General features: G+C 40.9%; 1 protein-coding gene across 8 annotated transcripts; it reads left to right on the top strand.

Annotated features, from left to right (window-relative positions):
• Nucleotides 1-40197: 40197 nt before the first annotated feature.
• On the top strand, nucleotides 40198-132972 carry TSC22D1 (TSC22 domain family member 1). Of its 8 annotated transcripts, none has more exons than XM_058831963.1 (4): nucleotides 40198-40695; nucleotides 41338-44192; nucleotides 130541-130592; nucleotides 131562-132972. In XM_058831963.1, the coding sequence occupies exons 2-4, from the start codon at nucleotides 41371-41373 to the stop codon at nucleotides 131820-131822; spliced, it is 3135 nt and encodes a 1044-aa protein (XP_058687946.1). In that variant the 5' UTR covers nucleotides 40198-40695; nucleotides 41338-41370; the 3' UTR covers nucleotides 131823-132972. The 8 variants fall into 8 exon arrangements, 6 of the variants coding, with proteins under 6 accessions (XP_058687946.1, XP_058687936.1, XP_058687973.1 ...); XR_009276883.1 differs by lacking the exons at nucleotides 40198-40695; nucleotides 130541-130592; nucleotides 131562-132972 and adding exons at nucleotides 72030-72136; nucleotides 78672-78861; nucleotides 79844-81961; XR_009276882.1 differs by lacking the exons at nucleotides 40198-40695; nucleotides 130541-130592; nucleotides 131562-132972 and adding exons at nucleotides 72030-72136; nucleotides 78604-78861; nucleotides 79844-81961.
• The last annotated feature ends 11207 nt before the right edge of the window (nucleotides 132973-144179 follow it).

Raw genomic sequence — 144179 nt, 5'->3', positions numbered from 1 at the left:
GTCTCAACTGGGTTTTGTTATAAAGCGCCTCATTAGTCTGATATTCCTTGTGACATCCCATTGGCAGTAGATATGAATAGAGAGTTTTTTCCTGTCTCACACATGAGCAATAGGCACAAACTCCCATGTCAGCCAAAACCAGGCCTGCACTCCACATCGGAGATGTGTAATCTGTGGAACAGATTGCCCAGGGAGGTTGTGAAGCCTCCCTCACTCAAGATACTCAAGAACTGTCTGGACACAGTCCTGTGCCACGTGCTCTGGGATGACCCTGCTTCAGCAGGAAGCTTGGAGCAGATGACCCACTGTGGTCCCTTCCAGCCCAACCCACTCTGTGATTCTGTGATTGTGTGTCTGAAGGACTGAGTCTGCAAGATGCTGAACATCTCTCGCTGATGAGAGGAGCCAGGTAGTTATTTGCCTCAGTCTCTGGGATAATCGAGCCCAAAAAGGGAATGGAAAGTTCAAGAGCTTATTTAAGAGCTCCGTGCCCAAACTTAGCTCGTGCAAAAGGAATCTGCAGGCTGAGTGAGTGCAGCCTGCTGCACAGCTCTCTCTCCTCGTTACCCCCTGGGATGAGTTGAGGAGAATTGCAACACGAGCAGCAACTGCACCTGATGAAACCGAGAGGAAATCACCATGCACAGAGTAGCATCTGCTGGATTGTGCAAATTTGGAACATGCTTGGGTACACAGACCAGCCGTGGACAGCAGGACAACTAATTCAACATGGAGCACAAAGAGCAAAAGAGGGCTGGCTGTGCTCCTGCTCATGCAGCCCCGGGTGAGGCTCATCTCCTCTGCTGCCATAAGGTGCAGCTGGCTCACGGTCACTTTGCTGGCCACCAGGACAGCCAGATCCTTCTTTGCAGTGCTGCTTTCCACATGGCTGCTCCCAGCCTCCACTGGTGCACAGGGTAATTCCCCTAGGGGCAGGGCATTGTGTTTCCCCTGCTTGTCTTCATAATGTTCCCGTTGGACCACTTCTCCAGCCTCCTGTTATGTCCCTGTGCACGGCTTGGTACCGCTGGTGACCTCACTGATGAGGCAAGCTGTCCTGTTAGGTCATGTTCCTGAATCCAAACCTGACAAACTCCTCCAGCTGGACTCTGAACCACTGCCCACCACTCTGGCAGTATAACAAACTTTCCATTTACCTTATACCCAAATCACAATAATTAGGGCATGCCCTATCAAGCATTAACTTTACAGATGAAGCCACCATGGTCAGGAATTGAAAATGTATCTGCTTTTCTTTTTGAATGCAGATATCCCTGTTTGAAAGAGACTCAGCCCTCTTTTCCACTGTTATCTAGACATGCAAAATGATTCAAACTGCTGATCCCATGAGAAACAGCCAATGTCATCACAAACATCACAGGAACAATGTATTTGACTCTGTAACAATACTTCTCACTAGTGAGGAGGAATAAATTTTGTTTAATGAATTACAGATCAAAGGCCCTGAACCAATCCTTGGTATCACCTCACTTATTACTTGGCCAGAGGAAAGCCAATATTCCTGATACATCGAGACATCTCTGTTTATCTGAATGATCTGAAAGAGAGATTTGTAGTTGTTCCAATTAGATTCATAAAGAATATACTGCATGCCTGGCTATCTCCGAGATGAAAGCCATGTGCAATGCACTGTTGTTAAATTGCTGATTGACCTGCAGAGACAACGACCTCGATTCTGTAGCACCCTCTTAATAGCTAAGGCGAGAGATCCTCTGCAATTGCAGTCAAGAGTTCATTCTGTTTGCTAAGCCATTACGGTCATTATTCTAATTACCTATCGAGGCCTATTCTTGTGTGTGGTGCTGCACAAAGACAAAGGGAATATTGTTTTTGTCGCTCAAAGTTTGCACTCTTAAGCAAAGAAGAAGAGCATTCAGGCACCTAACAAATTGAATGACTTAGGGAGGGGAAGGAATTACCCCATGAATTAGCTAGGAAATGTTTGTGAGGAAAATGTCTGGGTGAAAAACTGATGTATTCCTGTCAATCGCCAGCCCCTATATTCTTACGAAGTGGAGTGTGGGAAGGCTGAGTGTCTAATAGCCTGCTTCACAGGCAGTAATTCCTCTGGAATATGGTGACTGACTTGCTTGACATTTCCTCTGGCGTCAGTGGTATTAGAACCATCAGGCAATTTCTGGGAAGCTAATTTGTTCCTTTCCACTATATGTTGATAAGGAACAAAGAGATGTTAAGTGCTGAAATCTCTCAAAAATCCAGTACGATTTGGATGCAAATCTCAGGAATATTTTCTTAAGTGTAATGTAAGAATTCATACAATTCCCTTTTCTATTTCATTAACAAAGTTTCCTGCTGGCAGTATGCAAAATAAATCTGAGGTCTGACATAACATATAGATATGACTGTAGAGAAAAATTATTTTGTTAATTTAATCAATAATATGCTCTTATATGGAGACCTTGCCAGAATGTGATTATGTATCCAAACAAAGATATTGCTACCTGCTTCTTAATAAGACTATTGCAGAGCAAAGCTGTCAACTTAAAAAGAACAGAGAGGCTTCAAATGCCCAAAATATTCTACAGTCTCTGCAGAGAAATTCCCAGTGCTAGTGTGGTAGGGCTAGGAGGGCACTGTAACCCTGTTATTTATCAAAAGCAGCTATTTGGGATTTTTTTACTCTTTTTTTTTGGGTAGTGGCTGAGATTATGATGGTCCCTGCTGATAAATCAGGTTCACTAGACAAGAGTCCCTTGGCTTGGGTTCAAACGAGCTAGTACTGTGGCCCAAGAGACTGGCCTGTTTACTTTTGTCTATATTCCAAACCTTTCTGTTCCTGTTTTTGTCAGCTACATAGCACTTCAGAGACAGTTCTGCCCCCATGATAACCATGTCCACTTAGTGATGCTTGGCTTGGCTTTTCTGTAGCTGCACAGATAGTGACTATTTGCAGCAAGAGCCATTTGAGAGCCCAGGGCAGGACAGCCCTTGTCCTAATCTGCTGCAGTCAGCACAAAAGCCGAGATGGAGGATCACCATGAAGAAATAGCCGTGTTTTCATTGTTACATCCCTTCCTTTTTCCTTCTTCCCCCACCTATTGCGACTCCCCACACATCCAGGTCTAGGGAACAGAGTTAATATTTCCTGTTGTTTTATCCAAGGTGCGGGTTAGACACACAGAGGCACAAGCTCCTTCCCATGCAGGAGCCAGTTAGGCTAATTAGCTGATGTGAAAATGAGCTGAATGACTTTCAAGGTCACCTCATATCTGAGAATTGATTTTGTGCTACATAAAGCTCAAACCTCCCAGCAGACGCTCTCGCTCTACCCCTATTTTCTGCGACTTTTTTTTATTTGGCAAACCAAACTCCCTTGTTACCCTAGATCATGGACAGCTGAATTCACTCATTCTTCAAGCTCAATGGAACGAAAGATCTGGGCCCAGAGTCCCGAGGTATCACCAAAACGCACGTAACAGGGGTGACGAGCACATTGCCTGCTCTGCTGGTTGCTGCTGAAGATCAGTGTTCCCTGTGGGTGTGATCAGCTCCTTCTGGAAGCTCAGACGATTTCAGGTCTTTCAGCTTTTAAAAGATACTTGCTATTTACCAGAACAAGCATTTAACAGCACGCAGCTTCCTAAAACATGATTTCCCCCCCCCCCCCGCCCCCTCTTGATTAGTTTAAGGAGAGGAAATCCTTATAAGAATAAATTAGTGAGAAAAGACTGAGCCCCAGGTGTAGTCTTATCTCAGGCGCAGACTTTGCATTCACTTAGGGTGGTGCAAGCTACTGCACTCAAAGGAGAGTGCTGTCTCGGAGTGGCACAGCCTGCAGGATGTTTAAAGGCATGCACTGAGTGCTAACAAAATCAGCTGTTTACTGATGATGGTTCTGCTAATATGTTTATGCAAAACCTGTCCTTTGATTCTCCCAAGGCATGGGTAGATGCATGCAAGCAGTGTTAATGATGAGCTACAAAAGGTGTCGATGACTCTGTGCTCTTATTTTACTGAGAGCGCTGCACACGCAGACGGGCACCAAGCTCAACTATCTTTTTAGGGAAGGCCAGCAGGCTGGGGCCATTTAGGTTCTTACATCCCAAATAGGCCCTGGCAGCCAGACCCTCCCCACCTAACACCAGACGTGCTGTAAAGGTTCATGTGCTTGGAGCTTAATCACCCAAGACAGCAAGAAAAAAATCGGTGTTTTTGAGGGTGACTCAGACTTGAGCCACCTCTCAGAGCCACACATTTCCATCCAGGACACCCACTTCAAATGGGCTCCCAGCTGTGCTGCCACAGGTGCCCGAGGGCAGGTATGGTCTGTAAACAAGCCCGGAGAGGAGCTTTGTGCGAGAGATTGAAGAGCACCTCAGTTAGCAGCAGAAACATTAAAGAAAGACGGTGTTTTACCTTCCAGGAGTGGGGAATAGAGACATTGGTGTAACTGTTCTATGATTTCCAACCCAAACCTGGGAGCTGGATGGCTGTTGAACCTTAATTTCTGCCTTTCAGACTGTTGCATTCGTGTTTGAGTGTCTTCCCAAGGATGTCGGGGATTTTTATGCTGTGAAGAAGTTTATATCCATTTCTTACAAGAGCACTGACTCCCATGCATCATGTGTTCTCTTTTCATTTCTTCAAACCACCTAGCATGGAGAGGAGGAAAAAAGAACAAAAAGACTTATCTGTAGGTAATGCAAAGGAATGCCTGCAAGCCTTAACCCTTGAGAGAGTGTGTTTGTCATATATCTACAGCTTAATAATTTATTTCTGGAACTGTTCTATCCTGTTTTAGAGCAGACCAAAGCAAACATTTATTTGCAGCTGCCTGCAATAATGTTACAAGTAAACTAATGATATAATATTTTCTCTTGGAATTTATTCTATGAAGATGACTCATACTGGACAGCTAAATGCCATCCGTTTTGTGTCAGCTTTTACTGACTAAAGTGTTTTTCCATATGTGATAGTGGACTGTTCTTATTAATGGCTGAGCTGTAAAATCTTGCTTTCCTTCTTATTTATGATACTGGAAAAAATCCAGCGTAACACAGTACATATGTAAGTCATTACCCTCCCTCTAAGCTCCCCCCCAAGTATGGAATGTTACTGTATTTTAATATATTACAGAAATAAACAAATGTTTTACATGTGGGGGATGAGTATAAATCAGAGATGACTCAAAGGGCAAAGGGGTTTAACAGAGTTTGCTGTGCCTGAAAATCTCTGGAGCCCAAGCAGTATTGTGAGGGGGTGTGGCTGTGCTGCTGCACTCTGCTTCCCCTCCCTGGTTTGGCCATGTCCAGTTCTACACAGTGCCAGGCTAGAGTTCAATCAAGTTTTCAGGGCTGGTCTTTAAAGGGCTCAGGATATCTGATGTTTTTTTGTATCATGTGGTTTGTGCTCCTTACTGCTGCATGCCGAAGCTCCCATCCTTGAAGCCTCCTGAAGACCACATTCAGACCCTGAGTACTCCTCTCCCAACCTCAGTGGCTTCAGTCAGCCACTGCTGTGGTGTCCACATTTTTTCTCACTGAGGCAAGGACAGAGGAGGTTAAATACAGAGACACTCCTGAGAACAGGGACCTCCTGAGTGCCTATTAATTTTAGCTCTCTTCCCTTCTGGCCCCCCATATCTCACATCTCCCTTTCCATTAGTGGCCCCATTTGCAGAGGAGAATTATAGATATTTCCTTTCCTGAGGAGCTGTGACTTGAATCCCTTCACCTTGGGGAGCGACCTGTCCCTTGGCTGTTGGCTTCTGCCACTGACAGTGTCACCACCAAAAGGGCTGGAGCCTTTTGGAGAGCTCTTTTAGCCCCACCAGGTGCAGGAGCATGGCCTGTGCATCAGCGGGTGCCATTTGTACTGGCAGGATGAAGGGGCTGCTGAAAACTGATGGCACACACAGTTTCCATCCTTCTGCCTGAACCCTTTCACCTCACCTCCCTCTACCTGTGGACAATCCCAAGGCTGTTCCTTGGGCTCATCAGCATAGCTGTAGGCACTGAATCCATGGCTAAACATGCTGTGTGGGTAAGGCTAATCTGGGCCATCAGAGATAGCTGGTGGGTGGCCACAAAAGTGTTGGGTACCACATCTCCTACCCAGGAGGTTCCCAAGTGCCCCTTTGCAATCAGGCCTTGATTTTGCCATGCCAAACTCCTCAGCTCAAGCATTTATGCAATACATTTATGCATTGGATCAATTCTCTGTCACACAGGGAGTGAGGAAAAGAAATCTTCCTTCTACAAGAGCATTTTCTTCCCTCTGGATTGATGCATACGACTTCATTTGACATCAGTGGGAGCTCTGTCAGAGATCAAGAACGGTAAATGGCCTAATGGAAAGAATAATAATGCTATCATGTGTACATACCACTTCTCATCCATCTTGTGGGTTTAAAGATCTTCCTCTTGGTGAGCTCACTGGTCATAATGCTCATCCTCAGCTAATTCATACATTTTAATTATCTTTTCAAAGACGCTATCAAAAATCAGGAGGAAAATGGAAAAGTACAGAATATGCAGATTGCAAGCTGAAATGAGATGCTCTAAAAGTTGAGTCTTCCCTTCTTAGAAATATAATAGACAATATAATTTTTTTAAAACCCAGTAACTTTCATTAGAAGCTCTGCAATATAAAAACTATGATCCTGAGATTTAATTTCATCCAGCTGTAAAGTAATATTTTACTGACCTCAAGCTGGTTTATACAGGTTTTTTTTTCCTACCTCTTAATTAGAACAGGCACATCTTTGTAAGCCACTGGATTATTTACTAATGCAACATTTTCATTGTATTTCAAGTGGGAAGAAAATCTATTTGTTGAGGGATTTTATTTTCCATTCCTCTATATCATAGTGGTTTTTTTTCCCCTGGATGCTGCATCTTTAATCTAATACAATATTAGCCTTCATGATGGGGCTGACTGTTTCCTTGATATTCGCTTGAAGTTGGATAACAAAATAGGGAAGAATAAGAGAAGGACAATAGAAATTGAAAAGTCTGCATATATGTGGCAGTTAATTTTCTAGCAGCAGCATCATTATGTTCCTCCAAAAATGCTTCTCTGTTTGAGATTTCACTCCTGTTTTGATGTGTTGTGGCTCAATGGACATTTAAAATAATTATTGCTATTTTTTCCTTTTGCTTGAATAGCTAAAATATTCTGACACTCTCACAGATTCAGTGGCCTCGTTCACTTACAGTTCACACAGAAGGGATGCAAGAAAAGCTAAATTATTTTCTATATTTATTTTGGCATCCAGCAAAATAGAAAACATCATCTTGTTACTGAAAGTGGTAATTAAGAAGAAATTACAAGTTTCTTGATGGCATAATTTATAAAATCTTAAAAAAGAGGATGTTAAAAGTGTGTGATAATGTAAAAAATTGTAATGGACTGATTTTCAAGGAATATTCTGTCTATATCAAGGATCCCCATATACTCACAATGTGGAAGACCCCCTGCACAATGAATAAATCATAGTCTGTGTTGAGGAATCACAATAGAAGTATTTGTGTCTCATTTCAAAATATACTAAGGAGCTAAAATTAAACATGTGCTTCCCCTCCCTCAGCTGATTCACCTCAGTCTTCAATGGGGAAACAGAAGCACTTCTGTATATGACACAGTAAAACATGGAAACAGAGACTATTGATAAAAAATGATGTTAGGGTAATTGCTGCTTGCATTCACTCTGCTCCTTGGAGATGAATGAGTTGTTATTAACCATATGCTCTAATCTGTGATGAGTAAACCTGCCTTGTTTGCCTGGATGGAGAGAGGAGCCTCAGAGAATGTGAAGGGTTATGAGGAGAAAAGAGACATTTTAACATGAAACCAATGTGCTGTGGTCCTTAAATAGAAAATATAATGTCTTCTGTGGTAGGGAGGGTTTTACGCAGAAATTATGAAATTTTAAGAGTAGGCAATGGGGGTTTAATCCGCATTGTGAAACAGCACACCAGAAGATGCTGTTCCACCAGAACAGCAGTTCTTCCAGTTGGGAAGAACTTAGCTTGTCCAGCAAAGTCTCAGTACAAAGGAAAACATATGAAAGTGTTCAATATTTTCCCCACCAACATTTGGATGTTGGACAAGGCAGGGCAAAAAGCTGAAATGCCTTGTGAGCAGCTGCCTGCTGTGGCAGGGGAATGTGTGGCGCCATCAGATTTTTCATCAGGGGCCGGAAAAGACGCATGTCAAGTAGCAGGCACTACTCCTTGGTAGTTTGGAATGATTCAGAAAACAGGAAGAATTATCAAGACCAGAGGCCATTTTAACTCCTTTGAGCTCCCATTAATGAGTGAAACCAGCTCATTTCCAGTTTCCAGAGTACTCCTTCTTTTGCAGAGGTCAGGGCTGAATCTCACAGAGGTTAAGTGCCTTTCCCAGGACTGGAGTGCAACAGCAATAAGGGCTGTGGGGGCTGATGACAAAGATAGGTCACGCAGCAAAACAATTGCAAGTCAAGAAAGGAATCTGGGCCATGGGGATGTTCAGACCCCTGCACAGCCAGACGAATGTTAACCATGGTGGGAATAAAAAAGAGGACATTGTTCCTTCAAACATCTTGGGACTGAATGTTTATCAACACAGAATCATCTTCAGTTTTTTTTTAAAACATGGTTCAGCCCAAGGTCTTCCTGGATATCAGCGAAGAGGTTAATAAAAAGCAGTGAAGACTAATGAACCTTTAGTAGACTTGAACTCTTTATTTCAGAGTTGCAGGATACATGTCTGTAAATCAAAATCATTTTTAAAAAGTAATGGATTTCATCTTTATCTGGAAATTCAAATAATGTAAGAAAAAAATGAAAAATCTCAGAAAACATCCACCAGAAAGACATCTTTATCCAGACTCCTCTAGGAAAGTATGAAAAAAGATAAGATCAAAGGTAGATGCACTAACTGCCTTGAACCATGTTTATACATAACGTCTTCCATGTGTTCTGCTTTTGAAAGTAGATTAGCATTGGAAATGATTCAAAAACTTCTTCAAAATGAGCAATGCAGCTTTAGGAATACCAGCGTGAGGATGAGAAAATGCACAGAAAGAGGTTCAGATGTAGATTCAGGGTTGTAAGGGAAGCTATTGTAAAGTCCTTGCAAGTTAAAGATGTTGGGGAAGACATCCAGACATCTAGACACAGGGAGTTGCCTGTGTCACACGAGAACCTCAGCTATGAATAGAGGGAACCAACAAGGGCAGACCAAGGAGAAGAATTATGCTGAGCTTCTGGCAAGAGAAATGAAAAGAATCTTTATCTAAAATCTCTTATTAATTTTATATTATGTTTTGGGTGTGCAAGACGGACAGAATATGCATGTGACTTAGTTTTTAGTACACTTTTTCCTTTTTTGTTCCTTTAATGTCACAGAAATGCTCTTATTTAACGGGCTAAGATCAACCTGAGAAATGAGGTGCTTACCTTTTGCTTGGAGCCCAGATGTAGTGATGGAAGCAAAGGCAGCCTGCCAACAGCTCCTTGAGACCAGGATTCACTGGAGTTTTCTGACTTCTACAGGTGTCACAGTGGTCCATCAGTGGCCTAATTTCACTAGAAGATTCCAGTGTGCTAGATTATGAAAGGGGAGTGTGTAAGAGCCTCTCTGCTGATGTCATGCACACAGTTCAGGTTTCTTTGTTGTGTAGGAAAGAGAAAGAGGTGATGAAGGAAGATGTCAGCTTCCATGAGGCCAACACTTCCCAAGATGATTTTGACCAGCAAAGTTGTCTTTGCCCCATTGGAGAAGGCTGAAGGGAATGTGTCCCTGCACAGAGCAGATACTAAGGAATGGTAAATATGTTGGCATTCAAAATACACTTTAAATACAGCATGCCAGACCTACTCTTCAAAGAAGTTACAGGTCCTGCCTCAGCCCACCCCCTGAGTACATGCTTTGCTTTGAGTCCCACTGAAATCAATGCCCCTTTGAAGTGCACTTTCCAACACTTTCAAGAAGCACAAGGGAGATAGCAAAAGGTTAGCCTAAAGTAATGGCACTGTGAGCTATATAAATCTTACTCTTGGATCTATAGCCTTTCCATCTGCAGCTGTAGAGATGGGCAAATCTCCTTTGATGCCTGAAACTGTGTTGCAGCACACCAGCATTTAGAAATTGCACCTCCTGATTTATTGCTTGAGTGAATTGCTCTTGTTGCAACAGAAGGCACCAAGGAGCCTCTGCGGATCTGGCCAGTCTGAGGACCCGTCTGGTTGAACTTCTGCTGCTGTCAGTGCTGGGAGAGTCGCCAGTGACGGGCAGGTGGGAAGACACCCGGGTGAAGACAGGATTACTCGGACTGCTGGAGAATAGGTGTATAATGCTGGAAAGCTTCAGGGGAAAGCAAACTGCAGCCTGGCTCCAGCATGGGGATGCCTCACCCTGCTGTGCCTTCAGCTGTACGGTCTGGCACCTTGTGTGAGTGACCGGGCAGCCGGCTCCAGCATGTTCCGCTGACACTGCCCTGTCTGCCCACAGGGACATGCAACATTGGGTCAAAATCATCCCTCTCATTTCCTTTCACCTGTCCCTGCAAAGCTCATTCTTCACATTTTGCCGCTCCCAGATCTCCTCCGAAGCTCTGACTTTCTAGGTTTCTCATCCCCTCAAACATCTGCCTTTTATCTGGTTTTCCTTTAGATATATTATGTTTCATTTTCTCAGTGAATGTCACTTTGTTATTTTTCAGGTGACATGATAAGACTCCATCTATCCCCACTGGTGTTTGCAACAGAAATGTCTGTGAATCTTAATAAACCAGAGTATCAAACACAACTGCTTGGGTTTGTAGGAACCTCTGAGTTAAGGAAAAGGGAAGGCAAACACTCTGCCCACAGACACAAAGGTGGGTTTAGACTCTGGTGGCACAGAGAGCATTTGAGCTTACATCTGATCTGCAAAGATAAAGTTTTTAATCTGTTTGAAAAGAAAACAGCAAAGACAGTACCACCCCCAGCACTGATGGTTTGTATAAATGTGCGGCAGTAAAGATGAAAAGCAATACAGGTAGAAGAAGAAAAGGCATCCTTATGAAAAGTGCAATTGGCATTTCAGAGGCTGTTTTTTCTTTTAATCTGTGGGATTTTGAGAAGAATGCACTTCAGTTGCTGTAACAAGAGATGACTTGTGCTGAGTGGGCAAGTTTGGTGGTGTGTGGGGGAGCTGAGTGAGGAACAAGCCCTGCCCAAAGGAGGTATATGTTCAACCTGACATGGCTCTGGGCACCCACAGCTGACCTTTAAACCAAACATGAGCCCTGGGCTCTCCCTGAGGCCACCAGAACTTTTCTAACAGGTACTGGGATTTTGTGGGGATGCTTAGAAATTGGCTGGGGCATATTTATAGAGCACAGGTTCAAACTGCTCAGTTACCTTGTCTGTCCACAACTCAAGGTGTTGCCCAGTGAAACAGCCTGGGCTCTGTCACTGCCCATGTCTGAAACTGCCATTCCCTCTGCATGGGAATCCTCTTTTCCCCTTAGAGAGGACCATTTTCCCCAACTCCATTTCAGGGTGCATCTTCATGTCCTCACCATTCCCCTAACCATTATAAAAAACAGGTAAAGGGTGGATTTTAAAACAGCGGTGGTGTTTTGAAGATACTTCCTCCCTTCCCTCTTCACCTTTCCCATCCCTTTCTTTGCTGACTTCATAGTGAATGGTCAAGGGCAAAGTTTCACAGTCTTGGTATTATGTATGGTATGCTGGAGAGTAACAGCTTTCTGAAGCAAGTCTAAATATGGAAGTTCTCATGGGAAAGGAAGGGGGAATGCATCTGTAGCAAAAAGGAAAGCTAGGATGAATTAAAAATGAAACACCAGAGGTGATTTCCTTATGGCAGGTGAGTACTTGCTTAGTTTAGGACAAAGGAGTTATTGTAAAATCCATCAGCTAGCGCAGTCTAACTGCTACCACTTAACATTGATATTAAAGAATAGATTAAATTTTATTTTATATTGATATTAAATTTATGTTATCAAATATTTGAAGGTACAGCTCAGACTGAAATGCAGGCTAATGAGGAGATAATTTAGCTCTAGCTGGCTAATCTGTGCTAAAATAGTTTCCTCTGTCTAGATTAAGGTCACAGGTCCATGACTGCAAGCAGTTGTAGTAGCTGATTGAGTTTCCCTCGTCAGCTGACCTGCAGCACTGGTTGCGTATCTACTCTGAACTCACCACAACACTGAATTCATGTAATTTCCCAAAGGGGACCCTTGTGCAAAATCCAAGTCACAGTTTATGCTAAGATGTACAAAACGAGTGGTTGCTGTGGCCTTGGTTGGCATTTTCAGCAGAAGATCTGCCTAGGTTTTGTGCCACAGTACGTCTCTTGATGTCGTGACGTCTGGGTTTTGGATCACTCATCAGTCCTTTGATCCTTTAAGAGTCACAGAATCTACGTGAGGCACTGCTGATAGGCAGTCTGAATAAAGCCCCTTTCTCTATCTAATCTGACTGGGCTGATGTAATGCACGATACGAGCCAGCATCTTCACGAGATAGGAATCTAGGAGCGGCTTATGTGGCTAAGCCTTATACCAGACACTGCCCGGTAATGCCGACTGGATGGGGGAATTAACTAGAGGAGCAGTCAAGGCTCTTTGATTAAGGGATTGCATCAATTGTTATAAGATATATTTGCAATAAAGATCTGTGGTTCCTGCTAGCAGGTCGGTATCAGTTGTGGCTAAGAACACTATCTTGCCATCTGTTCTTGGCAAGAATTGTACAATCCTTTCTTTCAAGTCGCAGATATTATTACACTTACTCAGCCTTTGTCAGCTCAGGACTTGACCATTATAACGCTCCCTGCAGGATGCTCCTGGCTGTGACCATCTGGAGAAAGAAGCTAGATCAGTATACAGCTGCTTGCTTATTCAGTAGCATTTCATACCTCAAATGTCTTACACATCTGCCTTGTCGTCTGCCCCAGCTATTCATTTGAGGGTGTGGTGGGAGGTGATGCTCTGAATCTATACAATGCTGTGCATGCAGGTAGAACTATGCTAAAGGAACACTAGCCTGCAAAGTGAAGCAAAATTTCCAGTTTGGAAGCTTTGCAAGAAGCCTCTGGACATCATTAAATATGGGGTAAAGGAGTATTTACACCTCCTGTCTTAGGCTACAAGGACACAACCTGTCCACACCAACTAAATTTTTAACCTCTTCCTCTAAACTGCCTTCAAGGCAGATTTCTGTGACATCCTCCAGTCACTGTGATGAGTGGTGCAGAAAGTATGGTGTCCACCCGCAGAACAGCTGTTCTGTGTTTTGTTTCTCACTATCCAGTTCATGGCCCACTGCCCCACTGACCACACTTTATCCAAGCCTTTCTCAGAGGCAGATTTGTTCCGTTCCTCATGGTCCCTTCTGTGTCACTCATGACTGCAATGCAGTTATAAATCAATTCTCACAGACTCATTTGTGAGGGAGATGGTGGTTATGTCTTCATCTTGCCTGACTGTGGTTGTTTACATTCTCTTGGGGTCTCACCTTCTTTGAGTATGTTTCAACTTTCTGCTCCTGGTGGCCAGCGTAGCTCTCAGTGCACAAATTGAGGGCATGGTGCCTGTGTCTCCTGGATTTTTGGCGTTCCCCTGCCTGATGCCCAGGCTGCCTGGAGGAGGAGGTGCCCACCTCAGTGGCAGAGAAGACAAGCAGCAGCACAAATATGGGAGGTCATGGTGAAAGCATCAGAACTAGGAGCCTTGCAAGGTTAGCAAGGGAAAGAGGAACAAAGACTATGACTGAAGTAAGGCCACTGGCTCTGTCCCCCGTGGTGTTGCAGAGACTGAACCAAAGACTAGGAGAAAAGGCTGGGTGAAAGATAAACAGCTCAAAGGCTGGGAAATAGGGTCAGAATGGTTAGGAGACCAGGAGAAGGAGGCATGGATGAGAAAAGAAACAGCAGAGGCTGGGAGACGCTGGAGCATGTTCTCCACCATGGTCTTGGACAAAAGCTACCCTGGCACTCCTCTGTTGGCAAGAAACAGCCTTGAAACTCACCCACAAACACTGCTATCACCCTCATCTTCTCACTGGCCCAAAGATTGGATGGCAACGTATCGCTACTATCAATTACTCCCTCAAGATCAAGTGTCTGAGTCACTTCAAGTCCCAGAGGATCAATCTACCACAGACCACATCTAACCTGCTGGCTTTTCAAGGCAGATCTTACCTGTGGAGGCAAGGTAGAAGTTAAAATTCAGTTCACAGTTGAAAATCTTTGGAGCTGCTGCCATACTGTGAGTTGTATTTTCCTGGGTAGCGTTCATGTAAGCTGTAGCAGCAATGAACGTGCAGCTCCTCTCTACGTAGCTACAACTGCTCGAGGACATCCCACAGCCTATTTGCACAGCCCGTTAGCTGCATAACTGGTCTTTTGTACACAAAATCTCTGATTCAGCAAGTTCTTTAATCATGTGCCCCACTTTAAGCACGTCTCTGAAAATCAGGTCTTATGTCACGTACCTCTGAAAAATCAATTTTTGTTGCAGTTTGTGGCTTTTTCTGTCATCTGAGCTCTCTTGCTGGGTTTGTCTGGAATTCCGTGCTTGAAGCAGAACACCAAGGAAACATACAAGTTCTTATAAATGATTATGTTTGTCAAAGAGTTATCTGCCAATGGCTTAAAGTGATACTATCACTGTTTTCCATTTTTTTTTCTGGATTATTACCCCACAAGAAAGGACTTTTCCTGTAAAGTATAAAAATATGCTCCTAAAACTACCCACAGTCTGAGGGTTTTTTTCCTCTTTTTAGTTAATGAGAATAAAGCAGGGCATCAGTAAAAGCCACATTTGACAGGATGTATTTACTCCCATGCCTTCCCTTAAGCTCCATAAATTGTATGGGCATACCATTCAGCTTCACAAGTTTGTCTGCAAATCACAAACACCCTAAATTGGCATTATCCCACCAAGCCTACCACGCACTACATCCAAACACATGGCAAGAAATTTGTCCAAATAACTATTTTATATCTAGCTCATATCTAGTTTATATCTAGTTCTAGCATATACTGCTACAGCGTGCAGATCAAGATTAGTGATTCCATGGCACCTGCTGAAAAATGGGAAAAATTACTTGTATTATTAAATCTAGAAATTTTCCTATGCATTTAGGGACAATATTTTTTGGCTGGAGTTATCTAAACTGCATCTTGCCCTCTTACTCCTAGTAATGTCCATTACAGACTTCACTGCTGGTTTCCACAGGGATAATTGATTGCATTTGGATATCAGAGAGCATGTTCCTGGGTCTCAGGAAGTGTGTGAGGGCAGACAACACAAGGCTCCCCTGGTGACTCACAGAAGTTGTATATGCCAGTTGTGATGGAAAGAAACCGTGACCTCTCTTTTTGTCTTCAGAAATTTTAAAGATCTGTCCACAGAAAGCCAGTTTGGGAATCAAATAACCTTTGTGTTTTCTAGGTTGCAGTCTGAATCGGCAGAGAAGGAGGAAACCACTGTCAATAAACGCAAAGCTAAAAATAGGAAGACCAAAAGCCTCAGCAGGGCTCTGGAAAAATCCTTAAGGTGGAAGTAAGAGCTATTTATAAGGTTGGGAGCTGAGAGGGGAGAGAGAGGTCAGTAGAAGACGTTACATTACTTACATAGTTTGGGTTCCAGAAATTACTTTCTGGTACACAGCATCATTAGGAGGTGTTTCTGCTGAAGTCCTGGGTCCGAGCTACTTTTTGTGCCAACATATCATGCCATGCCAGGAAACAGGTTTCTGGGCATTCCCGGGATGTAAGAGGGACAGGACTCATGAGCTGAGACTCCAATTTAGAGAGCAGAGGTTCCTGCTTGCGGATACATGTTTTGCAAAAGCACTTTTTGGAGCCTGAAAGCAGGTCAAGCTGCCTCCACAGACATGGCCCTAACTGGTAGGTAGTTTGATGGAACTGTAGACAGACGCAAGCCTGGGGTGGAATCATCCTCTCCAAACAGAACTGCAAAGGACTGAGTTTTCTAAGTTTGTTTCCTAGGATGTATCCAGACATCTCCACAACGGAAGGCAAGCTTTGAGGATTGGTACTGACTTTGGCCATGTACAATTAAGCAAATAGTTCAGTGCAAGGGAATCAGATGCTGGAAACTTGACATTTACATTATATATATTGGTCTCATTCTAGTTTCATCCCATTAACACACCAGATGTGTCCCTAGGGAACACCTTTTCCTTGAGTTTTATCTGCAAGGGATCCAGCTGGGGTCTCTGAGAATACCCTGTGATGTGAACCCTAGAAGGGAAAACGGAGGTGCCTAGGGGATGCATTTCAGAAATACTTCCCAGTGCAAACAAGAACTTCGTTGTAGACACATCCTTTATTATAAATTAATCCTTAATTTAAAAATTAATAAATTTTATGCAGCTGAAATAGCTACCTTGATACCTATCCCTTAGTCTGAGCAGTCCACTGAAAATGTGAGGTCTGAGACAAAACCAAGATGACTGACCTCATTTACACTTCTAAAATTCAAAAAATGTGTAAGGTTCCACCTTATATTTTCAAAGGAAATAGAAGGAATATTTCTTTCACATAGATCACACACTGTTTTTTCTATCTTTACTCTTAAAGGTAATAAAATATTTGGCTATTAACCAGCATTAACAAATTCTGCATTATAACAACTGTTATAATTTTATTTAATGAAAAGTCTTGGGCAAGCTAAATAACAGATGGATATTCCAGCCTAATGTAATGTAATAGAATATAAATGACCAGTAAGTGTGTATTTAAATATCTCCTCATGGGCATATTTTAAATTGGCTATTTGCATTAATTCTCAGTTAAATTGCTAGTGAATTTCATGAGGAATTTAATGTAGTTTGCCATGTATGAGAAAGAAGGACAACAGTTATGCAGGAGGTGTCTCCTGCCGGGTGGTTCAAGTGGACCTCCTTGGTTGGGGAAGGGCTGAAAAGTTGCCTGTGCAGAGGAACATCAGAAGGAAATGTTGGGACAGTCAGCTCCTGGATGAAATAATTGACAGCATCCCACGGAGGAGCACTAATACTTCAGAGGACTGATTTACCTCTTGCCCACACAAAACAATTCCACCGGCACAAGTGCGGGACAGTGAATTGCAGTGTGGAGGTGGGAAGGCGCACCCGGGGGCCGAAATCACTTAAATGGGCTTTGCTGCATGAGGAAATGAGCGAGATAAGGAGCAATGAGGTGGAAATGTCTCTCGCTGAGGCTGAAGCTTGAAAAGCAGCGGCAGTCCTTCAGCAGCTAATTTAACAGTCATATTGCATATCAAAGGGACCCACTGACTTTTGGAGTGCGCGGAATAAATAATTGATACCTCACCAGGGGGACTATCACGTCTCAGCCGTCAAGCTGATGGGAATTAGCCTCATTGGAGGGGATGTTTGCAAGGCCAGACCATAGGCAATACTGTTGATAAGCAATTTGGCTGTGACATAATGCAGAAGTTAATGACATGTTAGTATTTTGTTACACCATTTCACTCTCTGCTCTTCATTAAACCCTTCCAGTGTCTGAAAAGTAATTTCTTTCCAGTCACCACTGCAGTTGTTGGAGCCCTCTGACCCCAGCAGCCTGGTCACAAGGGTGTCATGACATTCCTGCTAGAACAAAACAGCTCTCTGAAAAGCGTGCAGGCAAGAGAGACACTGCACAGGCTACTTCCACTGCAAAGCTTCTTGGATGTTTCTGCTTTTGGGAATGAAAATACTAAAAGTGTTTTTTAAAATAAAGGCTCAGGGTCAGGATCCTGTCCATGGCACCTCAGAAACTGGATGGCTCAGTGCCACCCACCAGTTTGTATATAAGGACATGACTTTGGATGGGAAAATTTGCTATACATCCATTGTCAGGAAAGCCTGTAACCAGAGGTTTCATTTGTATTGGGCAGGGGACAAACACTTCACCAAGAGAAAATCCCACTGCAAACCATTTGGTCAGAGTCAGTACCTTGCCACTTGACTTAGAGTCTAGATGAGGGATGTGAAAATAATCTGGCAGTACAACAAAAACTGCAGGGAATAGGTGTGAACCGGGAAGGCAGTGAGTGAGGCTACTCTATGACATGGCTGCATATCTTGGTCTGATTCCCATATTCTGGATCTGTCTGTGTGCACCTAAAATTTAGAAGAGAGATTTTGCCAGACAACAGAAAAACAGACTCAGGTGGAAGCAAATCCACCCCACATCTTTATCAGCTATCTCTGCAATAGGAAGAGGAGACATAACAAAGCTTTTATTTCTCAGGGATAGGCTATTAGACCTGAGAGCTTCCGAGTATCACAGTGATGACTGCTGAGGCTTTTTAGGGATACAGAGCAAAAGCACCCTCTCTCACCCTGTCAGGGGGGCTGAAAGATTGTAGCTCCTCTTGCTCACACCTCAGCAGCGGAACACAGTGTGCTGCTGCAGCCAACTCCCAGCTCCGGCCCCAGCCTGCAGCTGTTCCTTGAAGAAAACAGCCCAGGTCATTGGTTCCACCTGGGACCGGACAACAGCATGCCCCCAGCCTGGCCCTGCATGCCATGCGTGCCTCAAGCCCCCTGCAATCAACAGCGGGGGAAACCGGGTCAAGCCTGTCCCATTAAGTGCTAATAAACAAGCTGGCAAGAGAGGTGGTTGTTTCTTTGGCTTCCTCTTGAGAGGGAGGCTAACATAACTGAATACAAAGACAAAGGTGAGCAGGTCATTCCTGCTTTTGGAGGCCCCAGGTCACAGCTCTTTCCACTGGCACTGGGTCACAGCCTGGTGCTGAGCAGGGAGCTGGGCGAAGCTGCTGCACTTGCCCAGTGTCAATCAGGGACGGGGCAGAGTTCATGTTGAGAGCATGAACAGCCACAAGACAGGCTGTGCTGCACATCACCTTCAGTAACATTTGAGCTGTGCCTTAAGCTTTGGAGGACTTAAGCCCCCCTAAGGAGGCTGTCGTTTTAGAAACATGGAGGTCTACTTAAAAAATGGTACTATGGCTGGAATCTGGAATGCTCCACGAGACTTAAAACCATGGAAATGACCGCTTTGCAGTCTGTACTGCCTTCAGAATCCTAGAGCCAAGGTCAGAGGTGGTAGCAGTGATGCAGATTACCTGACACTACGTTGTAATAAAAAAAATGATTGGGAAATTGTCAACTTATTAATGAGAAAGACCATTTCACCAAAGTTTCTGGGAACCTAAATGCCATCAGTGAATACATCCTGCCCAATCATCTCGGTATGTACCGTTGTACAGGTGGAGAACTAAATAAAAACAAGCACTGGGAAATTGATTTACTCAAGGTCACACAAAAGATCGGCTGCCTTGCCTTTGGCATTCAAACCAGGTACACATGTTGGGAGCAGTCTCACCCCACATTCCTTCTCTTTTCTGAGATTAATACCCCCAGAAGCTGAGCTCTCTGGAGGTGCTTCCCTTTTATGGCAGATTAAGGCTCATCCGGGTACATGGGAGGCACTGGAGACAACTCAGCCTCTTCTGAGACACTGTCCAATACCTTTATGATGATATTAATCACTGTTCCCAACTGTGCTATTCAGTCTCAGATCAGGATTTAGCATGCTTGCATTTCATAATCTGCCTCTGAATTCTAGAATAATCCACCACAACCGCTGTAGGAGACTCTTCAAATTAAAATGCTGTTTAACAGGAAAATGAAGTTCTAGAAATGTATTGCAAAATTAGAATTACCCATAAAATAAAATAATTTTGATGTGACATATCTGGCTGTAAATTTGCCTTGCAACAGAAATATTCATAATTACAGTAATTTGCAGCTCAGCCTCTTACTGTAGTTACATGATCCTGTAATTGCTGAGTTGTCTGCAAAGCGCTGGTTGTGCTAGCTAAACCAGTTTGCTGCTTTAAAGGAACAGACGCCGAGCCAGCTCCAGTGCGTCCTGAAGTCATGGAAAACTTCCTAGAGACTGCAGCAAATGGTGGGCTGGACCTTCAGCTGGTAGGGAGGATACTCAGCCTCCTGCAGAACTATTTCAGTAACATTTGTTCAGAAGTGTGGAATACTGGGATTGAGACAGATATTGGTTAAAATTGTGTAAAGCAACCTCTACTGTAAATCACTACATCTTAACTGAGCAGTTCTGGGTTTATACAAACACAAATGGAAAATGCTCTGGTCAACATTATGGATAAAATTTTGGCCTGTAGTTAGGACACCAAGCTGTTGATTTCCTCAAGTTCAGAAATGATTGTTCACTTTCTAGGAGCCACAATTAGGAAAGGTATAATTCAATAAAAACTATTTCCAGATTACATAAGCATGCCCCACCAAAAAACATTGAGTATTTGAGCTCGACTACAATTAATGACCTTGAAAAGATAGTTTCTGCTGATTATATAAGAAATGGCATAACCCATGGAAATATCTTCTCAGTAACATCAGCAAGCAAAGAACTTGCATAGGAAAGGAGAGCTGGAGGATCAGGTCCTTGATCCCAGGGCAGCATCTGCATTTAATTTTGGGTAAAGAAAAAAAGAGTCCTAACTCTTTTAAGAATCTGGGTTCCTAAATCCTGGGCCTTTAAAGTTGCTCTCAGCTAGCTCTACCAGTTTGCATCCACAAACCAGTGTTCCAGGGAGGTTTATATTCAGCAGGAACAGAGACTGGATGACCCGTGGAACTGTGTTCTCTCCTGAGATGTGGACACTGTGGGCTTGGACTCCTCTGGACTGTGGTCCAAAAGGATTTTCCATCTCATAAGAAAGCCTTAGAACCAAGCTGTCAGAAGCAAGCTGTGCTGTATGGTCAGACGGTATGTAATGCCGTAATAAATAACAGATAGGTTTTGGTTTGGGTTTTTTAAAGAATTAAAGCTATTTTTAAAAAATAATGAACTACTATTTAAGCTATCTTTCTTCTGGTCTGTAAAATTAATGTTACACTCAATCTCCTATTTTATGACACTAGAATAAGAGTAACTTGCAAGAGAGAGGTTTTTATACTTTGGCCAATGTTGTAGCCATGCCTGTTTAGTCAAATTTATTGAGCACACTGTTTGAACGATAACTCCTGTATTACCTAATGCGTGTCAGCAATGATCACTCACTTATGAAGCACTTAATGCAGCCAACAGCAAGACGTTTCTTAAAAAAAATTCTGTGACCAAGGTTGGCCAGGTACCAACTTAATTCAGCTAAGAGACATAACCACTAAGGACTTTCTGCTGTGCCTGGGGAATAAGCAATTAAAAAGCTACTTTACCCAAAAGCTCAGGAGAGGCCCGTGGCATAGTGCCTCTTAGCAGCCTGAATCTTGCTGCTGATGAGATGTCTGCTTGCAACTGCCCCATCCATCCAGGCTCATACATTATAGCATTTCATTATGCTCACTGCAACTTAATACCTCCTACAGCAAGCAGGTTCCTGGCAGATAAAAATGCAACCAGCTTGCATGGACAGTCATTGCTGTGAAGGAACCTTGAGTGGTGTGCCACAGTATTTTATACTACAGGCTTTGTGGCAGTTGGTTACAAATACTGGTATTATTAGAGATATAAAATATGGCTATTCAGCTTTTGTAAATTCTTTCAAAAGACTATTTCAGTATGTGACCTCTGGAAGGAGAGTTCAGGTGCACATACTACACCTTTTCCCTTTTCCCTGGGCCAAGCAGGGAAGCTGCTAGTCAGCCTTTGCCCAATAAATTTAAGGGCTTTGCTCCTCCTTCTGGCCTCATTCCACCAGACTTTTCTCATCACTTCTGTTTAACTAGGTTTCTGTCACTGTAGTTTGAGTAATGCTGTACATTGCTGACCTTCCTGAGTAGGAAGGAGTCTGAGTTCAGAAGCTAACAGCTGGACCTGGGATTTGGGATTGTTCATGCCCACACTGCAATGCATCCTCTCCTCTGAAATCTGTATCTGGAGTTGCTTCCTCTTCCCCCTCATCCCTAGCAAGCCTTCACCTCCTCCTCATCAGCCCTGAGGGTCAAGTCTGGGATGCTACAGGTGGGAAGGAGAAAGATGAGGTGAGATTGTGGTTGCTGCCACACAATCAGCAATGGGAGCTGCAGGGACAACTGTTGCTGCTGGGGGGGGCAGCTCTATCCTGGCCCCTCTGCAACCCAGTGGCAGCTGCATCATTGCAGCACCTGTAGCCAGTCTACAGCAGGCACGGTGCCACTCTCCTTTTAACAAACAGGCCAAGGGGAAGGGACCTGTAATCCCTCTTCAACCTGCAAGCCCAAGAGCAAATGATTGTCCAATGTTTCTTCCGGAAGTAATGGATTGCAGTACAGGAATACCAAGACCCAGAGTGTCTGGGCAAGCTGCTGTGAGCAAAATCACTCCTTCCTCCTCCCTTCATGCACATCATCCTAAAATAAACGTTGATGCCATCAGTAACCACAGCAGTGTGCCAGCTAATGGACCAGCAGCAAGAGATTCACTGTTACCACCACAACAGAGACCTGTTGGAGTAGAACTTGATTCAGTTCTGTTCCTATTCTCAATTGTTTTTGTTACAGTAGATCTTTGGGGTGGCAGACATACTAGTACTTCTTTCTGGATGGTTCTTCTATCCTCTACCCCATCTCTTTTTTTAATACCTACCTCTCTGCAGTTTTTAATTGCAAGTACATTTCTCCCACCTAAAGAACTGACAGTACTGATTCCTGGTGTCTAATACAGTGGTTTTTAAACAGGGAGACACTGGTGCCGACAGGGATGAAGCCAGAGTCCACAGAAAAGCTCTGCAATGGGTCCCATGCTGACCTTCAGCACATGATACCAAGGATCTGTCTTCTCAGAAGTTTTCTTGGCTGTGTTCCAAATTTTGGATCAATTTTATGCTATCATCTTATATAATCTATTTATTCCCTCTCTTAAAAAAAAAAAAAAGGAAAATTAAAAAAGAAAAAAAAAAAAACCATGACAAGAGGGTTGTTACATCAGTAAGAAAAGCAGTAAAAACATTGACTTTATGGAGTCTTCTGCCCTGGGCTGTATGTTTTGTAAAGCATTTTTTCAATCAGAGCCAGGCTGGGATTATGAAGTGTGATAACCAGATGCAGATAATCTGCATGTACAAAGATGAATAGCTGGACAGTGCAAATGGCATTGATTTTTGTCGTACTTAATGAAAGTTATTTTTCTGACCTTAATGCTTCCTTAACTTTCAAAGTAGATTTTGGCGTTTTATCTCTATAGCTTCCTGGCCCCATACTGCTTCTGTCCAAGAGAACAGTAATTTTATCAGTGGTTTCAAAGGGGACAAGCTCATACCAATGGTGTCAATACCAACTGCATCAGAAGGCTATTCTCTTGGAAAAATTACCCGAACAGGAGTTCTCTGAACAGGAAGAACCACAGTACATGTAATGGCACCAAATATTTGCTGTATGACTTCATGTGGATCCGCATGTCCGTCATAGTTTTCACAGCTAATGTGGCAGCAAATAGATGCTCAGCTGGGCTCATTTTCAGGTGTCTGTTTCCTCTAGATTGAAGCCAAAGTCCAGATCTGTTGGCAGTGACTTTGTAATGTCAGTAGAGCTTATGCTTCTGTGGCCAAAGGTAAATTGCGTCATTCTTTCTAATGAAATGTTCCTTAATTGCCTTTATTCCTTTGAACAGCGTGTTTAATAAATAGAATATACATTTTAGAAAGAGATTACAGAAAAGGAGAGTTGCTAATGCCATTATATAATCTTGCAAATCCTAAAACTGAAATTGCCTTTTGCTTGCTGTTCTACAGCACATCTTTTCTTTGTGTCCTCTATAGCTGACAGAATAGTGTTTGTTTAAAAAAATATGTGACAGAAAACACCATGGGAAAAAATGTATTGTGAAATCTCAGCCAACCCGCGGGAAGGCTCAAGCCAGGACTGTCAACACACACAATCCCATTTCAGTGTCTGCTCTTTGCAGCAGCAGAAGGCAGTGCAGAACGAAGCAGAAATTAATTAGAAGACCAAAAAAGAAAGAACAGAGCAAATTTTGTTTCTTCCTGATCCTAGCCCAAACATGATTGGCAAATACCTGTCTACTGTATAAGGATATGGTTTCACTTTGTAGTTCCTACCTAGTGAAAGCCATAAACTAGCTCACAGTGCAGTTATCATTTTTTTGAAAGCCCGAACAAAACTCCTACTGATTTCAGTGGAGCTAGGCTTTCACTTGATAAGCTTATCTTCTGCTATTTCAGCACTCCAAGAAACCAATATTAGTTCTTAGGTTTCTTTCAAATCCTGCATTTCTTGGTCTGTGTATTTCAAGTAATTCATCATAAACACTGTGAACATACAGTGTGATGCTATATATTTCTCAGAGTTCTAGGATGTCATTTTACTGCTTGCCCCTTACAGAGACACACTAGATAAAACAGAGAAAAGGCTTCTGTATACCTCTCCCCAGTGTAAAATAAGATCAGCTCTTAAATTGACTTTTCTGATTGGAGATGGATCTTGAGATTGATGAACTGCTCAGGGCTTGAAGGTACCCACAGGGTCTGCCTAAAAATACCTCTCTGTTTGGCTTGGTTCCACCAGAGAAAAAAAATTGTGCCACACCCCAACAGATTCACTCACATCCGTTTTAGATGCTTTGGACACTCTCCAAATAAAAGTAGTTTTGCTATTGCTAAAGAAAGGTTTTCACCTTTGGTTATGAATTGGAAACATTGCTACAGAAGTAAAGCATTTAAAAAAACCCCAAAAAACTCCCCAGGAACTTAAAGTAGATTTGATAGCTGCCTATGCCCAAGCTGTTACCTAAACTTTCTTTGAAGCATCATGTTAACCACGGGAGTCCAGGCCAGAACTGATGAGCAGCTGTTTTCTGAGATGTTGTTCTGTTTGGTACCCTGATCTTCCCAGATTGCTATTGCACCCCACAGTATCAGGGTTTCACCGTGTGCCAACAAACTGCAAAGTTCACAGGACTATTCTTCTATATAAGCTACTACGGAACCCTGAACTATTTTTGCAAGCATTTAAGCATACTTTAAAAATGGTCTGGATTCTGGATGTACAGCCAGTGCCAGGCTTACCTTCCAGGATGAGACTGCCCTTCCCAGATGGCATGACTTGCACGGAGAACTTCCGACAGTGTCATAGCAATGTACACACTGCTTATCACACAGGGAATTACATTCAGAGCGTTTTGACAGCCTCTGGGGTTGTGAGGGACTAGCACTGGCTTTCCACAGAGACGTTACAAGTGTTGGGGCAGGTGTGGGGCTTGGTGTGTCACCTCCCCACCTACCTTGCGTCAGTATTATAAAATCATCATCACATATGCTATTGCATTAGTAATGGCTACAGAAGCTTCCTCTGCAGCTGCTGCTGCTCAGGGTGGCAAGCTGGTCTGAAGCAGGGCTAGGAGAGCCCCTGGCTCCCTGCAGCTTTGTGTCTGTGAAACTCAGGAGAGCTATGGCTATTACACAATGTCTTTTATGCAATATGGCTTGTCTCTTTCTTACTTCTTTCTTACTTCTCTCCATCCTCATGTCATATCAGGAGTAAAAGTTCACGGAATTCACAGAATGACTAAGTTGGAAGAGACCTTCATGGAGTCCAACCCATGTCCTAGCACCACAACTAGACTATGGCACCGAGTGCCACAGCCAGTCTATTTTAAACACATCCAGGGATGGTGACTCCACCACCTCCCCAGGCAGACCATTCCAGTACTTTATCACTCTTTCAGTAAAAAAACTTTTTCCTAATATCCAACCTATATTTCCCTTGGCACAGCTTGAGACTGTGTCCTCTCATTCTGTCAGCTGCTGTCTGGAGAAAGAGACCAACCCCCACCTGACTACACCCACCTTTCAGGGAGTTGTAGAGAGTGATAAGGTCACCCCTGAATCTCCTTACACTACAACCTTTCTCCTCTACATCGTTAAGCCTGTGCAAACTAAAGGTGAACCTCTAGCTTTTTATCAAATACATTAAAATTCCCATATTGTTTGGAAATACATGTAATTGCTGGAGTTCAGAGAAAAAAAAGGGAAAAACATGCACTCACAGATATTTCAAATCTTTTGGAAAGTAGGTTAAAAAAATGCTACATGAGATGTAGGGCTTTCACTTTCTACCATGCTGCTCAACAAGATGAGTAAAATGGTCTCAGCACATTATTTATAGAAAGGGTGCTAGGACCAGAATCTGGGTGTAGTTATAGTCACCTTTTTAGTTCCCTGAAAGTATTCAAGTGCTTTTATGAAAGACGGGGTTTGCACAAGGCAGAATGGAGTACTGCTGGGATATGATTTCACAGAACCATAGAATGGTTTGGTTTGGAAGGAACATTTAAGATCATCTTGTTCCAACCCTGCTACCATGGGCAGGGACACCTTCCATTACACCAGGCTGTTCAAAGCCCCATCTAACCCTGCCTTGAACGTTGCCAGGGACTGGGCATCCACAGCTTCTCTGGGCAACCTATGCCAGTGCATCACCACCCTCACAGTAAAGAAATTCTTCCTAATATGCAATCCAAATCTACACTCCTTCCATTTAAACTCTTTCTGTTACTTTAGATCAGCTGAGGCAGAGGCTCTTAGGTTTCTGGTATTCCAGCAAAATGGAATATTCTTGGATTTGTTGTCCACACCCACTGCTTATACTGTTTTTTCCACTAACTTATCAGGTGAACAGGTAGTCTGCATAGAGTCTGCTGCCTTTGAACAAGCTCTTGTTCAAGAAACCAGAATAAGACCTGGTTTGGGGTTTTTAAAATTTATTTATTTCATAAATATGCACTTTTTTTTGTCCAGCAGCAATTTATGTTGCTGATTATGTGACTTTCTAACAAATCCCTTGCTTAAAGCATATAGAAGGAAATAATAATAGAGTGAAGAACTCTAAGTCCTGTAAGACTTGTGGAAATCTCTACCAAAGTAGGTCAATGTGTTCGCACATCAGTTTTAGCAGAACTGCTGGAAGATTCCTGAGAGAGGTAAGAATCTGAAACTGCTTTATTTGTTGCTGGCTTTGCAATCTGCTAAGACTTGCTTTAAAAAGTGGTTAAAAATACAGTGAAACAGTTTTTATGGGAACTGAGACAATAGCAGTCATGTTGAGAAAGGAAGCAACATGCTCATATCATTATGCAAAGCTCTCAATGATCCCTTCAGTAGGCTCCAAATGTTTCTGCTTTAATCCCAGATGTTTCTCATATTTATTATAATTTTTAGCCTTAAGAATTAACAAATTATGAGAACTGTCAGAAACCTATGGCAACAATCATTATCTCAGAAAAAAATAGTTTACCTGGGATTTCCTCAAATAGCAGGAGAACAAACAGAAAATTTCTGAGAAGTTTAGTGAAATATCTGCCAATTCAAATCCTAGTTGTGTATCTAGAAGCCACAGCACTTTCTGCATCCTAAATATGCATATGACTGGATGTACAGGTTTTGATAAAATACTATTATACTTACACTAATATACCATGCAAGTTCTTTGGTACCCTTACACCTTTGTCTCAAACCAGAAAGTTTTCTACAAAGATGCCCAGATTTTCTTCTCCTTTCCCAGTCTCTAGTTGCTAAATATAATTCCTGTTTTTTCAACTTTGCTAAACAGCAACAACTGGTAGCCAATTATCATTTTTGAGCTGTGTTTTCAGCCAAAGAGCTGGATTTAGAGCTCTGAAATGTAGAAAACACAACGAGGGCATTTGTATCACATGCAATTGCCAGCCTTTCCTATAAATAGCTGGGTCAGGAGAGCACCTGTGTTTTTTCCCTCCCAGCATTTGATGGATAGCTTTGCTGGCATCTCTGCAATAGACACTAAACTAAATTCAAAAGAGAGGCTTAGTCAGTTCTAAGTAATGGAAAGTGTCCAAATTCTCTTTGGCTTTGATTCTAACAGGGAAAGACATAATTTTCTTGTCTCTTTCCAGATTAAACTCCATTCCATTTTCTGCTGCCCTCAATGCACACTCCTGAAAATCCCACAGACACATTAACATTCAGTCAATGAAATATTTCTAGAAGCTAGACTACTACAATGTTTAGGTTCTTCTGCAAGGCCTTGATTTTAGCTTGCCCTTACCATGCATAAATTGCCTTTAATTTTGACAGCACTGAACAATACCATCTTGACAGCCTGTAATAGCTAGCCCTTGCTAGCTATACCACCCTGTCTTTAAGGCTGCCGCTTTGATCTTCTGTTGATTGCTGATAAGAGAGAAAAAAAACAATAATCACCATCCAAATCATTAAGAACCTGGGTTTTCACGAGTTTTTGTGAAAGTCCATGAGGAAACTTTTCTTTTTCAGCACAGATTGTTTGGAAATTCCTCAGAAAGGGGGTAAAAAAACCAACGTGCAAATGTCTTTCCCCTGTGCAGGACAAATAAACCACCCCCCAGCTGGTAGAGTATCAACAATTCCACATTCCAGCATTGGGGAAGCAGGATGAAGGGAGGGATAGTATATCAAGGGAAGCGTGAGCAGCAGGTTCGGGCTGTGAATGTAAACCATACCTACAGAAAAGACGAGATGTAAGCTGCTAATATCCACCTCTTAAACCCTTCCCTTGAGGATGGCATGCTACAGAAAGTAGAGGCTATTTTCCTGCCACTAGCAACCTTTGGTTCAGCTACTTGCAGACTCAGGAGGATTTGCTACCCAAGTTTATAGCAGATCATGCTTTCAAAGTTTTCTTTGAAACTTCAAAGGGCAGGAGGGTACTTCAGATGGGAAATTAACAGCACACAAGTTCTAGACTGTGCCAAGAATTGGCACTGTCTGGGTAGTCCATTCTGACAGACTGCAGTGTCCTTGACCCAACCTTGTATGAACCTTGCATTTGCCAACATGTACACTAGCTCAGGGCAAGCTCACCAGCCAAGAATACACCCCATTCCTCAAGTGGCTTCAAGTACTTGTGTCAAGCTTTGGATTACTTCACCGATGGAGACTACGAGATGGCTTAATGGCAGCTCCTGCACATCTCTGCACACCCACAGCCCAGCTATTGCTGTGGGTGTGCTAAGCAGTGGAGTCAAACGCGTTCAAAAACTGTGTGTCAATTCTCAGAGGCCTTTTTCCACATAAAATTCAGTTCAACTGAAGTAATTTCAGGGGCTTGAGCAAATGTGGAGCTCCAAAAGGGCAGGCTCCCAGGTCACAGCTTGCTTTACCTAAGCCCCATCGAAACTGCTGAGATTGGTGACAGAGCACACTCCACCAGATTGACCAGTTTGTGTTTGGCCACAGCATTTCTAGCCTGATTTCCTTAGGAAAGGTTTGTGATTGCAGCCTTCATGCAAGGGCACATACATGCATAAATGTGTGTGTACATTTGCATATCTTTGAACTCCCCTTCTCATCGCTGTCCATCACCCACTAGTAATGTTGAAGCTCTCAGTCACTTCCAGCCAAATCTGACAGCAGAGCAGAGATTTCTAACATGCTTATTTTCTATGGGTCTGTATAAATAGGCAGATGGATAAAAGCTCTGGTAGTGTATCAGTAGTCCAAAGGAAAAGGTGTAACTGATACAGCATATGCCTATATCCCTTTTCATTTTCCAGGACCATTCTCTGCTATTAAGGGCTGTGCACAGCCCATGCCACATACTACCAAATGCTCTTGTTTTCCAAAACACGGTGGCCAGCTACTTGATGGAAATGGTGTTGGCCAAAGCTCACTGTGTTCTGGATCCGTTTGGGGGACGGTTACACAGGTCAGCACCATGCCAAGCACTGTCTGGATAATTCGACAGTACACAGCATTGAATTTGAGTGGCCAGAACTGTTCCCTGGGACTGTTTGATGTCAGCCACTGGGAGAAAAGCTTGAAAGGGATGGGTTTAAGAATGTCCCATCCACAAGAAGAGCTTGGATCAAGGTCACTACCATATTAGACAGAGGAGAATCCAGGTATGAAGTACAAACCTCCAGGAAATAGGCCTCATTAAATCTGTTTCTGACAGAATGACTTGTTTAGCTGATGGCACCTTATTTAGAATTCACTCTCACTGGCAGCCCATTTCTGATAAAATACAGAAACTTTCAGCCCTGGATGCCAGATGCACGTGTATTCTTTTTTTAGTATCCATTTAGCTGTTCAGATTTTGTTCTCTCTCTGGTTTTGTTTGTAGTAGCTGCCACCATTATTGTTTTTTGAAGACACTGTAATTATGTGCACTTTTATTGCTTAACATGTGAATCAGATGATTTATCTTAGTTGCTATCAGTAGAGGCAACTGAGAATTCAGACCGTGACCTCCATGGCTAAAGCAGGAAGATGTTAAAATTTTAGAGTATGAAGTCTGCTAACCAGCAGCTGCAAAGTCTCATCTTCCATGGCACAAAGAGAGACAGGAGACAAGTAGCTGCACACTGGATATCTGAAGAACAGGCTTCTGCAAGGATAAACAGCTGAAAATTGTAGCAATGCTGAGAAGACTTGGAGGAGCTGGAAACTTGAATGCCTATGAGGACTCTGAAAATTGCAAGCTGTAGGCTCCATCTCTTGGGTACCAGAGAACGAAATCTCACATTCCTGCTGCAATATTATTAACATCTGTTTATATTTCAGTGGCACCTAGTGACCCAAATCCAAGACTAAGCCAACCATCTGAAAAATGAATACGCATGCACCATGAGTCCGTGATGTGCATACACATGAAGAGAAAGACTCCAGAGAAGGAAACTCTTTTTGCATACATCTTTCTTTGTCATAAATGCACTTGTTCCATGAATAAAAGCAATAACAATACTTGCTTGCTGACAGACTTTTGCATTACTACAGAGCAGGCCACCATCCTTCCCAATTCACCAACAATTTTCTCCTCACCAGAACATTGCCCCTCTTCAAGCTCTTTTTGCCCCCAGAGAGAGCTGTGTGGTAGGTGGCCAAACCTCGCCGGCTGAACCGCGGTGCTTTGGCACTGCCATCCCAAATGGCCGTGGAGTCACCTGTTGTTCCCTGGAGCCTGTGTTAGGACCTCATCCTTTCCTAGGGTGTAGAAGTGAAGGCTCTTCAGTGCTAGCATACCCTTGGGATCTCTATTCCAGTCTGAAATCAACGAACAGGTTCAGAGTTATTAAAGAGGGGCTGACAGACAAGCAGACAGACAGCCAGGCAGAACAGTTGTGTAAGCTTTGTTTCGTTAGGAAAGCAGGCTAAAAAAAGAAACAAAATGCAGTATTCACTCATCATTGTCTACAAAAACACTGAAATCAGCTATTTAACACTTTGCAATGAGTGTAATAGCTCAGCAGAGTTATTTATTCTGCTTGAAAAACCTGTTTCTAGGCCTCAGAGGATTAGTTGAGAAGCAGCATAACCTCTATGTGACCCTACCCGAGAAGAAGCTGGTCTAACTGGAAGCCTGAAAGCAGTATTTTGAAAGCGGTGGCAGCTATGTGTTGCTGTTCTAGGATTAAAACTAAGGGGAAGTTTTGCAGAGAACGAAAATACTCTGAACATCAGAAAGGAGAAAAAGTCACAGAAAGTAAGTGAGAAGTAGGATAGAAGGCAAACGAAGAAAAAATCCCAGAATCAGCACCTTAACCAATGCATTTATGTGTGCTAAGGAACATGGTACATAATTTAAATGATAGGTTAAAGGTATACATTTGGATAGTTGTTAGAAGCTATACAGTGAAGAAATTTGTACAACACAGATTTGATGTTTTTAAACAATTTTTAAATCAACATGAATCATCACTGCCTCCAAATGCAGTGGATGCCAGAGCAGAGAAAAGACGACAACATCAGTAACATGAAGCCAGGGCTGAACCGCAAATCTGCTTTCATCTCCCTGCCAGTGTTAGGTTTGGGAGGTCATGTTCACGTGGACTGTAGAGACATGTCCAGTTTGGGAAGAAGGAAGACAAGAAATATGGAAGGAGCTGTCAGCTGCACAGGTCAGGCCAAACCAAGCCCAGAGCACCCTTGTCTAATAGCATCTGACAGCGGGAGGAGGCAGAAATGTCAATTAGCAGACAATGAGAACCCCACCAAGCTTCAGTTAGGAAACATACATTAAGATTATACATATAAAATAATAAAATGTATATTTTCACATATAAAACCACAGATAAAAATACTTACATATGTTTGCACATGTTTATATACATGCATAGATTTATCTATATAAAGAATGTGATTTTATTCCCCTGCATAATGTTAAAGAATAAAATCACATTCTTTCCTGCTCTGGATAATCACTTGTCACTTTAATCCTGGTATCAGGTAAGAGCCTTCAATTATTGATTGTTGTCCTTTGCCAGATAAGAGTATTGTATATATTAATGGTAGGAATAATCTTACAGATTATATGAACCCTCACTTGGTAAACACAGGATTACTCTGTAATTCTTTAGTAATTTATCTTGGCTAAATTTGAGCGTCACTGTAATTGATTTTCTACCCTTTTCTCATGGGGTGTCTTCCACTGTTAGTGTCCAGTGTACCTTCCAAACCATTTGTTCTGATTTTCAGTCTAAACATTCTTTTTCTGATGCCATGGGCTCACATACCTCCCATCTTACCCAAGGTCCCCAGTGATAGACACACGCTAGACATGTAATGACCCTGGATTCTCCTAGCAGTCAGTGGAGACAGCTCCAGAGGATGCAGAGCTTGTAGGTGAATGTTCCTGCTGTATGAGCAATGTTACAGCAACACTTCTAATTCAGGTACCTCACTGGTGGTGAGCTGAATTTGGATTTTGAAATACTACCCCTCCCCTTTAAATAGTCACAGATGATTATCTTGTGATTTAATGCCTCAACCTGAGGACACTCACAAACAAACACACATTTTGACTGAAACTCGTGCTTTTTCCAACATCACTTTTTTGCTGCATTTTTCTGGGCTACTTCCTGTTGACCAAAATACTTCTAGTACCACAATGTTCTTAAATTATTACAATTCACAGGGCGTACCAGCAAAACCATCTTCACAAATGTCATCAAACATTAAAAATGTTACTTTGCATCCATTTTATATCCCAAAATCAGATCTAATTTTGTGTTTACTAAGCACATGAATCAAGCAAACACTCCTGGAAATACTAAGCCTGCATGTTCTTTCCTGGACCTGTGTGATTGACACACCACCTCTCATCTGCATGTCTGTGAATTTCATTTGTATCCCATTAACCTCCTCCTTTATGCATCAAGAAAAAAGTACCATCTCCTGCAGCCCACGCCAAGAGGGAGTTGTTAGAAGTCCTCTCACCAAGGATTCCCCTTTGACCATCCTCACTAGGCTGCTGAGGAGGCACCTGTCAATTTGAGAGCAAGTGTTCTGCATGTTACTGAGCTCAATTTAGCATGCATGCTGACCAGGATTTGTCTTTTGCTTCCCACAGATGGTTTAAAAGAGACAACTGGGAGACACTGGGCAGGGGGTGTTTGCTGCAGGAAGCAATTCCCTCAGTTAAAATGTTACCATATTTTGTCTCACAGGACAGACACACTGACATACTGCCCTTTATTCAAGTAGGATGGGCTCCATCAGCACAGTCTGAGGTGTGTTTTGACACTATTTCTGCCTTTCCTCATGGGTTATCTAAGAATTCATTCAGCAGTGAGATGTGGCAAGTAACCCCAGTGGGTTTTAACTTCTCATCAGTGCCTCCATGCTGAAACTACTAATAAAGGTATTAAAACTGAGCAGGAATAAAGCCCTTTCCAATCAATAGCAGCATGCATTTTTGTTTGATGACCTATTTAAAATAGGGAATTTTCTAATTTCTTATGAACAACAGTTAAAATGCCTTGATAACAGGTAAAACTGGAAACGAGATAATGTAGCTTGATCCTAAAGCCATGAAATATTGCAGGGCTGGCTTTTAAGCTAAGATACAAAGCTCCATCAGACATAATGTCAGCATCTTTCAAAAAAATATAGGCAGCACAAGGAGTAACTTTCTTCTTGATAAGGACTCAACAGTGTTACCAACTAAAGGTAAACAAAATCCAAAGTCTCCATAAGGCCACACCTTAGCACACACCTCATCTTTTTGTCTTCTGAGCCTACAAATATTTACACATCTAATGTTAAGTTTTTAGGGGTTTGGTGACCAAAAGTTAATAGTCAAAGGGACTATTCACATGACTGAAGTTAAGCCTCTGACTATGTGTTTGAACTGTCAGGACTTTGCACATCTTTTGTTCTACTGAAAGTGATAAAGGCAATTTTTTTCCTTGTGCTTGAGTTGGAAGTCCTAAACCTGTTTCCCACTGAATTTTGTCACAAGGGCATGTTTAATATCACTTTCAAGGCTTGTCAGCATATGTGTGCAGAAGCAAAACTGACATACAGTATTTAGAATGCATGGATAATTGGAGACAAGACGCCTGAAAAATCATAACGTAGGAAAACCAACCAAAGACCTCACAAATGTAGAAGAATTAAATTTACTGTTATTGTGAATGACTTTGTAAGTACTTTAGCAGAGAAATAGTGTAGCATATAAAACTTTTATTATTGGAGTTATCAGGAAACATATCAAGTGACTATTGATAAAAATTGTGTTTACTTCTGCTGTACTCATGACCAGTCTGTGCTTGTTTTCAGTAAGCACTTCAGTTACACTACAACTAATGCATGTCAAAAACAAAGCTGAAGTTTGCTCAAGTACTAGAAATAGTAATAGAAAATTCTGGATTTCTGCAAACAAATACTTGCTTCCACAGAATGTTTTAAATGGCCAGAAATACTGTTGACACAGCCAAAAGGGAGATGAAAATTAGATACACAAGCTTCAGACAATTAAATGAGTTCAAGAAGAATTTCTCTGTACCCTCCACAATCAGAACATTCAAGCTGCCTCCAGTTACCATGTAATAATATGACAAAAATTGTGTGGCTGTACTGAATACTAACTAACTGTACATTCTATTTTTTCAAAGAATTCAGCATTGAAGAAACCTATCTCTTCAGGGGAAAAACAAAATTTAATTCTAGGCTGACATTTTAAAAATTTTTGCCTTATCTCAACAGATACATTGACTCCTGACCATTCAAGAAAATCACACATAAATCACAGAAGTTTTAGACATTACGAAATTCCCAGTGTAGTGAGGGAACACAAAGTACGTTCCTAAACAAAGCATTTTCCTAAGTGCTTTCCTCTATCAGGGTTAGGATCAGTCAAAAGAGAACAATTCTGCACAATCTTTGCAACTGACAACTACAAACTAAGAGCTCATATTTTCGTAATTTTTAAACAGTCCTATGCAAATGTTTATGATTAATTCATATCAACTAAAACTAATCTAAAAAATATGGTTGACTTTCTGCTTTGCTCATTGATTTACCAGACCAAAAATAAAAAAGAGGGGGAGGGGGGATGGGGGAGGCTCTATTTAACTGTTGGACCATTTTCCATTGATTTGATCATCTATTTTATTTCATCTTCAGCTTAATTATATATACCATTTGGCTGACTAATCAAAGATCAAACAGTTAGCAATCTAAGACCTGTACTCTACAAACACTTAATTAAATACATGATCTCACACTACAGTGGTACTGCATTCATTACAGTTGCATGTTGAGGTATCTGGGAAATACTTTCCATAGCTTGGCACTTCTATAAGATGCAAGTTCATCAGCTGACTACAAATTCAAGAGAAAATGGAGGAATAAAGGAGATCAAGATGAATACAGTGATAAAATCGTGGTGATCTTTTGGCTGTTAATTCATTAGTCATGGGTTGGTGGAGGATTTACTTTTAACCCTTGCTCCCACAATAAAGTCTATATAGTCCTGTATGTAGTCTACACACCTATAAAGTTTAAAGCAATGCTAAAGTTTCTAAACATCTTTCATTAAATCTGAATTTGAATGCAATCCCCATTAAAAAAAGACTACTTACTTGGCCACATTCCCCAAGTGCAGGTATAATGAATATTTTAGAACAACTTTTCCAGGTGATCTAGAAAGATGATTTTGTGTATATTGGCATTGGAATATACCTTACTAGTCTAAAGAGAACTGATCTTTTTTTTTCCCCCAAGATTTCAGAATTGTTGATTTCTGCAAGCATTTATTTAAAAAAAAACCTGTGAGAAAACTTCCCTTTCCCAAATGTTCAACATTACTTAATAAGAATTAAAATAAGGGATGAAAAATGTCTCAGTAGGCGTTTTGGAATCAGTAAACTCAATCAACCAACTAACCAGCCAACTAAAAACAAAACAAGAAAGGAAGATCAAGACTTGACTTGAACTTTCTAAGAAAATGCAGAAGCAGAATTACCACTTTTTCAGGACTGAAAGGTGAGAATTTTCTTATGACTACTTAGAAGGAAGAAAAAATTGCATACATCTTTGCAAATCAACTTAGAGACTGCAGTCAGCAATATTAATGAACAGAGAAGCTTTCTGCCTAAACCAACAATGGCAGCTTCATGGGAAAAAAATTCTTTTCATTAAATTTTAAAAAAAATTATTTATGAAGCAGTCACACAGGATTTAAAGCATGCATCAGACTGATTTGTCATTATTCTGACTGTTTTGAGTAAAAACCCTATAGTATTCCTGCTTTTTGGCTTTATAATTACTCAGTACAAAGACATAAACTACGGCATATGCTAGGATGAATGCACACAACTGTGTCAAACAGTTAAGGAGCCAAAGAAAGAAAATATTAAAATATTGCTTTTTTTTGTATCCTTGGAGAATCTGTGGTGGTAACAAGGCTTGTTGTTTCCTGTCTGAAGAAACATTACATGTACAGGAGACAGATCTCTAAATATTTACACTGTGAAGATCTTGTTCTCTTGCACTAGCCTGAATCATAAGATTTTAAAGTTGAAATAAGGGTTATTCCAGACACTTACTCTCCCTGCCTGACAGCAAGGACTGCATCAAGCTCATCTGTCTTTGTTCATTTGGGAAGCATGTATGTAGGAGAAGCAATCCAAAGGGATTCCTCTATCCTGGCAGCCCTCCAGCAGTCTTTGGTGTGCAGCTGAGGTAATGATGGGACTGCAGGACTGTCTGCCCTGTAGTCATCAGCAGTGACCACGCTCATGCTCGCAAGCAGCTGAATTCATCCAGTGATGACACAAGTAACTCTGGTTCCAGCTGGCTGATCAATACAGTTAATTTTTTTAAAAAAGCAGGTAGACTTGTTTGGAATAACTACTGTGTAATTTCACTTACTTTCTACACATGGCCAGTTGTGTGGTGGCTGCATTTTTAAATGTCTGGTGCTTTGTAAATTAGGTATATGATGAAATTTCTTTTCCCACCTTGAAAAACTAAAGAACACAATCTGTAACAATTATAAATTTCAGTGGTTTAATTTTAATTTCATATGGTTTAATGGATATGAAAAGAAATTAAAATTGTTAATCCGAGAATCCCATTTTTATGCTTAGACTAATGCTTACCCAAAAAATGAAAGAAAGAGAAGTAAGCTTATACCTGAAGAAAATAGATAAGGAAAGAAAAAGGGTGTAACATGAAACTGTTCATATTTACAAACAACTTAAAAAAATTAATTTCAAACTTCCGATGTGCTTTGTCTAGTCTAGACCATTATTTTGATTGTTAACAAATCTGTGACTACATTATACAGATAAATTAACACTGTTATCTAAATTTCATTTTTTCTTCAGTTTTTTTTATAAGAGAATTATATAGACCCAATTAAAAAAAATGAATTTTTCACACTGTACTGTGAAGCAGCCCAGCTACTCAAAATGAATATAACTTAATTAGCAAAAGCAAAGCAAACATTTAATCTATAACAGTACTGTTCTTTTAATTATTTTTCAGCCTTGCTGATATTGATTAGGTGCATACAAACTTTACAGCTCAATCCTTTTTAGGCTGCTTTCACACAAAATTTTAAGTCTAGAAACCAACTCATCTGTATTCATACCCTATGTACTTTAAAAGTAGTTGGACTTTGTTCAAACATTCAAAAAAATCATCTTTGAGCTACAACTCATCATAGAAGACTCAATTCCTCAAAGGAAATTGTTCTGGAAAAGTTTTAAGCAGACAGAACAAGGATTGTTAATGGCAGTTGACTTGCAGTGTCAAGCTCTCATCTCAGAAATGTTTACACATGTGAGTATCTCATTAAAGACAATCTAAGATTTCAGTGTTGCACCAAGGATCAAGCTGTGGACAGATTGTGGGCACCTTTGTGATGATGTCCTGAAATCTGCAAAGGTTACATGTAGGCAGCTCACTCTCAGGTAGTGTGTTCTGCAAGTATGGGCTTCTATCTGATTATCAGTTTTAAAAAAATAATATTGTCTTGCCCATAGGAAAAGAAGAATATTATTTAACTATGTGTCAATTGTTCATTAGTGTCTATATAAGGGCAGTACAGCCATGGAAAGAGCAAGGGTTTCAAGTCTACCTTTCAGGTACCTGGAGACCTGAGCTGAATGCCTGCATTCCAGATAAAAGGAATTAAACTGCAAAAACCTTCAAAAGGCAGGGTTTTCTCAAAAGCCACCCCTATCCCCACACCAAATGAGAGCCAGACAAGCCAGGTTAGCAGGGAGAAGCAAGATGGAAGGGTGAAATTCAGGAACAGGCAGCAAAAGCTCTCACTGTGCGTGACCTTAAATCCTTGCCCTTTTCACAAAATGGAGCAAGAAAAGCAGCTTTTTAGTTCCTCGGTGATTAAACGCCACACACTAAACATGGGAGACTCAAATCTCCTCTCTGCCTGAAGGAACTAACATTTACATCTCCCATAAGAACTCTCTAATGACTCAGCTATATGATATAATACCTTGGACTCTCACAACCTTTTTTTCCCATTAAAGCTCTACTACTCTTCCTTATGTGCTTAAATATTCACTGCAGCAAGAGCCAAGCCCTGTTTTTTCACCATGCCCTGTTGATTGTCCTGACCAGCGGGCTCCACGGTCGGGTTACATTAGCTTGAGCCCTTCAAGTCCTGCAAACACTTCACCGTTCCAGGCAAGCCAGACCAATTTCAAAGCAGGGATTTGAGACACCTCCTGCATGCTCATGGATGCCTCTGTTTGGAGACAAGGCCATGCTGCCAGGGGTTGGGAACACCAGCAGCTCTCCAGGCACGATGCACACCCTAAGTACCACCAGGCTGCTGGAGACACAGGGCAGAGGGTGTGAACCTGCCCTTATCTCTGCAGGACACCCCACCTATGGAGCTCTGAAAGTCTGCCTGGAGAGGGTTTTTCTGCCAGGAGGGGTAGAGCAACGCCAGTGGTGGGGATCCATTGATCATGGTGGGGCCATGAGATACCTGCCAGGCAGCTCTGTGCAAGCCAACAGGCACAAAGATGCAAAGGAAAATTTCCTGGCAGGTATTTGTGCTTCAAGTATCTCTAGAGATCAGGTGGCTGCTGCTCACCGAAGGGGCGAAGCAAGCTCCGTTTGCGATGGGATGGACGGGACGGGAGCAGTCTCACTGCGGTGGGCGTGTTGAGCTTTGCCGCCTGCCTCTGAGGATGCCGGGACTGGAACAGTGAAGGGTCGTCGGTTGATTTCACCTCGATCCCGTTTAGTAAATTTTTTTATTTTTTTTTTCCCTGATCAGTGCTTCGGTATGGTTCGTCTGGAGCTTTCATGAGAAGCTCCTCCACATACACACATACACACACACGCGTTGGCACGCCGCATGTGAATGCAGGTGATCGATTCGATCGACTGCCCCTGGCCTCCGGCCATCGCTGCCCCGGCACCGGCGATGCTGAGGGCGCCTGCGGGGTGGGCGGCGACCCCCGCCGGGGATGGGATGGAGCGGGGCACCGGGGCGAGCTGCCCGCCCCGGGCACAAAGGGAAAGGCGGCCCCGAGCAAGCGGGATGCGCGCACACTCCGCTTTCCTCCCCATGCGCGGGGGAAGGAGCGGGCAGGAATATTCTGGACCGAGGGAGGGGAGGAAAGAGAGAAGGTGATGAATAACTCGAATAAATCTGCAGCGGAGCTGAGGAGAGGGGGAGGGAGGCGGCGGTCATGTGAGGCACAGTCATGCTGCGGGCAGAGAGGGGGCACCTGGCGGGTACACATCTCGGCCGGAGTGTGGGGGGGGGACGGCCGCCCGCCATGGCCGCGGCCTCGCCCCCTCCCCAGCCAGGACACCCCCACCCGCCGCGGGCTCGGCGGCGCTCGGCCATTTCCGCCACGCGAGCCGAGCCCCATTTCCGCCGGCCCCGGCCAGACGGGCTTTATGTCTGCCGGCGGGGCGCGCGTGCGCAGCGGCCGCCGCCATCTTACGTTGTCTCTCGCCCGCCCTCCCCTTTGGCGAGCTCTCCCCTCCTCCCCCCCGCGGCGCCTCCTCCAGCGCTCCGTGAGGAGACGGGGCAGGCACAGGGAGGGAGAGACCCGCGGCGGCGGGGAAGCCGGGAGTAGACCCTGAGGGAAGAAAGGACGGGGCGGACGCGCACGCGGGAGGAGGAGGACGGATTCCAGGCGCGGTTCTGCGGAGGACGAGCGGGTGCCGCCTGTTATAAAGGGGGAGGAGGCGGCGGAGGGGGAAGGAAGAGCGTGCGGAGCGGAGCCTCCTCCAGAGACAGCCAGACACAGGGAGGAGAGAGAGGCTGCCTGGCTGGCTCCCCCTTCTTCCCTTCCTCCCTCACTCCTTTTCATGGACTCTCTTGTCGGGTTGCTGCTGCTGCTGCTTTTCTTCCGTCCTTATTCCGTCTCTATAATACCCAAAATGATTCAGCTCCATGGCTGCCACTGACGGGGATGTCCCTGCCCGGCTCAGCCTGCCGCTGCCGCCCTGCTGTGCGCCAGTCCTGTACGTATCCGCGCCTTCCTCCTCCTCCTACTAGTAGAAGCGGTGATGGCGAGGGGCGCCGGCCGCCTCGCCGGGCTGCCCTGCGGGCCCGCCGGCTGCCCTCGCCCCGCCGAGGCGGGGAGGGAGGGAGGGCGGTGCTGCCGGCTGCCGGCGAGCCGCGGCTCCCCGCGGAGCCTCCGCGGGGAGAAGGAAGGGGCTCGCCCCCGGGGCGGCCGGGCGACTGCCCTCCCGGGAGAGGCGCAGTCGGGGGGCTGGGGAAGGGGGGGTGCGGCCGATCGGGGAGGTGGTGGTAGAAATCAAAGGGAGGCGGGGGGAAGGGTGGCAGGGAGAAAGAAAGTGAATGGCGGAGGATTGAAAGTGTCACATTCAGAGGCGGCGGAGGACCGGTGCTCGCCCCCTCCCTGTCTCGGAGGGGAGGAGGAGGGGAGGGGGGTGGTGGTGAGCGGCGGTGCCGAGCCGCCTCAGCCCGTGCGCTGCGGGAGTCGTGGGGGGGGGTGGGGGGGTGGATTGTGCGTGGTGGTGTCTGCCCTGCCCTGAGCATACAGCTAACTGTGTATGTGTGTGTGTGTGTGTGTGTGTGTGTCTGTCTCTTTCCATACCGGGGGATTGCACTCTTAAAATACACCCGATACAATGCACCAGCCTGACTCAGCCGCAGACATTAGTGCTAGGAAGATGGCGCACCCGGCGATGTTTCCTAGAAGGGGCAGCAGCAGTAGCAGCGGCAGCAGCTGCGTTACTGCTCCCACTGCACCAGGTACCGGCGTTGGGAGCGCTGCCCTCTCCGCCGAGGATTATCAGCCGCCTTTGCTGGTCCAGCCGCCCCCTCCATCTCCTGCAGCAGCTTCAACAGTGGGTCCACAGCCGACACCCCCTCATCCACAAAGCCTGAACCTCCTCTCGCAGTCTCAGCTCCAGCCACAGCCCCTTGCACAGACTGGAGCTCAAATGAAAAAGAAAAGTGGCTTTCAAATTACCAGTGTGACCCCTGCCCAAATATCAGCTAGTATGAGCTCTAATAACAGCATAGCTGAGGATACAGAAAGCTACGATGACCTGGATGAGTCTCACACTGAAGACCTGTCATCTTCAGAAATCTTGGATGTGTCGTTATCCAGAGCCACTGACTTGGGAGAACCTGAGAGGAGTTCTTCTGAAGAAACTCTAAATAACTTCCAAGAGGCAGAGACTCCTGGGGCTGTTTCTCCAAATCAGCCTCATCTTCCTCAGCAGCATGCTCCTCTGTCTCATCATCCACAGCAGAGTGTTGTGATCAATGGAAGTGTTCATCCCCATCATGTTCATCATCACCACCATCTTCACCACCACCATCATGGACACCATCATCCATCGCATCCTGGGGTGGGTAGTGCCCCAATTTCTGGAGGACCACCACCCAGTCCTTCGTTTAGAAAACTATCAACAACTGGAAGCTCTGACAGTGTTATATCAACTGCACCAGTTTCTGCTGCATCATCCACTGGTTCCCCGGCATCTGCCGTGTCTAATATCCGCACTACGAGTACTCCTGGCAATTTAGGTATAAGTCCTGCTGCTGGAGCTAGTACCTTAAGTAATATTGGTGGTGGTAGTTCTAGTGTGGCAAGCAATGTGCTTGGTACTATCAATTTAAGCAACATCATGAGTACTGGTAATGTAAATGCTTTGTCTGGAACTAGCAGCAATGCTAATGTGAATATCTTGAGTGGTGTTGGCAATGGTACGAGTGCTTCCTCTAGTGTCATTAACAATGTTACTAATCCAACTGCAGGAATGGCAGTGGGATCAAGCCAGCAGCAGCCTGCATCTGGCACATCAAGGTTTAGAGTTGTAAAATTAGATTCTAGTTCTGAACCTTTCAAAAAAGGTAGATGGACATGCACTGAATTCTATGATAAAGAAAACACTGTTGCAGTTTCGGAGGGAGTAGCAGTAAACAAAGCAGTAGAGACGATAAAACAAAACCCGCTTGAAGTGACTTCTGAAAGGGAGAGCACCAGTGGGAGTTCTGTTAGCAGCAATGTAAGCACACTGAGTCACTATACAGAAAGTGTGGGAAGTGGAGAAATGGGAGCACCTACTGTGGTACAGCAGCAAGCATTTCAAGGTGTGGGTCCGCAGCAGATGGATTTTAGCAGCGCTGCTCCTCCAGCAATTCCAGCATCTAGTATACCACAGAGTGTTTCTCAATCACAGCTTGCACAAGTCCAGCTGCATTCTCAAGAAGGAAACTATCCACAGCAGAAGCCAGGGGTCCAACCTCCTGCACAGGCCAGTCTAACCACTGTTACTGGGGTTCAGCCAGCCCCAGTTAATATACTAGGTGTATCCCCATCTCTGGGCCACCAGCAACCTGCTCTTCAGAGTATGGCTCAACAGCAGCTGCCGTATTCACAGCCAGCACAGCCTGTGCAGACTTTGCCAGTGGTGCAGCAGCAGCAGTTGCAGTACGGACAACAGCAGCAGCAGCCAGTTCCTACGCAGATGGCCGCGGGTCACGTTAAGCCGGTGAACCAGAACTCTGTCACAGGGGCTATGCCAGACTACATTCAACATCAGCAGATCCTTCAGACTCCAGCCCCTGCCATGCAACCAAGTTCTACAGGAGTAGGAGCTGGGCAACCGGTTCCTGTTGCCCAGGCACAGGGCATGCAGCCTTCAGTGCAAGCACATCCAGCTGCTGCCCCAGCTCAGCCTGTTGCACATGCTCCAGCAGCGATACCAGGTGTAGCTGCCGGTGGTCAAATACTAAATGTTGGGCAGCAAGGAAGCGTGTCTGCTGTGGTGCAACCACCATCTGCTACAAACCAAATTCCACCTCCAGTTATGCCATCAACGGCTGCTCCTCCATCTTCCCAAGTAGTGCAGCCTGTGCAGACAGGAATAATGCAGCAGGGATTGCAGGCTAGCGCTGCAGGCCTTCCTCAACAAATGGTCATTGCTCAGCAAAACACCTTGTTACCTGTACAGCCACAGGCACAAGGAGTAGAATCTGTAGTCCAAGGGATGACTGGCCAGCAGCTGCCTGCGGTAAGCCCTATACCCTCTGCCAGTGCTGTTCCTGCACCGAGTCAAGCTGGTTCAGCTGTGCCTCCTGGCATACCTTCTGCTTCTGTAGGTTTGGGACAGCCACAGAGCATAGCACAGGCTTCAGCTGTGCAGAATGGCAATTTGGCTCAAAGTGTTAGTCAGCCTCCCTTGATATCAACAAGTATAGGTATGCCAGTGGCACAGAGTGTGCCGCAACAGATGCCACTAAGCTCTACCCAGTTCCCTGCACAATCACTAGCTCAGTCCATTGTAAGCCAAATCGAAGACGGCAGACGGCCTACAGAACCTTCCTTGGTGGGTTTACCTCAAGCTGCCAGCGTTGAGAGCGGTGGTGGAACATCGGCCGCTTCAGACGGCGGTAGCAGCAACATGCCATCCTCGGCGTCCCTCTTCCCGCTGAAGGTGCTGCCGTTGACAACGCCTCTTGTAGATGGTGAGGATGAGAGGTAAGACTGTCTGTAACTTTATTAAAAGATGGACTCTCTGATAGTTCGATTTGCACTAACTTGCAGGTCTTGTTACAGCCATTCTGTGAAATGAAGCAGTGTGATGTTTCTGTCTAATTAAAATACTATTTCTCAGGTCTCAGCACATGCAGATATTGTATTAAAGAACTTCTTTTTCTCCTGAAAGGGTGGGTTGTATTGATTATGGTTTGAAACTACTGTGTGCATAAACTGTGCTTAACAGTCTGTTCAGTGTGTATATTCCCATTGTGTTGAGGAAGATAAGAATACTGTAGAGTGTGAAAATACTAGTGGTGATTGCAGTTTAGATTAATTATACAGAAATAATTAATATTTATTATTAGGTATATATTTTTTATAGGATTAAGTCTAGACTTCGTCCTGCCTTAGATTCTCTTTTTAAAGTATTGACTTTACTAAGGTTGAACCTGTTGTGATTCTGTGGTGTATTTAAAAATCTCTTTGACAGCCAAGAGACACTTAAGGCGAATGAGTATGGTGGGATAAGGGATGTTCACCAACATTGTTGTGGCTCTTTGAATTGAACCTGGGGTACTTTTGGTCTTGATGGCTTTGCTTTAAAGCATTAATACATGATGAGATCTGCACAGGCCTGCTGAAGGGTGGTGAACCTTTGAATCTGGTGCACCAATTCTGTGCAGTTTGGGTAAGAAAACTGCATATTTTGGTCCCATTTTCACCAGTTCAAAGTACATGTATTCTCTCACCTTTACCTTTTCAAGTAAATGACCACTGCCTGGTCTTAACAGTACATGCATATGAATATTCTCATTTCTTTCACAGTGTGTGCAGAGAAGTTGAGACTGTTGTGTGAGCAGGCTGAATTGATTAAAACATCAGTTTTAAAATATGATAGTTTGATATTAATTACGTGTGGAAGTCCTCAATGTGTTGAGGACCTTTTGTGATACAGGTTTGAGAGTGGCCAGGAAGACCATTGCTTCTTCCCAAGAACTTCCTCTCTAGGAAGCTACGTTAATGGGAGAAATAACTTTTAAGATAAATCTTCCCATCTTGGGTATGTGGAGCAGGACAAAAAACCCTAGAAAAACTGAGACTAGGGTGAGGAGACAAGGCACTAAACACAAGGTGAGAAAAATGCCGTAGCAATGGGAGGTGAAGCACTTTTTAAATACCTTCTTGGTGCCATAACTTAAATCAGGAGTAATATCAGTGGCTAGACTTTACTTATTTTATTTTTTTAAAATAAAATGGGTTGCTGGGAGAGGCTGGATTCTTTTCTTAATATTGAAAGTCCTAACTCTATCAGCAGTCTCTGATTATGTTGATCATAAGGTGTTGACTGCTGTAGTGTCTTTCATCACATCTTTCTAAGATGCCAGAGAACTATAATGAGTAGCAGCTTGTCTTCCAGGAGTGCTAGAAGGCAAGTTCCAACACTGTTGCATTCTGATTATGTTTTTCTAGTCAATAGGTACATGAAGGTGGTAGAAGACAGATTGAGGTGTTAAAGCCAACAGTGTCACCATGATGCTGCTAGCATAACGTTTCAGAAATGTTTTTTGGTTTTCTTTCATTTGAATTTTGTAAACCAAGACACTAATCCTTCTCTTCACAGGCATCACTGGTGTTTGGTGGTATTACTTGTTTTTTGTGGTTGTGTGGTTGTTGTTTTTTGGTTTTATTTTCTTTTATCAACCAAAAAATCCCCCTAAGCTTTCAGGGGATCCTAGCCCAATAGGAGAATCATAATCTTATTGATACTCAGTGTTTTGGAAAATGACACCTAGAATATGTCTGTACCCTGATTTTAAGAGCATATGTTGCCAGTTTGACATGATTGGTAGTTTTTCCAGAATGTTTAAATCCCTCAGGGTAACAATAGCCAGAAATACCTTCTTCCTCTGTTGTTTGGCTAGCCAAAGATCATATCCTTTCTTCTCCCATGCACGTTGTGTCTTTGTTCAATCTGTCATCTCCAGGTAGACTACACTTTTGTTTAGCTGCAGTTGGAAAACCATTTATATTCTTTACACAAAGCAGGATATGACTCTGTTAAATGGAGACCAAAAATAATTGGGTTTTTTGGCATGGCAGTAGTGGCCAGGTCATTTTTGTGTACAATCGGATAATTTACAGCAGCACATTTCCCTGTACATTTGTATGTGACATTAAAAACCTAGTGAGATTGCTTCTGCTTCCAGGGGATCTCAGGGCAGGGTACTTCTATTGTCATCTTCACTGGAATTCTGGGCTGGACCTTAGAGTTTGTTACTCACTAAAGGCAGTGCAAGATACGTTGTTACTCTGCTTGTCTCCCCACTTTTCTGGCTGTGGGATCTCTCTAGTTAGTTTTTTTGCTGGTTTGTTAGATTATCCCCTCTTTTACAGGAGGTAAAGTGAAGTATATTGGAAAAGAACGTAAGCATTTCAGAAGCAGGTGTATTGTAAATATGTGTGTTTGAAATCCCCATTTCTCTCCGTCTTGTGTGCACACACATTTATCACTGAAGATTTCTATCAATACATCCCAAGTGATTCTAAACCTGGCAAAGGAAAAGGTAGGAGAAAAGAAGTGAGTGATGACATAATTGGGCCAGCGAAGTAGCTGTAAAATTCCATTTAGCGTGCCTTTGAAAAAGCATCTGACCCATGTAATACCTTGTATAGATTAACTCCCAGCTTTCCTTAAACCTGTATATAACTGCGTTTAAGGCCGTGCCAGTATCTCTAAGTCTGTTCAGTTTTTAGAACACCATTTGCAGCTCTTCCTATGCCTGTTATCAGGGCATGGCCTTTTAAATATAGACAGTGTGGCGTGTATCTCCTTTGAGAACTGTAACCTTTATTTCCCCAGTATGAATGACTTTTATTTCAAGTTGTAGTGAAGATTAGATATTAAAAATTAGCTACTTGGCAGAATGCCATATGGAAAATTAATTTTCAAATGTTAATAAATAAACAGAGGATATGAATACTACTCTTTGTACTTTTTGTATTAGAAAAATAACAATCAAACTGCCGAACAAAAACCCCAAAACCCCAACAAAATCACCAAACACACAGTTCTTATGACTACTCTTTCTTAAGCCTGTTGAGTATGCCATAGATGTTTGTGTGTGTTGGTAGATTCATCGTCTCTTAATTTTTTGGTTTACAAAAGTGCAGGTCGGTTTTTGGGCTGTTAAATACTTTTTTTTCTTCTCCTTAGCTTGAGCCATGGTATGGTCTCAGTGCATAGTTCTTACATAGTTTCTTGGATTTGGAGTGGTTACCTTGATTTATTTCACTACAGTTTTTAAATCTTGCTAATTTTAGACAGGGTCTTTTGAGTTTAGTATTTCATCTTTAGAACTATAGAACTTTTATTTTCACATGTTTGATATTTAAGCATGGAAGAATGCGTGTTTATATCACAGTGATTTTTTTTGTGTACTTAGTGTTGCAAAATCAGTTTTACATATTTTTAGACAATGCTTTGTTGTACAGGCATGCAGTGAGATTTTGTATGGACTTACATAATTTTTAATTTACCTGTAAAGTGAAGACTTTAAAAGTTAATGTGTTTTACAGCATTTACAAAGGCTGCTGTAAGTGAATTTAAAAATAACTTAATCTGAAATGTTGTTTGCCATTACTCAAAAGCAGATTTTGTGAATGAAGGATAAGAGAACTAACAACTGCCTCCCTGTCCTTGACATTTCCTGTAGAATTCTTTGCATTCTTTAGGCTGGTGCAAGTTTTGTTCACCTGTTTGTGCATGTCATTCAGTGAAGCTGAAGAGACAGGAGAAAAAGATGATGGATGATAAATGCAAAACAGGCATAGAGATTTAAAGTTTTTTTTTATTATCTGACAACCTCATTATTTTTTAAGAGAAACTTTTATTAAAAGATCCATTTAGAAATTTTTTTTTTTGTGTAGGATGTGTGTTTTTACTTTTTGCTAAGGTTGTAGAGGAGCTGGAAGATGAAAGCTGAATATGAGAATCAAAAGACTTGTGAGCAGCCTTTGAGAAATCTCCAGCAGTAGTAACTAGTACTAGGTTGTAAAGTGAAGTACAGTCAGGAAGCTCGATTAATGTTCATCAGGTATGCAGCTACATAGTGGAAAGGTTGACCAGGTAGAGTGAGATTTTTACAGGTTTACAGCATGAGATTTTACAATTTTACAAGTGAAATTTTTACATTTACAATATGGACTAATTCAATACTTTTTGCAGATTTTAGTAAGCAGTAGTGAATGAAGTAAGGTAGAACTGGATGCATCAATTATATTTTTGGTGCAGTTTTGCATACTTATTTTGATTTTGTAAGTGTTTTTAACATTTATACGGGCTTTTTTGTTTCCTGGAAGTTTTGCTGCTCTATATTTGGTGAGAAAGGGAATAGATACTTTACAACAAAGGATTTCTGGTGGATTAGCATAGGTTTATAATGATTTTGGGTTTTTTTGTTGCATCTTAGGGGCTTTGGTGTTATTTTTTGTTTTACAGATTTTAAACTTGCTTCATAATCTTGCTACCATTTTGAAAATCACGTGATTTGAGTTCTAGGAGATGAACTGTTAAAAATATCTGTTCATATCTTCAACTGAGCTTTCTGAGGAACTTGAAAAAATTATTAACCTCACTAATGGCAAATCAAGTGAGTAGAAAGAAGAACTTTGATGAAGAAAATGTGCTTGCTGTTGTGTCATGCTGACAAGTCCAGTTTCTCACTTCAACTGATGGAGTAAAAGATCTGTTGTCCGTGGAATTGACTTTGTTAGTTCTGCTCTAAGTAAAGAACAATGCGGAATTTAGAGTCTGCACCTTGTATGTCTGCTGACCAGCTGGGGGTGGCAATACTGTTTTTGATGGAGCTTTTCCTAGCGTCTTTTACAGATGCATTTTCTGTGTGCCATGATACACTTGGAATTAAGGTTTACTGCAGTGCTTGCTATTGCGCTGTCTTTCAAGATAGGAAGAACCAACAGATACCAGGTTACAGGTTGTAAAAGCAGTAATTTAGCATTTCAGGCAGATGCTGAGAAATTCATCTCTTCAGCTGATTTCTAGAAACCATTCCTTAGCACTGCAGTTTTGGTTGCTCTTTGGAGCAGTGCATAAATATGAAACCATCTGCATATGTGAAAATGAGAAAGCAAGATTTTAAAGTATTTAATGTTGAAAAACAATCTTTGTTAGTGTCTCAGGATTTGCATTCTTTACAGGCTAATCTGAAAATGAAAATTAAACCCACTGACAAATGGATTGGTAGTGAAGTGTTCCAGCCTTTACGAGTTACTGTGATCTAGAAAATGGGGAACAGAGTAATGACTCTGTCAGTGGTAAGCTAGCAAAGTTAGCTGAGTGTGAGGGGAAAAGAATTAAAAAACAAACACCACCATCTCCTCCAAAATAACCTATACAAACAACCCCAGCCCAACCTAGCAACCCCCAATATGCTAATGTATCTTGCTTAGGCATAAATAAAAAGGCGTATGATTAGCACACCTGTGCTACAAAAAGACCCCTTATAACCTGTTCGTCTTACAGATGGTAATAAAGTAAATAAGCCTTTTCAGGCCTGTCTCATAACAGCTTAGGAAGTACAACTAATTGTAAACAGTAGTATTGCTACTATGATCTTTTAAAGAAAAAACTGCACACACCTGAATATCAGTGCAATTATAGCAAGTGTGTTCTTGCTATGACCTTTCTGGGAGTAATTTGTGATCTGGGTTTGCAGTGTGATGTAGATGAAACATAAAAATGACTAGAAAAGAGTAGTGTGTCTTTGTTCTCATTGACTTAATGCACTGGTTCTTTTTCTATTCTTTTGATTAATTTATGAGACTAAAATGTACTTTGTGTAATACGTATTATACTTTAACAAATGACTGAAAACTTATTTAAGTGGGCCTATACTTTTTATTTACTGCATTTACACCACCAAAAGCAGTGCTATTAATATGGACTAGGGGTACGATTATTCAGTGAATTATTTCATGGTAATGATCACTGTAAATAAGAAACCAGTTTGTTCTCAGCATGGTTGTACAGGAAACCATAGCCTAAAGCTACGATGGAAAGAGTTCCTGAGTGACTGGAGATACAGCACTTTATTTATTTTAGCCTGTTCCAAAGCATTCAGACTTAGGAATTGCATGATGGAAGTGCAGCATAATTATGGTATCAAATTGGAGCACCTGATCATCCTTCTGGCTTTAGTGTCTGGGAGCACATTAACTCTTTGTCTGCCTTTGGAATTTGCTTACAAAGATAGTAATTGTGCTACAGTCAGTGGTGTTGAAATCCTTATCAGCTCATTTTGTGCAAGCCTCCAAACACCTATTGTACATTGTGAGTGTTGGAAGTAGGATTTGGTTTGTGGCTGCAGTTATATGCAAAAATCTCCATCTTCCACTGGAGCTGACTTTCCCTAGAGAGATATTGAGAGGTTATGAACGTTTGGCAGGCAGGGATTATAATGATGCCATACATGCAAGTGGTAGAGCCTGTGGTAGTTTAGGTGTTTTATCACTGTTGGTTACCTTATGGACGAAGTGACTTTCTAGTACTTACTAAATGAGGACTTCTGTTACTGGTCCTGTGCAGAGAGGAAGAATGATACTCATCATGTTCAAGCACATCGTTATGCTTTACTAATGGGAACTTGTTCAAATTTATGAAGTTTTTTATACTTGCAGAAGATCTTTAACATATTTTGGTAAAACAAAAAAAAACACAGTGAACTTTTTCACTGTTTTCTTTGAGCAAACAATTACTTTGATTATAAATTATTTTGGCATTATTGTGTACCAGCAATGACTCCCGAGTTGTTTTTTTTCTACTCTTCTCAACTGGGTTTTGTTAGATGTTTGTCCCTCATGTTTAATGGTTTATTACACTGTTTTGAAATGTTGGTGAGGCTTCCTATATTGATGACCTTTGACAATGTAAATTTAAGAATTGTGGGCATTCAGGCTTGAAGTTCTTGTCCCAGTTACTGTTTCTTTTTGCAGCACAGGGTTAGTGATGGTCCAGAACAGTAAAAGTAACTTTTCTGTGTTCGACAGAGAGTAGCTACCAAAGCAAACTATTCCTTATAATTAGCCTTCCTTGCTGGGGCTTGTAGGTATTGTACAGACTGAAATGGGTGTAGAATTTTGAAAATATGCTAGAAGAGCAGAGTAAGCTGTAGTTTTGTTTATCCTTATGGCTTGGAAATTTAACAGAGTTTTGGAGCTTACTGTAGTCCTCAAAGAGCAACAAATGTACCTACCACTAATGCTTTTTTTTTTCTCAAGAAAATTCTCAGAAAATGTTTTTGTAGTTGTTTTAATTAAATTTAAGGGATATCTTGTTCATCTCTTTACATGCTTTTGAATAATCCGTTCTTTTGAGTGTAGAGAAGTACCATTTTATAAATTGCTAAAACAGGCAGCAGAAGGACTTTCTCTAAGTTTGGACTTAGAGATGAACTTACTACTAGGTGAATGGAACCACAGTCAGTTAAAAAATACTGGCAGTACTTCTAGTAAGGTATAGATTTGATAGCACCTGGAAGTTGGTTGTAGAGTGTTTTATAACTTTTTGCTTAAGTTTGTTAAATGACTCAGCCAGGCATATTGTTTGAGCTTCTGTGTGATTTAAGTATTTTCCAGCCTTGTTTGTATGTCTTGTCTTTTTTCCATTTTTTGGTCTTGTTTTGTTTTTGTTTGTTTTCCGTTTGTATGTGTTTGGTTGTTTTAATTAGCATGGATATCAACAGGAATTTTTCAGGACTCTGATTTCTTGGTGTGTTACTGAGTTTTGAACTTCTCCAGCTGCTGTTTAAGCAACAGTGTCAAAGTACTGTGCTAAGTACTAGGGATAGTACTGAAAGCTGCTGAAAATGTGGATACACATTCAACAATAGCCTTAGCATCTTAATGCATTTAATAATAGGGTTCTTTTTTCCTACGGTACTGCAGTGTAGCTCTTAATGATGAGTTACACAGGTAACATAATTTCAACATGCAGTGCTATTACTGTATGGTTGTTTCTTTATGCACAGTGTTATACTTGGTGCATTCCTTCTGTAAGATCACAAGGTGTGGATCAAATGCAAGTTACATCATCTTTTTGCAGATGTTGTTAGTCTTTTTTATTTGTAATCCATTGTCTTGTGTGTCCTAGTTATTAATAACTGAGTGTTAATTGTCTTTGCTGCTTATATTTCTAGTCAGTAGTCTTTTTAGTTGAGTAAGTGTTAAGTTCTGAATTTGGTATCCATCAAGTGTTGCTCATGCTGGTTTATAAATGGTGTTTTCCTTTAAATCATTGTAAACAAATACAAGTAATAGAAATAGCTCTTAATGTTTCTCCAGTCATTTTGAAGTCTGTGCAATGTAGAGGGATGAAATCCCCGTCAAGATGGGAGAAAACTTAAATGCCTCTTAAGCTTCCTCTGACCTTCATTTCACCCAATTCCATCACAGTCATGGATAGATGACAGAGACATGATGACTGGCAGTCAGCTTATATATAAGAAACTATAGAAATCAAAAAGTCAGAATGTAACTGTATTAAATTTGTGTTTCTATATATTTAGTGCTCTTACAGCTATTAAGGAAGATTGTGATTAAAAATTAACCCAGTAATTCATGTATGATTGCTTTGATGTCTGTTGTGACTGCAGTTTTGAAATAATTTTCTTTTTAAGAAAAGCAAGCAAAAATTTCTCAGACAGAATCTGAATAATGAGTGACTTGTTTGGCATATATTGCCACTGAGCTGGGATAAGCAAAAGGAAAAAAAGGCTTCTGTAGATTTCCTGGAAGATTATTTAAGCTTCATAATTTTACTGGATGTATGTGTGTTGAAATATCATAATGTGTTTTTGTACCATATGAAAGATTCCATATTTTTCTGAGGAAGTCTGTCTGTGGACTATAAACAGCATTTTAATTTGTACTTCCAGATTGAGCCTGACAGAAGTGGAATACTTTTCTTTCCCTTTAGGATTTTGTGAGGGTTCATGCTGTAATGCTTGCCATATAGAAAAGGGATGTAAAGGGAAGGAGAACAAAGTAGGATGTTTCATGATTATTGTGTGTGTGTCAACTTGTGCATGGTATTAGTTGTAATTCTCCCTTGATGTCACTTTCAGTAGAGGACTGTCAGACTATAAGCATCTCTGAAATCTGTCAAGGAAGGATTTTATGGTAATAATTAGTTTATATTTAGCATTATGGTTTGTTTATGTTCTAAGCTATTCAGTGAAGAATCCTGACCTGGCCTTAACTTGAAATGTCTCCTGAACATCTTGATTTATTTGTTTTTGGAATCCTTTAGTCTGAAATTCTTAATGTTCCTTATCTGTATGTATGCATATGAGAATATATAAAGCTTTTTTTTTTTTAATAAAACAACCTGAAGCAAACCTACTGGTGAAAGAATTGCTGCTTTTACAGTTTCATTTCTTGCAGTCTTACAAAGTAAGACCAAGTGAAGATAAAATAAAAGGGACCATGAGTTAATGAGTACGTACTTTAAGTACTTGTTAAATAATTTACTGTAGCACCCAAATGAATTCAAGGTATAAATGTACCTTTTTAATCTGCTGAATGAGGTTATTATGTTAAGAATGGATCAGCATATTGCACTGCCAAGTGTTTCTTTAGTAGGCCTAATATCCCAAATTGGGTGAAATGTCGAATTGCTCATAAATGTTCAGGGATTGGTGTAGGATGTGCATGTGCCTCCATGTTATTCTTTTTTCTTTCGAAGTGTACGAGTCCTTCCAGTTCTGTAATTGCTTGTGAAAAAGAGGCGTTTCTGAGCCTGTATTTGATTGGAGAGAGAGAAGGGAGGGTAGAAGGTGTGAAAGAAATGTTCATGATGCTGGCTTTGGTTTTCTTCTTTCTGGTGGGGAAAGGCATTTCAATTTTTGAAATACTGTCAGACGTGCAGTATGTCAGTCAAGTATATGCAGTTGTTGGCAGTACAGCCTCTTCCTATTTGTGGGATAGTAGCTAAGAGGCTGTGTTGTGAAATGGTGCTCTGTTTTGCTGCTGCTTTATAACAAAGAGCAGAAAATATGTCGAAGGACTTGGTGTCTGATTTCCATGCAACTTCTGAAGTGATGCTTTAAAGCGGCCAAAATCCTAAATGTTTTCAGTGGTTTATGTAGAAACAGAGCAGCAAAGCAGGATTAGTAATCTCCGTGTTCCTGTGGAGTTGTACCCTGTTAATAATGAAGTGCATCATCTCTGGAATAGCACTGCACTGAAAATTGAGCTGCCATTTTGCTAGAGGCACGGGTCAGCCTCTTCAGGAGGTCTCACCAATTGCCCTTGTAGTGTGTAGATCTGTAGTGCTTTGTAGTATTGGAGGTGGAGAAGAAACTGAGCAGTCTTTTATTATTATTATTCCAGTTATTTCACTGGAATTTAACATGTGAATGGAAGATAATGATTTGCATAAAGATACCTTCAGCTTCTAGAGCACTGTGATCTGTGGAAGGGGAAAAAGAAATGTTATATAGCATGTTATAGCAGACAGGTGTAGTTATCTTCACTTCCTGCATTTGTCTGACCATCAGAAACCAATGTGGAATCTTTATTATGTATGTTTACTGTCCAAATTTTTAAAATATTTAGAACAGGTTGTTGGGTTTTTTTTAATTCCTCTGAAGTTACTGAATAAAAATATTTTCTCTGAAAAAGTTCTCCAAAGAATTTCATAAAGGACATTGAAATTGTATGGAGTGTTCATACGTATTTTCAGATAGAGGCTTGTCTTGATACTTATATATTTAAGCATGCCTCCTTCTTAATACTTTTTATCTGGAGAGATGTTTAAGGAAATCTGTTCAGTTTTTTTTTTTTCTTTTTCCAAATTTTATTTTAAAGAAGTTTCCTCCTATTCCAAGCTCTGAACATAATAGGCTAAACCATTCTTAATGGTTTCAAAACATGTACATTTTGTAGCCATCTAAAATGTTCTAATTGTTTTTATATTAATATTTTATATTGCAAGAGCAACAATAAAGAACAAAAATGCACCCAAGCCCTGGGATATCTTTTTGTTAAATGATGAAGTTTATGTAACATGTTAGCCAGAAGATAAGTCAGATCAATATAAGAGCCATGCAATTACCTAAATCCCTGACATCTATCCTTCTAGTTTGGCTTTAAAATCCTGTGATTTTGTGAATTTACTCTTTAAAAATCCTTTCTTGAAGTTGCTGTCAGGTTGCTCTGGATTAAGTCTGTAGCCTTTGGGAGTGCAGGCAAATCTTGTGCTTTTGTTACTGTGATTGCTAGAGTCACACATACTGTATTCATCAAATGATATTGCCATGTAGCTGTGTGCACCTTGGCAGTGTGAGGTCTGTGCTCACAGTTGGTCAAATACAAGTTTTGGTTGTCTGTAGCAGATTGTAATATGAATACGTAGGGTTTCTGTAAATTACATGCTAGAAATTCTTAATGCATTTTTTACTAAAAACTTCTGTTCTGGATACCATTTTCAAAAAATTTAATTACAATATGAAAAATCATTAAATGAAACAAATATTTTTGTAGCATTTTATAACTTGAGTTATATACTCTAACCCAAGGTGTGCGTTTAAAGTGATGTTGTTAAAATGGTTTGTTTCATTACAGAATTGTTCAAGCATATGGGTAACCCTTTTTAAAATTTTTTTTTCCTCATCTGTTACAAGTTTTTCACGACTGATTTATGTTGTCTGCTTCTGATGAAGAGGCAAGATTTAGAAACAAAGCCATTTCAGAAATCATGAGATTGCTGGAAAGATTTTCATTTTCTTTCAGAAATATGAGTTAAAAGAAGTAACTATCATTGGTATTCTCATCTTCCTAATGTGACCACAAGAAAACTGTACCAAAAATAATTGCTGGGAAAGTAGCCTTTTTTCTTCATGAAAGAAGATCCAGCCATGTCTGAATACTCTTTAATTATAGTGTCTGTCAGTGAATGTGACTAGTTTCTGTGAGATTGTTCTTAAGTGGTAAACAAGGGTTGTTTTTAATCTCAAACTGGTAAGAAATGGTTTGAAATACTGTGTCTGAAGAGATGTGCATTTTTTTCTGGTGAAGTAAGCAGTTTTTTCTCTAAGTATTGATGTGGATTTGATGAAGATGGCACAGATAGGAGACATGAAAATTAGAATGTTTTGCTTCTGGCTGTTTTGAAAATGAAAACTGAATAGAAGGTGTGTTTGAAACATAGCAATGAACACCAGAAATGTCACTGTGGATGCTGTTGACTTGGCGGATAGATTTTTCTTGAAGGATGATAAAGTTAATTCACCCAACTGAGTAACTGATAATAGAAAAAAGATGTGCTGAAGAGAAGGCTCAATAAGAACCCTATGAGGTGAAGGACTTGGAAATCCTGGATTGAGGTTTGCCTTTTGAAGCACTTTGCTGGTATGGATTCCAAGTCTTTACCTACTAAAACCTTTTGAACCCTTACCTAGAAGAAAGGTGTGTAGAAATGTATGTGTGTCTGTTACCTTCAGTATAATTTCTTGGGAGGGGGTGGAAGAATATATTACCTTAATAGTTCATGGCTGGAGGCCCACTGCCATAGGGAGAAGTGGCTAGTGGAGAAGCATTTGGCCAGTTGGAGTGGGTTTTGTGGAGTCTGGCTGGTATGACAGTTTTGTAGGGATGCCATATGTCCTTGAAAGTGACTGCTTTAATCAATGCTTAACTGTTGAGGCCAAGACAATACAGATTTATAAGCAATAGAAGCAATTGTTTGATGTTAATTGTAGGTTTCCTAGGTTAGTATGTTTTGTATGTACAAATTGTATTGCAAGATTTTATGTATTTTCTTTGCTTGGTGTGAGCTGTTGGTATTTTAACTTCATTACATGGCTCTGCTTACTTGCTGAAGTACAGGCTTCAGAACCTTGTTCTGCTTCTTTCCTGATAATCTTGGCAAAATACAAAACTTGCCGAGCTAGGTTATGCTGCATGAACTAATGCATCCCATTTTTAAGCCTGGGATGATGTCTTAGAGTTCTTCTGCTTCAGCTTTGTGTTGTGTGCTTTTTCCATTTTGTTCAGTTTGGTTCAGCATCTGCTGTTCTTTACTTGAAGACTGCTGATAAGTAGTAAATACTTGGGTTCAGGAAAGCGACCCTTCTGTTGAGTGTGAAGAGTAGAAGCAATAAAAGGGAGTAAGGAAAAGAATGGTATGTGGGATTATCTAAAGTAGGTGCACTGCTAATTCCTCGTCAGATTGTGAGACCTCCATTTGTATTATTTTCACTTTGTATTCTCGGAAAGTCTTCTGAGAAATTCTTTCTGAACCAGAAGGCCTTTGTATTGTCCTTGTAGACCAGGTTTTCTTGCTCCAAACATTTGGTGTCTGTACGAAGTGGAGCCAATGTCAGGGTCACTGGCTTTCCTTTTCTTACATCACTCATATATTCTCCAGGTTCAGTGGAGTGTCCTACCCCAGTCATTTTTGCCTTCCTGAGGATTTTCTCACCCACTATCACTATGGTGAATTAGTATGTTTGAGAGTTCAGATCTCTTGTCAAATGTGCCAGAAGGGTCATTTGGTTTTGGACAGATAAAAAGCACAGAATGTCCATCTTGTAAATTAAGAAGGTACTATAATTTCTTTGAAAACAAGAAGCTGCTGTTGCTGAGGCCTGTCCTACAACATCTCAAAATAGAGTTGTGTATTTTTCTTAAATGACAAAAGATAATCTACATGATCTTTTGGAATTCAAAATGAAACAATCAAGAAATACCTAAACCAAGGAGTAAATCTCTGAAGTTGAATGATAAACCTACATCAGACTTTTGATTGAGACTGACTCATAAGGAGCCTTAAAGCTGTGATGGCACATTCACTTTTTCTTTGTGCTTTGAATTATAAATGAGGACTAGCTTATATTATAATCTAGGCTGTGTGTGCCTATGTTCCCTCAAACAATTTGGGAACAAGAGGCCACGGGTAAAATTGCCTTGGCTAATATTAAGATTTTGTCTGTAGAGCTCATTGCCCCAAGATCTTGTGGAGACCTACAGGGAAAAAAAAAAGAGGTTGTTGCACCTTTAAAGTTTGCCCTACTCTGTCAAAGCATGGACCAGAAATTAAGATGTTGTGTAAGTAGAAGCAAGATATTTGTGGTTTCATTAAGAACAAAAACACTTATTCACAATTATTTCTTTTCAGGAAGCTGTTCTTGTGCTTGAAAAATGTAATGGTCAGCACAGCAATGGCTCAAAATAGCATTTTGGATGCTATAGCACTGGCATTATAGCCTCATTGGCAAACATCCAAGAGGCCTGTAAAAGAAGAAAGTGCCTTCAATGTTAAGGCTTCAAAAGCGTCTGTTTAAATTTAATTTTAATTTCTGTTTAAGTTTAAATTTTCTGAAATTTTCCAATTATATGCCTATTTAGTAAAATATTTGAAAGTGAGCTTAAAATCCTGTGGAAACAGGAAAGAATTCTTATTTGCAGCACAAAATAACTATATTGATGATAGGAGTGCATGTAGGTAGATAGCTGCAAAGAATTACTCAACTGTACAGAATGAAGTGGTCACTGTACCAGTGAGATAAAAAGAAATAATTTCAGTAGCTGGATTTTTCTGTTCTCCCTGCTTATGTATTTTTCAAATTCTTAGTTGCATGTCAGGTTACAGTGTAGGCCTTTCTAGGTCAGTTCTTCTTTCTAAACATACAAGTAGGTTTATTGGTTGCCTGATGCAATTGAGGTGAGTTTGTCCTTTTGCAGGATGCTGCTGGTACCAGAGGGAGAGGGGTGGCCTTTAGCAGCCTCCTTTGTTTTCCCTGCTCTTGGTACTTACATCCTGCCTTGGGGTAGGAAAGATGCTTCTGTTGTAAAAACCCCTCTTAGGGCTTCTTGGATAACTCCTAGCTGTTGCTAATGAATAAATAAGCAACTAGCAAGCATTTAATGTTACAAGGTTCTCAATGTTATCACTGCTTGGGAATGACTTGGAATAAAAGATGGTAAATGTTTTCTGTGCTTCCATGTGTAATTGTACTGGGTAAATGCTATTATCAAAGTCTTTGTTAATGGTCTTCACAGTAAAAAAACCCAAAAAACCAAAAACCAAGACAAAAAAAGAGAATTGGATGGTTTAGGTTGATTATTCTCTCTGTTGTCACGTTTGCAACCAGGACGCTAGGAGTTACTTTTTAAAAATTAGTTAACTAGGACTCTGAGATCTAGCATAAGTTTTAAAAGTATGTCCTCATCACAGTGGTCCTTTTTCAAATGTTTTAAGTAATTAACATAGACTAGGAACTTGACTTAATGCTACTAATAAATTCTGGAGCATATATTCCAGGACTTCAGAGTTGCTGGCATATCTGATTCTCTGCAGATCAGGAAGCACGTCACAGGTCACTAAACCCTAAAGGAGACAAGTAATCTACTTAGGCATGGTTTATTTTTTTCTGACTTTATTTATAACTTCTAGTTTGAAATACATTGAAAATAGCTTTCTTTTCATTGTGTTGTATTTTTGTTTTAATCCATCCAACAGTGGAGGAGGATGTTTGTATCCTGTCCAGTTGTGGATATGAGTGTTGTGCTTAGACAAGACCTGAAAGTGATCCCCCAAAGGGTACCATTGTGGGAAGGACTTGTGTCCAAACCTGGGTTAAGACAAGTTCCAGGTAATGGATCTGCCATTTCTCTCTGGCTAAATATTAGTATTGTGTTTGATCCCCACCACCTGTTCCAGACCCCTACTTCAGAGGCTGGAGGAGTCTGCAGACTTTTCAGGGGTTATACTTGGTGTTTGGAGAGGATGTTTGGTTAGGTTTTAAAGTGGAGTGTACTGTGGATTATATAGAAATAATGCACGGTGTTGCAAGTTAACAGTAAAAAGAGTAATAAATTTAGAAATGCAGGAAGCCTGTTGATCTTGTTTTAAATATAAAAAATTTGGTGAAACTAAAGCTTTTTTAAAAAATTAATTGCAGTTATTAAAGTCATTAACTGTAGTATGTATTTACTGTATAGAAAATATTACTTCAATTCCTTCAAATGTTTGCTGCCACATAAGGTAACATTTGAGGGCATTACTCTGAAAACACAAAATTCAAAACCCAGTGTAATATATTCCAAGTCTTTTCATGGCATATAGCTAATGTATGAAGCCAGTTAGCAAATGTGGTTTTACTTAGTGTCTTGGCATGAATTTCTAGTCTTCATGCATGTTTTTCTGTCTGTAACCTATTTTATGTAATAAGTTGATCTATAGTACCTTTCTGTAGCCTTAGTAAAGTGTCCTGAATATGAAATTAGAATATGCTAATTAACATGTCTAAAATAGGATTAGCCAAGTGTTTTATTTATACCTTAACTACTATTCAGGAAATTTTTCTTCCTCATGCTGGGTAGTCATTTATACCATATTATTGTTTGGGTGGTACTGTAATATGCTGTGTTTTTTGGGAACACCAAGGTGATGGAGTACTTGTTCAGTAGGTTTTGAATATGTTAAACTTTTCACAAAATACGTGCGAAATTACTGAAAGTGGAATAAAATACCCATAAAGGAATAATGACTAAAATTCTTACTACGTTAGTCCTTACCATGTGACACATCCTTCTAATGTCTACTGGAAGAGGCACAGACATGAACATTTTATATTCTTGGAAGAAAAACTGCTAAAAATTGAGGAGGGTGATGCAATTACATGTATAAACTACTAGTGCAGCTCTACTGTTAAGAAAATGTACCTGATCCTCTCTGACATAGCTTTGTTGATACATCTGTAATGCATCCGAAGAAAAAGGGGCCTGAGGAAGTTGTGGCTTCATTGATTTGTGATTTTTGGATTTGTTTTGTATCATGAAAGAGACAGCAATTTATATATGGCTGAGCAATATGGCCTCTGAAGATCAGGAGCAGAAGCTTGACTGCATGGGAGGACTGTGCTTATGAAGGTGGTTAGGTACCCAACATACAGGATAAAGAAAGGGTGCTGATAATTATGACTAAAAGGAGTATGTTCTTTAGAAAGAAATATTCATGTGGGGAATGTTTATAAACACTGGTGGGTGAGAAGGGGCAGGTAGGAAGATAAAGCCAAGGCTGCAAGTATATCCTGTTCCTCCAGATACTGCTTTCTAACAGTATGTGTTTCAGCCTGTTATTTTAAGCTGCTATACTGAGTATGTTTAGGTATATGTAATTAGACTGGCTAGCATATTTCAGAAATATTTTCCATGCTGTCATTGACTAGAGCATCGTGCTGAACTTACAAGTGTTAATCTTGTCTTTTTGTCTTCCATATTTATGGTACTATATGATGTTTAAGATGTGCATGTAAGAAATGTCTGTATGTGCTGCTTCCTGGATGCAGCAGGGTATGCTCGTGATGAACAGTCCAACAGTAAGAGACTAAACTACTCTGAACTAGCCATGTAATTCCGTAGAACGGTGGCTGCTGGGTTGGATAAGTTTATAAATCTAATTAGTCTAATAACTTAGTGCCAGAAATTTTAATAGGTGCCTTTTGCAAAACCTTCTATTATGCAATCAGTTTGGATTTCAGCATAAGTGTTTGAAGTATGCAATATTGGTTAATAGGCTTTGGAGATGGATGGAATTTTATTTCTGCTGGATGAGGACTTTAAGCTAAGGTGTTCCTGATGCTCTTGCTTTTAATTACTTAGAACCAAGAATTATATTGACACTCTTTTGCCTTTCAAAAGAATTATCACTGCTATTTGTACTTTGGAAACATTCATGCTCCTGTAATTAGGGGTTTGAGACTAATGGAAGGAAATGATGGAAGGGATTGCTGAGTTTCTAGTATTGCCGAGTTTAGATATTTAGGTTTGGTTAATTGATGTGGATTAAATAGTTTTAAAAACTGTACCAAGATGGTACTGAAGTTTTTTTCACTACAAAAAATTAATATATAAGTGTAGAGTAAGGATGAACACAAAACTCAGAGAAAAAAATAAGCCAGAACAGCTCAGTGCATAATTTATGCAATGTAAATTGCTTTGAAATTGGTGACCCCTGATGTCATTGCCCTTAAAAAATGCAAAAGGGAATAGAAAAGCTTGCATCTTATGTAGATCTCGACTGTAAAGCTTGTAATTCATTCTAGTATCTCTCTTACTTGAAAAAATTATAACCTGCTAAAATCCAGCAGCTTAAGGAGTCATCAGATGGAATAGAATAGGTGTAGAAATTGGAATATGAGACTGAAAAGCAAATATTTTTGCACTGCTTGAAATTAATATGGAATATGTGACCAGTTATTAGGGCTGTGGGACCCAGTTCTGATATTTGTGTAATGCTGATTTTTCTGTTCTGGTTTGGATGATCCCCCGTGTAATTTAAGGTTTTCAAATGATGCACAAATGAACCTAACATTGCATTTTATTTGTACTAATACTTTTTGTCCTTTAAAGGTTAATTTAATCAGTTCAAATAATTAGCTATGTAATAGAAAGCATACTTAGTAATTAATAAAATCGCATTGAACCTCAGGTTTAATGCATGGAAGTCCAGCTGTAGGAAGATGAACAAGTACTTTCCTTTTTAATTGATATTCAATGATTCTTGCAGTCCTAGATAGATCTAGAAAAGGCATTTTTAAGATATTTGTATGTGATTTGTTATTTTTGTGCTGTATCTAGGCAGCATGAATTTCAAAGCCTTTGACAAATGCCTATTCTAGATATTCGGAGCCCATTTTTCCCTGGAGGAAGAGTGATGTATCCAGGGAAGAATTTTCTATTGGAGTTTACTCATAGCTGTCTAAAAATTCATTGATATTTTTGTATTACAACTGCTTATCAATGCTTTGGTGTTTCGTTTTGGTTTTTTTTTGTCAGAATGGCTCTCTAAGGAACATTAGCAAGACAGAGGAAAATGTGAATTGCTGTGATATTTGAATTTCTGACATAAAGCTGATTATATTAGTTCTTTGAACTTCGTTTATCTCTAGTAACTATGAAACTCAAAACTAGGAATCCAGATACATTCCTTGAAGATTTTGATTTCTCATAACTTCAACATTTGAGTAGTTTTTGAAGCTATTATATATTTAAGATTTTTATTAATGTAACTTCAGTTGAAAACATGTTCAAGAGACTACTGAAGTCACTGGAATTGCACATCTTGTGTTACCTTTGTCCAAGTGTGTTTGCAGTATATTGTGTTCTTTATTATTAATGTGACCATTAGCTTATGAAAGCTAGGAGATGGCTTAAAAAAGTATTTGGTTTTTAAAATCTTACTTTATAATACATAATATAGAAGTGTGATATGGAATGTCCATGACAATTTCAGTCTTGGGTCCAGTTTAAATAAGTCGGTGTCTTTAGTAGGTGCCAAGTAACCGTCAGTGTTTACTTGATGGTTAGGGAGGAACAACTTTGTCTCCTTAATTCTTCTTATGGATTTAATACGACTCAACGCTTGAATGCTGCAATAACAAATGAATTCAAACAACCAAAAAAATCCCTCGTGCTAATATTCATGCTTCCAGAGTGGATATGTTACTTGCTTTCTTGCTCTTTTGGTTTATTTAGTAGTCTTGCCATGTACTCTCTTCAAACCCATGTGTCCCAAAGCATCCTGATTAAAATCTCTTGAAGTCAATCAAAATTGTGTCCCTGAACATTACTTGCTGTCTTTGCACTTTTTGGAACTTGCTCTTTGAGTCTTCTATGTCTGTTCACACTTTGTTTTTTCGTGCCTTTTGGTGTTCCCTAGGTCTTGCAGATAGAAGAAAATTTGCACATTTCCTGTAGCTGTCTCTTTGCTCTTCAGTTTCAAAACAAGTAGTTTAAATAAGAAATATACCTATTGGACTGTATCAGTTTGAAAATAATTTAACATCTTCACTAATAGTTTTACACTCTTGAAATTAGGACTTAAAGTGAGCAAGCTTTTTATGTGATACCCGAATTCTGCTGTATATAACTCTTCAGTGACAAATTATTTATAGACAGTTTGTGACAGTGCAGGCATGGTATATGGCCTGGAAGAAATGGTTGACAAATAGAGAAGGACTTCCCCTAAATTGGGAAATATCAGATTGTGACATGTGTAAACAAGAAAGTTTACCAATTTGATAATCAGGTGTCAGAATGATATGTTAAATATAACTACCTTGTGGGCTGGTGGCACGTTGTGCATCACTGAATGTTTGATGGTTCCTGTAAAGAAAAAGCCTGTTTTTCCAAAAAGTAGTACCCAGGACTCAAAAATGAAGCTTCTGTTTCTTACCAGGAAGTACCATTATTACACACTCGTAAAAAATGGGCAGGAGTTCAGGAAGGTGGTCTGTTAGTTGCTAGCCCTGTTTGTTCCTGCATCTCAGAAGTTGGCACACTGGGACATCTTGCAGCATATTCTTTTGTAGCTGCTTTCTGCCAGTTAACCGTGCTGTGAGCAGTGGGGTTTGGACCAGGTGGTCTCCAGAGATCGCTTCAGCTAGTTGGTGATCCTGTGAGAAATTCCGTATACGTCCATAAATTTTTCTTTTAAACTCTATTACTTAAAAAGCAAGGAGATAAGAGATTTGTTTGGTGATTCTATTTTATTTTTTTGAAAAAATGAACATAGCAATTGGGACCAAAGATTGTAAAACCAGAACTGAAGGTGGTGCTTCACTAAAACAAATAATGTTCTTCCTCAATCACAGAACTGAAACCAGAAAACTTAAGTGTCTTAGGTTGATGTACAGACTGCAAGCCAGTGTTTTATTAATCCTCTTAAGCTTGCAGTTAATTACTGGTTCTCTAGAACACACCTTTAACTTACTCCTGACACACACCTGTATTTTTTTTTTTGTATTTTTTTTCCCCCAGGAACATTTTTCATGGAACTTTATATAGATACTGCTGCAAATTCCAGTGGCTGCCTTGTTTCAAAGAGATTGCTTCCTTCCTAAAGTCCCTTTACCTTTCTCTGTTTTCTGTCTGTACCTTTGCCTTTCTCCCTAAACTGTTGGTTTGTTTTATTTAAAGGCTTCAGATGGGATGTTTTGGAAAGATGAAAGCAAATGTGGTGAATTCACTGTAGTATTTTGTCTCTCTTAAGCCCATGGTTGTGGCAGTGTTTACTATCCATATTTAGTTTATTCTAATACATTATACAATTGTAAGTTTAACTTAAAACTAGTGAGTTTTACGAAGTCACAGAATTTGTGTTTTATATAACACATCATAAAAATGAATGTTTGCCATCAGTATGTAAAACTATGTTATGATGGTGAACATACATTTTAAATTAATTTAATTTACTACACTGTAGTTTGAGAGAGAGAACATCTAGCTTTCTTTAAAGTTTATGGAAGGACCATGAAAAAACTTGTTGTTCCTTCTGTAATCTGTAACTAGTGCTTGCCTATTTTACCCTTTGGTTATAGCCATATCATGTTCCTTTTTCTGGCTCTTATAGTCTCGGAATCTACAATGAGATTGGCAAAGCTGCTGTGAGCTCAAATGTTTGTGACTGAAGGATTTTGAATTATGTTATGCATATTTTTGGGGAGATACCTAAGGAATGAGAGTCTTGGTTTTGTTACTGTGTTTGAATTCCTTTTCACTGGTGTTCACAGAAGGGAACAGAAACTTGAAGTAAAGAATTGTAAAGTTTGACAGAGAATTTGCAGCTGTCTGTCAGCAGTTCCACTTTTTGTGGTACACTGGTAACCTATTTCTTTGGGAAGCAGCCTGCAAGCTTCTGGACAGCTGACAACCTGTACAGGTGCAATACTCTTTCCAGAGTGAGCAGCAGCTGGATAGGCAGGATTGTCACAGGAGGGGAGAGACATCCATTGTATGCATGTCTAACTCTCAAGGGCTCACTAGGCCTAGTGAGGTACTTCAGACTTACTGTTTCTGGATATTCCAGAACTAAAAGGTTTCTGTTCATCGCTTTCTCATTTTGTGTCTTCTGATCTGGTAGAGAATGTGGTGTAAATGCACGTGGAGTGAAAATAACGTGCTCAGACTATCGTTAGACCAGTAATTCAGAACTTGTTAGGTCTTCGTGTGGGTTTGCTTTGGCCAGTAAGCAGACCAGAGAGAGTGTGTTGGAGCCTAGGAAATGGAATATGCTTTTGAACCGCTGTTCATGTTTGTTCCAACTATTCTTTTTCCTGTTTGCTAAATTGCTAAATGGCATTGGTAAATAACTTGAGGGAAAACAAAGGTGGAGGAATTGGCAGCTGCATGTCTCTCTCTTTAAACACCCTATCATGAGCCTGTTGATAACCTTTTCATGAACTTCTGTGAAGCTTTTTCAAAAACCTTGGATGTTGAGAATCAAAAGAAACAGGGGAGGGAGGTGTCTGGAAGTCTGTCTTCCCTTTGCCAGGTTCTGTATTTTGGGAGACCGATGATTTCATCGTGACAACAGTAGTTTTGCAAATGCTGAACGTGTTTTCCCGTGGTGCGTTTTCAAGATATATTTTGAAAGATAGCAGTTTCGTGGCTGACAAACTGCTAGTCTTGCAAATATCCTGAATGTGCCTTGATGAAAAGGAAAGCAAATCTAAGGATCAAGTCAGCATGAGAGACAAACCAATGATTCTAGCTTCCTAATTGAGTTAAATTACCTGAAAAATCAGATTCTAAAATGTTTTCCAAGGTTGTAAACTATCTGAAAATTGTAGGAAGGCATTCTTTGGGTACACAGCATAGGATTCTGTTGCTTTTCTGCTGCAGTCTTAGATTGAGAATTCCCAAATTCTTTTCAACTAGCCTTTTAGGGTGAGCGTTTTTTAATGTTGAGCTCTTTCTGAGAGGATATGGCACTACCTTTCATAAATATTTTTTAAGTGTGATTTTGCTTCTTTGGAAATACTTTGAACTTTGTTTTGTGTAGGTGGAACAAAAATATGGTCGTGTAGTTCTGTTGTACTTTTGACTTAAGTATTGCATTCCTTTTTTTTTCCCCCACAGGTTTGTTTTTCTAATAAAACTGCTTGAGTTATAGTTGATTCTCAGTTTCATGCTATTTTTTGGATGCTACTAATTCTAGCAGACTAGTCTCCCTTAATATTTTTCTAAAATGCTCTTGTACTGATGGTTTCAAAAGAAGACTGCTCCTGAAACTGGGACAAGGATTTTTCACTCAAAACCATTTGAAGTTGGAGAAGACATTCAAAACATTTTTCCCTGCTTTGGTTAGTGGAGGAAGAGATTTCTAAAATGTTGGGTACATAAAAACTGGGAACTTAATGTTCTTCTCTCCCAATATGAGTAGTTAAAACAAGTGTTGGGAAGAAAAATTGTATCTATTGCAAAATATTCTTGACAGAGCCTAATTTCTTCAAGTACTTGATTGCCAACTCTGGTAAGTGCTGATGTGTTCATTGATCATCCAAAAAAAGTGTGTGTAGAAATTCAGAATTAAAAATACATTTAAAATTATGAGCTGTAAATTCAACTGATCAGGCTCTTTGAAGTACAACACAAATAGACATGTACTGGTTGGAAATTTTAAAGACTGAAAGCTGTCTTCCTGTGAATCCCTTGCTTTGCTTGTTTAAAGCTTAATACAGTCTGATTTTTCAAGCGTCCACTGTAAATTCTAGGGCCCTTTTTTATTTGTTTTTGTTGTGTGCCTCTGCTAGAAAAGCTTCGCTTGCAGGGTACCTGTGATGCCTTTTAAATTTTTTTGCACAGTGATGCCAGATGTTTTTATACTATCTTTCATTCAGCCTGAAGTAGTAACATGGAACTAATAACAAAAAATGTTTTGCCAGCTTTATGTGTTACTTAGAAGGGTAGCTTTTAATATTAGCTCTCTTGTCAAGCATAGCAGCCACTTCTATTAATAAATATTTCACCAGTAGATACTGTTATGTGATATTAGAATGGTTCTTAAATGTTTGGCAAATAAGATGGCATTGAGCAACTTGCATTGGAACAGTGCTTAACAAACAAAAACCATATAGACTTGCATCAGACCATAAAAGAATCTGAACTGTATTTAAAAATTAGTGTGGTTGATGCAGTAGTCAGGCTAACATTGAAGCTTAAGTGTTGTACCCATAGCACTGGCTCTAGTCCTGCCATGGCTTCATAAATGAATAAAGTTAATGCTTCAGGAGCATTGAATTCAGTGGAGTTCAATCCAGTCAGTGGTTCTGCTACAGGGATTAGTGTAGGATGTAGGAACCAGCCTTGAAAGATCTTATTCAAGTATGTTTGCCCCTCTAGGTATTTGTGTTTAAAATTGAGAAACAAACAAAAAGATCCATGAGTACTGGAGTTAAAAAAAAGTGGACGCATGACTTTGAGGGGTTTCTGTCAAAAGTCGCGTTGACTGTGGCACTTCAGTTATGCTTTTTGTATTGCCATGCTGCTCTTCCCTTTCCCCCAGTATTTCAGGTTTTTTTTGTATCTCTTTCCCGTGTTCCTCATTGTAGTTTCCCTTTTGTTTTGTGTATTTTGGCTTGCTGACTGTCTGAAAAGAAACCCTGGCTGGGCTGCTGCTGTTCTATCCACTTGGGGTGTACTACCTGGGTAGTTGGTGGTTGTCCATCAGAATGAATAATGTGGGGGGATGCCTCTTGTTATTCCTTGCCTTGTACTTGTGGAGGCAAAAATAGGGCCATGCTCACCTACTCCATTGGTCCATTCTTCTGTTTGAGGTTAGACACTGGATATAAAATTTACAGTGGCTTCAAAGGTGGTTTTGTGGGGAATGTGCAGCAGAAATACTAGTTTTCTTTTATTATTTTGGGTTTGTTTTGCTTTTGAAGACATAGTCAGAATTGTGATCGATCTGTGTGTAGTAGGCAGTAATCTTGTTGAGTATGAGAGGTTTATGATTGCAAACTATTCAAATGTAGTAAGTAGAAATTCGCAAGTTTATGGAGTTACAGACTGTGTGTGTAAACTAAATAAATTTCTATTAACTTTGTCAATTTCTGAACAAAATTATTGATTATAAACAAACATGAAAATGACTTAGTTGTTACACTAGCTTTGAGCCCTCTTTTCCTACAACTTGTATGTTTCTGTGTTTAGTGCTAGCTCCAGTTCTAAAACAGATTGTGAAGCTCGTTTGAATTTGGCTTTCTCATAGTAACTCTGGTTCTTCCCTTTGTATTGTGTACTTTGCCTGGGCCACAGGGAGATGGATTACCAATGTCCTTGTCCATAGTATCATGTTTTTACATCATACTAACTTTGGATTCACTACATATTCATTATGCAGATGAGTGTGTAGTGGTAGTTCGAATCTGCCTTGTGGTAATTGGAGAACGGTGTAATTAGATGATACTGGCTTTTCTGATTGCGAGCTGCTGCACAGGCATAATTTTTTTACGTTATTTGGGACACTACTCAGAATAACCATTTGCTCAGATGTAAGCGATGAAGAAGATGAAAGGAAGATGTGTTTATGCATACTGGGTAATGGAGTGGGAAAAAAACATGGATTGATAGTGTGTAAGAAGAATGTTAATGTTTACGTTTTATCTCTTAACTTTCCCTTTAAAATACTTAAGCTTTGTCAATAATGTCTGTTACCACTGTTACTAAGTTGCTGTTAGATGGATAAAACTGTACAATGGTTTGTGTTGCAAGGGACCTTAAAGATAATATAGTTCCAATGCCTGTCATGTATTTGCATACATTTTATTTTAGTCTGTACTCAGTATTGTTTTGCTGCAGTTAAAGAGCTCTAGATACAGTGGAGTTCAAAAATCTGTGCTATCCAGTTAATGGTTCATTTCCTTAAAGGCCAAGGTTATCATGGTGAAATTATTAGCTCTTTGAGAACAGTCTGCGACATGCTCCTAACAGGTCATCAAGTGATTCCACTGGAGTTGTGGAATTACACCCTTCCTCAGGTCCTCCTCTGCCTCAGTGCTCTATTTTTGAGCTTTGGAGATGGGAAGCATCTTCCAAGTAACCTTTTAAATGCAGAATATATTTTATCCCACATTATTGGAATGAATTGTAGTAAGTATGAAAGCAAATTATTACTTGATTGTAATTGTGGACGAATTTCTAGTTTTTCTGTGGCACTCCTTTTTTCTATGTATTTTACATGTACAAGAGGGAAAATAACGAAAATATTGAGTCATGATATCGTGATACATTGCTGGAAAAGCAGACTTTTAGCATAGGTTGAATATGCCGTATTTCTGAAACGTGCATTCAGTTCATCTGGGGAAAAAAGTTTAATGCTGTGTTGCAGTGTGACATTATGAGCTTGCCCAGATACTTCCTATAGCTTCTCTTTAACAAAGTTGTGCAGTTGCCTATGCAAGTACTGTTAGAGTGCATATTTTTGGGTAGCATATATGATTCTTCTGTCAGGTAGGATGCTGAGATAGATATATGTTTTATTTTTAAAAATAAAATGAAAGAAATTGACTGGTAAATAGAAATTCTCTGACCTGGAAAAAGACTGTTCAAATATGGGCCAGCTAGACAGTTACAATAAGTTGCATCTTGAAGTATGAAGTTGACAGTTGTGTTCCTGTTGGACTGAAGTCTACAACGAAAACAGTTGAGAAATAAATAGAAATTCCTCGATGGTTCACATGTAAAATGCATGAAGTAGTAATATAATGCTTGGCCATCAAAAAAAGGAGGAGGAAAAAAGCAGTTATGCAATATTAAACTCTGGTCTAGTTTGCAAAATGCTTATGGGGATTTCAGTTATGCAGATACTAAACTATAAATTAAGAACAATTTGAAACTTGGGGAAATAGCTGTTTGGAAGAATAATTTTATATTATACTTAAGAAATACAGACTAATTCTCAGTTGCATTCTGTAGAATGTAATTCTTAACTGCATCCTCTAGAGATTCAAAAAAGCAGAGGCTTTAGAACACATGCCAACAGTTGGGGACTTTCACTTTCTTAGGGAACTCTGCATTTTTCTTTGTCGACTGTGCCAAGCTTTGTCACATCACTATACTTTCCTGTTGGTACATATCGGTAAACTAGAAGATGGAGTTTGGCTTAAGAGTATGTAGGAGTAGCAGCTGCATGGAGTGCTTGGGAGGTTTTTTTAGGTGGCTAAAAAGCTATTGAGTAGAAAATACTATACTTTGCATGTAGTATACAGCTAAAACCTGGTAACTTTAAATGCAGATGGCTTTTCAGTCCTGCTGCAAACCTATCTTAGAATCTTGCCTTAAAAAGAAAACAGAAGGAAAGGAGGTGTGTTGGACTTCCATAGAATTGTTCTTAGGATCTGCCTAATCTTAGGATTAGGCAAAAGAATTTTATTAAATATAACAACCCTTTCTGAGGAAACATTTTACATATATTTGGTACAGAAATCAGAGATCAAGCAACTAATTTAATGCTAAAAGAGTTGTGCCAAGAATATCTCTGTTGTATGTTATTGTGAGATTTGCTTCAAAATAAACTTGTGTGTTGTAGATATTAATCATATACAGAAATGTTAGGTAGTGATTCAAAAGCTAATGTTGTTTTCAAGAGGGTTCATAAATTTTCCAACCAAAATGATTCTGTGATTCCATCTTGTGTGTGTGCCCGAGTGAGTGAGAAGCTCTTTTTTATCTGACCTGGATTGTGGTTATTTTTGTCAATGAAATCTCAACTCAAATGAAGGAAAGAGGGTCCTGTGAGATTCAGTGTATGGTTAAACACTCACCAGCCCAGATCAGTCAGTGGGGTAAGTTGCTATTTTGGTTTGGTTATTTGATGTCTGTCTTTTTCCCTGTTCTGAATAATTTTTGTGAAGACAGTATGCCTAGCCTAGAAATAGATCTCAGTGTTTTTGTATGTATTCTTTTAATGTATGACTTGATACTGTTTTTTTCCTTGTATACAACCTAAACCAAGTGCTAATATTTCAACAGATACAGAATGACAGTCAAACACTACACACTGGTATGCCTATGAAGAGGCACTGCCAAAGTTAATTGTGTCTAGTGCAAAAGCTTGGAGTTCTGGCTGATCAAAGCAGGTAGGTGTGAAGGTGCTTGCATGGAGAGAAGATAAGGGGACAACTCAGTGCAAATAGCTTTACATAAGCAGAACAAAATTATACATTTCAAATGGTCTTTACTTCAGCTGACTGAAACATTTTTATAATAAAAGTTGTGATGGCCTTATTCCAAGTGGTTTGGGAAAAATGACACCATTTTAATGTAATACTGAAATTTGAGTGAATTGAGGCATTAGTCCAATAAGGAAAGTTAAGTCAGCAAATCTGCAGAAAACATTTAATTAGCTGCTTAAAGACAGCATATTTTGTATGGTGGTAGCAGTACAAGATAATTTAGAATGCTTTTTTCATGTACTGGTACCACATATTAGGTAAAAATACAAAAAAGCAATTCTGATCTAAGACATCACTGACTGCACATGAGACTTTCTAATTTGTGTTTTGAACCTGAGAGTCAGACTGTATTACAGAGGTATTATAGTGTGCTTGCACATTATTTGCAAGTCATGACTGAATCAGTTTGTCTCCACTGTCAACTGCTCATGTTAGCCAATAAGCCCCAATAATAAGCCTCTGTTGCATCACAGACCTATCAATGCTGAAGAACTGAGCTTACAGTAGCATTTGACATCACTTTGTCTGAGCAGTAACAGTTCCTAGAAAACTCAGTCCAGTTTTGCCTGTAGAGTTCTTACTACTGAAAATGAAGAAGGAATCAAGCCTGTTGCTCTGAGTGCATGCTAAATTTATCAACTCTAAAAGTAAGGAAACCCTTACTAGAAATCAGGATTTGATATGGAAAGTAACATAAGTGCTCAAATATGAAATACAAGTTTTGAGTGCTTTCCAAAAGAAAACCTTGTGAAATTTATGACTGAAAAAAAACCCAGGTAATTTGTTTAGCTTTTATTTATCAGTGCGTCCGTATTGCCCTTTCCTAACATTAGTCTATTAAATATTTATATTGGTGTAAATATTGCATTAAAAGGGCATTTCTGTGCTGTGTTTGGGCTCTCCAGAGATCCCAGACACCAGAGGGAAGTAATGAAGGGTCAAAACTTACAGAGAAAAGCCTTGAGCTATTCTTATCTGGAAATTCAGACAGGACCTCACCCCACCTCCAAAAAGCCCAACAAAAGGCCACAAAATCCACCCAAACCCCCACAAAATCAAAGTATCCAGTCTGATGTGGCTGTTCAAACAGCACTAAAATCACTCCTAGCATGCCTTGTAAGTGGTATTTCAGCTTCCAGGTTCTACAGAGAGCCAGTCTAGAAGACTGGCCAGGGAAGTGTAGGAATTATGTGAAGACTGAAAACTCAGTAAGAGAAATGGTGCTTTAAAAAAAAAAAGGTGTAAGAAATTGTTACCTAATTGTATGTAAATAGAATCAAATTATTTTAAGCAAACCATGCATCAAGAATAACAAAGCAAGGTACAAAAACCATTGTTAACATTAAGAAATTATAAGTTTTATGTCATTTTTTTCAAGTAAATTCAAGATATGCAGAAATACTGTAACCTTTATATCTGTAGCTGGCTTTCTTAAGCAGAAAAAAGCAAACAAATAGTCATCATATGATGTCTTAAAAAAACAGTTTATTTTTTTTTCAAATATTGGCTCATGCACTCTGCCCAGAAGCATAGAATTTCCCTAAGACTGAAAGAAGGTCTGTTTTTATGACAGAAATGTATGTTAGTGCCAATAAAGTCTGTTAATCTGATTAAAATGTGGTTTAGTTAGGCCAAAAAAGGTTTGCTCTCAACTGTACTTGGCATAAAAGCTGACAAGAAGTAAAAAGCATGTTAATGAAGACATTTAAAAATATTCTTGCAATGTAAACAGTTTTAAAAAGGAAAAAATAATTATAACATTGTGTAGCAAATACCCGTTTCTTTAATTGTGTGAAATTGATGCATCTATTAATGGGAATTGTTTTTACAAGGTTGTATTTTCTATAATCAACCAATCATTCAATTTTATACCTCTAGTGTTTTCCTGTTGTTGTATATGTGCCAAGAAATACTGGCTATGTTTCTCAAATGCGTGCTGTTGTGATAGCTGAATATAATTTCAGAATTCTGTGTCATGCTGGGTTCAGAAAAGCCAGGGCTTTTTGCCACTCCTAAATTAGGAGTTTATGGAGGGTCTTTCAGGGATTGGTACCCATACCAGTCTTCAGTAGGTATTGTCTGATGCCTTGTCTGATAATCTAGACAATGCCGTGACCCTCTGGGTTTTAGTAGGCCTTTAAAGAAGTTTAGCACAAAACATTTCTGGAGAGAGGCCAAATGCTTTTAAACCACCTTCTGAAATTTAGAAAGTCAAGATTTGTTACCATTCTATTTGTTGGCATATTTATCTTTTAATGACAGGTTGCATGATAATCTTAAAAATAACACTTTAACCAGGATTTTTGCTGCCTTTTCTCTCCATCTTGGGACTAAATAACATTATCTCATGTAGCTATTATAATGTTCAGTGATTTCTACCCTTTTCTCCAGTCAAATCACCTCCTGTTCCTCCCCAAAAAAGCCCTAAAGTAAAGTTTTGGAAACTTGTTTTTTTTGTAGCTTGGAATCTAAACAGCTTATATCACTCCTGTTGATACTTCAGTACACGTGCCATGTTGGTGCTGGTTTCTGGAAAAAAGATGTTTTACTAAAATTTGCTGTTCTTGTAATGTTTATTTTGAATAACAGTTCAGCTGGATGCTGGTGTGTAGATCCCGTGGTGGGTTTGCAGCCTGCACATACTTCTGGATGTGTAATTAATGGCAACAACTATAGTAGCTACAAAAGCTCTGCAGCGATAGTTGCACCTTGCATCTAAAATAATTTCATAACGCTTTAAAATTTCAGTTTGAGAGTTGAGAAGTACTTGACCTGGCTGCAGGTAACTTGTATCAGGTATGGCAATTGTCCTGTTTTCTATGTTCTTCCACTTGGATCCTGCAGTTGTTTGAGCTCAGTATTAGAAATATGAAAAGTATTGTTGCTTATATTCTATACCATTAACCAAATATGGAGATTCAATTTTTTTGCTTATTTTGCAGATGGTATCCTGTACAATTTACTCACAATTGTTCAGACTTTCAATTTTTTGGCTGTTGAGCTTCTGCTCACTGATGCAGAAAAATGGAGACCACTCCTCACTGTGGAACATACCTTATAGAGAAGGAAGAAAGCACTGAAGGGAGTTTTCCTCCCGGTGTATTTATCAACAGTCAGGGCACTGTGGAAAGACATTGCAGAGATTCCTCTCTTTGCCCAAAGATGATGAGGGTATTGGTTATAGGATTCCTTACCATCTTTCATATGTTCACAAACAGAACTACTGGTGCTTTCCTAACTTCATCTATATCTGCATGATCTGATCACCATCGTGCTTTTCTTGTGCCATCATAGCCATAATTTCTTTCTGCTTCAGCTCAAAGGATCTGATCAGAGCCTGCCCTTGTGGTAAATAACAAACTATAGTAAAATGGCTGCGAAGAGCTGTTGGATATTCAGCTGCTTAAGCTTACTTAACATCCCAGCTAGGCAGTACAAATCACTTCTGGTGATTGATGTGAGGCAACAAAAAGAACTTCTCCTAGAATTCCTCTAAGAGGGATTCAGGTACTTTGGATGGTCTTTTGTAGACTTCTTTTTCATTCTTTTGAATCTTCATAAGGGCAATGGAGTATTCATTGACATTTCTCATCTCAAAATGCAGAAAGATTTAGTTGTTTCAGCCTGAAATACATATCTCTGTGTAGGAATCAATCAGGGTTTTTGATAGCTAGAACACAAAAACTACCAACCTTGTTTATTCTTTACAGTTCAAGACAAGTCTGCTCAAGGGAAGATTTATGTATGAAAGGATAAAAATAAAATTGTGTAAAAGGAGAGATACCATCATTTTGATGTAAGAAAAAGAATTTAAAAACAAATCATTCCTAACAGCTTATTTCAGATTGATCTTTCAGAAACTGTTTAGCTGTTTCCATGAGAACATCAATGGACATAATCCTCATAATGTCTTTTATTTTCCCCTTAAATTTGACGTTGGATCTTTGTGCCTTCTGCTGAAGAAACGACATGGATCCAATTATACCAAGTACTCCTCTCTCCTATGGTCCTGAAGCTGCAATAGATGATGTCAGACTGTGTGTTGAAAGTGATCTGGAGTTTTTTTCCATTGAATAGGGTCTTTCATGTGATAGGCTTTTTCTTACAGAGACCCTGGACAGATTCCTGTTCGAAAGGAACTTGCAGTAAGCTGGGTCATGCTGCTTCATCTGAGCTGATCTGCTCTGATACCTTCTGTTGTTTTAAATACCTGGATACATTCTGTTGGTGGAAAATAATACTGACTTTGGAAGTCAGTAGTGTTTGTAGGCTTCAATGCATCGTCTGAAATGAAGTCTGTTGTACTGTGTATGGCCTTGTGGTTATGAATGATAACTAGTATTAGAGCAATTTACAATGCCTTGAATCTCAGGAACTTACCAAATTATCTGGTTAAAAAGAACCTTCTGTTCACAAGGAAGTCTTTAAGAAGAAATAATGCTTTCAACTGCTACTGTCCTTTTATAATATTTTTCTTAGCCAGCAGGTACAGAGCAGTAGAAACTTGCATTGAATGCATTATTTTTATTGTATTTTATCTTCTTTCATTTTTCTTCTGTCTTCTGTACTGGAAGATGAGAGTATAAACATCAGCCTGGAGACATCTCTTGGCCAAGTGCATTTATGTATTTCTGTTGGTCACACACTCTTTCTGGATAGGAAGGCCTCCTTTCACAAGAACATAGATGTGGTCTGAAAAGACAGAGCTTCGCTTTCTAATCTTTGAAAGTTTGAAATAATGAGAGACAATGTTTTGTCCAGTTGAAGGGCACAGGAACATGTCTTGATCTTAAGCTGATGAAAAGCAATGAAATTACAATAAAAAAGAGCCCTATTTTTGTGAACCACTCCTTCTATTTAGACTACAACCCCTTACCTTAGCTTGAGATGCTGTAACCATATTCAGGAATGAAGAAGCAGAGTATCCTTCTGTATTCCCCAGCAGTTTCTCTGAAAAGAACTTGCTGATTTTTCTATTTTAATTACTTTAAAATATCAGGGTTTGTCCTTGATGGCTTTATCTGTCACTTGTTTAAGAAACAAAAATGTTTCTTGTATGCTGCTCTAACTGCAAAATTGCTGTGGTTTTAATGACAAACCTTCACCACCCCTCCCTATTTTCTTGTATTATGTACAATGAAAAAAAGAAAGCAAGCTTTTTTTGAACAGAGGAAAGCTTGTAATTGAAGAACATATTAGGTATGTAATCATATGAAGCTATTTTGTTTAGGTGTGTGCTCTAGAAGAGAGGATGAAGAAACACCACCAATTGCCCCAAAACAAATTAAGCAAAATTCTTCAAACATAATGAGTAATGTACCGTCTTCGTTAACTGTTGGATCATGCTCTACCTGATGTCTTGAGAGCAAAGAAGAGCCTCCTGGTAAAACTATGATGCCTCATGTGCTTCAGCAGAATGACTGCCCCACATGCAAATGCCTAACACTGCTACTGTGCAGAAGGTACTGCAGTGGATAATAACTAGTAAATGCATTTGTGAGCAGCTATCCCTGTAGCTGTTGGAAGTCCAGTGACTTCTGGTTCTGTTTTATGTGGGCTCCATGCTACTGACAAAATTTCACAGGAGTCTTAACTAGCTTTCAGGATTTGTGAAGAAGGAAATTTCAGCTCTCTTACACATTATTTTTGTTTGTTGTTCGTGTAATGACAATTCCTATGGCTTTTGGGTTTTCAGGAATAAAAAGAGGAGGATTTTAGAAACATGATGCAGGAGTTTGAGTAGGTTCTTAGCTTCCACAGCAATCATCATCTGCTTAGGCTAAATCAAAGGTTGTCACAACAGCATTGAACTGCTGCTAATATTCAATCAGTCTGATTTTGGCAAATAAAGTAGAAGACTTGAGATTGGACTAAGTCCTTTGCAGAGGAGTTAGGAGTGGTGTTAGGAATCCTTTGGTGAGGGAAACGTTCAGGTAAGTATGACCATTTATTCTTAAAAGAGATTATGGGGAGATGTTCACTGCATTGCAATAGATGCCATTTTTAATTCACTTGAGAAAAAGTGAACAGAAGCAAGATTTGGATTATTTTTCCAAGAAATGAGCACTTTAATTCTCCCCTCCCCCCTACCTACATCTACTTGTAGACTGAGAGAACTTTCTGGACAAAACATCTTATGATTGATCTCATCTGTTGATAGATGTCTTAATAGTCTTGAAAGTTCACAATTCAACACTTTGGGGTTGGTTTTTTTTGGCATCAGAGCATGAAAAAACTGCATGTCTAGTACTCATCTCTTGTCATCCTCCCCTATTGCAGTGACTATGTGTATGTCTCTGTGTGGCAGAAAATGAGGGAATACAGATCATTATTCAAGAAGTTACCAACTAGCACTTTTCCTTCCCCTCCAGTCTTTCTGCCTCCCTATCCTGGAAGTATGGAGTCCCTGCCTCAGCCTACGGCTTCATTCTTTTTCCAGCTGCCCACAAAAGTAAAGAACCAGTGTGAGAGTTTGAAGAAAGAATCCACTCAGAGGACTGAGTCTCAAGCAAAAGCTCCAGGTTGCAGACTCAGAAAGAAACTTCCTTTGGGGAAGGATCTGCTTCCAGGATTTGCTCGTCTCTTTTTCCTTGGGCAAACAGTTCTTGAAGCAATCAACAGGGTTGCAGGTAGGTAGGGCCCCTTTGAACTGCCATCCACTCAGGTGTGAAGGATGACTTTATGCTGTTTCTCTGTGCGTTTTTTTTGTTGATGTTGTCTTCCACTTCTCTAGGCTGAGAGAGGGAAAGAGCGTGAACATTGTAAAGAAAAAGTGTTGGGGAGAGAGAGAGGAGAAAAATGTTCTGGGCACTTGGAAATAATACCTCTGTGTAAGCTTCCTGTCCATGGGTCATATTTGAACTTCAGTTCTGTGAAGCACTAATGATGTTCTTGGTGTGACCCTTCTCCTGACAGGAAAGTAAGTCAAGAGCAGAAACTGGTGGCTGGAGCCAAGATAAGGCCAGTGATTGGGTATGGTCCATAGCCACACAGTTTTCATCTCCTCCCTTTCTCTTTACACTAGTGCTAGGTTTGAATGTGCAGTAAGGTGGAGATCGTCAAATGGGTTTGAAATCTGACTTGATTCCCAGCACTGACAAAGTTTCCCAGTCCTAAACATGTAAATACATTTCTTCCTTTAGAGGAGCTGGGTTGCTCCCAGCCAGAGCATGGCTGCTGGGTTTGTAAAGTTCTGTTCTTTTGTCCATGTGAAGGAAATGGACTGGAACACTCTGATTAGGGGGATGTGCTGCTAACCCACACAATCAGCAATCCCTCAGGCCCAGAGAAAGGGAATCAGCTCAGGTAAATTCTGCCTTTCTCGCTTCATGTTGTGCAGAGCAACAGCCTCTTCCTTGCAAACATCGGTAGCCCACAGTCAGACCTTTCTTTTTCCAGCTATGTCACTGCTGGCATGGGAAGTTTTTTCTAAATTCCTTTTTGATTTTTAGCAAAAGAAATCACTTGAAAACTGGCAATGAAATTCTAAGGAGATTTTATCAGTTCCTCTTTCGTGCTGAGTTGAAGTCATTTGGAACTATGTTACATGCATTATTACTTTGGTGCATCTTGTGACTCTCTCTCCTCTTCATTCCCTCCAAATTGCTTCAGGATACCTTCTAACCTTTATACTGCATCACAAGCCTTCGGCAGAAGATCTTATGTTGATGGAAGATGACTGGGTTTGGATCTTGGCCTTCCCTAAGCAGGATCTCCTGGCAAAAAATGGGATTGGGAAAGAAATGACTCCTTTTTCCATCACACAGAACCACCCTAGAAATGGAGGCCTAGGCAGAAAATTGCTCCTAATGCATCGTTCTGTAGGAAATGTGTTTAGCCTCCCACGGTCCTTTTGTTACGATGTCATATAGATATCCTTTATAAAATCTAAACCTGGCATCTTCCTATCTGAAGATCAAGTCAATGAATCCAACATTAAGAGTTTACAGATTTAATAATGTGGTCGGGTCTTGCTGTCCCTTGCATAGGAGATGCCACGTGAATCTGTGAAAGAGGGTTCTGCTGTGGTTCAGACTGTTATATTTGTAACGCCTTTTCTACTTACATTAAAGTAATTAGAAATAATAAAGGTTCTTGTGAAAATGGTATTTAGACTTCTACCTTGCTGGGTTTACTTAAAAATAAATTTGACACAAAATGTCATAATGGGCAATATGGAAAATACTGCATCTTTTGAGGTTTCCTGTGGCTTTGTGTCACAAAAAAGTGTGTTGGAACTGTTGAGAGCTGTAAAAGTGGAAATCTTAGATTTTTCTTTAAGAGTGAGAAGTTGTTTGTTAGAAAGTAGAAAGCTTTTAATTGTTTTCCCCTTAAGGGATTCTGTAGTCAAACTTAACTAAATGTCTTGCAAGATCTCAAATAAAAACTTTTGTTTAGAGATAGTGAGCAACACACACATGCCTGTGTACTTGTGTTGTTCTCACTATAGGAAATTAGTTTTGAAGAGTGGGACCTACTTCTAATGTTCAGATTAGGAAAGGGGAAAGTTTTGTTCTGAAGCTGACTGTGAGAATAGGAGGCAGGAAGGTGTACCAGACCCTCTGGCAGTAGGTGAAGAGCGCTTTCATTTTTCTGTTTTCTGCTTCTGGCAGTTGAAGTAAACTAGCCAGATGCTTGTACTTGAATCCAATTAATTTTTTTAATCAGTTACCACAAAACATTGGTTTTTAACTAATGTCTAGATCTTTTGTTAAATTTGCCATCTTATTTAAATTACTTAATAGCCTTAACGTAGACCTGAGGCTACTGCTTCATGGCAGTTGTGACTTCTTACTATTCTGGAATGCATTGCAGTCCTAGTACATTCTAAAAATAATTGTTCAGATGGTGCTGTTTAAGTACATACTTATGTAGTGAGCCATTTTTGCTGGACTTTTTGAAATTGGCTTTCTGTTGGATGGCTTTTTAATATCTTATTTTGCTGTCATTATCAAACTTGTTTATCTTGCTGCTTCTGTGGTTATTGAGTAAAGCGCTGAATTTATAACCTGGTATTTTTAGAGAACTGATAAGTCACATGCCTGTTTTAAAACTATGCAAGCACAGTAACGCTTGTTAACTTTGAAGTTTAAAAATAAATCGGTTTAATGTATCAAATTCAATCATATTATAATATGTGGAAATATGTATGTGATGAACTTAAAAAGGAGTAGTTGTTACAGGTATAGACATTAATTGTGTACTGAACAGAAGTAATCTAGACATGAATAGCTGAAGATGTGTGGGTCTCAGAAATTAATTCTAACATCTGTGACTAGAGTTCTGTGCCAGCAGTGCTTTTAGTTCAAAATACCCGTTTTTCAAATTTCTAGTCCATTTAAGGTCTGATATCCTTTGTGCCTTAATAGGTATACTGACACTTGCCTCAGACAGAATTTTTGGTCATTTTGTTCTGTAGTAGGTAAATTTAGGACTGTCAAATACTTATGAAACAGGCACTGAGAACTGTTTATGTTACTGTCTCAGTTCCTAAAATGGCTTAACTTCTCCCCATCACAATTAGGAAACAAAACCACTAAAACAAAAGCAAAAACCAAACTAAAAAGCCTGTTGCGATTCTACCGTCAGTATTTTGATACTTGTCTATCACCGTTGCTTTAGCGTGTTTCTGTCATGCTCTGAGTTTTACAGCTGGAATCTTGGGTTCTTGATACCTCCTTAGAACAATAACTCCTGCCTTTGTGTTATTAAATAATAAAGATATCTGAAACAATTTTCTTCTTGTTTATATTGTACTTGCTATAAGTGTATGTATCAAGTGACTCTTCTGACAAACTCCAGAATGCCAGGAAACATGGAAAAGCACTGTATGATTTCAGAGGTTTTTAATGCCTGGTACTAACAGAATTTCAGAAAACAGGCATATAATGTGTCTATTTTTCCTCTTTCTATTCTCTTAAAGATTTCTTTGAGCATTTGAGCTACCTAACTCGCTTCATATAATCCTTAATGTCTTCTTGACCAGATACCAGCTCCTCCTAATTGTTTCATAGCCGGTCAATAAAATCCTGGCTTTTGATACTGTTTTTCCTGTCCCAGAAGAGCTATCTTGTTTAACTTGAAAGTTTTGCTTTCTTCTTTTCACCTTCTGTCCACCCTCTGTGGCTTATGCTGCAGCTCTTTCTCTATTACAGGATGCTTTGAGGAAATACCCTGTAAAGATCAGGAAATTTGGGGGAAATTCTTGCTGATGTTGCTACTTCAGCCAGAGCTAAACGTGTCATTTGTGTGAGTGATGCATTGTCAGTTTAGTTTCAGGAAGGGCGATGTATCAAAAAGTGTTATTTTTGTAAACCAGAAAATTATTTTGATTTTATAAATAAGAAAGTGAGACTAAAAGAGCATAGGTTCTGGGATGTTTGTATCCCTTGCTTTACACTGAGCAGGTGGGTAACAAAACATGAAGAATTTCCTGTGATTTTCTGCAAGCCAGACTTGTTCCTTCAGCAATAGTGTGCTTTAAGTTGGATTTCAGTCCTGTTTGCAGGACAGGGGGATTTGAGCAGTGTCAAAAATATTTTTTCAGATCTTTTTTTAATTGGCGATAGTCTGCTCATACCTTGGTTTATCAGACATGAAAGCATCCCTGAGTCTTGAAAGAAATGAATGTGATTTAGGGGTAGGTTTAGAAAAAGTGGTTTTAACTAAAATCTAGAAAAAGGCATATTCTGAAAGCAGTGGTGACAAATGGTTGAGCCATTCTGGTTTTGTTTGTTGCATGGACTTGGCGAAGAATTGGCGGCTGCACGGCTCCTAGGACAGGTCCGTAAGTTGATGTCAGCAACGTACGAGGTGAGTTGGTGGGTTGTTGCAGGAATTGCTGTGTTTTGCTATTTAAGTTGGGTTGTCAGTTTAAAGACCATATGAAGTTTGTGATTCTTTTGCTGATGAGAGTGTCTTGCTAATTTTTTTTTAAGAATATAAACTTACTCTTCTTATAAACTGTTTTGTATTGTATTGTTTCGTTTCCTTGGTTGCTCTCACATGAGTGGCTTTGCTTTCTCCCTGGTAGAAACTGACGTTTCTTGTTTTCTCTGTGTACTGAAGAAGTGGAGATGAGGAAAATGTGTGGGTTTTAGCCTGGTGTTAAAGAACAGTAAGTGAAGAAATTATACCTTGCACAAATGGGTGTCACTTTCATGGGGGCAATATAATATTTTATCTTGAGAGAGGGTCGTAGGAGATTACACAGTTAAGGAGGCGTATGGCTTTTGGTGGTTTTCTTCTGGATAACTGCTCCAGCAATTGTAACCATACTAGTATCTGACCACCTCTTGCTAGATTCAGGTTAAGATATCACCTGTAATTCTGAAGAAAATAACTTTTGAATAAATAACAACTTGTATGGTTATAAATGGATTTAATGAGATAATAATTGGCCTTCGAAGATAGAAATGTGATTTATATAGATTTTTCCAAACTATAACTTTGTCCTGACTTGAACTGTGGTTTCTTCTTTGGTTGGAATTACTTTAGAGCTCACATTAAAGCGTCCTTATCCATTTGAATGTTTCAGAGGAACTTCCACATACCTGCTGCTGATGTGTTTAGAACTTCTCGGAATAGTAAAATTTGTAATATTTCTTTTAATGGTTTCCTGGTCTCTGGTAGTACTTTGTATTAGATGAGAAAGCATGAAAAATTGATCTGCAAAATCTTTGTGTGCATATATAAACAATGGAGAGATGAAATCAGAGGGAAGTATGTAAGAGTAAATGAAGAACAGCTGACATCAGCACAGCTGCTGTGTACAGATGGAATGTTCCTGGGTGACTTCAGGATTACAGTGAAATTGAAGCTTAGTTGGATACTGAAGCAGCACAGGAACTGGACTAAGCAGCCAGCTTATGTAGGAAGTCTCCCTTAACAGGCAGAAGATGTGACAGAAAATCACTTGAAACCTTTTTTCCCCTCTAGAAGCAGTGATAGAGAAATCCGGACTCATAGATTTACAGCTTGTGTGGTTAGGTTCTCCGGTGTATGATAGAATGTAAGTGCTGATTTGAAGCTTTATTATGCCTCGGGTACTAGTTGTGTTTCTCACCTAGTGGTGTCTAAAACTTGTGTTAACAATACAGCTTTTTTAAGGGGAAGAAAGTAGGGACAAGTTAGAAGGGCTTCTGGACTTGTGCATTTATTCTTACATAATTTTTTTAGACCTTTTATATCTTTGGCAGCTGCAACACTTGTAGCTGCTTGAAATTAGAAACAGGTTAAAAAATTGATAAGAGCATAGGAGGATATTCAAAGAAAGAACTTACCTTAGTTTCCTAATAAATTAAGAGTGGTGGTAAAAAAAAGGATATGCTATATTTCAAAAGGTAAAACTCTTGTAGCACATTCTCATCAAACTTTTTAGCTTTTCATGTGTAAATCTCTGCTCAATTTTACCTTTACAGTATCCTAGAATACAACTAATGTTTTTCATAAATTGCTTAATTGGTTTCTGAACTTTGTAAGCAGTATTTACTATGCACACAAAGTAACTAATTTCTTAAGAGTTTAGGGAAGAATTGTGATTTCTTCTGTTATATATTATACTGTGGATGTTCCAAGAAGTCGTTTTTGTATTGATACTTTTTTTCTCTTTATAGTTATACAGGTGATACCTTATAAGTGTCTGTTGCCTTGTATTAGTGCTAAATTTTATAATTTTTTTTTATCTATTCTTCCTTATACTTGCATCTGCTCTGGAGGTTTCTCCCATTTATTCCTTTTGAATGAGTACAAGGGTCAGGTCTTTGATACTTCCTTTTTAACTGGCTCAGAACTGTTGGGGATTTTTTATAAAGCAGCTTTGCAAATGAGAACAATATACAGTAATGTTACATTTGTTCAGAGAATAGAAACTTCTGTTCCTATGCCAGTCTTCACATCATTCTCCAAAAATACATGCTACTAGAAGGCCTGACTGTATCTCTACTTCTAGCAGTCAAACTAGTGCTTCCAGTGTGGCAGTACTGAAGCTACAGGGCATTTTGCTTGTCTCTCCAGGCAACATTAACAACCAAATTCCTGCTTGTGGTTGAACTCAGGTTACAGTTTCACATTAATTTTCTGCCTCCTTCAAAGACTTTTTAAAAACTGTAATTTTGATGACAGTGTAATAATGATGCAAAAGGTTATCTCTGCTCTTTGGTCATTCTATACAAATTTTCCCATTTACCATTTTCTTGGCTTTAGCGCCATGTATGAATGGATGAGATAAATCTCGAATCTTCACTTGCCATTGCACTTAAGCAGTGAATGGTTTGTATTGCCACATTTTGTCACCCTGAACTGCCATCTGTTTTGTGTCCCTCCTTAAGTGTCTGCTGTTGCAAAATTTGGCTTGCTTTTTGATTCTATGTACTTTTTCCTAATGAAATTCTCCTTTTTGTCTTTCTATAAATACCAAAGTATATGCAAGCTGTTATGGCTTGACTAGCTGTTCCTGTTTGGTTCTTAGCACAAAATGCAGAATTAGACTAGGTATTTGAGAACCACTTTGTGTAATCCTTTGGTTTAATGAATAGTCTGATCAGTTTGATCGATGTGTAACATTCGCTTAGTCTCAGGTCACTACTTTTTGGAGCTTTGTTTTTATGCGGACTTCACTGGAATAAAATCACGTAGTGACTGTCTTTCTGCAAGGCAGGTGTTCTTGTTGCCTGAAGGAATTTTTTTCTGCACTACCTAAAAGAAAATACAATAGAACTGCTAAAGCCCTGCGTCTGTCCCTCACTTCTTTGCTCCTTTGCTCATTAATTTTTGATACAATTAAGAGGTTTATTTACTTAGCAGACTCCATCCACCATTTAGAGAATCTGTGCTGGTTAGATAAGCCTAGAAAATTAATTAATTTCAATATAATCCATTACTTAATTTATAAAACACATTAATATCAATAAAGCCTCACCCTGTACCAAAATATAGGAATTTACCTTTCAACCTAAAATTACAGTGACTGTGATGTGCTATAAATGCACCTTATAGCTATTAATGTGTTATAAATTCCACCTACCCCCTCAAATCTGAACTTCAGCTTAGTCTGTATAAAATTCAGGATGTAATTATTTTCTCCTTTTTCTCTCTATGCCAAGAAAGGGACTTTGCTTATTACATGAGACCATCGGATGGTGTTTCAGGACAAACAACTGATTTATTTTATAAGGCAAGGGATATTATTTGCACCCCAAATGAATTCAAATTCCTCATATGCACCTAAAGTTGAATATTGTTCCCTCAAAATTCTGACTTAAACATAGTCTGTCATACAAGGATTTTGCTTTGACAGAAACACCCCTAAGGTAGAGTTTTGGGACCTGTAGTATAAAGTATGGTGTAATATGTGATACAACATCTCTTTTTAACATGACAAAACTAATTGCCTTCAGAGACCGGAGATTGTACCTTGTTGGGTTTTTTCCTCACAGCTTGAGGTGTTTTAAAAAGGAATAATTTGTACCTGTGAACAGTGTGAAGCTTTGTTAGTGAAGACCACCAATTCTTAATAAGCCCTCTGCCCTTGTTGCCTAGTTGCTGTCTTAGCACACTGACCTTATTTTTTTACTGTGTTCGTATTAGTGTCTTCTTCATCTACAGACAGTAGATTTTTTTTGTCAAATATTTGAATGTTTATATGTTGTTTTTTACTGTGCTGTTAGTGACAGCTTCAGCTGTTTGTTAGCCTTTTGCTAAATTAAACCATTCTTACAGATATAGGAACTAAGTGTGTATTTTTAGTGTTTTTTATAAACATTGTGCTCTTGTATATAGAAGCAGTAAAGAACTGCCTCATGGCACTAGGCACTCATATGACCTTTAAAATGAAAGCTAAACCCCAAATAAGCTCAAACTATAGCAACTAACACGACTGCCTGCAAAAAAACACAGACCAGGATTATGAGTTCTGTGAGGATTGTATGAGAAGCAATTCCAGTGGTCATAAGGAGGTTGGATTAAGGATGCAGGTGACTACTTATAAAGCGAGGTCATTCAGTGAGAGAGGATAGTGTTCTTTTCAGCTTCAGACCCATTACTTTTGATATCTTCTAAGTGCTTAGTAAGTTAAAAAAATGAGTTTGTCAACTCCAAGCCCCTGCAGCTTGTAAGAGTAAGTGGAGTATTGGATCTGTTTTGTCTGTGGAAATGGGATTATGTGTCTGTAAATAAACAGATCCATAGCTATGTTCATCTATTTCTACAGCTAGATAAAGTAAGCTGGTGTGGAATATAATTTTTGTAAACAGCTTTGGAAATTCAGAACTTCTGTTTCTTCCATTTGACTTTAAAGACTGTCAAAACCAGCCTCTAATAATTATGTAGTAAGGGCTTTAAAATAACTTACCCCAGCTTTTCTAAACAGTGTTATTATACTACATTTATCTAATTTTTGATGATTCTGCACTAATGTGTAATCAAAGGGGTTTGTCCCCACAAGGGGCAGTCATCAGCCTCTGCAGCAGTGGTGTCCCTCTGTCACTAAGACTGTTGAAGCTTTTTTTGCCATCTGTAACTTGTATGTGCTGCTTTTTTGACTTGCCCTGAATGCTCTTGCCCTGTAAGGGCACTGAGGTTTAAATGCTGAGCACAGACTGATTAACGAGGCATTAAGTCAGTTAATTCTTTCATTTTTAAACAAAGTATTAACATGGTTTTGGTGGTCAGTGATGTGCATTACAAGTTAAAGAGATGGCTTATGTAAGCAGTGTGGATTTCTAAACCATTTGGAGTTTTTTGGTGGTTTTAGTACTCAGTCTTAAACTGCAGAATTCACAGAAATAAAGTTGCTGAATCTGCTTGGTCATGGTAGCTGTTGCAGTAATGAACAACAGGTATATTACTAGTTTGTTTAAAAGTGAAGGTTTTACATGAGTTTTGAGTTCTGTAAATGTTTTTAGGAGAGATTTTCCTGTTTTATAAAACAATGCTAGACTTACTAGACAAGAGGTGGCTAGGGCTTGAGGAAGGTGAGAATCATGTCCTGTAGATAGTACTGAAATAACATAACCTACAACCTAATTTTTCCATGCTTTCTAAATTTCAGGTAACGGTGGACTTGGAGTATTTCTCCGTTACAGCCATGACAGTGTTTAAGATCAAGACTAAAGGTCCCACTGGAAGGGAAAATAATTTTAAATCCTTATGCTTTAGAAGTAGATTCAAATGCTGGTAGATTCAAATGCTGAAGAGCATGAACTAAAGATTTCTGTTTTGAGAAGGTGCTTTTTAGTCCTGAGGCCATCTGTAAAAAGATTTTTCATAAAAAGATCTTGCATTCATCTAAGAATTCAAGAGGAGTCATTAATAAATACCACTGTTAATTTCATAGAATGGTAGACTATTGCAAGTTGAAAGTGAGGCAGGACAGCCTCCTTTGAGTGGTGGCTGCTGAATTTTTGCGGAGATGTTACGGTGTTCGTAGATAGACAGGTACTATCCAGCACTGTTACCAAGTTGTGGAATCTTAACCTCTTAGTACTCATTGTTTTGATTTATGCTGTTGTGAGTTATGTACCCTTGGAGGGCAGGCTGGTGTTTCTGGTTGACATAGTCACCTGTGGTATATCTTGCAAATTATATGGTACCTTCTGACTTTAAACATGCGCATGATTAGCGTTGCTCTTGCTTGGAAGGATGGCAGTACATAGGGCAGTGCTTTTCCCCCAAATGCTTAATTTGTACCCCAAATTAAGCAGTCCTTCTTTTGCTGTTAATTGGGTCTGTTCTAACATCTCACCTGGAAATCTGGAGCATATTAACAGGTTTTGGATTATAACAAACCTGTTTGTTACAGCATGTTAGAATAGATGTTGTCATTGGGGCATGTGCAGGGAAAAGGAAGACACTTCAGGAGAGGCTAAGAGTTCCTGGGAACTCTTAGTAATTGTGTAAGATGTGGTACAATAAACACAAGTACTCCAGGTTTATCTTGGCACCTTCTCCAGCTGCATATCTTTTGTGTGAAAGGCCATTAGTCATGTTTCTGGATGCCAGAATAAGATAGAGAAGTTTATTGCTTGCAGATGGTGCTTCACAAGCTGAAATAAATTATTTCTGCTTATGCAGATGCATGACAATGTTACACAGCTTGGTTGTAAATTTTGAGTTGTGCTAGCACACATCTGAGGCTGGAGTTCTTGTGTTTGACCAAAAACTTTTTTTCTAAAGCTTATTTTGACGTTACGTAGACCGACTAAAAGTTCTTAACAGGTTAGTTGTTAAAACAAAGGAATCACAATTTACTGAAGAAATCTACTGCTGTCTTGCTGACTGCCTTTTAAAGTAGGAATGAAAGTGTAATTCAGTATAGGAAATGATCTCTGAGCCATTTAGACTTTTTTTTCCTTCCATCATACGTATACTTTGAACCAAGTAGCACACTCATGTTTTTATATGAGAGTCTGCACAAATAGTAGTGAAAATAATGTTGATATAACAGGCTCTTGGTGGTCAGTCATTCTTCTGAGTGCTGAAATATCAGCAGTTTGAAAATTTTAAATTTTGTGTTTCTCTGATCATGATCATCATCATCACAGAAATTGATAACATTATCTTTTTTCAGTAATACTTCCCTCTGAGTATTTTAGGCCATGCATAACTACTACATGTATCTAAAGATAGTTTTTTGAAAGGCCTCTTTTTATGCCTTCATGTTATCACGGTGATATCCAAGTTCTAGCATAATTGGATGTGTCAGGACTTGCCATTAATTTTGGTCCAATTTGTTACTTTGATAATGGCATTAAACTGGTACAAATTTGATGCTATCACATTCAAATTCTGAAGTAATCCTACTTTATCAATATGCGAGTAGTTCTCCATTGACACTGATGGTGGCAGCTTTGTTTCCATTCTCTTTTATTATTGTATTGAAATATAATGTTGGTTTAGGATAGGATTTAAAAACCCATGACTGTTAATCTGATTAAGCATATATAATGTACTTAAAAGCTTCTGTCTTGTATCACTTCCTTCTGATTCTCCCTGGAAAAATTCAGAGACGTAGTCTCTAGAGTAGCTTACATTTTAACTTAGAGGCAGAACTGATGTATAGTTCATTATCCACAGAGACTTTAGGCCTGTGTGATGCCAGATTTCATATGTGTATTAATTAATATTAATTAATATATAATTTAATACTTGTGTATTGTTTTATAGAATTATTTAACCTGGAAGAAGCTGTTCATCTGCTTGGAATGTCTTTTTGCTAATGCACAGTGCATGTTTAAGTAGACACTGTAGCGCTGGAGAGGTAGGGAGTTGTCCTTTCTCTTCAGCCTTACTTTTTCTACTTCTGATTCCTGCTGATGGCCAGGATTTTAAGAGCATTGCCCTGGAAGTTTGTTTTTTTTTTCCTTTTTTAAAGAGTAGCAATATTCTTCTGTTTAGGCACCACTTCCACTTGGTGGGTAGGACATTGTTCTTGCCAGTTCTTCCTCCAGCTGCCCCAGCTGTTGTAATGTTGACTTTGCAAGCAAACTGAAACTTCCTCTCTCATGTTTAATATAGAAAAGAAATTCTCTGTCCTAGGACCTTCCCAAACTATGCTAAGAGGTCAATGTGTTCTGCAAAAGCAGCTTAAATCTGTTATCTTATGCTCTTGTGTGAGGTTTTTGTGCTTATGTCTGTGTTGAGCTTTAGGCTGCAAACACTGATGCCACGGCTTCTCTGGTAATAGTACAGGTGGGAAATGAATAATGATGAGGGAAAGATCAAACCAAAAAATAAGGCAGGTTGTTAGGAATATCTGGTATAACCTAAACATATGGCTGTGTGGGTGGCCATGGACTTTTTGGAGCTCCATGTTTAGAAAACCTGCCTAACTAATATTTGGATGATTCTCTAGCTAGTAGAGCATTCAATTCCAGACACTTGGTAATCAGAATTTTTGTAGTCACACCCACTGCTCCAAATTCCTGTCATTCATCTATTTTAATGTGTCTCTTGTGGAGTAGTTCTAAAATTACCCACTGTTTTGACCTCACAAATGGGAATATGTGAGCTCCTCCTGCTGCTGTTCAGCTGGTGTATGGCTGCTTACACCACTGAAGTGAGATGATGCTTCTGCATGGAAGAATGGGTCATTTAAAACCATATGCTGACTCTTGCTGTATGTTTGACCTTTCCATAGCAGTGACAGACAGGGTTTCAACTCATCACTGCAGTGTTGAGAGTGTGTTTTGTTTATTAAGTCAGATTTTCAAAGCCCCTCACTGAAGTTCAGCCTTTACAAACTTGCTCCCATACAAAACCCTGTTTTGCTTGCCCTTAGTGGGCTTGTCCAGCCATGCTTACTCCCTCAGCTTGTCTGGCCAAGCTCATTGCTCCCTCAGAATATGAATTTCTGTATAATGTTTTGCACAAGGCAATGAGCCATTAAAGAGTGAGACTTGGGAAGGGGGAGTGTCAAAAGTAATTCAGTAACAGTAGCTCTTTTGCTAGGTTGTACATTATGTCATTGGGATCAAATCGTTTGGAAATGGTGAGGTTTTGATTCAAATAAAACCTCTGCTTTTCAGAGAAAATGGCAAGGAAGAAGGATCAGCTATCACCCCATCTACTTGTGTAGGAGAGCACAGGCTTACTGGAGAAGGCCATATGTAGAAGGCAGTGGAACAGCTTTTAACTCGTAAAATAAAAACCCAGCCCTGCTTCCTCTTTGTCTGTTCCTCTTCCATTTTCTAATTAATTTTTTTTTTCTCCTGACTGTTTTTTCTGTACATTAAGAGATTTGCATTTTGCAGCTACTGTAACCACTAGGTAAGGAGTGATGAGTTCTCTCACCTTCTAAGCATAAAATGGTGTTTCGTGAATTCCAGATAATGTCTGTGGTTCTAATTCTGCCTTGCTGAGCTGCTGTCTAATTGAACTTCAGCTTTCCTCTTATCTCCTATACAACGCAAACCTCCCATATTTTTTCATCTCAGTTCAAATTTCTTAAATACTAGTGGTGAATAAGTTCTTGTCATCCAGACATTAGGATAATTTATCAAAAGTTTTAAAAAAACTGTTAAGTGTTAGGTGTGTAGTTCTGTGAAATGTGAACTAAAAGAGTTCAAAGTCATTTATTTGCTGATAGACAGTGCTGTGCAAATACTGTATGGTAGATCATCCAGTTACTTAGCAATAACATTAACAGTCATGAGTGTTTATAAAGCAAATATAATACGATATGGTCAACAAGGTATGTGGTGCTTTTTGTATTACTTAAGTGTCCTGATAACCGTTGGAAAACGTTTATTGGGATTACACATGAGCCAGCACCTGACATTTAAGAGCAACAACTTGAATAAGTAAATGTGATAAATTATATGCCTGTGTTTTTTAATCTAAACCCCCACAACTTGAAGCAAGTGGTGAACATGATGGTTTTCCAAATACACTAGCTTTGAACTTTGAAATGTTATTTTCATGGCTTTGATAAATACCCTCATAATGGCTTTGGATGTTCAGCCTGGAAATATTAAAGGTGATAGGTTATGTGATTAAAAGGCTTGTCTCCGTGCGCACAGCAAAGCCCTGAGGCACAGCAGCAGGCGGGGGAGCCTGGTAACCTCGTCAGATAAGTGAGCCTCATGACCTGGCTCCTGCCACTGCCTGTCACTGGAGATTATCAGCCCTGGGGGACCTGGGTGACAGACACTTGAGTTAACAGAGGTTAGCTGCAGACTGGAAAGGGGCTAGATGCAGGTAAGAACATTTTGGAATTGTACGCAGCTCAGAATGGGATGTTTGGGGAAGGGACAAGGTTGGGGAAAGGAGGGATCGGTAACTTTGTGGGGAATGAATCATGGGTAAAATAGAGGAGCACAGGGAGATGCTTGTGTGTAAGCAGGTGGCTGGTCAGTATGTCTGTAAGGCCATCATGCCCTGCCTTCATCAGTGCAGTCTCATTAAACTCTTGTTTTATTGTGTATGGAGCTCAACACTGTGCGCCTATAGGGGTCTCAGTGCCAGCAGCTCGAATCTGACCATGGGTCACAAGGACCCACATGGCGGGGTCAGGTGAGGGGATGTGCATGGGGTGCAATGACTGAGGACAATGAAGGGAAGAGCGAGTAGGAGGAGAGACTTGGGAGTGGCCATGAAGTCCAGAAAAAAACGTATGTGCGTCTGTATGATACGGCTGGAGGAGCTGGGAGTCCAGGCCAAGTGCTGCAGAGACTCTGGGCTGAGAGCCCCGTTAGTGTGTGTATCTGTGCATGAAGTAACGGGAGGCTCTGGGCTAGAGGGTCCAAGGCCACACCCCAGAGGGCTCTGTAATGAGTGTCTGCATGTTTGTGAGGGGGTCTGAGTACCAGCACCCAGAGTGGGGCCATGAGGGCTGGTGTGCCCTGTGCTGCTAGCTGGGCAGACCCCAGCTGCTGGGCAAGCTGCGAGCGAGCCCAAGGCCAGTTACAGGGCCGCTTATACCCTGTGTGAGTGCAGGCGCACATCTGTGCGTTCTCTTCGAATGGACTTTCACCCCGAGCAGTGGGAAGAGGATGTTGGTGCTGGCTGTATTTACCGAAGTGCTGAGTTTGCAGTGACCTGTGCTGCCAGACGTGTGTGTGCTGTGCACGTGTTTTGTGTGTGCCTGTGGGGAACTGTGCTCAGCCTCCCTGCCAGGCCAGACCCTGGGGCTGTGGCGCCTCTGTTGGGCTGCTGGATTCGGCAGCTACTACTAAAGGGCTGTGGGTCTGAGAAAAATCTCCCCTTAGTCAAAACTCAGAATGATTCTCTGAGGTAATCTACTACAGGTGATACTGATTCCGGTTTATAAATGTACTGCACTGGTGAAACACGTAAGAGAAATTGTAGTATAATGGGAAATAATTTCAGTGTAAAGACTTACAGATGCTGGGGCTTACAGAAAGTCAGAAGTCTGAGCGTACACCATTTATAACTAATTTAGAACATATATACAATTCAGAATATGAAATCTGGTTTAAAATACAGCTATGAAGTACGGCACATGGTGTTGGACAGCATTGTTCCCCTGCTAGAACTCTACTAAGTCCATTTTCAGACTGTTAATGAAATTTTTCTGGTAGTACATTGTGATTTATTACTTTTGCACTTTGTTTTGAGGCAACTTAGGGAAATTCAGGGTCCTAGATCTGACCTTGAAACCTTTTCCATGTATGTGTATCCTCAAGCAATATCCATACAAGCAGCATATATTTAAGTGTCTCCATTTTCTGGGATAGTTCTCTATTTTGATTTAGTGAAGATTGCAAATTGTATTAAATCTGTAATAAGTTTCTCTGCAATGATGTAAGAAACTTCATCTGAAGAAAAGCCATCATTCATAAAACCTTCTAGATACTTAAACTGTTACTTAGTAATATTGTCTAAACTTATACAAGTTGACAAGTTTTTTAAAAAATACTTTGGTGACTTCTCTCAGCCACCTGTTTGGACTGATACCTATCAGTCAAAAAAAAAAATCTCAACAGCCTTGATACAGGAAACCAGGAAAAGTGGAAAGCTACTTGAAGCAATCGTGACTAAATGTTTGATGCTGTTGTGCTCTGTGAAGCTTCAGATACTGTGCTGCAAGGCTGTTTCAAAATGTCACAGGCACTATAGGTTGCTAGTATATTCAGCCATATTCTTGTACCCAGTAGAGAGACATCTGTCCCCTTTTTTATTTATTTTGTTTCTGAAATCAGGTCAGACCTCTGAAGAAGCTCACGATAGACATTTGGCATCATTCTAATGTCTCATCTATTTTAAAGCAACTGATGTAGGGGGAAAATGAGGAGTGGTTTGCTTCATACAAAGTAATGTATGACACACTGGTAAAAATACTGGTATTTAACTATTGGTAAAAAATCAGAAGGGCTTGTGCTGTTTGGGGAGCAGTATGTGGCCCAGTGGCTGAAGACTGATGTAACGCAGTAGAAAAGAGAGTTAAAGGTCTCTGATATCTTAATGTGGAGTAAGTTAATGCAATATGTAAAAGCTGAGAGGGTTACTGAATCTGGAAAGAATGAGTTCATTCAAAATATGTAGGTTGGAATGCCTGCATCATGAAGATGGAAGGAAGGGTCCTCTGCTGAACTTAGAGAATTTAGATGAGTTTTTGAAAACCAGAAGTGCCTTATCTGTAAGTAAAAAAGCCAAACAAACAGATACTAATTTCAGCAGAAGAATCTCTTGCAAAGAACATGTATGCAAACCAGGTTTCTACGGAGTCTGTAGGCAAAACAGAGTTTTAAGACCTGAAACGCAAAATGATTTGTGTTCTTAATTTGTGCAACTAATTATTTGGGGTGTGTATATTATCAGTTACCTAGTGTGAGAGTTTAGAAAGACTGACAGTCAACCTTGTGTGACACCAGTGTACTGGAAAAAAGATTTTGAAGTTCAGATGACCTGTAATGTTCTGGCTCTGGCTGTTAAAGTTGGGTCAGATCTTTGAGAGCTGTGAGAAGGTCTGAGTTCTGGACAGCAATGAACTGATGAAATAATTGTGGTGCCTCATTCTGGTTTTTGTGTGTTTGCTGAGGATCGTAATGGGCATGTATTCTTTCACCCTTTGTACATTCTTCCACTATGGATACACAGTGCTTTTAATTTGTTTTGTTTCCTGGCTCACTTAGCAGGTGACTTCCTGAGAAGTCTCCTGCTCATCACTGGCAGCTGAATACTGTGGCTCCGTTATGGGATTAAAACTTTGATTCTGGAGTCATTAGCTTCATCCTCTTTGACCACTAAGTACTAAAATAAATGTTTTCCATTTTATATTCTGTGAGCTTCTACAAGATACAGCTTGACTTGTAATGTGTGTTAGTATTTAATCATAATTTAAAAAGGGCAGGTCACTTACCTGAATACTTAGATAAGGACTTTTTTCTTGTCTATGTAGTGTCTGCTTTCTGATTAGTCACTTTAAAATGCAAAACACTGAGGTATGGGAACATGTCTGCAGTGATTCTGGATTCAGTTTCGTGATAATATTTTCCCTTCTAGTTGTTAACATAGCTGCATGTCTACTCCTGCCTTCACTGATCTTATAAGGCTATTGGTTCTTTCCTATTCTTGTTTGCCAAAAAGTCTTAGGCTAAATTAGTTGATGAAAATGTCTCTATTTTGCTGATGCTGAGTCAGAAGTGTTTATTTAAAGATGATGAATTTAGTAATCATCAAACCATGTTTAAATCATCAGGAATGCTAATTATAGATCATCCAACCTATATTTCTGAAATCGTTAATGACTTGAAGTCCAAATTCTCCTTGCTTAAGTTAATAATAAATGCATTGGTTTCAGCTGGAAATAGGTGATTGTACTTCTGAAAAGATAAAAGTAGTAATTATGAAGATGGAAACATAAAACTTTTTTCCCATGATATGGAGGGAAGAGAAGCTGAAGTTCTTTTTCCATGTCCTTTAGGGTAAGAAAGGAATAAAAATATTTTGAGATTCTTTCAAGCTATACGTATAGTTTTGATTATTTTGTGTTTATGATGCTTTCCTGTGTTTTTGTATAGTTTGAATATTTATTCTGCCTTTCTGATTGGTAAGTTTTTCTTAATTCTTGTGGCTTCTGTTAGCATTTTTATTAGCTAATAAATGAGGATCATACTGATTATGTTATAGTTAATTATCACTAGTTTGAGAGTCAATCTGAGGAAGAAGGCAAGTCTTCTATTAAGCCTTCACCATTTATTTAACACTTTATTTCCAGTAAGTATTTTTATATATATTATTAGTGGTATAATATATATATATTTATAGTGGTGGTATCCTTTAATTGGGGAACATTCCATTGAAAGCTAATTCTGGGACAAAGCTATTTTAGAAAAGAATGAAAAGCTGTCTTCTGTGCACAGACAAGGGGACACCTTTACTGATGTACAGTTTGAGTCTAAATTGTTATCATATAATTTTTGTCCATTACATGTGATGAGGAAATAGCAGATTGTTGTGCCCGCCCTTTTTTTAACCTGGAAATTCTGATTTCTTAACGATTGTGAAATGTAATGACATTGCAATGGTCCTGCATGTTGTTGTGAAGCAGCATTGTTTTAAGGAATGTAGAAGCCTCTTAGATTTTCAGTGACCAAAATACCATTGTTTCTGGTTTTGCTTTTAAAATGGGTGGAAACCTGGGTACTTCTAGTAAGAATCTATGATGAAAAGAAAGAATATGAAATATTTTAATGTCTGACTAATCTAGATGAAGAATCTGTCCATAATTGTGCCTTATCAGCTTTCAGAAACTGATTCTAGGGAAAAGTTTTGTTCAGTTAAAATGGGCTGAAAAATGATTCAGTGCAGCTTCCTAATAGGGAATCATTTGAACTTAGTGGACCTTTACATGTTATGCTAACTGGTGTTAAATAAAATTAATCCAGAGCAGGCAGGTACAATTACTCTTACTTAAGTTGCTGTTAGTTTCTGAATTCAGAGTGTTTATGAGTGTTACTTCATCAAATATTAAATAGAAATAATGAGTCTGATGAGCTCTACTGGTATAAAACAAGGCATTCAGTATTCTTTATTTTAAAAAGTGGAATGTTAAAAAAAATCCACCCAAAACTAAAAAACATGTTTTACTGTAGACAAGATGACAAGATGGATGTGTTTTAGGGGCTGGGAGAATTATTGCTGCTAAGACTTTTATTTTTTTAGTATAAGACAGTGGTTTCAAGAGAAACGGTACAGAATGCATGTGAGATTAAATAATGCTAAATCTGCAATTATATTTCTGACAAATATGGGAAATTCTATGCTGTTAATGAAGGCAGATCTAATATGACAGTATTGCTGATGAAAGGCAGACTTAATTGCCTTGGATAGCATTACATGCTTTGCTAAAACTCTTCTTTCTGCACTAGCCTACTCCTTGAAGTTTAGTTTTACATGGATGCATATAAAGGTAAGACTACTTTAAGATGCTTCAGGTTTCTGAAAGCTTTGGGAAAGAAATGACTGTGACTCCCCTGTAAAGAATGTGTTTTATCAGAGGTTTTCTTTAAATTCTACCCAAGATTCAGAGATCAAATATATACACATTTTTCTGATACCAAGTGTAAGCTTCTCATTCAGTGTTGGGAAGAAAATAAGATTTTTATCTTGATGATGGGAAAAACCCAAGTCCCAGCACCTATTATCTAATTCTCTTCAGTGAGTTCCTGTTGTGTCAAATTACCCATGGTTTGTTACTTTTTTTTTTTTTTTTCCCTGTGACCTGAATCTCTCAAAACTTTGTGACAGCAGGGGATTGTCACCTCATTAAACTTTTGTATGGCTTTGGTGCCAGGACAGTCAGTGTTTGAGAACAAATGAGTCTGAGCATCAGAAGAATGTTTTGTGGCTGTGTAGAGTCCCAGTTCATAACTGCCAAGTTTAGGCAACTGCTTATCTTTGGGCTATTCTTAACCTCAGCAAACATGTATTGCAAACATTTCCAGCATGTCTAACCTTGCTGTTACAGCTCAGTCTAGAGTACAACTTTTTTTTTTTTTTATTTTTTAAAAAAAGGAAATTTCCATCACAGCTTTGTGACCATCAAATTTTTGGAACATTAGAAATAATCAGCCTTTAACTGTTAGAAGCTGTAGTATGGAAAGGTGTGTTTAGGATTGGCAGTGAGTGTAGAAAAAAAGTAACTGGTCTTAATAGACATCAAAAATACTTAAGTAACACAGACATTTTGAGAAGATGATGTAAGGTTAAGATATATCTCCACTTAGTCTTCATGTAACTTGCTTTTTTTTTCCTCTTGTAGAAATCAACATTGCTATTACTACATCTCTAATGTTTCTGTTCTTTTCTGCTGTATTTTGCTTTTGACTTGTGGCTGTACAGGGCTGTACCCACTGAGTTACTAATTAAATATATATCTTAAAACTTTAACAGACTGCTAATAGTGGTTTAATTCAGGCAGCATTCATCTAAACACTTGGACTGAAACAGTGGTGTTCAGAGTGATAAATTAGAAAGCAGTCCCAAGCTATGCAGGTGATAAGCTTTGTGAAAGTGGTCATTGGAGTATAACAGAACAGTACCAAAGCATATAAAACTTGTGCAGATTCACAGGCGTGGTTTTAATTTAAGACCAAATTATCTAAATCTTGCCTGTGTTTTAAGTTTTCTTTGTTATACTGTGTACATGTATTACAGATGTAGCATTTTTAAAATTAATTCTACTTGGCATGAATGTTTTGGATCAGTCTCTGGGGTTCTTTTTTAGATAGCATCTCTTGTCAGTTTGGATATTGCCTTCTTTCAATGCTGTCTGCACCTTGGATCATGATATCATACCTAATTACAACATAATTGTTTGTGACCATTGTTTTTAAATATATAATTGGATCTAATTAGCACAACCTACTGATACAGTTACTGTGTTGAATTCTTGAGGTTCAGGGTACTTGGGAGCTAAGACCTTGTCCTTTTTACATTTGCAAGGCAAGAGAGCAGGATTTCATCTGGGACAGTACTACAAAATCTGTTGCCGTCTGTGTGACTTGATGTACTTGGTGATGTCACTGTCATTTTTCCCTTTGATACTGGTCCTACCCTAGTTCAAATGCAATTTGGGCATTTATGAAAAGGTTTCATGTACTGAATTTCTTGCTGTCTTTGGCTGTTGCCGTGATCACCTTTGCTACTACAAGTCTGAGGGCATGAGACCTTCCTTCTTAAGAACATCCATGAGGGAGGAGAGTTAAACTTTATTTTTCAGGCTGGTGTGGTCTCTTACCTTAAACCATCACAAAAAAATGAATATGACACACTAAAGGCTAGTGCTTGCAGAGAGCTGAGATTCTGGCTTGCTCTCCAACAAGGAGTGCAGAAAGCAAATAGCTGAAGTAAATTTTCATACACAGCTTAATATAAGGTATGTTCTGATGAGTTGCCCGCTGTACTTTTGTAACTGTACTTTTAATGAGCCATACAGTTTTTCCTGGTTCTTATATCCTAAGCTGTAATATTTTGGGAATTGATTGCTGGATCTTTGGATACTCTATTATTTTCCTTTCTGCTGTTCCAGAAAATAACTTGTGCTTTTTTTAGTTGAGAGTGAGGGGTCACAAATGTGTGGCTTTTGCTGCTCTGAATTGCAAGGTCCATATGAAATTTGCACCTTTTTTTTTCCACTGCTCTGCAGCATTCCTAAAGCTGAGTCTTTTGGATGGCACCTTCCAGCTTGTGTTGGTCTGTCAGGGTAGTAGTACTCATGAGCTTTGGGCTCTGTCTATTCTTGTACCATTGCTTCAGAAGGCAGCCTCAAGTAATTTTGAAGCTTACCTTCATCTGAGCAGGAGGTTGGACTAGATGGAAGCCAAAGGACCCTTCCAGTCTAATTTTTTTCTGTTATTTTGTGTTTGGTAACGCCTGTATTATACTTACCTAAGTGGTTTTGAAGTCTTACATTTTGCCTACTCCTTTCCATTCTTTTTTTTTTTTTTTAATTGGCCTTGCTGTGTTACTGTTTGTACTCATATGTTGAAGGCAGAAACTTTCAATTCTCTAACATGTACAACCTATAGCAAGAGGCATTTTGTGAATTAAGAATTGCCCATCAGTGTTCTTCCCTGTGCATCCTGGCGAAGATCAGTTTTCAGAGATTTTTCTCATGAAGAAAACTCACTGCCTGCTTCACTCTTTTGTGGAGTAGATAGTAGAAAGAACTTGACTACTTCAGGAAAGCTAAGATGAGTCAGTGAAATAATTGAATAAACATTGCTTTGATAATTTAAAAATATACATTTGGGTTTGATCGGATAACTTGTGGAGTCTACATGCTGTATTGAAACTACCATAGAAGACAAAACTCCAGGTTGGCACAGTAACAAAAGATTCAGACTCTTGTATCAAATCCTGTTATGGCAGTTGATTCAACACTAAATCTGGAAGAGTAGATTGCATAAAGTACCTGTTTTTCATTGAGTTCACAATCTTGCAGGCACATTTTTTTCTGCGAAATACTATGTTTCAGTGCAGGTGTAGGTAAGTCAGTGGGGGGGAAGGTGAGGTGAAGGAGGGGAAAAAAAAAAATCAAGGCTTGATCCCTGTTTTTTGTGGTTACCTTTTCCATTCTTCAGTCACTTGAGTTTCTAACCATATGGATTTTCATGTGAGTTAGAGTGATTGTCTGAAGAGAATCCAGATCTTTTTTGATGATGTTGTTTTGTCTTACAAGCTTTCACGCTGCCGGGCTAAGAAAACTAACAATAGTTTCCATTAATGCTTGACCTGGCAATGCGTATGTTCAGCCTGTTCAGAGGGAAGGCCAGTGTTACTAACAAAACAGTGCTGACATCACTTTTATACTAGTGATGCTTTTGGCAATTGAAGAACAAGTCTGTGCCATGTTGGCTGATGCTCTGTTCAAACAAAAAAAAACAAGGAAGGGAAAAACCAAACAACAATACCTTCAAGTGTTTGTGTGTTCATAAAAAGGAAAAACACTAAGCTGCATGTTCACCAGCACTGAAAATGTTTGCACAGGGGGGTACACTCTGTTTAAGCTTCACATTTTTCATAAAGAAACCCTAAAAAAACCCACCGAACCCAATTTTTAAAAGTATATTCTAGCAGTAAAAAGTCTTGAAAATTAAGACTCTAAAATCTCTGTGTTCTGACATAAAACCTCACTTGTGTGCATTGTGTACATACTCACACTTGTGTGTATTTTCTTAAGCTAGGTTCAGCAAGGGCTTGTTTCGTGTGGTATCCCTGGGAACAGTGGCAGGATTTGAGTGCACAGCATCTCAGTGATTTAGTGTTTGCTCACAGGTAACCACCAGCTAGCACAGCTGGACTGGGTTGGAGGTGAGAGTGTGATGACCCTTTGGCAGCTTCTGCTAAAACAACTCTTTGGGTTGTTATTTCCTGTCATATGCTATGAGGCTGGCCCAAAGGAAAGAGTCCTTTCTCAATAAAGCTGTAATGCGGTGGGCATGCATTTGTTGTGGACTGGCTAATGACCTCCTAGCAATAGAAAGGACCACATTTAGGGGAGTTTCCAGGAAAATGTAAGAGGGAATCTGGTAATCCAGTTGATAAGGATTGCTTCAGTCTGAGAAATGACAATGGCTTTATAGTGGGGAAAAAGAGAAGGTTTCTTAAATATATTGTCAATTAAGTGTTTGGAAAGGAAAACAAAAAGTAGGTCTCTTACACATTATGCTTCCATAAATTTAAATGATCTTTTTTTCCCCTTTCCCCTGAAGTGTGGATTTTCTGGTGTGACACCAGTATCTTTCCACCCTTGCCTGTGGCTTTTTTGCTGATGAGAGGACTGAGGGGAGGGGAGCGCGTTGCTTTAGCTTGACTTGAATTGGCAGCCTGTCTGCTGTGGCGTTCTGCAGGTTACTCTCCCAAGAAAAACATGGTGTGCTCAGTCTGATTCAGATCGCTGTCTCTGCCTCCATTCACTAGCGGGCTTCAGCAATCAAAGCTGTGCTGGCTTCCTCTATGGGCAGCACCGTGGAGATTTTTCTGGGCTTCTCTTGCGTGCCTTAAATATTTGGTTAGAGGGAACAACCAACAGAGGTTTTGGCCCCAAGGTCTCTTTAGACCTGAAAGCGTAGTGACTGGTGGATGCCCTGGAAAAGAGGCTGGGGGGTTGCTACAGTGTCCTGGAGGCACCCCATTTCTCAGGGCAGTCAGTGAAATGAGTTGCTGGTGGCAGGGTAATGCCAGGGTACCCTGGCATGTCCCAGGGTAAAGGTTCCCTTTCTCAGAATTCTGGTAGGACTGTCTGTGTGAGCTTTCCCTTGGCACTCTCTTTATGCGATGGGACTGGAGTAACAGAAGGCTGCTGGGTGGGGATGTATAAAGCGGTGGGAGGTGTGTGGCCCAGGCCCAGTGTGATCGATGCACAGTAGATGGGAGCAGATGTGCCCAGCAAGCCGTGGTGTCCCGTATCCGGCTGTGCTCCACCGGCATCCACAAAACCCCCTTTCGCTGTCAGTGGCGTTCTGTCTGCTCTGATGCTCTTATTTATATACCCAGTCTCTGTAAACCCGAGATATTCCTGTGCCAGCGCGCTTAGCAGTTATCGCTGTGGGTGAAGGCCAGATATCAATGGTTGTGCCTCCGTTCTCAGGCTGTTTTCAGGGAGATAAAGCCGTTTTCTGTAGGGAGGAAGGAGGGGGAGCCAGGACCGCTGCGTGCGTGTCTCACGGTTTATGTGTGTAGTTATTTATCTGCAGCAGGTGTGCGGCGGCGCCGAGCGCGGCTCGGGGCCCGCACGGGGAGGGTCCCTGGGCCGGGGCCCTGCGGCGGCGGCGCCCGGGCCCGCAGCGCTCCCTGGCGGCCGCGGCGGGGCGGTGCCGCCTTCTTGGCGGCCGTGAGCGCTCCGCCCGCGGCTCGGCGACTGCGGGAGGGATGGAGAAATGCGATATTTCCCTCCCCAGCCCCGTCCCTGGGCGGGGTGGGCGAGAGGGCCGCCCCGCAGGGCGCGGCGGAGCTAGGCGGCGACGGCGCGGGTGCAGCGGTGTGTGCAGCTCGCAGCGGCGGCGCGGGCGCGGCCGGCAGGTGGCGCGGCTGAGCCACCGCCGCCTCCCCTCCGTCCCTGCCCAGCGCCGCGGTGTCCTGAAATAACCCATCCCAGCGGCACGGGCAGCTGCGGGGAGCAGGCTCTGCTGCTCCCAACTGTGTCCAGTTAACTCCTGAAATAACCCATCCCAGCGACACGGGCAGCTGCGGGGAGCAGGCTCTGCTGCTCCCAACTGTGTCCAGTTAACTCCTGAAATAACCCATCCCAGCGGCACGGGCAGCTGCGGGGAGCAGGCTCTGCTGCTCCCAACTGTGTCCAGTTAACTCCTGAAATAACCCATCCCAGCGGCACGGGCAGCTGCGGGGAGCAGGCTCTGCTGCTCCCAACTGTGTCCAGTTAATGTACACAGGGGAAACGACTCGTGTCTGCAAGTCGGAAGTGAATCTGAATCCACACGTGGCCAAACTAAGGATAGTTAAGATTAGTGGGGAGTGGGTCAGGGCAAGGGACAGTGATGCCCCACAGGAATGCAGGTTCTGTTGGTACATGATAGTTGTGAAATGTACTCAATATGTTAGGCAGAGCTCTCACTGACCTTATACGTATGGGTTTCTTGGGAGGATGGGGTTGATGGAAGTAGTTAATGGCAGTAAGGTTACTTTTTGCAATAATGTATCACGGTGACTATTCCACTTTCTTACAGATTGATTCTGCAGAGTCCTGGGCTGATAGTTCTTACTTAAATTTCACCTCGATTCAGCTTTTAACTTAAAAAGCTATTTAGAGCTAGACTTCTGGGGGAGAGTTGTCAGTAGGCATTTGCCTGACCTCTGCAAGATAGCTGTGTGTCTGACCAGAGAAGCATCTGCCTCTCCAAGCCCATGGACCCCAAAAGGAGGGAAGTATCAAGGGAAAGAAAGGCAGAAAAAGCTTTAAACTTCCATGGCGGGGTGGTGTTCAGCTGAATCTGCACTGTCAGCAGTGTGGTATATTAGAATAAATTTTGCTCAGGTATGGTACTCTCAAGGTATTCTTAATTATTGCAGTGCTTGAACAACTCCCAAACTGGATGAAGCTTGTGAGAAAAATAGTGAATGGTCTAGACCTATATTTACACTTTTTATCTTTCTTGTTTGAGTTCCCAGTAATAAACAAGGGAGGCTTTTCTGGCTTAGTGTGACTGTTTCAGATAATTCCACATATAAAGAGCCCTCTGGAGGCAAGTTTGGTGGTGATAACGTTGAGCCTTTCTGCACTGAGAGTGAGGAATTTCTGGTTATGCAAGCAAGCATTATGCACTTTTAATTCCTCTTTTTGGGCATAGTGTGATGTATGGGAAGTTTAAGAATCTCTGTGACTTCTTTGCTTTTCTCCAAGCATTACATTATGCATATGGTCACAGGATAGCTTCTCATTGTTTTGGGGGATTTTGTTTGGTTTATGGCTTTGTTGGTTTTTTTTAAAAAAACCCTGCATTTGTATTTTTGATACCTACTCGCAGCACTGATATTAGTGGCAGCTTCATCTTGCTCTAAGTTGGTGCAAAAGTAAAATAAAACAAAGGACTGTTTGTTGCAAAAATGGATTATTTGTCTTTTATGCTTGTTGTATGGAAATGAGCGTTTTATAGGCAGTTGAATTATTAATACAATAGGGACTTTGAAGGAAAAAAGTAGGCATCTAACTGGTGAAGGGAGTTTCAATTCAGCCTGAGTAGACACTTGCTTTAAGAACAAAATCTGCAATACCTTTTAATCCTAGTCAAAATTTTTTATGCACAAGTGGTAATTTGAGACTGAAAACTGTCTAATTTTATCTTAATTCAGGATGACAAGAAAATAAGTGGGATAAATGCTAAAACAGCAATAGTCAGATAATGTTCCAATTTAAGGTACCTTTTGCTGTGTAATTGTGTTCAAATCTTAAACATAATTTTTTTATCTTCAGTGGGATTTGCTAGATATTGAGCACTCTTTCTGAGTTGTTGAAATAAATGTAAAAAACATCTGAAACTAAAATTATTTTAAGGTTAGTCTGTGCAGCTTGGGATAATATATAATGATTTTTTTTATTACTATTTTTTTTTTTGAATCTTGTTATCTCTGGCTTTCTTAAAGGTTGCCAGACTGACCTTTTCGTGTGTGCCATAGATCTCAGCTTTCCTCACAGTATGGGCTGCTACAAGACTCTTTCTGCATTCTCTGCTGAGACATCTGCAGCTCAGATTAATTATGTATGCTTGGTATCTATTGCCTTCACCTTCTACCCATCTTCTTACGCTTCCCTCATGCTTAGAACTTCATTGCCAGCTGTGTTTTCTGGGAGTAGGGGAAAGGAGAACACCTGGAAAGCTTACTGTGTGCCTGTTTGGTAATCCAAAGGGAAAAGTACCTGAAAGAATAAAGAATACCGGAGAGGTGGGAATGGAGAAATGGATGGGCTCAGAAGCCAGCACAAAGCACAGGAACACAGAAGGTGCTACTAAAACCCTTTCCAGTAAGGGTCTCAGTTTGAGTAGCCTTGTAAGGTTATAGTACCAGTAGCTGCAGTGCATAGTAGATTTTTAGCTACCAGAATTCTTTTATGATTTTGGGGGCTTTGTGTGCTTGTTCTTTGTTTTATGAGCTTTCCTTTTGGCTTATGCTGGCGACTGAAAAGTCTGCTTTATAGGAGGGAAGGATATTTAAAAATGCTTACCTTAGTTCAAGATATTCATTCTGCTTTTTCTGTGATTGGTGGGGAAAGGGCAGTTACCCTGGGTGCTATCCTCGAGACATCTAACCTTGTCTATGCTAAAGTGAGCTTTAGAAACATTACTTGATATCCAATATGTGAATTACTTCTACTAAGCTTGCGAGCAGACCTTCTTTTAACCGTGCACTTACCTTGCAGGGTTTCTTTCTTTGAATGGTCCAAACACAGTCATGCGTGACAAATCCATGACTCTAACAATACTTTTGAATAAAATAATTGGATAATGTTGTATCTGTGTCAATACCTCTCTTCCTAGGCACAAGTGATTCAGTCGCTTCTTGAGTGACCCTGAAATAACCAGTTTAATGTTAATTGTACTTGCTGTTGTGTGTCTCTTAATACGATGACTTGGATTATAACTGAGGTGGTTTTTTTTTCCTCTTTTCTGCTGTCATTTCTGCCTGCCTGCTTATCTTCATTGGAATGTGGTTCTTCAACTGTTCTGATAAACTTCTGACACAGGTAAATACCAGTCTGTTTGTATCTGTATTTACTGAGTATGCCCTTTGCTTGGTAGTGCACAATGCATCTTGAATCAGATATGCCACACAGCTGTAGACTGGGAAAGGGAAATGCTACTGCCATCATGTGCATCTTTAGAAAAGATAATTAGCCAGGAATATTTATTTCCTTATCTGCTCTTTCTTATTCCTCCCCCACTTTAACAACAGTAAAATATCCAGATAGAAAATAACAAAACTTCATATTTGCTTTTTGGTGGTGGTGTATCCTGCCTGGTGTTTCCTGGGAGACCTTGGCTTCTGATGGAGTTGGCGTGTGTGTAAGAAAAGGGGAAGCAGCCTAGAAAATGTTTATACAGTCTCACTCTTCCCACTCTACCAGTCATTCATTTTTGCCTTCATTTCATATTATTCACACAGAGCAGCAGGTGGTAATTTTTGGTTTTCCTTTGGATCCAGTGAAAAGGAGAAGGCAAAAACATGTGGGCAGGATGAAGTAGGCGAACCTTTCATGGCAGTAAGTTGGAGCCTGTTGTGAGATACAATAGTGGAATACGTGTAATAGAGTGAGAGTAAAGGAATGTTATTCAACTTGTTTTGTTAGCTGCGTTTGTGCCTTTTATTAAGACACGTGAAGTTCAGCCTTTCTCAGTGGAAGGCCTGTTGCCATGAATGCTGAGCAGGTTGCTTACATCTTTGGACTTAGCTCAGTATGTATGTTCTGATAAGGATCACTGCAATATATTTAATGGGATATTGAACTGTTCACCTAAGGGGAAAGAAATAAACTTTGATTGGTTTGGGTTTCTTTCCCTCTCCCCTCAGATGCCTTGGGAAACAAAACTCTTGGTTCTTCTAACTTGATAAACTGATATTCAGAAGCCAGAAGTACAGAGAGTTTTTGGGGTACATTTAGAACCCATCATCTTTGCCACTTCTTGTGCATTTTTCAGTGAACAATATCGAGTGTTAGTCATTATTAGCTACAGCTGAAATGCACATAGGTCAATAAACTGGTATTGCATCCATCCATCTGTCCTTCCCACTCAAAAAGGCTGTGCTCTGAAGAGGAGTGAAAATAGCATATTGTTCAGAGCTCACATGGGAATGCTGTTCTGCTAAAAAATCCTCACGTGTGCGGTGACTGAATCAATTGTGATGGTGGAAAGATGGATGTAGATTGGGTTTTTGCTTTGGATGGTGTTTAAGCAACCTGCACTGAAGGGCAGCCGCTGTGCTGGCTACACCAGGGGGTACTGGTTCATGGCTGAGCTGCAGTGCCCCTGGCAGGACATCGTGCATGCTGGAGGCGCTTTGGTGCATGGCTGCAAAAGGCAGGACAGCACAGTTCAGGGCTGGATGCGTCATTTTGGAAGGAGCTACCCTAGCATTGTCACTTCAGCCCTTTCCAGAGGGGTAAGATGAGCCTTGTAGAGGTCTTGGCTAATGTAACTGGTACTTCTGCTACTTTCTGTTAAAGCATTTCTTTAGTATGCTGTATTTGGAGCATGAACTAAGGAGAGTCATCACAGACTGGATGCTTTTGCTCTTGTATGTGGAAAAAGGAGCTTGAGAGTCTTAAACGTCTAATTATTTTCTTCCTCTTTTTCTTCCTCTTTTCTAAAAGTTATCACATGACAGTGATCCCATGGCATTGGTTTATCAGTGCAAGTGCTGTTCTGCCAGGAGAAACTGCAGGGCTTTGGCAGCTGCTTGCTGTAGATGTAGTTTTTTGTTTCTTCTCTTCCTATATTTCTTTTTTTTTTCTTTGAAAAATGCAGCATTTCCAGAAATGCTCTTTCTGTTTTTCAGATGTTATATGAAATGTACCAAAAAACCCCATCCGCTATTACCTTTCTTTTGGGTATTTTTAGCCAATAATTCCTTTATCCTCTTCGCTCCCTCATGCAGTTCCTGACCCTTCTCTCTTTAATGCTTTGCTCTCCTGTTTGGCTTGCCCTGATTACTTTTTCTCCTTCTTTCTTCCCTGCTTCCACTTGCCTTTTTATTTCTAATCTTTGCTTCTTACTGTTATATCTCTCTTTAGTTCACTGACGTGTTTTTATAGTTTCCAAATCCGTAGTTTGATGGTTTTCCTGTGATTCTGTTATTTAATATTTAATTTTGTTATAAATACATTTTTTCAGTCTCAATTCTAGTGTATATAAAAATAATCTCTTCCTCTGAGGTGCAGTGATAGTCTTCCAAGTGCTTATTTTGGTCTCCAAAATAACCTTCATAGCTTTTTGCTCACCTGATTACAGCAATTCACTTCAAGAAAATCACTGATAATTACTGGCTGTGGAACTGAAGTCCTAGTTTCTGGCTTGAGGGGCATTACAGCGCATCTGAAATGTTGTCATATACTGTGTTTCTGACTGATAAGGGAAGAAATGAAAATACTGTCAGAAGGTCTCTGAAGAAAATGCTTTGTCAGAAGCAACTAATTTAGAATTGGTGGCTGTTGTTACGTAGCCAGATAAGTAAATTGAAGGTGATGATTTTCATTCTTTTCTGAAATAAACATTGACAAAGGCAGTCAGTTTAGAAGTATACCGAAATAGACACAGGTTAAAAGTTAAATGTTCACAGTAAAAATAATGAAGTATAGGACTAGTGCTGTCTTCCAATGCCTGCTAAACGAGCTAATGCATAGTGTTAGGATGTTGTTGACACTTGAACTAATGTAGTGTAATCACTCTTGGTGGACCACTGATGGGATTCATTACCGGAAAAGACCTATGTGGCATCAGTGTCTCAGAATGGCAAGGTATTTAATTTGCCACCTTTGGTGTTACTTTGTTGATGCTGTTTCCCTCCCAAATCTCTAAGCATTTCAGTAGGTTTCACAGCCTGATGGAAGTCATTTGTACAAGAACAGGTAACACACAGAACACTTGTCAGACCCAGAAGTTTCAGTTTCAGCAGCAAGCTACACCCTTCTATCTTCTGCATTCACAGTACTTGCCTTGTGCTGCTCATGAGAGGTCCTGGGGTGGTCCAGGAGCCAAATGCTTGGGCCTGGTGGAATGGCCTTCTCTTGGGAAGTGATGTGTTTGATGGAGGGTTTAAACATCAGAGAATCACTTTTTAGCTAGAAATTGCCTTGCAGAATTTCTGGCCTAATTGAAGAAGTGTTAACGAAGGATAACGAAGTGTTGTTCCTTCTGTGGGAAAATACTTGACATAGCAGAGAGAATCCCAGTCTGTCTGGTCTCTGCAGCTTGCTTTAGAGCAGTGAGGGTCGTGTTAAAACTGCTGTGCTCACAATACCGAAAGGGCTTGGTTACACCTGTATGAATTGGTGCTTTTGTAGTGTCTCAGAGGTGATGTTCTACTTGCCTCCTTTTTTGAACAGGCTGACTTGTTTAAAATAAGATGGTAGCCTTATGGCTCCCAAAGCTTATTGGGCCTGTACTGCTGCTTGAGTACATGCTCCTCTCTGAAATCTGAAATAAAGGAAGAATTTTTACTCTACAGCTGTCTCCCCCACCAGAATTTCCTGTCTTGATAAAGGTTAGAAATACATTATTCTAAATCTTTAATTTACTCCTTTAATATGGAAGTCACCAAATGCTTAAGGAATGTCTGCTGTAATTTAGTTTTGTAAAGCTCCAGTATTACTGAGGAAGACTATCATAAGCACAGCTTTAACTGGTTCCTGTTAGCTCACACCTACTAATGAGTCTCAGTTTGGAGGTTTGGGCAGGACAGAGATTTAGTCTGCAGTTTTCCTGTGGAGGTTTTGGATGGCTCTTTTCAATAGGAACCTTTGAGTCTCTCTTCATGGTGCATTTATCTGTTTAAGTTGAGGCTTCATTTCACGGCTTGTACGACTAGCAACTGCAACTTCATAGTATTTTCAAGTTCTCTCTAGTATGCTTCAGTTAAGAGCTGACATGTTTTGTGGGGCAGGGTTCCTTCCCCTCCAAGTCTGGCTGAATGTCTGCAAATCCTTAATTTTTAATTCTGTATTCAGCTGATGTAACATGCAAAATAAATTATCAAACCCTTGAAGCAAAAAATGCTGAGCTGCTGCTAAGTGCTGTGCCAGTTCATGTTCCTCAGGCTTCTTGTTAATCAGAGATTCTGCTGGTTTGTGTTTCGCAGGTGCTACAGCAAAGGAAAGGAGCACTCTCTTTAGACTAGGAAACAAAGCATAGCCAGGGTGGAGAGATGCCTTACTTGTAAAAGTGGAAGAAATACTGGGCTTGTCCCCTGTAGGCTTAATCTGATTTTACTGATCTTCACAGTACAAAAATCATTAACCAGTAACCATTCTAATTGGCAGTGTGTGTTCAGTATCAATGCTAACAGAGTTCCACAGTTTGAAGGTGCTTTGACATTTGCTCTTCTGTATGATTAAATGACAGAAGTTCAGTGACTTTCAGTCAGTGGAATGTAAAGCCCTCACTTGCAGATGGCTCACTGTGGTTCTTGGAGAAGACTGACTCCTGCAGCTGCTCTTTCATGCTTGTGCTGGCTTCCAGGTGTTACTAATGTGTGTTCTTAATCAGGACTGCTCTTGAGATTGAAAATCATATCTCCTTAGAAGCCAGGGTGATTGATGCTTCATAGTTGATAGTTTAAATCCCTCGGTAATTAACCCCAAATAAACCAGCCAGAATTTTATGAAAACTTCAGAACTATGTGATGTAAGTAATTTATGGAAAGGAAAATAAATGGACCAGTGCTTGGAAAAAAAATTCTCTTGCATCATTAAACACTTAAGTTATTTCTTCTTGTGCAGGAAGTCCTCAAGCTGCTGGTTGCTGGCAGGTTGGAGGATACTGTAGGAAAGCTGCATTTATCTGCTTGCCTTTTTGGGTTTTCACCTAAATATCTGCCTCTTGCCATGCTTAGAAGTGGCTCCCAGGCTAAATGTATATTTTAATCCAGTGAGATCTTCCCTGTGGAGGATTTGCTTTTCAGCAGTGTATACAGGGGTACCAAGATGAAAATAAAAATTGAGTGTAAACTAACAGGCTAAACATGTGCGATTGTAGTGCTCATCTCTGTGTAACTGAATGCCATACCTTTGGGATCACGTGGTGATGACTGTGAGGGATGTATAAGGAAATTCCTCAGATGTTCAATTAGGATGTTAATAGTTAAGGACTTTTTTTTTTATTGCTTAATGATGGACTGAAAGCTCTTCTCGAACTGCACTTCATTATAGTCATTCAAAATATGAAGATAGCAAAAGTACAGCAGTGATTTTTGCTGCAAGCATTTGGGAATGAGATACTTTCAGTTTGTTGTCCATGTTTTTGTATTTTGCTTCAGTGCTTTGGTTTTCACTATAGTGCAGGTGTCTTTTCACAGGGATTTTTGGTGCTTTTTACCTTTCCTTGTCATCAAAACTATTTCCGTTGATAATCTGGCATGCATTGCTTTACTCATGGGTTCTAATATTTTCTGAAGTCAATTTTAGTTTTTGTGTGCTGCTGCTGCTGACTAGCAGCCTTGCAAAACCCTATGCCAAAGAACTTTATAAAGATTGATTTAAAATAGGAGGGTGCTATGGAACAGGGCATCAGAAATCCTGTAGATTAGGATGCAAATTATGTATGGGATATCTCCCATAACAGTAAGCACTGTAACTTCATATAAAGGTTTCTTTGCTGTATTTATAAAGTATTTTTTAACCCCTAAATATCTTCAGGATTGCATGTAACTTTAAAGTTTCCAGAATTGCTTTAATATTTTGGTATCTTTTGTGCTTTATCAAGCACTCATAGGCACATCCAAATTTAAAATTTATTCTTAAGTTGTTTGCATCATGTCAAAATTGATGCTTGTTACCGTAGGGCGCTTTATATCTGTAGTCGAAAGGTTGGCTTTATTTTCTGCTTTATCTTATGGTGAAGTCTGCCTTATTCAAACAGTGTCTGAGGTCCTCTATAGAACGTGGGAAGTGAACCTACTAAATGTTTACCCCGTGAAGGTATGGCAGCTAAATCTGTGATGTGTGACATGCTGAGGAATTTGGGCTGAAGTGCTACACTTGACATTAACAGTAAATTCTGCTGCATGAATGCCAGATTCATTCACTTACAGGTTAGATTTAAACTTGAGCTGGTGTATTTTTTATTTTTTTAAAGCAAAGCTATTAAGGAGTACCACAAATCAAGAATGTTGAAATAGGTTCCCTCCTCCCCTTTGGACATAAGAGCTATGGGTGGGATAGAACCTAGGTACCCTGATGCTCTCATGCATGAAATCTTGTTTTTTGTTTCATTAAATGTTAAAATTTGCCTGTATCTGACATTCTCATGTACCCAGAGTGATAATTCATCTGTGTGCAATCTGTCACTTTATATAAGAGCCAGGATAGTTTAGGACAAAGGAAGGAAAGCATAGCTTGATGCTGAATTCTTGAATGTGACAGAAGAACAGAGATCCTTGTACTTCAGGCATTTTTCAGTAGCAGCTAGAGGCTATTTTTCAAAGCAATAAAAATATTCAATCTCTTAGTTAATCCAGTTAGTTTACAGTTTCTTTGTGGTTTCTATTACGTGTAAATTGTTAACTTACACATAACTGAGTAATGCTTTTAATTACTTGAATGCACTTGAACCAATTTTGTCAAATTTATGGGAAATGCTTATGAGAAAAATTACATAGTTGTCAGAATACCTGTCTCTGAAGCAGTTGTGTTTTCACTTTAATTTGTTTTCAGTCTGGTAACTGACAAATCTTTATGTCATTTTCCTTGACATTAAGAAGCAGCATCAAATGAAGTCTGTGAGTGTTGCCTTACCATAAAGTCATCTCCAGAACTGGGGCTGCAGCATGAGGAAAGGTGATTTGTGTTACCAGAGATGGAGCTACCTGTGGCTTTTCTTTGTGGGCCCAGCAGTGAACTTGCTGCTTTGCAGAATGAAGCAGCTGCATATATGTTGTAATCTTGTATCATACATGCTTGGGTGTGTATGTACAGTTTGAAAGTGCTTTTCACTTTCAAACTGATTCTGATGTGGCTTCTTCTAATAAGCAGAGCAAATTACAAGAATTTTAGCAGAAATTCATGAGAAGGATGCTGCAAAGATAACAGTTTGTAGTATCTTTTTATTTGTGTGTGGATATGAGTTGACAGTACAGTTATTAATCTTCCATAAATTTTATTCAGTGATTAGACTATATATTTAAAGAAATTCCTTTCCCCATCATGTAATCTATCATCTAGTGATCTTTCTGGCTATGTGGGAAACCCAGATTTGAGTCAGAACAGCTTTGGAGCTGAGTGGTGTATTAGTCAGATGTGCACAACTTACTGGACTCTGTTTTTAACTCTCGTGACACTGCTGCTGATGGAACTCCTGTTCAGAGGGCATCTCGGAATAGGAAAGGAGAAAGTAAAGACTGGAAAGGTTAATGTCATTATTTTCATCCCTTTCCCACTCCAACATATGTCAGTGTGTATTCGTAGTTTCAGGTGTCCAGGAAAACACCTGTGACCAGTGCACGTGTACTGTATGCACAGTAGGTATGGAGAAAGATTGTTCTCCTTCGTGGTGTCGACTGTGCAGCTTTACAGGCAACAGAGGTGGCAAGAAGGATGTTAAACTGCATTAGGGGAGTGGCAGCTTAAAGTCTGTCAGCTCTCTTGGTGCACTTCCGTGGGACACAGACTTAGCTGAGCCTGGCTGCCACGGCTCAGCTGTGTAGAATGTCCGATGGAGGTTGTAGCATATCTGATATGAGACTGTGTAACCAGCAGGATTCATTAGGAGTTATTGCTGTACCAAGTGTCCAACTCTGGAAGGGTATATAAGGATGCCACTCAAAGTAGAATTTCTGGTTTAGTTCAGCTTTTTGGAACTGGTTTTGAGCATTCTTCTAGTCGGCTTGATGCTTCAACTCTTTAAAATAAGCAAGATTCCATGCTGTAAGTCGCATTTCATTTTGAATACTGAAGTTACTCAATAATACTGGGTCAGACTTTCTCAGTAGTTGTTTATTGGTGCGATGGCTGTGTCCTTTGTTCTTTGTTTATTTTCTATTGAAACCTGTTGACTTGGATTCACCTCCCTCTTATATGTGGTTTGAAAGCGCTTGAAGTTTTCAAGAGTTGCTCTGCTTTCAGAGTAAACATCCCTCTTTTAGGGCTGTTATGTCAGTCTGCCTCTTCTCCAAGGATCAGGATCCAGGAATACAACTGCTCTGCTGTCTGAGTGGTCCCACCTCTGTGCCTTTTCAGTGGGAGTGAGAGGAAAATGCTAAAATTAGCCTTGACTGTTACCAATTCCCATGCTGTGCTGAGAAAGATGGACTTGATGTAATTAGAGAAACATTTATTGTAAAGTGTAACTTGTCAGCTTCAACTCCTTGGTGTGCCTTAAAAGGAACATTATTCTCTGTCCTTGTAAGACAGGCATACAAGTATCTGGAAGGACCATTTAGAAATATTCCGCCCTCCTTCACAGTTAGTACATCTGAAGCTTCATTTAAATGAATTCCCTCTAGGCTTTGGGAATGGGGAACTAATCCCACTGCACCCCTCATTTCCAGGGGGAAACAATTTGCATTTTTTCTTTTCTTTGCTTCCTCACTATCTCCTAAAGAAAATACTCCTTGTGTGTGAAGGTCTTGGTTCTAAATAGAGTTGGTTTTAACTCTCCCTCACCCAAGCCAGACCCCTTTCTTTTTAATTGTGTTATGCCTACTTGTCTTGCTGTCAATTACCTCTTCACTGCCTTGGCAAGGTACAGCAGAAGAGCAGGTAAATAATATATGGCCATGCTCTGAGCCAGCTGACAGAGGGCAGGTTTAGATTGGGTAACAGGAAGAAATTCTTTGCTGTGAAGTTGGTGAGGCACTGGGTGCAGGAGGTCCAGAGAAGCTGTGGATGCCCCATCTCTGGCAGTGTTCAAGGTCAGGTTGGATGGGTCTTTGAGCAACCTAGTGTAGTGGAAGGTGTCTGTGTCAGGGGGGTTGGATCTAGATGGTCTTTAAGGTCCCTTCCAACCCAAATCATTCTGTGATTCTAGGAACTTGTTTGACCCTTCCATTTGGTTTCTTTCCAATGTATTCTTGCAAGGCAAAACTACTTGAAGAGACACATCTGACATCACTTTAGCAGTCGGCAGTAAGCCCAAGTAACATTTGCTAGGTTGGGTTTCTTGGTTTTGTCTCTGCATTTGTGTGGTCTTGGTCTGATGGAAGGGTGTAACCATTGTAATCAATGCCCATGCTCTCTGGTGTGGTGGGAGCTCTTGTGCACGTACTGCAAGTGGCTGGCTGGTTCTGTGCTGAGGGGTTCTCTCTCACTCTGCAGCTTTCCTGTGGAGTAAGGAAATTAATCTTCTTTGCTTCTCTACAATGTCCTGTGGGCAGTCAACTTCTCTTTCCACTGAAAGACATTCAACAAGGACAAGGAAGGAACATGCTTATGTTGAAGCAATGCTGGATAATGGTATCTATGCATATAGGCTCATAGTGATATGGCAGAGAGTTACTACAATGCACCAGAACCTCCTTATGACAATCTGTGTTGCTGTGAGGAAGAACATGTAGTATTTGATTGAATTTTGGCTTGATACATGATGAGTTGCTATCTTTATCTGACTAACTAGATACATGTCTCCAACTCTCATCACTGGTTCTTTTTAAAGTAGCAGTGACGGACAGGATTTGTCAGTGTAAAATATTTTCTGGCAAACAGGCTACTGTCACTTTTGTATCTAATTAGAATGCCATTAAGCCTTAGAACTTTGATTTGAGAAACAGTACAACTTGAGCTGCCTTTCTAAAAGCAGTATTAGCTACCTATAGTGATTAGCATGTGCTTCACAGAAAGTTTGGAAGCAGGTTGAATCAGCTTCAGAGTTAGCAAATTTGGCAGTGCTGAGAGAAGATGCATTTGTTTGAGATTTGAAAACGTAATCATGAAGATTTTAATCTCTTTTGATGCCTTATGTAACAGAACACCATGTGACCTCAGGATCTCTGGTGTCACTGTTCACCCTTCTTGTTTTTCTTGATCGTGACCAGCTAGTATTAAACTCAGCAAACTTTGAATTGAAGCAAGTGGATAATCTTTAACGGGCAAGGCTTTGCAATTCTTTAAAGTGCTGAAGAAATCAGGACCCATAGTTAATAGTGGAATGCTAATGCTAATCCTGCAGCCACCAAGGACTGAGAGGTATTTCTTTTAACCCTCCATCTGGGGGAAACTAATCAGCAGGTACTAAATAGATACATCAATGAAAGTGACACTTCTCCAGAAACAAGTGCCTGACCAAATAATCATGAAAGTGTTATTCTTGGAACTGGAACAGCATCTGAAGAGGTATTAGTAAAATTTTTAATATGTAGATGCTTGATTTATTTGTTTCACTTTTTGGGGGAGGTTCCTTTATTTTGTTTGCGCAAGTATTTAGTACTTCTAAATCAAGGTGCTTGGCACTTGTTAAAACTGTTTCAAGCTAGGAACATCATATTGCTTGAGAGTACTGTCATGCAGAGTTGATTACTTATTCAGTGAAAATCTACATGCCTTGAAATATCTTTACTGCAGTATTTAAAATAATCCATATTATAAAACATTTGCTCCTACAGTGCTTTTATTTCTTCTTTTCAAAAAATGTTATTCCAGTTATTACAAATCTTAAGTAATGTAATATTAAACCAAAAAAGAGAATTTGAAAAAAACAGGATTTGAAACTCATTATCAAGTAAGTTTGTATTCATTCAAATATTTTTCATATATAATGTGCACTATCTTCTGTACTGTCACATGATTAAAGAAAAGTTTAGTTAATCAGTCTTGTTAAATGTTTGGAGAGCATTGAAATACAGCTTAGTCTTCTGCAACCTCCTTTAGCATATTAACAGTGAATTATGAACTGTATGTTTTTGATGAGGTTCTTTCTAGTGTTTAAAATAAATACCAAGTAGCTTGGTGAATTGGAAGAGTTAGTTTACTGAGTTGAAAATATATGACAGTGAGGGGAAAAAATGCCCTGACTCTTCATGTTGCAGAGTTGTTTTTCTGTGTGCAGAAGGAAAATACCCATCTGTGGGAGGGAGCGTGGAATTTGTTCCTAACTTCTGATCTCTGAACTGGTTCCTTATTATACCACACCCTTAAAATCTAAACCCCTTGATCTTATATAAATATTTACATATATCAACTAACACATTTAGCTTCATATTTTTGTCATGGTATGTTTGTGGTATTGCCTGTGGAGAACAGCTTTCCTCGGTGAATGGTGTCACTTTAAAGAATATAAAATTATACATTGGACAACTTTTTTTAAAAGGTCAATTTTAATTTTTTTTCAGTAACTACCAGTTTCTCAAAACATGAGAACAATAGAATTGTAGTAAATTAATCTGAATGCTTAAAGATAAGAATAGTATAAATATGCTATAACAGTAATTGATACATAATGGCAACAGGTATGTTATATGTGTGAGCAGCACATGTATACAGCAGTGACTGGTATCATATATTACTAAGCAAGGGAGGTAATACGGAGGATGTTGTTTCCTACCATCAACCAAGCTATTCCACAGGATATGTAATGAAAAAAGTGTGGTGGAGTAGACATGTTATTTTCTTTAACCTTTCTGCATTATTAAAAAGGTTTTGTTGTGACTGACTTTTACTGATACACATAGGAGCACCTTTAGTCATAAACCTAAGTCTACATCTGTTAACATTATACAGAAAACATGGACAGTTTCTCTTGTAATCTTACTGTGCAAGCTACTTTCTATTTAATTTTCATTTGCCTTTGTTTCCTCTAGTTTCTCTTGCAGAGATGCTCGTTTTCTCCTGGTTATTGTTCTCTGAATTCAGGTTGGCTGGTTGTCGTAGCATCATAAACAGTAAATGGTGATTGCAAATGGCAGCCTTTCTTGACAAATATTGTATGTGTCTATGTTTTTTCCCAAAACTGACCCTGCTGGATGTATGAGTCAAATACAAAGAGGCATTTAGCTTTTTCTGGTGTAGTCGCAGAGTTTGAGAGCAAGTGCAGTTGTATGTGGCTTTCTGGAGGATAGAAAAGCAATTCTGGGATCAGGCGTTTTATTTTAAACTTAGGAGGATATGGATACAGTTGGTGAATCTTTCCCTACTTGCTGTCCTTGGTCAAGGGCAATTTGCAGCATACTGAGAAGGACTTGTACTCTTAATAAAATTAAATACTTCATGCATATTTTTCATTTTAAGTTTGGCTGCCGGAATGAAGTCCAAGATTCAGAGTTTATGCTCTGGAGCTCCACCAAGTTGTTTTGGAAAAGCAGTCCCTAATGTCTGTGTGCTGTTGGGGAGCTGTCTAGCGCCAGACAGCTGGAAATGGTGATTGAATGGGTGTGCAGGAGCTCCAGCCTCTTGAGTATGTAGTGCAGACTACAGACAGGTGGCTGTGTCCAGTTTGGGTATATACCACCATCTTTCCATATTCATAGCGATTGCATGGCAGTGTGGCATCCTCCGTGCTTCTTTTTGAAACTTGGTTGGAAGTGCAAGAGATGTGAGCAGGGAGGGTGGGGGGAAATAAACCCAGGTCAGCCTTTGGTTATGGCATAAACTGGAAGGGGGGAGCACTGGGTATACCTGCTAACTCTTAGGATCGGTAAAGTGGGCTGTTGGTTAAAATATATGAACAGTAAAAGCAGGCATGAAAACATCTGTCTTGCTATTATATTTAGCTCACCCCTATCAGAACATCAGTAATTTAAACTTATTTAAAGCATACCCGAGTGATGGGCCTCTAGTCTCTGACAGGTGGACTTGGCAATGTTAAGTTTTACAGTTGGACTCAAAGATCTTAAAGGTCTTTCCAACCTAAATGATCCTATGATTCTGTGATATCAAGGGATAGAAAACCCACTGTATTTATGAGCTAATGTTCTTACTCTTTTTAGAAAAGAGGCTTTAATTCATCATTAGGCAAACATTAGGTAGTTATACTCCAATATGAAGAAATAAAACAGAAGTCTGATAGCCCCTTAAACCTAGTGTTTTCTCTGTTTACAGGTAATTTTTCACTCAAGTCACATCTCAGTCCTCCCAAGTATTTAAAGGATCCTTTCAAGTTCCTTGACATCTTTCAGTCTATCAGTATAAGTAAATTCCCCCAGCCTCAGAATCCGTTTAATGTTTCCTTTCTACCTGCTTCAGTTTATTGACAGCTTGTTTTAAAATGACAAGTTCTTCAGAAATGGGGATGAAAAAGAGGTTTGGGCAAACGAATTCAAGTCAGGAGCCTATCTGAGTGGCAGCAGTGCTACTCTGTGACTCAAACATTCACTTACAAATATTTTTGCTTATAGATGTCATGATTGCTTGTACCTGAGCTTCTGATTGATGTTACTGTCCACCTGGCAAGGGCCTCTGTCAATTAGTAGTAGCTGGGAAGAGTCAGAGAGAAATTCCCCTGTTCTGTACTTTGTGTGGAAGGAGGCATGCCTCCCTGGATGGGAGGTTGCCCATCTAGGTTTTAGAAGAGGTGCTTCTGTCCTCTGTGCTTGGTGGACAGCAGTGGTTCCCTGTCAGCAGTGGCTCTGTCAGTGGAGCTGGAAGAGGGGATTTAAATTCTGTGTTGCAGTAGGGATTTTCTCTCCTTCCCATATATTGAGAGCAGTGTGGCAGCGCATTGTGTTGATGCTGTAGAAGAGTGGCTACTGGGCTAACACCCTGTGTAGGAATGAGGAAACATTGCTGGGAGCTGTTTCGGACTCCCATGGATTATTAAGTGGGTTACTCAGATTTCTGATACTGCAGTTGCTTCTGTTTTGTTTTTGTTGGGATTGGGTTTTGTTTTGAATTGTTTTAAGCCAGAGAGGTTCAGGGTCTCGTTATAATGACAGTGGTTTCTGGAGGATGAAGTAATTGTTTTTCAGAAGTGTTAGGTGCCTGACACAATACATACATGAGCCTTGGACCCTGTATATACAAAAGACCCTTGAATATCTAATTAAATGGTTTAGGTGGATATCCACCAAAAAACATGCATGAGCAGTTTTAGAGAGAGGACAGGAATGTTTCATAAACAGGGTGCCACTTGTAAATTTAGCCGTCACTGCATAAAGATGATTACGCAGATACTGATTAGGTATGGAACGATGTGCTGTAATCTTTCCTTTACAAGTTGTGCATTAAAAGATAATGTCTTCTGCTGTTTGCAGAACGTCTGGCTCAAGGGCAGCTAAATGTCAGTGGTGTGCACTCTGCACAGCCACCATGGATCCAACAGTCTCGAGGTGCTTGATGCTTTTAAGCTAGAAGATGCTGTCCTGTGCAAAATTACAGCTTCTTACTGCCTGAGGTCCCTTTACAGAATCAGTAGGGTACTGAGGAAGGCTGGATCCCATCTGAAGGAGAACCAGGACTTCAGGATATACAGCCTTTTGTAAATGACCTGGACCCATGCCAGCTGTTTGCAGTCTCTGGCCTAGAAGGTGCTCCAGGGACATGTTCAAAATATGCTGAGCCAGCACATCTGTGATTTGTTGTCTTTGGTTTGCAGTGTGGCAGGGTTTCAAGAACGAAGTGTTGTGCTAAAGTAGGTAATGCATCCCTAAAGCCACAAGGCAGTCAGTTCAAACTGAAATTTCAATCAATCTATTCGTTAGGTAATTTTTAAATTTTGAACCTCATTTCATAGTCTTACATACCTTCCCAGGTATCTTGTATCCGCTTTCAAATCAGTATTGCTTTACAGTTTATTCCTTCAGCAAGGAGGATGTAAATGGAGATGCTCTGCTGGGATTTCTGCAATTGTGAGTCAGCAGGATTTGTGTCTCTTAAATCACTGTAGCTGTACCTGGATTAAGAAGCCCAGGAGTGCTTTCCTACTCCAGAGTTGAGCTCTACTTGTTTCTTAATGCTGTACTGAGTTGCAGCATAGGCATTCATCAAATTGGGCATTCATGGGCTTCATCCTCTGCTTGTTTTTGCAAATGGGGGGAAGATCCCAGGAGGAAAGTACAGGTTAAGCAGGAAATTTATCCCACAAATGCTCAGCTCAGTAGCTGTTAAAGGAAAGTAAGATTTTGGGGTACACTGCACTATGCAATAAATCAGGTCACATTCTTACTTGTTTGTGGAAATTCTCCCTGTGACTCCTGAATTGTTGGAGGTACATGGGGTTTGATTTCTATAAATGAAAATCTCCATTCAGATAAAACAATACCTTTAAGAAGGCTATAGTAAATTCAGCCTGCTAACGTACAGTTCATGGATGGTGCAGAAGGTCTTGAATTTTCCCTGTATTTTCTTAGGAAGTTGCCAAATTATGATAAACTGTGGGTCGTGGCATTACTAATGTAAAGTATTTTGACCACTCAGAGATTAGGAAATATGGCATTTCAAATTTGTGTCATATGCATGCATTGGAGCCAGGGGAGTTAATCTGAAAGTCACTTACCTACTTGTTCATTGATACTGCTGATACATGCAAAGGCATTTGCTAGTGATTGCAGAGACAGAAACTGTGGGAGTGTAAATGGGCAACTGGATAGAGGTCTGTTGTCTTAACATACTTGCTGGGGAAGAAAAGTGGCATTGAGCTCTGAGCTTGTCTTTATTTTCCTATATATGTAAACAAGTTCTAGTGTTGGGAGTTTATTATTATTTAACAGAATGACCTTAAAATGGTTCTGCACAGCAGGGTGGTGACGAGGGATCTGCCACCACAAAAGCTGAGAAGTGATTTTCATCCTCGTTCAGGCAGATGGGATTCTGCATCCCACCTGCTCCTTTCCCACACTGAGAACTTAGGGTTTGTTTCTGTACTTTTAATCAGCTGTTCTTAATAATTTCTGTAAAAGCTGGGGTAGGGAACTTCATTCTCAGCTTCTCGAAGACCACGGGACAACTCTAGTTAATTGCAGAGGTTTTGGCTTTATTCCTAGTAACCCTTAGTTGGCTGCTAGTGTGATAGGCTTCTGTGGGAAATACAGGCTTACTTTCAAGTGTTGCAAAAAAAATGGCCATCAAAAGGCAAATGATATTTAGTGGGGAGTGTAGACTAGCTGGTAATGCTATATAAATACCTTTTTAATAAGCATGACTAAATTATTAGCTGATCCAAGATTTTCAATATAGTTTCAAGGGTAACAATTAGAAGCAGGGGAGGAGGTGGGAAAACAGGAAGGAATGGATTAAAGAGTTAAAAGAAAAGACATAATGGGTGTAAATTTTACAAGGGGCTGGGGACAGGGAAAATTAAATACCCTAGATCCCCCATCTCCCCCTTCCACAATTAGCAGTACTCAGTAAGACATAGTTTTCCCATTTCATGAGACCTGATGTGGCTTTTCTGCAGCCTTAAGGAAACAGAAAATAATACAAGTTCAAAAATAAAAGAAGATGACCCTCTTAGTTACAGGTTAATTTGTCTTTTTTTTTAAATTTGATAACTAAACCCCTGTGTACTCTTGAGGGTAACCTGGGGTGAGTGGGTGTCAGCCATTGTCCTATAGCCCCTCCTGGGCTGTTTGTCCCCTGGGTCAGGGATGCCTTTTAATGCAGAGAATGTCATCATTCCAAATGCTTGTTGTGTCAGTGTGCCAAAACACTCCGTATACTTGCCATGTTTGTTATGTTAAGTGTAACTTAAAATGCTCCAGTAACTCTTTCCTTCTCTCTTCATTTAATTTTGGAGTATGTGGTTGAAAAATCTGTTGTACAGTTAGAATAAGTGGGATTAAATATTTGTGTAAGTGGTTTTTCCTTCAGGGTGCTCTTGCCTTTGAGAAAAGCATTTACACATGAAAGGTATGCAGAAGACCAGGGGATTGAACACTCGTTTTATTCATTAAATCTAAAATTATTGAAGCCAAATTTCACATAAAGGAAAAATAAATTTGGTTAGTGAAACTTAAAGGTTGTCACATTTTATCGCTCTTCTATATATGGTGCTTTATGACACTAAACTTCTTTCCCACATGCATTCTGGGGACAATGTCAACATGCAATGTGACGTTGTGTGCATCTTTCTGGAGGAAAGAAAATCAATTCCTGGCTCAGATGTCTCACTTAAAACTTTCAGGATGCTAACATGTGGTGGAGTCTTTCCTTTGCAGTCCTTGGTCAAGGGCACTTTATGGGATGCTGAGGAGGAGTGCTTTCACCTGTAGTAAAGTTAAATGTTTCACACCTATTCATTTAACGGTTTCTGAAATGAGGAAAGCCTGTGATTCCCAAGCTGCGTGTTGCTGCAATGTATAACTTCTTAAATTTCAAGTGGAATAGCATCTGGATGTAATTACAGGTTTTGAGTTATGATAGACGTCAGCTGACTCTGTGAGGGGACTTTGAAACTCATTGGATTTGTACAGAACACAGACCTTCATCTCAACTCCATTGCTAGATGGTTATCTATGGGTGATCTCAGGAAAGGGAATGCCATACATCCCTCTCCAAGCATCAAAATTGATTTAAAATGGCTCAATTTCCCTGCAGAATTCTCTCTGATGGGTAACAAGTAGGTCATCTGTGTTTGGCTATATCCAGGTACTTGATTATAGACAGTATGTTTTGTTTTCTCAGCATTAAAATTGGTAGAATCATTATAATTCTCATTAAAAATAACTGGGATTGACTTGGCAATTAGTTGCCTGTCAAAGAGAAAGAGGATATCCTCAGAGGAACCAGTGAGAACCTCTCCTTTTTCTTTTGATCTTACATGATTATCTTCTTGCTTTAAATGCAGCCTTCTGTCTCTTGTGCAGAGCTCACAGCATGATACTTCTGTGTACACACTGCGATCAGAGATACTGTCAGGCTATTTCCAGAGCCCCAGTAGGGTGTGCGTATTCTTTCCAGTAAATGTTTATTTAGTTGTGCTTGCACATCTGGATGTCTTAGGTTGCAATGCAAGATGTGGCCAGGGGTATGTATTCTGTTATCATCTGGGGCAGTGTTCTTTATCTCTTCCATGATCCATCCCTCATAACTCCAGGAGGATCTCATCTGTTAATGGGCCAGTGAGTCTCACTGCAGGACTGATAAAATTACATCATCCCAGTGTGAGATGCTCCACCCAGGGGGAGGAGCCAAGCATTCCTACCTGGATAGAATCTGAGACTTGGAACATCACAGGCAGCCTTTCTCCACTGGATTCCCAGAGCAAGGCCAGACCCATCTACACCACCAGTGGACCTCCAGAGGAAAATTACAGCCTTCTACAGGATCACTGCTTTAAGAGAACCACATCTGTCACTGCAGGAGGACTGTTTAATTGGACCATTTATCAGACCATTTAATTGGACTGCTACCAACACCCTGACCAACAGGGTGTCAGGCTATATTCAGTGGGGTTTTTTTTGTTTTTTCAATACTACTGCGTTTTTATTTTCATTTTCCTAGTAAAGAACTGTTATTCCTATTCCCATATCTTTTCCTGAGAGCCCTTTGATTTCAAAATTATGATAATTCAGAGAGAAGAGGTTTACATTTTCCATTTCAAGGGAGTTTCCTGCCTTTCTTAGCAGACATGTGTCTTTTCAAATCAAGACACAGGTAAAAAAAAACAACAAATGCAGCATTTCATTTCATTAGCATGTTGCAGAGCTTTCCCTTTTAGCTTGTTTTCATGGAACTAAACTCCAATTTTTAGCAAATGAATAAACTAAATTATAGATGCAAATAACATTACTGTGGGGGAGGAAAAGCTCACATTTAGAAAAACTTGAGAGAGTACTGTCCTGCAGAAGGAGCTTTTTCAATTTAGCAGAAGTACATAAATTGAAATAGCAGAATTCAATCTAGAAATAAAATACATGTCTTTTGGAGCTGAGCAGTAAGTTCTTAGCAGCTTGGCTTCTTTAAATCAAGATCTTAGCTAAAGGTTTGGAGCTAGAAAAGGAAGTTGGCTGAGATTTTGTGATCTTTATTTAGTCTGTCTGAAGATGGGGCTTGTGTGGGTGGGGTTATTTTGTTTGGTTGTTTTTTTGGTCTTCTGTTAAAAATATGATTTACTGTGGGAAAGAAAGTTAGTTGGACAGCTTCTCCAGTTGTGTACCTTTACTGACATGAGGAAAAAAATCATGGCCTTTTGAAATAAATAAACCTTCAGTCCTTGATGTCAAGCACAGCCAGAGCTTTCTCTCAGTTATTCGCTTGGCACAATTTTGCATAAGTTGTATGCAGGGGAGGTTGCTGTCAGTGCACAAAGAGTTTCGAATCTATGAATTTTAAGGCAGAATAGTACTCTGCCATTTATTCACCATTTTTAGATGCCAAGTGGAATGCAGAGTCAGATGTCAGGTAGAATCTAATTACTGTACCCTTTTCTTGAGTAAATAGCAGATTTTATTTTTAACCTCTTCAGTACTTTCTGCAATTGAGAACCATAATTGAAGCTCCCAAGATCTGAGCCTAAGATGCAAGTGTGCTGTGACAGCAATTGCTGTTTTTCTAATATGGTTTCTGGTGTGGTATCTTTGTAACATCATCAAAAGATGAGATTTATGTTCAGAAGATGCTTATTGAGGGCTTTTAATGTTGTCATCTGAAGGGAGCATACACTGACAAGGTACTTAAAACATTTCTCTTTTAAGTTAAAGAACTTTTTAACACACATGGAGAAAGATGACAAACCAGACTTGTATAGAGACAAAAATGATTCTGTGCTGTAGTTTACCTCATTATGTGCTTGAAGTGAAAAGCACTTTCTTCACCTGCTTAGCATGAATAGATTGACACAAGAGATTACTTAGTGAGAGGAGCAGTATTTAAGAGCTGAAATATTACAAAAGGTGACATATGCTAAAAAGTCTTTGACTACTGTATATATGTTCAATTTAAGAAGTCAGTTTATCTGAGGATCAAAGATACTGGTGAGCTACTTGTTTGCTGTATTGTACTCCAGTCTGCTGATTTCTCAGGAGCCCATCTTGAGGCTTTTTCTGTCATTTCATGCAGTTTGTGAACACCTGGAGTGCTCTGTAGATACACAGGCTTCTAAAGTGTGTCCTACCTGGGGCATGAATTTGTCCAACCCACTGCAGACCTAGAGTGCCTTAACCAAAGGAAGGAATTCTGAAGCCTTTTTCACCTCTACTCCCAGGAATTTAAGCTTTTTCAGGAGCAAATACTGTGCATTATCTGTTAATGAGGTGGTTGTTATAAGGTTTTGAGTAACACAGTGGTAATCTTGACCTCCTTCTAGAGGAAAAATGAGTTTGGAGAACTATCTTCCTTAAATCTTGCATATACTTTTTTATTTCATAAATGAGATATTTGTTAAAAACAACAGCAAAAGCCCAGTCCTTAGAGTTCATTGTCTGTCCTTGTCAAGCAGATGATGCGGTGTTGAAAGGAGAACATCAGAGATAGCAGTGCTCTTCTCTCCTCCCAAAAAATTTCACTGCAATTTTGGAGATTAAAGTAATTCATATCATGGGGTTTTTGTTTCTTAGATGATCCGCTTTCTCAGCCATAAAGGGACACTCATGGTTTGCTTTTTTATAGAGTGGGCAAAGCAGAACATGCATATTAATATGCAGTCCTACTTACGCAGCTGACAGCTTTCTGTTGAATCACAACTCTGCTTGTAGGCATCTAAAAATAAATGACAGATTTTGTTAAAAACCCACTGAAGTTAATGGAAGATGGTTAATGAGTTTAGTGGGAATTTGATTTAGGATCATATGTGTTATCTCTTCTTTGTGTAGATTAATATAGATTAAAGATGGCAGTGTTGTTAATTTAGTTTGAAAATGGTATAATTTTTCTATTGTAAACAGAATAATGGTGTTTGATAATTATCAGTCATTAGAGCAGAACCAACAATCATCTTGGAATGCATCCACGACTTTATTTCTACATGTATGAGTGGAACTATATACAGTTGTCTGCTGCCTATCCTGCAACAGCAAAGCAGGAGTTTTCAGGATATGGCTGTCCTGGCCTGTGAGTTTGCTATCTTCCAAGTTCTTTTATAAGAGCCTGATTAACAGTGGTAGGACCTGCCTGTTTTTACACCTACTCTGTCCTTTTTCTGATAAAGAAATACACGGGAGAGTTTGTCCCTGAGCTTTTGTCCAACTGCAATTTTATTAATTGTGCTAACTGCCATGGCGAGGAGTCGTTTGAGACGTTACTGATTTTGAAGCCCAGCGTGTCATAAAACATTAGACCAAGTCAAGGGTAGGAGTTGATAGAGATTGCAGTACAGATGATGTGCTGCCAGCTCACTTGATCACTGAGAGCGATGAGCACCATCGTGTGTAGTGAGTAACCTCTGCAGAGAAAGTGCTGTGGGGAAGTGTAGGTACAGCACGTGGCTCCTGGTGCCTGTCCCTCAGGAGGAGGCAGCTGGAGCCTGATGCACACCTTCAAACGTGTAGCTTCAGTTTACTCACTGTTACACGTTTGCAAGTACAGGGAAGGGTTTTTCTAAAACTCTTCCTTTAATGTTCAGCCTGTTCGGTGCCATCCTGTGCAATGCCTTGGATATGCCCTACGTATCCAAAGGGTGAGATGAGAGCTGTACCATTGTGGGATGTGAACCTTCTCTGGTAGGGGGAAAGGGCTGTGTGGAATTCTTGTTCTTAAATGTGACCTCCCTGTGAACAGGATTAGTTTGTACTACTCTGCTGGCATTATTGAATGAAAGAATAGTAGTCTAGGACAATATAAATAAACTAAGAAGGATGATGCAGATACGCAAATGCTAAATTTAGCTTTAAGATGATTATTCCGTGCCTCCTGGCTTTCCCTCTTCTCTGGGGGCAGCACCTGTGATGTGTGTGACTTGTAGCTCTTGGAGAAGTTTGCGGTAGAGAATGGAAGAGGTTTTTGACTTTATTTTTTGTGCCTTCAAGTAATGTAATACCTGCTGAAAGTGCAGGTCTAGAAAAGAGTGGTTTTAGAGGCTGGCTGTTTCTTGTGACAATGTTTCATGGGTGTCTCAGCTCTCTTTCTAAGCTGTTACTGGTAGAGAAGATCACTTGGACAGGCACTGAATGTAATTGCTGTGTTCCGTGACACATGAGAGCATAGTATTTGTTGAGAAAAACACCACAGTTAGGTGGGAGAAGGATCTTCTCCTAAATTACTAATGCATGTGCTGCAAGACACACATTTTAAGACTAAGTGCCTTATGGTGCAACCTAAAAAGAAATGAATAGGCATTTTCCTTGTTACTGTAGAATAGTATCGGCTGGCTTTCTAGAAACCCACAGGTTTGTGCCGTATGTGCTTTTGTGGATGATCGGTGGCTGAATATTTTTTTCATAAATGGGCTCGTAAGGTGTGTGTAAAGGATAAAGGGAGGTCGTAAGTGTCTGAAAGGGTTTCATCCGCAGTGTGTGGGTATCCTACTTTTCCTGCTTGGCACGGGCGAAGCGAGCAGAGCCGCCGGGTCCGGGCTCCGCTTTGCGGGGCCGAAAGGTGCGGATTTCGGGCCGAGGCAGGGGTACGGCCCGGCCCGCTGGCTGAGCCGTGGGAGCCGGCACCGGGACATTCCCGCTGCCGCGCGCCGATAGGTGGCGGTGTCGGCGCGGCCACGGGCGGCCCCTCGGTGCGTCCCGCGCTGCCGCCGGGCCGTGCGGGGTTTCCCCGCCGCTCCCCGGGCCCGCTAATTATTATTATTATTATTATTACTGTTTTGTTTTCTTTTCCTATTTTGTTTTCGGTTTTGTTGGGGGTTTTTTGGTTGGTTTTTGTTTTCTTTTTATTCTAGATCCCCCTCCGTTCCTGAGGAGAGGGAGGGGGGCAGCGCGAGCGGCGCTGCGGCACCGCGCGTGCCGTGGCTCGCGGACGCGGCGGGACCGAGCCTTCCCCGCGCGTGCGGGACCGTCCCGCGTGGGCGCCGCCGGCCCGAGCCGCGCGCGGCGGGGGGAGCGCGCTAATGAGATGCGCCGCGCGGGGCGGGGCGCGGACGGCGCAGCCAATGGGAGGCGGCGCCGGCGCATAAATGATGGGGGGGGCCGGGATGCCCGGGTTTTGTGCTGCGCGGCGGAGCGCTCACCCCGCTCGGAGCCGGCCGAGCGCAGCCCCGCAGGGTCCCGCAGGGTCCCGGCCCCGCCTCGCCCGGCGGAGCGGCCCCGCACGCACACACGCCTCCGGGAGGAGCGAGACCTGATTTTTTTTTTTTTTTCGGGGAGCGTTTCTGGCCGCGGTTGCATGAATGCCCAATGTTGTAGACCGGTGGCAATGGATCTAGGAGTTTATCAACTAAGACACTTCTCGATTTCGTTCTTATCGTCCTTGCTGGGCACCGACAACTCGTCTCTGAGGCTCGACAGTAGGTAAATAAGTGTTGTGTCCGAGCGGCTCTGCTGGCGCGGCGGTAGCGGGGCAGGTGAGCGCCGGGCTGGCTCCTTTGTCCGGGGGAGCCGCAGCGGCGGCACCGGCACCCGCCTCTCCCCCCGGAGGTGCTGCCCTCCCCGGCGCCCAGCGCTTCTGCCGCAGCCTGAGATTGAGCTCCATCTTTGTGGTCCGTCGAGGGGCAAAATGTCGGGATATTTGGTCGGGCTGCGGGCGGGGGGCTCGGCTCGGCTTTACAGGTTGCTTTACTGCATTAGAGCATCCTGGTGAGGCGGCGGCAGGGCAGTGTGAGGATGACTTTCTCAGCCAACTGGCTACCAATGCTCGCGTCTCTTGTCTCTTAAATAATTCAGCCGCTGCTAATGTTGTATCTTTTTTTTTTTCTTCTCTTTCTTTCTCTCTTGCAGCTCCTCTGGTGCAAGCGTAGTAGCTATCGACAACAAAATCGAGCAAGCGATGGTACGTACCGATGGGGCATAAAACCTTGTTCGTGTTTGAAGCGGTAAACAATATGGGGATGCGGCGGCGATGGTTAACCCGTGCGGGGACGCGTTTCGGTAGCGGAGCCGGGGACGGAAGGGCAGGCACGGGGTCGGTTTCGGGAGCTTTTTAAAATTTATTTTTATTTTTAATTGATCAAAGTCTTCCCCCGGGGAGGAATGCGCACGTTTGTGTATTGATGCCGGGTAGGGAATGACGGCATTGGTCTTGGCTCTTGCCTCCCCGAACGATTGATTCCGGCTCCATGCGGCGGCGGAGGGGCGCCGCTGGGCAAAAAGCGGAGCGTATTTGTGGGGTTTTACAGTCCCAAAGAGGGGGCGTTTTGGGGTACTTTTCATTTTATCTTTTTAACTCTTCCCCTAAGCGCAGGCGAGCGCAAGCCTAGCGAGCTCATCCCCCGCCGCTGCGCCCTTCTCCCCACGGGCGCCGCGGTGCCCGGAGCCGGCGGCTTCACCTCGGGGCCGCCGCGGCCGCTGCCCCGGCCCCCGCCCGGCGCGGAGCCGGGGGCCCGGCCGCCCTTTGTTACTGGAGCGGTGCCTGGAGCCGCTCTCCCGGGAGCCTCTCCGGCTGTTGCTAGGCAAACTCCGAGCCTTTAACTCCCGGCTATAAATAACTCGGCCGCCCATTGGCCGCGCCGCGCTCTGACGTCACCCGCGGTCGCGCGCGGACGGCGGGAGGGAGGGAAATGCGGCAACCTGCGCCCAGAACTGGCTGCAGCCGGCGCGCGTGGGGGCGGGGCCTGGCGCGGGGCGGGGCCCCGGTGCAGCCCGCGCCGCACGTGAGTGTGGCGGTGACAGCCCGGCCCGGCCCGGCTCGGGGACAGCGCTGTCCGGGACAGCGGTCACACCGGCCCTCCGCACAGCGGGGTCTGCGTCCCCGGCCGGGCAGGCTGGCAGCCTAACGCCCGCACTTTCTTCTGTGTTTCAGGATCTGGTAAAGAGTCACTTGATGTACGCAGTAAGGGAGGAAGTGGAGGTCCTCAAAGAGCAAATCAAAGAGCTGATAGAGAAGAACTCGCAGCTGGAGCAAGAAAACACTCTGCTAAAAACACTTGCCAGCCCAGAGCAGCTTGCCCAGTTCCAAGCACAGCTGCAGACTGGTTCTCCGCCTTCCTCTTCCCAGTCACAAGGGACAACAACACAGCAGCCTGCTCAGCCGGCATCACAGGGCTCAGGGCCTTCAGCATAGCTCAAGATGTCATCGCCGTCGTGATGGCTGGCTTCTGAACTGCCCAGAGCAAGGAGGACTAGTGGGAATCCGCCACAGCCGCCCTTCATCCATTTCAATGCACATTGCAACCCAGACTGAGGACTCCATGCCTTGCACACATCAGGAGAGGCTTCTCCCCCTTGTATTACACACTCATCTGTCTCTCTCTTACCTCCCTTACCCCTTTGGCTTGAAGGAGTCTATGTCCTTAGGTTGGTTGAATAAAATAAACTTCTTCCAGAGAATTAGCACAAGTACACTGGGAACTCGAGCAGCTTCTGCAAATGGCTGAGAAACGAAGCTGCATGCCTGAATTTTTTTTGGTTTTTAAATCTTCCACTCATCCAGTGCTACAGCTGATACAAGTGCTTTTCAAGCTTGGAAACGTGAAGAAATAGACTGGAGTAAGAAGTGATGGCTCAACCCCCTGTAGTTCATTGGGGTTCCAAAGTGTGGACTGGTGCATAGGATCTAAGAGGAAGAGGGAGAAAGGTAATCTCAGTGTTTAACACTTAATTGTCACCTGAAACCTTAAGTGCAAATATTTGCACCGTTTTCTGAAGCAGTGGACAGGTGCATAAAGCTGTATTATATATAGAAAACAGGTAGGTGACAATACAGTTGTTGGTTCATAGGATAATTATAATGAAGGTTATTTGCCTACTGTATATTTGTGTATTTAGTGTAATTACTTTGTAAAATAGAAAACTGTAACTATTTAGGTTGTACAGATTGAAGTCTAGTTGTTTCATTGGCTGATCTGAAGAAGTTTGAAAAGTTTTTTTTTATGCTACAAAAATAAGAATGCACCTACGCAACTGTTCAGAATTTGGCAAATTAATGCTGTTTGTGTAACTTCTGAAGTTCCCTGGCTGCTGATTATCTTGAAGTAAATCATTGTTCATTGTAGTTTGGTTCAAGATGGGAAAAACCACTCCAAAAATTATCAAGACCTGCTAGCAATGAATCAAAAAAAAAAATAAATTGAATTTCCCAGTATGGATTTTTTGCATATGATCTGTATAGTAGTATGCATATGTTTTTGTGCATGTTCTCTACAGTTGTAACACGTCAATGTATTTAACTGTTGCACTTGTCAACTTTCAATAAAGCATACAATATTGATAAATCACTGTTTGTATATTGTACTGGTGTTAACCACAGCCACTTTTAGGATGTTGCAGTGCAGTTTTACATGGGTGGTGAGGTCAGAAAGCCCAAGTCTTCGTGCAAGATGCTGCCTGTTGGCTGTAGATCTTTAGTTTCAGCCAAAAATGCAGCTCCTGCTTTCCACATCTCTTTAAAACAGGCAGATACTAAAGTTAAATGGAGGAGGATGTAGTAGGGAGTCTAAGCGAAATGCTGGGTTTGGTCCAGTCCTATATGGTCAAGACTGTAGGGCCAGAGATACCTGTTGTATATGAATATATAAGTTGTTTCCTAGTGGCAAACTCTGCCCTTGCCTGTGCACTGGTCGTCCCATGCTGGCACAGTTCCCACCCTTAACTTGGGGTGACAAAGGCAGTAAGCACTGCAGCTATCCCACCAGGTCAGCCTGTATTACAGTATTAATTCTGCCTTCTGGAAACTGTTGAGAATAATTTCCACTTTTGCGTGTGTAAGTTTGGAAAAAATGCTTCTTTAGTAATACCAGTTAAAAATGATTTGAAGCTTACGAGTTTCTAGGTGAATGAGTAGTGAAGGTGTGACTGATACACTGCAACCAGGGGAGCGAACGAATTTGCAGTTTTACAGCAGTGACTTAAAATGTGAATACAAGAAATTAATTTGACTTAAAATGTGAGGGTTAATCACAAAGAGGTTTTTCTAGGGTCATGTGACTGCTTCCTCCATGTAATGAAAATCAGGAGATACTATTTTTCTGGAGCTTCTTGTTAATGAGACTAATCAAGTGTAGCAGAGGAAACTAGAAAGCTGAGGGTTCAAAGGTAGGACAGGTCATTCTTGTGTCATTCATAGCTGAAGTTTTGCTTTTGGTAGAGGCTTACCATGTAGCAGTTCAGACACTGCTTAGCTGAATCGCAATTAGTTGAATTGCCTTTATTGGGATTCCCATATTAAAGTGCTTGTGTGAGTGTGTCTTCATGGGAGTGTGAACTTGAATTCATAGTTTGTGTTCTTGAGATTTCAGTGTACAATTCAGGAGCGTTCTTAATGAGGAAATATCAGAGAGAGAGGCAGGGTTTTTCTTTTTAATGGCTTAAGCTAAAATTAGAAATTGTTGATGGCCTTTGTGGCAGAACAACACTTGAATTATTTGGATCTGACAGAAGGAATGCTAATTTTGGTGCTTTTTAAAGGGCTTAATTGTCTCCAGTTGCCTTTATATTCTGACTGTCTCTTAGCGCTTCCAGGCCATAATATTGTGAAAATTGACTTTTTTGTATACTTAGATAGCTCAGCTTTTTCACCCGCTTCAGTTATCAAAGAAGACTTTTTATTGTGAAGACTTTTTGGGTTTGTTTTTTTTTTTTGTTTAAAAATGAAATTGACTTCTGGGCTTATTTCTTTGAAGAGCTGCATCAACATATTCTAAATTCAAGTTTGGGTTTTTTTAATTTTTTTTTTTATAAAGGATTTGGAAGGCTTCGGGATTTTGGTTAGGTAATACATTAATAATTTTGGTACACTGTACTAAACAGTGGCAAATCGATCATTTATGTACTGAGTAGTTCTAAACTGGAGCTGGTTCTTGGGGCTGTTTATTTGCTAAAATGAGCAATGTTTTGTTGCTGAGATGATTTTAGCAATAGCTCTGTCAAAGCTGCTGCCTCTACGTGAAGCGGATTCAAATTGACTAAAATTGTGCTTGAAATCCAGACAAAGAGTAGATGTTTGTCAGTTATGTTGTAATACTTCTGGAATTAATTGTTTTGATTTTTGCTTTTGTACTAGAAGAAACAATTTTTCAGAGAACTTTAAAACAAATGTTATCAGTGGTCAAGAGCATTGTCTTTTTCCACCAAATTTTTTTCTTTTTACAAACGCGCTGAGAGTCATATTAAACGTATCTTTTTATGTTAAGATTTTTATTTACTGCGTATCTCCAATTCAGTACCTCTTCAGGCTGTATTCAAGGTTTGTCATTTAATTTCATGTTGTCAGTTAGCTGCACACTGGCTTTATTTTTAAATATAAATGCAATATGATAAACTGATCAAAGCACATTGTCAGAGACCAGGTATTTTTTCTTAGGGCTTTTTTTTTTTTTTTTTTTTTTTTAACCAATACTATTTTGGCAAACAATTCCGAGGCAAGTCTAGATGATTCACATTCTGGAGTCTCTATAAATGCTTGAGAGCGCTGGCTGTAGCTGGGGTAGAGCTAATTTTCCTCAGAGTAGGTGGTATGGGGCTGTGTTTTGGATTTGTGACCAAAACAGTGTTGATAACACAGAGATGTTTTTGTTACAGCTGAGCAGGGCTGACACTGAGCCAGGACCTTTTCTGCCTCTCACCCCACCAGAGAGAGGGCTGGGGGTGCACAAGGGGCTAGGAGAGGACACAGCCTGGACAGCTGATCCCCATTGACCACAGGGGTATCCTACAATATATGTATTGTGCTCAGCATATAGAGTTGGGGGAAGAAGGGGAGGAAGTTCGGAATGATATGGTGTTTGTTTTCCCAAATCACTGTTATATGTGGAGGAGCCCTGCTTTCCTGGAGATGGCTGAACACCTGCGTGCCCTTGGGGAGTGGTGAAGGGATTCCTTGTTTTGTTTCTCCGTTAAACTGTTTTCTGATTCTCTCCCCTATCCCACTGTGGAGGAGTGACTGTTGTGGAAGGTAAGAGAAATAAGAGCAAGTGGCTGTTGTGGCACTTAGCAGCTGCCTGGTTAAACCACAGTCTTTAAACAGTCAGTTAAACAGTCTTTTTTGTCACCTGCTTTGGGGCTCAAAGTACCACCAGATGTTATTGGAATGTGCTGGATCGATTTTATAGCTATTATTGCTGTTTTGCTGTTAATTGACAGGCTCCTGTTTGCCATAGGGCTCCCTTGCCTGAGTCTAGTGCTCATTAGTGGCTGCTCACTGAACTGCTGTGCTGCTTATCACCTTACTCTGCGGTGTCTGGGAACATTTCGATAACGGCAGTGGCAATGTGTCGGGCTGGCAGATGGCCAGAGCTGCTGCTGCTGTTCTGGACAGGCTGGAGCTCCAGTGTGAACTCGAGTGGAAGGGCCTGTGATCTGTGGGTGAGCCCATGTGGGAGCTGGGCACCCTGAGGCATCTGTGGCCCTGGATAAGGCCACGCCAGAGCAGGTACATCTTGCAGCATCTGTGGCTGTGGTTACATCTGTGCCGCAGCAGCTGGACCTCGGAAGGGATTGTGGCCCAAGGGTAAGTCTGTGCTGGAGAAGGCACACCTTAAAACATCAAGGGCTGTGCTTGAGGTCTTGCAGGAGTACCCCAAAGTGTGTGGCTGTGATAAGCCCAGGAGAGAGCAAATAGACCCCTGGAGGGACTGCAGTCATGGGTAAGGTCATGCTGAAGCAGATTTACTTGCAAAGGGACTGGCTGTGGGTGAGGCCATGCTGGAGCAGGAACATCTCTGAAAGTGTTGTAGCCCGTGGAAAAGACCATGCTGAAACTGGTCTACATCAAAGCAACTGTGGCTGTGGGTAAGTCCATGCCCCAGCATGGAGACCCCCAAAGAGTCTGTGGTTCGTAGGTAAGGCTTCACTTGGAGCAGGTACACTCCTAAGGGACTGTGTGGTCTATGGAAAAGTCCAAGCCAGAGCAGGGAAAGCAGAAGAGTTAACTGCAGTTTTAAACCCCATGGTCTGCTCCGAATGAACCAGAGGTGGAGCTTGTAATGGAAACATCTTGACACTGTTGTAATGTGGAATTTGAGCTGCGTATTGGAGGAATTACAACAGCAGGAATCACCCAAACCAGTGGAGGAGCCTTAGAGCAAGCAGTGCAAGTGCAGCAGTGACCTGACCTGACCTGACCTGACCTGACCTGACCTGACCTGCCTTTGGTGCCCACTAACTCCACACAGCACACCACGTCTCCTATCCTGACCAAAGTCATGGACTAAATGAACTCAAAGGACATTTTGTGGATGTTTGTGGATGCTTGACAGACATTTCACAGGGGTGATCCATAGACTAATGAAATGATACCTGTGTATTGTATCAGAGGATGGTGACAGTGGTGGTGGGTAATGAGGATGTACTGGATTGTATGTGGGGCCTGAGCATGATGTAAATAGTATGGAATCAGGAATGGAGAATACACTGCTTTGGGCTGTGATAGAGCTAGGATTCGTCATAGGAGCTAGTGTGGGGCTGTAATTTGGTTTTGTGCAGAAAACTGTTGGTAACAGGGATGTGTTTGTTACAGCTGAGCAGAGCTCACACAGTCAGGACCCTCTCTGCCTCTCACCCCACCAGAGAGTGGCTGGGAATGTGCAAGGAGCTGGGAGGGGACACAGCCGGGACAGCTGACCCCAAAGGGATATCCCGGACTACATGGTATCATACTCAGCACATAAAGCTGGGGGAAGGAGAAGGAAGGCATGTTTGGAATTATGGAATTCGTCTTCCCAAGTCACCATTACGGTGATGGAGCCCTGGAGCCCTGCCTTCGCAGGGATGGCTGAACACCTGCCTGCCATGGGAAGTGATGAATGGATTCCCTGTTGTGCTTTGCTTGTGTGCATGGCTTTTGCTTTACCTGTTAAACTGTCTTGTTATCAACCCCTTATCTCTTCTCACTTCTCTGAGTCTCTCCTGAGTCCCAGTGGGGGGGAGTGAGCAAGTGACTGCTGAGGAAAGAGAGAGAAATACTCTTCAATAGCATGCATGGAAACTGTCCAGAGAGCACCCAGATAAAACCTCTCAGCAGCAGGGGAGTAAATGCAGTGCTTTAGAGATGCCTCTCCCTCATTCTTATGGAATAAATCAATGCCCGGGAGGCAGCTTCCTGTGGATCAGCTGCAGAAAGAACCTCACAAGAGTATTTAGGAATTACCACCCATGATTTTTTTGTAGCTACAAGTCTCAATACAAAGAATTCTAATTATTATTTATTCCTTGCAGGGATAAATAGCAGCTTGCTGGCTGAGGGCATACTTGTTTGTTTAATATGTGCCATTTGCAAAACCTCTCGTTAAGCATTCTGAGCATGTTAGTAACAGGTCACATCTTACAGATGATGCATTATTTCTCACTTTTTTCCTCTCTCTTTAGGAATATATTTTTAACTTCCTGGTGAGTTTTCTGCTGGAGTAAACCTGAAAGAAGTCAGAAATTCAAGGAACTCAGCCCAATTCCAGCCTTTGCTGTTCAGTTTTACATCAGATGTATGAAATTAAATGGAGGATGGTTGCTGGAGGGACCTCCTGAGAAGTCTGGAGTGAACTTAGGGATTTGAAATGTTTGGGGATATTCTGAAAAACTCCTGCTGCTGGGCCAGTCCTTTTCCTCCAATGAGTATGCAGACTCTTCTGACTGCATTTGTTTAGTATGTGCTGAGCTAGGTCAACAAACGGCCTGCTTGAAAATCCCAGGCAAGGAGTTTCCAGCAGACACTGGCAACTGCCCTCCTAAACTGGGGTCCAATTTCCAACAGGAGCAAAGCCAAGCTCAACAACAAAGTTAAAAGCCAAACCATGAATAAACTGACTTCCTTACATTGTAAATACATCGGAAAAGGGCAGCAGTTCAAAAGGGAAAATGAGCAAAACTCTGATTATTTTCCTTGAAACTGAATCCCAGGGGGTGATTGTCCATTGAGATGCCCCCAGGAGAGTTGTGCTGCGCCAAGAAGCAATAGAGTTTGGGTAGGACATGGCCAAGAGGCCTCCAAACTGTTGCACAACAGGAATTTGGGTACAGCGTAACAATCGGCTGAGAAAAGGGAAAACAGTTCTCAAAAACTTTATTCCTCTGCTAAACCAGATTCTCAGGCCATCTTGAAGCTTAATTTTGATTCTTCATCTGTGTTGGGTGGGGGTGGTTTTTCAGTGACGTGTATGTGGTAACACACATTGGATGCAGTTCAAGTCATCGTGAGAAAGTAGCTACAGGCAAAAAATAAATAAAAAAAAAAGTCAAAATGCTCTGATTTATAGTCTTGTTGTTTGGGTGCACTGAGAGCTCTGTTCAGGTTCTCCCACTTTGGAGCTCTAAAGGCACTGTAAAATGACAAGAGGTCTTCATCTGGCAAGTGCAAGCTCAGGGCAAACCCACCATAATCTTGGAAGTAACAAAAGGCCAGTGAGTAAAACTTTTCAGCCTTTAAAACTAAAGTCAATAACAAACCTCAATGGCCTTCAGAATGGAAAGCAGATGAAGTTGCTCATCAGGAAGTACTGGAAGCAATGGAGATGAGCTTATTTGTGTATTATATTACTGTTAGCTGCTTTCCAGCCCAGCATACACTCAGGATCTCTAGGATTTGGAAGCTGGGCATCTGTGCTGAGGTTTCAGACCTCTCCCCCCCACCCAAAACCAAAAAAATCTTAAAAGAATCTACCTGGATTATGCTCTCTGTGGAGGCTGCTGTAAATGGCCAGCCACTCTTCCTTCCATTAGTTTTATTACTGAGAACCTCCCCCTTCTGCCTCTTTGCTTCTGCTTTAATTGAAGCTTTGCTAGCAGATAGCCATCAGAAAAGACATCTGCAATTCAATTAGATCTGTGCTTAAACTCCTGATCTCTGTGAAACCGGCTTCTGCCAGAACAGAGTGCCCTCCATGGGCTGGCTCACTGGGGCTGCAGTCTGCGGTGCTTTGCACTTCGTCCCCCTCCTGCCCTGCTGGCCCTGCTTGCAGGTGCTTGAAACAGGACCTGTTCCCCACAGGAGGCTTGTCGGAGCTCATTTCCTCTTCCTTGCAAAGCTGGAGAGAAGCTGGAAACTTGGCACCACTGAGGAGTGGTGAAACCTACTTTATAATGTACTGAAATGGTTGCTGCAGAGTAGAATCTTTCTGCCATGGGAGGTAGGATATTAAGGAGCTCTAAAGGTGCTCCAGAGATAACTTATTGCATCTTTTGCATAGACATAAAAGCATGATGAATTTATAGGAATGTCCATACCAAAAGAAGTTGGACTTTTTCGCTGATTTAATTCAGTCTCTGGTGCTGTAAGTGGCGTTGTTCCCTGGTGCCAGCTGCTCCAGGGCCACCTGGAGCATTCCTGCTTGCAACGACCCTGTCAGGTGTCTGAGGTGAAGTCCAAACATTTGAGCAGGGCAGGCCACTGAACCCCTGCAAGAAGCAGCTCTTTGGAAATATTTCCATGACCCTAGAGGTAAATGTTGGTCTCTAAGTGATGTCAGGCTGGCCCCTGACACAAACCTCAACCTTGTTTATAAGTGCTCCAGAAGGATGTTACAAAGTGCTTCAGTGGTCTTGCTTAAAGCATTTGTAAGAAGTGATTATAAAGACTTGCAGAATCACAAGTGAAACAAGCCCGAAGGGCTTCTTTGTAGAAAAGATGTAGTTGATGAAAACCCCAGATCTGAAGAGAAATGATAAGTGAGGGTGAGCATGAAGAGTGGATTTGGTTTGCAGCTCACTGCAAGCTACCCTGCCTTCAGGGAGAAGAGGGCCCCAGTTGATAGAGGGGAAAACCGAATGGGGTTCAGAGCAATGCAGCTGCGTGTAGCAGATGGGTTGGAGTGCTGTACCTGTCTGCCCCTGAGCACAGGGCTTATCAAAGCCTTGGTGAGAAGCCTGCAGCCATGGGCTTTCTCCATCTGCCTTTCACAATATTGTTCTTAGTTGAATCCTGCAGGGGAAGGCATTAAGTCTAGCAGGGGTCCCTTTCTGTTTTAAAGAGTTGTCAGTGAGGAGGTTTAGGGCTGCTTTTCTACTGGAGCATCCTCAAAGCCTGCGGTGTTTTAACTTGCACCTGGGCAATCTGGGTTTTGGCAGGCGCATGTATGTGCCTAGATCCCCCAGGCCATCCATGCCAAGCCTGTTGGATCAGGAGGTGGAAGGCCTGTAAAACAGGTGATACAGGAGCTTTCAGCTGCCCACCCACCCTGCCCTTGAGGAGCTCCTCTTGAGGGTTATGCCCCCAGCCACTGGTGAGGCACATGGGGTTAGGAGAGGGCTGCGCCTCTGCACCCTGTAGCCTAGGGGAAAACACTTCCACTTTCCATAGATTTTCTAATTTCATCTCATCATGGATGATCATAGGCAATCTGGAGGTAAAATCAGTATGTACCACAATTCTCTTTGTGTTTCACTACACTGGTTCAGTGGCAAGCATCTCTTTATTTAAAAAAGTTTCCTTTTGGGGATGTGAAAGTACAAGTATCAGTTATTAGTAATTTAGAGAATAAAAAATTATTACATCAATGCTAAAAATCTAATGTAAATATAAAACACTCTGAGGAAGGCCACAGCAGTTCTGTGCACAGTGATGTACATCCCAGGGGGAAGAAAGAATCTTTCCACCAAAGCCTGGCAGTTCGTGGCTGTTCCAGCTCCTGGAAGACCAACCAATCTAGGGAAAGGTTGAAATGATGCTGTACATGAAAACTCTCAGACATTAATTTTCTTTTCAGAAAAAGAGAAAAGAAAAGCAAACTTTATTTTTGATCTAAATTTTCACAAAACTCTATATATACTTCAGCATTTGCCAATGAAGCTACTTGCCAACATCAGTACAGAGAATGGATATATCAGCTATCATCTGTGTTAGAAGAAAACCCAGGATAAACCTTCAGTATTGCTAATTTCTGATGACCTTATTGTAATGCCAGATAGATTTGATGTTCCCATTAAAATGTGATTTCCTGAAATAATGCTGCTCCTGTGAGGCTTGTACCTTCTATTAAGAATGAGTCAGCTTCTAGCCTTGGGTTTCTGGGTAAAAGAGCTGAAAATATCAACGAGCTGCAATACAACAAGCTAGAAATCAGGAAACAAATAAGAGAAAAAAAAAAATCCAAAATTTAAAATTAAATGACATATTTGGCCTGAAATTTTGGATAGTTTGACAACTCTGAAATTGTGATGCACCAAACTTGTTCTTGTGCTGTGACACTGACACAATCTGCCTTTGGTGTCATGGTGCCCTGCTCCTGCAACAAATTAATTAAGGGTTTGTGGTTAAACAAACACAGGATCCATCTTTCTGTTTCACAAAGAGGGACTGATTTTTTTTTCTATGATGTGTGACAGTTTTGTGATATTTAAACATATGATAGATTTTTGACCTTAAATACCATTTATCTCTTTCCCTCCCAAGGAGCATTTTGTATTCAGTGTGTTTTATCTGGTGACTCATATTATCTGCAAATAATCAAGCTGAAATACTAATTGCTTTTGAAGAGGGAATAAAGGATGACATTGTTCTGGATCATCAAAAGCAATTCAATCTGTTCCTCAAGGCAGGAATAAAGGTTGCAGCCTTGTTTATAAAAATGGGGAAGGCAAGGGGCCACTCTCTTTCAGCTGTGAAGGTGGGTGAGGAGAAACAGTGTTCAGAGTGGGGTTATAGGATGCTACGGCTCTACTGAGCCTATTCAAAGTAGCATTTAGTTCAGAGGCAGTGGTGTTCATTCATTCACCCCAAAAGAGTCTGGAGGGCTTTTATTATAGCTCTACAACCTGGGCAGTGTTTGGCACCAGCTGCTTTGTAGCAGATTGCTTCCCTGGAGCTCTTGCAGCCTCTGCCCAAGCACCAGGGCTAATGCCCTTCAGTGCTCAGGGGCACGGCCACCCTACAGCCAGCGGTGTTTCCTCAGTGGCCCCAACAGTGGGGGCAGGTCTGTGCTTCCAGACCTCTCCAATGGGATTCCTAAAGCTTAGGCTGTGTTTTGAAGGGTCAAGAGAAAGCACTGACTTTTCTGTTTTCCAGAAACTGCTGGCTAAGTCAATGAGACTGAAAAAGAGCAACAGCTACTTCCAGCAAAAATAACCAGTGGCAGTAATGGTCCCATCTGCAGTCTACTACAAGTCATCCTTTCAGAACTTCATCAGGAGCATAGTGAAGTTCAGGAGAGTTGTTTGAAAAACTGGAATCTTAGAATAATAGCATTGCTTCTGGTCGGTTTGCAACGCCCAACCCAAACCTCTCGCCCCCCAGATTCTGGATTTAAGGGCCTGGAGGAGAAGCCATATGAAGAGCAGCTGAAGTCACTTGGTCTGCTTCACCTGGAGGAGGCTGAGGGGAGACCTTTCAGTCTCCAAGCCTCTCGTGAGGGGAAGAGGAGGGGCAGGCACCGATCTCTTCCCTGTGGTGACAGCGACAGGACTGAGGGAATGGCCTGAAGTTGTGCCAGGTGGGGTTTAGGTTGGACATTAGGAAAAGGCTCTTCACTCAGAGGGTGGTTGGGCACTGGAACAGGCTCCCCAGGTAAGTGGTCACAGCACCAGCCTGACAGAGCTCAAGAAGTTTTTGGACAATGCTCTCAGGCACATGGTGTGACACCTGGGGATGGTGCTGTGCAGGGCCAGGAGCTGGACTCCATGATCCTCAGGGGTCCCTTCCAGCTCAGCATATTCTGAGATTCTGTGAATAATGATTTACTGTGCATTAACATACTTACTGCTGGGTTGAAATGACAAATGTACACAATCCTATGGCTTTTGGTTTTAAACAATTTGCTTTCAAAAGATGAGAGGCTGATCTAATTGTTTCTTGAGCAGCCTTCATTCCACAAATGCTGGAAAGTCATTTTCCAGGCTGTGACACCTGATGACCCCAAGCATCAGGGGATAAAAGCAGACCCAGACATGAAGTGACCTGTGCTGGTGCCTATTTGTGCTGCACATACTGACACAGAACCCCGGTGTGCAGCAGCCTGGGTTGTGCTCAGACATGCTCCGTGTGTTGACGCCACACCAGCATGTGGTTGTGCTGGACAAACAACTCGCTGTGCCAAAATGCCCCCAGACTGGAGCTGCCCTGGGTCTCCACCTGACCTTTGGTGGTGTGATATGGGTCCTTCAACCCCAGACTGGTTCAAATGCATGCCTGAAATGCAGTTATTTGGGAAGCCAAGGACTTTCTCCTAGAAGGGTTGGATGCTGTGCCTCCAATGGCACATGCCTGCAATGGGAGATGACCTTCACCACCAGCACAGCAAATGCCATTGCTGCTGAGAGTAAGGATACAGGACCATGCTTGGGCAACCCTGAGATTTGTTATCTCCTGACCTGGGATTCATAACATGATTGCAGGGACATAGTAGCATAGATGTAGAGTGACTGAACCCTTAAGGGACCTGGGAAGGTCATGTGCTCCAACTTCTCACTGAAAGCAGGGCTAATTTCAGCATGAGGCTAGATCACTTAGGACTGTGTCCACCTGAGTTTTAGAAACCTCCAAGGACAAAAAATCCACAGC

This window comes from Poecile atricapillus, chromosome 1, assembly GCF_030490865.1.
Source record: "Poecile atricapillus isolate bPoeAtr1 chromosome 1, bPoeAtr1.hap1, whole genome shotgun sequence".
Lineage (NCBI taxonomy): Eukaryota > Metazoa > Chordata > Aves > Passeriformes > Paridae > Poecile > Poecile atricapillus.
The sequence above is the reverse complement of the archived record's forward strand: the minus strand, read 5'-3'. Positions and strand labels throughout refer to the sequence as shown.

Excerpts from the sequence above, each read along its gene's own strand:
- TSC22D1 (XM_058831953.1), top strand. The coding sequence starts at position 41,329 with ATGCACCAGCCTGACTCAGCCGCAGACATTAGTGCTAGGAAGATGGCG. Across the intron at positions 44,193-130,540 it reads GTAGATGGTGAGGATGAGAG|CTCCTCTGGTGCAAGCGTAG; the intron begins GTAAGACTGTCT and ends TCTCTCTTGCAG. Across the intron at positions 130,593-131,561 it reads ACAAAATCGAGCAAGCGATG|GATCTGGTAAAGAGTCACTT; the intron begins GTACGTACCGAT and ends TCTGTGTTTCAG.